The sequence below is a fragment of the Ylistrum balloti genome, unplaced genomic scaffold (assembly GCF_031769215.1).
Source record: "Ylistrum balloti isolate Yb309-2 unplaced genomic scaffold, AGI_CSIRO_Ybal_v1 Utg369684, whole genome shotgun sequence".
Classification (NCBI taxonomy): Eukaryota; Metazoa; Mollusca; class Bivalvia; order Pectinida; family Pectinidae; genus Ylistrum; species Ylistrum balloti.
Genome location: NW_026781923.1, coordinates 300,202 through 444,380, shown reverse-complemented (window position 1 = coordinate 444,380; position 144,179 = coordinate 300,202). Strand labels below are relative to the sequence as shown.

The window sequence follows — 144,179 nt, the reverse complement described above, 5'->3', positions numbered from 1 at the left end:
CTTGCATCGGCATCGCAGCAACCAAAGGCCAGACACTTCAATGATTATCTAATAAAGATAATATTCATCGATGTATGAATAATTTGGAAACATTTGTAACATTTGGAAATGTTATTGGTGCTTATAGACCAGGAAATGTTTATTGGTCAGTATGCTTAAATCACACTTGATCTAGCAGCGTTCGGCTTCCTCATTTTGTGTCACTATCAAAAGCTGTAACCTTTGTAAATGAAATAACTCCAACACATCTTTGACTACATATGTCCCTTTCACGATTCTTTTTTTTCAAATCCTTCTCAAACTGGAACCAAGGTAAAAGAAAATAGTTTCTGTGCTGGTCCTTTGTCTACCAAAGCGATTCTACACCATACCAGTCATTGAGGACCTGAGGGCTGGTGACATCTGGGTGTATCCTGCTGATAGGAACATCGAGTCTCGATAACTGGCGTGTGCCAATGATGAGTTGAGGCACCCCGATGATGCTTCCTGTGAAGAACTGGCATGAGAAGAGGCCGGGGTGTCATGGTAAAGAATAGGGACGCGGACAAGTCTATGTCCAGCTGCCACGTGCGACATATTAGCCACCTCTAATTCGGCCGCTAGCTGGCGTTTCCATTTATTACGTCTATTTTGAAACCAGATTTTTACCTGTGTTTCAGTAAGTTGAAGAGAAGCTGCGAGTCCGGCTCTTTCTGAGCTTGATAGATACCTTTTCATGTCAAATGTGGATTCTAGTTGAAATACCTGGCTTCTGGAAAACACTGTTCTTGTTTTCTTTTTCCTTCTGTTCTTCTTATCATCGTCTGTCAAGTCACATGACTGTTGGCTGTCTGAAACCTTCTGCTCGTCATCGGACCTAGAGTCGTTTGTTTCTGTATCCGGGCAAGGAGACTCTGGAGGTGAGAGAAGTACTTCTGAGGCCTCTTTGCTGATTGACGACTTGACAGAAGTACAGGAGCTGTTTCTGAATATTGGTGACAAATCCGTGGGCTGGGCAACCTTCGAGGCTATTCTGGAGGCTTCTGTTTGGAGAAAAGAATAATTATTGAGAACAAATAATTATATTTCGATTTGATTCTATTTATCTATTTATTCGAAGTTTAAACAAAGTAACACCACAGGTAGAAAAAAAACAGTTCAAGTTATCAGTATTTGATTTTGAAGACATCAACCACTCAGAAGTTTAAGAGTAGTAAGAAAACATACGAAATCGACTAAATAGCAATTTAATATAAAAAAAACAACTTAATTTATTTAGATACATGTCATTTCATTTAATCTTTTGGCAAGATAAAATGCTATTAAGGATATCGCACTATTTTATGATAAATCAAAAGGTTTTCCAAGGAAGACACTTTAATTCGTAAAAATAAAAAACTATCAATGAAGTTTTATCGTTTAATGTGCAAATTCATCATTCAATATAACTTAAGCATCCGAAATGAAAATGGGGTATACTTATTAAGTGTTTAAAATGGAGGGAAATACTAGCATGTACCTAATTGCCGATATCGGTAAAAATCAATAGAATTCCATTTGTGATTATAACATAATTACAAATAAGTCAATTTTGTTAAGAAATTTGTAGTCGTTGAAAAATATTTTTACAGTTTTGAGAACTTCCAGTAGCCCTACAAACTAACATTGCTACAGTTCATGATAAACATTAATGTCATTTTCACTGTATATATATTCTAAATATCTGTATATATTTATCTTTATATATTGTAATTACTGGATTTTAATTTTTTTTTTAAATATCATGTCATCGCGTTATAAATATGAGTTAATTGAGCACACGACTCCATATTTGTTCTGGACCAACACCAATAGGCAAAGATGCCTACGTCATTTACCACGGAGAAGTGCGTGTTAGCAGAGGACATTTCATTACCGATTCAGCGGAAAATAAGCTAGCGTAAAATGAGATGTTACGGGCTTGTCAATTTCATGCCACTTAAATCCCATGTGTACAAGATCCCATACACTTCAAACGACAACTATCGACCCATGATTAAGTTTGTGCATTCATCAAACACAATGACTCGAATACAATAGCCGTGATACTGTCAAGTAGAGTTGTGAGGAGCTGTGATATTCTGAAGTAGATTTACTGAACGATGGCAACCTCAAGTACAACCCGGAGAACTCTTCATTAACCTTAAGGATCCTTGACTAGGACCTAGTGATTTGTCAGCCATAAATTACTACGTGATGATAATAAAAATACCAGTTATTTGTCGGCGTTCAACTAATCGTTATCATAATGAAATGGCTGAGCGGGGTCATAATTACTATTTAATAGCGGTAGAAAACACACATATACACACATGTTATTTTAATAATAATAAAACAATAAATTTTTAATACTTATTTTAGAATTACTCCCAAACAATGCTAAAAAATTTGACTATTTAATGTTGAATTTCCAATAACTTTAACGCCATTTAGCGTATTTAGTTAAATTGCTTAAGATATTGTAGCCTTACAAGGTTTGGATCTGCTTGCTAATACTTATGTCACAAGCTTGAAGTGTGCGTTCTATTACATCGTAATTGTGTTAACCTAGGATACCATTTCATCCGCATTTCAATCAAATGACATTTTAAATTAATTGCTTTTGTTTTTATCATGCATTCTGTTTCATATATGTGTACAAATAATTGAAGTTATGACTATGACGTTCGAAGACATACATCACATTTGAATGTTTGCTGTATAATTCACCTGTCAAACGCAATAACCTATTTGTTTAGTTTATTGTCTATGATTTATCATATTAAATGAAATTGTTCTGATAAAACAATATTATCCAAGTTAGGTGTTACGTACGAGTTTACTGAATTACCCTATTTGAAAGAGTTAGTTGTCTAATTATAAATTGAATTACCGTATCACAAGCCATTAAAATGTGAGCGAATCAAATACTTTGAATTTGGACCTGATGAAGGAAGACAGTAATTTCTATCTTTAATGAGCCGTCAGACAAAAACCTCCAACAGAATCGATCGAAAAGCAAATTTATCATTTTGCTGAAGTGAAATATGTATTTGTTTTCCACAGTCCCGTGTAAAGTCGTGCGTCACTTTTGTCAGCTGCACCCGTTAATTGACAATCCTTGAGGAAAGCCAAACAATCACTCATGTTTTCCTGTCATCTTTATTAAACGTATATGGGAAATTCCAACACTTGTAATCATTACAATTACAACAGATCGGATAGAAAACTTATTTATAATTTAAATTTGGTGAAGATTTAGTGTAATCTGTCATTTTATATTCAAGTTGTAGAAACGCAAGCTCTCTTTTTACCTCCTTTAATAAGCATGGTGAATGAGACAACTCTGTTGGTAATTGATGACGTTATAGCTACAACCGGAGCTTAAGTCTCCAAGTAACATGAAAAGTTTCCGTCATCAACACTAGTCACTGAAAATACAAAGTCAACATCGGTGTGGTTTATGGACAAATCTATTACCCTATCCAGCTTGTTTATTGAATTTATGCATTTTTTAAAATAAAATCTTCCTAATTTCATTTAATTCGAACATGGATTAAGAATTGTTAAGATGTCGGTATTTTCTTTGTTCTTTATCATTGATTTAAAAAAAACTGTGTCAATGTTCTAGAATAAAGTAATGTTTAGGTCCTGATGCCTAATTGTTTTAGAAAATCTTATGTAAATAGATGAGGTAGACGCACTTCCTTATCGATAGATCACTGTCTGTGGTAATCTAGATTCCTCTGTGTTGTCTAATGAGTATCATTATTAATGTCACTTTGTTTCAATAAGAAGATCAAAAGTACCCCATTGAATGGTAAAACGATCAAAAGAATGTGAAAATGCTGTTATCTTTGCGTTGGTAAGTTGCAATATTTATCAACTTTCCTATATTTCTTCCAACATTACTGCAAAAAATTAATTCTAAAATCATCAGTAAGATGTGTAACAAAATTAGAAAACAAAGACATAAATTAAACATTGTTCGTTCATTATGACTTCACAATCAATTGCTACAGTTGAAAATACAATTTAAGTAATCATTTGATAGAAAATGTTTTTCTTGATAACAGATAATTTCAGATAACGATATACATACTTTCACACGTTTTCTAACAGTTTTTTTTCATTCCGCTCAATTCCTTTTACCTAGTATATACCAGAGGTTTTGGCACCATTACATTAGATTTTTAAAGAACGTTGAAAATTATAATCAAAATTCTTATCTTTACAAAATGCTTCTCTCTTGTAATTATTATTTATATCAATATTCCTGAATCAATACTAGAACTTCCTCTTCATATAATCTCTTGGTTATAGATCGTATAACCGGTAATGTATTGTATTATATACTTATTGTAATAGAAATTTTATAGAAGACTTGAGCAGATATTCAATCATTTTATTAGTAATGATGTAAAGTTAAGTTCGAGTATCCTACTTAGACACAACCATATGGTTGCTTATTCATGATAATGTATCGGTATCTATTTTTCAGAAACGTTTCTAATTCCATGATGAAAACAGACGAACGACGTAAAGGCGTGCCCAGACTAACAAATCATGTATAGGTTGGCTGTAAGGAAATAAAAACGGATATGGTGGGTCTCTCAACCCCAGGGAAATTAAATGTCCACCTAATAGGCGACGATGTCACAATATGTTTCATATATGGCAGCAAAATAGTCAATTTACACTGAGAAACAAAAGGTTTGTGTCAAAAGACATTACTGATTTACATGTTTATATCTGCTATATTTTACAAATAAATTCCCTTTTTATTATATGTCAATGATGTACAATATTTCTTGAAAACACGCAAATTTAAGCTAATCGCTTTTATATTTGAATAACACTAGATGAAAAGCTAACATTTACTAGCACTTGATGATAACTATTTAAAGTGACATTCTAATTAGTTCAATTACAGTAACAAAATAGTTTTCATTCATTTTTTATTCTGATGTAGGGAACAAACATTTTAATCTTCAGACCAACTTTAATCTATTTCTCCAATAACTGTGATAGAATCAAATCTATATGCACGGAAACTTTTTACAGATGGAAAAATTGTCATATAATCATGTTAATAAGCATGTGGATTACTGTTTCACGTGAGCTTTTGAAATAGATGGTCAAAATATGTTTTGAAAAGAAAGTGATTTAATTTACACAAATTAATCCTGATTTCTTTGGTAAGTATTTCAGCATTTCAGATTTAACATGACGTTAACTAAATAAGCATGTCATTAAAATACCTGTCAAAACACATTATTGACAGGAAATTGATTCAAACATATTTTACTGCCATAAAAATTAGATTGGGTACAAGTTATTAAAACATTAATTAAGCCCTTTCCCAAAAACAAATTACAATTACAGTATTTAACAAACAAAGAAGTCGTGCATCTATAATTTAACTATTCCTACAGGATAGTTGCATTGATGTTCGAAATAAGAAAACAAAATAAACAGGCTCTTAATTTTCAATCTTTTACTAGATTTATTGAAATTGCGCACATTTCCTAATGTCATTTCGTTGGTGTTTAAAGGCAGGTTTTTGTTTCCAGATAAAGGTAAGTCGAAATTTTAAAAAAAAAACAGCTCTATTTTCCGAAATTAGCATAAGGCAATGTATATTAAATAATCATATGTCAGAGAACTACATCGATGAGTTTATATAGTGTAGTTTGCTGGTTTGAATTGCAGAAAGTTAGATATTATCGAAAAATATCTATACATATACTTGAATGCACATCAAACATCATGTATTTTTAATTTTGATTTAAAAAAATATCTAATGAGTAATTATAGCATTGTTTTGTGAAATATTGGCCACGAGGCAAAATGTATTATAAATCAGACGGAAAACTGTCATACTTTGATCATAAATATGTTGGCAGGTACTAGATAAGTAAACAACATGTCACATGTTTTTGATAACTCCAATAGATGATTTATATATCTGATATAAAACTGTCACATTAGTAACTAATAAAGGGTTGATAAGGTAGAAAACCCTGATCGCTCCTCAAGAAAACACCATCAGTGTAAACAACTCATCAGCATAAAGATGCAAAATAACGTATATTCACCACCCAAACGCTTGGTAAACAGGGGAAAACAACAACACATTGCACTTGTCTGGATATCGTAATTGCAATCTTTATCACAATGGTCTCTCTAATTAATCATCGTAGGAAGCTGCAGTATTTGTCTCTCGTTGATACACCTAGCGTGTATGATAACTAATAACACAGCTATCAATAATAGCTTTAATAATGTACGGCAAACAGCGAAAGAAAACACATATAAGAAAACACCATCAGTGTAAACAACTCATCAGCATAAAGATGCAAAATAACGTATATTCACCACCCAAACGCTTGGTAAACAGGGGAAAACAACAACACATTGCACTTGTCTGGATATCGTAATTGCAATCTTTATCACAATGGTCTCTCTAATTAATCATCGTAGGAAGCTGCAGTATTTGTCTCTCGTTGATACACCTAGCGTGTATGATAACTAATAACACAGCTATCAATAATAGCTTTAATAATGTACGGCAAACAGCGAAAGAAAACACATACATATATCATATTGCATATTCCATAAACATGTTGATAGAAGGAGTGTTGTTTTGTGTTTGAGCTAAAATATAAAAACGAAATATGTGCAACAATGTCTTTTAATCGATCATTATTTAAATCAAGGTAAAAATTAAAACATATGTTACTATTGAGTTAAAAAGTAGATTGAATATATATTATGCATTTCATAATATAGTTATTAGTTTGTTTATCGATAAGCATTTGATGCTTCCGCATTTACCATAATTGTTATTCTATAAATATTTGTTTGTGAATCTGATGAATATAGGAGAACTGGTTTGATCGACATGAAATTATTGATCAATATTACTGAATACAACAACCCTACTTGTATCAATATGTAATTGAACGGAAACCCTTTATGTATTGTTAAATGAACAGTTTCGTTGATTTGTCGTATAGATGATATCCATTTACGGAGAGACGATTAATTTGAGATAAAAATATTGAAAAAAAATGACAAACCTCTAACTAGTTGTTAACACGTTATTTCACTCCGTGAATGATAAATAGACAATATTTCTTTTGCGTTTCTCAGTTAACGATTTAATATTTATATAGATAATGTTTTCTGATATTGGGTTCGAAATTCCATTTCTAATGTATTCTGTAATCAATATGAAAAAGAGATCCAAAGTATCGATGATTGGAAAGCATGATGTCACAGCAAATAGCTTGTGATGTATATTTGCATGTACGTTAATGAATATAGTAGTGGTTTATTGAACATAGCATATTTTATGGACAAAATACAAGAAGATTAATTTCACAGTGGCTAGATATTTGACATTCAGTGTATGAAATAATTATCAGGGGATTATAGCTAATGTTCATTTTTAAAAATAATCTCTAAACCTATTATATTAAAAACAAAATCTCTAAAGCTTTGGAGCTAAACTATAAAATGAACAAATGCATGCAATTTTAGCATTAAAGGGGCTCTATCACCTGGGAGACTTACACCGGCTTTACGAAAATACAAATAACTTAAATATTGAAATGGTAAAACAACAAAATAATACTGTCACGAGTGACAGTTGAACATATTTATCGGATATGAATCATATCTGGTCATCGATTCCTAGTTTTACGACAGAATTGATCCTCAGATTTATTAGATAGTATTAGGATTTGCCAGCTAATGCGATCGGAGTCATCTATTACCTTCTTTAGATACCTATACACGTGCTATTTGATGAATGACGTTCTGCACCAGTGATCTCACGCCCCCTTAACAAAACTACTAGATGCTAGCTTCTGTTTAACACAGATGTAAGTACAGTGTGCTATCTAGTATTTAAAAGATGCTTTTATGTTACACGCTTGAGTTCCAAACGAAAAATAAAATCTTTTATTTTTAGCGAAAATATTCGTAACGTTTTCTTTGTGACTCTTATTATTTCTCAATATGTGTCAAAACGTCAGTCTATCACTTTTTATTTCACCAATCAGTAACAAATTGCTTGCCTTACAATAATTTAGCCTTCAGGGTGGATCACCATATAATACATAAAATCTTTGACACCAAACTGGAAATGTACAACTTAGACACCTGATTAGAAAATGTCGAAAGTGTTTAACACCTTGATAGAACTTTTAATTCTGAATTATTATTATCTTTTATTATTAATTTTCTTGTGAAAATATATTCATGTTTTTTATGTTTCTTTTATACTTACCTGTACAAAGTTAGGGTCCAGAGATTTATTAAGAACATTTTCAAATACAACAATTTTTATAAACGGAAATTCAAAAGATAAACACCTGTTTTATAATCAAAGGATCCAAGGATTCAACCGATAAATGTATATTTTATCTGTTGTGTAAAAAGACAATGACGCAAAGATAAACAATTGTTTGAAGGTAGAAGTATAAAAATGTCAAAGTGGAACTCCTCTAGGTTAAGACATTAGGAATGCATGAAGAGATTTTTAACTGTTATTATTAGGGCAGTGCCGTAATGTATTTGTCATTTTCACAGCTTAATAATAACTAATTTTATACCATCAAAGTCATCAATATTCTTTTGTATGGAAGCATGACTGCTTGTTGAATTACGGTAAAATTATAAAGTACTTTGTTGTAAAGTATTTGCCTAAAGGCATGACATTATTTGTTTGGTTGTTTATCATATAGTGCATAGAATGATTTATTTAAGATAAAGTTGCTTAGGATAGTTCGTTTATTGTTTACGGTATATCTGCATGTTTATTCAGTACAAAGTTTTTGTGTGATTTTTACAGTTATTTCGTTTTAAAATGTTTGGTACGACTGGCATAAATGTATGTTTATTTATCTACAGAGTCTTTTCCGGATGATTTAGGCAAACTGTTTAATAGATTTAATTGATATGCTTGGTTACCTATGTTGTAGTAGGTTAACATGTTAAAAGATGATGATACGTGTGCGGTATTTTATCATAAAATGATAGCATTGTTGTGATTGTAAGTGTAGCAAGAAAGTGGTATTTTGTTCGAAAGTGTTACTTTGAAGAACAAAGTAGTTTGTATTTATTATCATAAAGTATGTGATATTTTGAACGACACAATATTATAAAGGGTATGATGACTTCTATGACAGAGTTAATCAACTGAAGCGTTATATAACATAAATAACATCATAATCATAACGATAATATGATATTAAAACATCTTTGTTAAAATAATAGAATGGTCATTATTCCCAACTCGTTAAGATTAAAACAATGATGGTCTTCTACCAGATAAGAATGAAAATATTGACATGTTCTATTAATATCAGGATAGAAAAATGGATTCTCGGGTTGTTTTCAATAAATATATTGATTTCTTAATTCCATTTAACTTGTTAAACAGCAACTGATAAATGTGTCGTTACTTTTTTATTTATAAATTATATAAGTCACTTCATGTATTTATGTAAGAGATTCCTTACATTTCATTCAAATGACCAAAACATCATAAAAAGTCATTTTGAAATACATGTCTTCAGATAATTAATGAACCTCAATAATGATTTCATATTTTTTTCAAATTAATTGAATTATTTTTGTTTTTGTTATTGACACCTAATTACGTCATAACATTTACGTATTATTTATTTATTTGTTTTTTTTTTAAACACTTATTTTTACCAATCTAGTCATTTAGGAAAGAACCGTTGATTCAGCGATGCATTTCTTTCTTTTCATAATCATGATTCAAATTATATTAATTCTTTCTAAGATATTAAAACAATGAAATAATAACATTATCTTAATATGAAACTACGTAAAACTATTGATTTAAGTGACGTTCAAATAGCTAATTTAGAAATTTGCTTAGCAGAAGTTGATGATTAATTTTGAATTTTGTTTCAGATTTCCGAGATTGTGTTAAGCCGTTAACTTACGAGAAATATTCTCCTGGTGAAGTTGGTGGAGAAACTGCTGGCCTGCCGTATACCAGTGGTACCATGACGGTAAGGGGTGAAGCCCGAACGTGCCCCCACTCCCAGCCTCTGACACTGGAGGGAACCCCCGGGGGGAAGGATGATCGGACACCACAGGTAAGTCTAGTTTTGATACTACAGCAGGAGAATCCTCGTCTACCACTTTCTCCTTAGATTGTTTTTCAATGTCTTTAGCGAGAATGCTGCTTATTGAGAAACTCTTGGATGTTACTTCCGTCTTTCGTTCCTCTGCCATTTTTAGTTTGTTTATATAACTTTTAAATTACTATTAAAAATAAAGGTTTTTGACACTATCGTTTTTTACAATAAACATTTCAATGACAGTTCCATCATAAGCTGCTGACAAACAGTATTTCGATGTATCAAGATCTCAGAAATAAAGGACCAGCTGACGGAGACACAACACAATTGTTCATTTCTAGTACGTTATTCGTCCTGTATGTTTGAATAACACCAAAAGCTACCGTTACTACTAACATTTGATGAGTTCATTATGATAACACCGTTTCTAGGATAAACAGTTCCACTTGAGCAAAGTTACGGCACTTTGGTAAGGATTTTCGCGGTACTTCTTTATGATGACAGATCGTGTTTGTAGCGATAAAAAATCAGCTGTCTTCGGAAACTCGACACAAACATGCGGCTTATTTTGAAACTGTCTTCCTCCAAGCAATCTACACTTTTAAAAAAGAAATCTTATAAATGTTGACTCTGATAATGAAGCATGGAGCATTTGTAAAATATCACCAATATTCCAACCACGCCCACTACAGTTCTCAGCCAACATTTCTAAGCAGTGGTTGCCTGTCATTGGCTGAAAGCGGATCCGATAATGACTGCCTTTGCAAAGTGACAATTTGATTTTCTATGCTCGTTATGCTACGAGCGGGTATTTTATTACCCGGATAAAACATCCGCACTAGACAGACCAAGATTGTGAAGCGTCAAATTAGGGGATATTGAGTGAAAACTTTGTTAAACATCCCGCTGCTTCCCGATTTACTTTACTTAAATACCCTTAAAACACACTGATAGTCTCCTCCCCTTTAATAGTATCTACCCAGCATGATGGCTGGCACTTTGTCGAGGGCTTTGACAGCATCGTTCAGGACGACCGTCGGCCATTCTTCACTTAGCGCTCACCTGCTTTCGACCATTTAGATTTCAAATCTTTGGGAAAAGATAAGCCTGTCGGAAGATGAAAGACGTGCACCATGGGAGACAATCATCTCTTCGACGACTAAACAATGATTTTCTTCTCCGTGTTTTCAAATTACACCATTTGTAAATGAGCTATCTTGCGGAAAATCTGTGCGAATACCGAGGAGCCCCCGGGAGTTAGAATCGCCTTTGTTTATCAGACTCGGGCGGGCCATTGTTTTCAGTGGGACTTATCCGATTGTCGTTTTTGTCGTCTAGCTATTACAGTCGGAAGGTCTCCGTAATGCTGTGGTTGGGTTGCTTTTCTGACAAATTTGAACCGAATATCTCAATTGATTTGTCAAATTGATCACAAATTAGCCTAAATGAGTCAATTTATAGTAGTTCTCATGAAAATGTGACCACATGCATTATAAGCCCCACAATGATAAGCCGCAAACTGGAAAATGAAAGTACAGATGAATAGCGATTATTTTCTCTGTTTATCACAGTTATTATCACTACACTTAAACACCGGTCACTTTTGGTGACAATTACGTACATGATTTAATAAATACCATGTTAATAAAATCCCGTAAAAACCTTGTTATAGCGGTCACGACAACAAAAAGTTCAATCAATGTCAATTTGGTGCTTTACTGAACAATCAAACAGTGAAACGGAAGCGTTTTATGTTTTGTCCTGTAATTTATGGAAATTTCATCACTTTATAAGTGAATTTATATGCTTCATTATGAAATTTTCATTTAAAGAACTTTACCTACATACCAGAATTGAGAAGAGATATAAAAGTAAAACTCTTTGGTGATCAATGATCACTTTTACTGGAGGTCCTCGACACTGGCAGTAATGTTTTCCATCGTAACGAGGAAAAAAAATACAAACATCTATTTAGGAATTTCACAATCCCGTGCACAAAGTGAAACCAAGCGAACTACGTACGTAAACAAACATTGTATATATATATAATAAATTTTCTACAATTTAAATAGAATGGAGATACACTGTAAATTAGCCATAGCGTCCAGTTCTATATAAGTATACATGTAAAATTACTGCCGGTGATTGGTGCACTGCTAGGATTAGTGAAAAAATCAGTAATGTCCTTTTCGAATTTCTTTTTATATGATTTTATAAGGAATGTCTATGTTTATGATTTTATAAGGATTGAAACAAGATGTTGATATCATACTTCAGTACCAGAAAAATAAATTACCCAGATGACAATAAGAAAATTTCAAGATTTTTTAAAAATATTTGTCGGAGAGTAAAATTTTTAACGGATGAAATTAACATCGATTTTGATCCATGTATCTTTCATTATCAGATAGTCCGTACTTAACATAGCATTGTAGTGTCTAGCTTTTGTTTCACCACTATTACAAACTAAACATTTTATCGAGTCGGCGTTACAAAGCCAAACATATGCTTATTTTTCAATCACATAGTCGATTATTTTCTGCAGATAGCTGAAAAGGACGCCTTCCAGTTAAAGTCAGCAATATTAAAAAAAACTTAGTGTATCTTAAGAAACGTTTATCAGTTTAATGTGGAATTCATTTTGTGTATTTGATATTTTGTATAAAGCGTTAGCAAAGTTTGATTTGTTTTTGTTGTCAAAAAAGAAAGGCGAGAAACCGCCGTGAGAAAGAAATTAACTTGTCTTTTCCATCGCTGCTTTTCTGTATTCATCACCTGGTTCTATAGCTCGGTCGACAGTTTACTGAGGTATTATTGCTAATTAAGACAGTTTAGAAACACCTGTGTTCGGCTGGAAAAATATCACATTTCGTAAATCGCTTATAACTTAGGAATAAGAAACTAATAAAGAGTGATCGAATTGCCCGAGCACTGATTATATTAGACGATATCATCCCGTCATTAACTCAACACAAAAATATAAAACAACCAAAGCTTACACGTCTTCAAGCAAATCTGCTAGACGTGGTTCTTTAACGGGGCTCTTCCAAACACAATAAACGCTTATTATGACAGCTCTTGGCAAATGTGTTAAAATTGCTTATTGGTTTAGAAAGACCGATACCGTGTTCATTACAAAGCCATGACTGTATCATAAACAAGGGGAAATATTTTGTAAAGCGTTTTATGGTTTCATATCTGATAACAGAAAACCAAGGAATATTATCAGGTCAGCCGAACAGTAAAGTGTTAGCATCTTTAGCTGAACATAAATTACCAGGAAAAAATTGCTATTTTCCCGGAGCCATTGTACAGTCATCGTCTGTTATTGTATAGTTATAAAAAGACGCATTACAGAAGGAATTATTTATCGTGATGACTATTCGTGTAATTATATGCTGTCATTTCAGAATTGGACTAATCATAGTTGACATTCCTCGTAAATATGAACGACAACCAGAAATGAGAAATTCTGTAAAGGTGTTTTATCTTAAGTCTACTTTCCGATATTACGTTCATATATATCATGTTACCATGGGATTCGGCCTAGAGTCATTATTGGGTAAGACAATCAGAGAAGACCAGGGTATATATTCTAAAACCTATGAAAACAAGAGTAAAATGTTAAGAAAACGAAGATGCTAGAAAAACGACATCAATGAGAATAAGACTATGTGTCACTGTTAATTTGAGCTTTCTGTCATTTCCCGTGGGCTATTTGTTTTGTATGTTTTCAGACTTTTCGACTTGACAGTTTTGATAGCTGATGATGTGATCACAGGGTTTGTTCTCGTGCATGTTTAATATGAAAGTTCAAAAACCTTTTTTTTCAATTTTGAATAAAATTTCCTTTCCACACCACCCGAGAAAACAGTTATCATACAGCTCATAGAAACAGTAAACATTTAAGCACATGATTTCCATAGATACACGAAATTTGTTTCTTTTATTTTTACAATGTTTCTATTTTGCGTTTCTACTGAAGTGACAATGTTAAGTAGAGAAAAGTGATAGTACGATATATTAGCCTTGTAAATACTCCAGCTTTATAGAGGAAGTATACACAAACCACAGGTACTTGATACACTCAAGAAAAAATATATCCATATAGAGCTGTTCCGTTGTTAAAACCATGACAAGTGTCTTTGCTCTCCAGTGATACGTAATTTCTTGCGGTGAAAGGTAAATTTGCCAGCGTCACAACAATTTTTAACAACACATACTCTATTATTCAGGCAAATATTATAGAAAGCGGACTTTTCCATGCCAAAATTGGAATAATTTTGGCTCAATGTCTACGGGTGCTACTGTTATTTTCCAATGCATTAAGTTCATGTGTGACGTCATTTGAGTTGGCGAGATTATTACATTGGAATATTCACTGAATAACAAGGCAATTAAGAGACAAATACAAGATCTTAAATGAATTTTTATGTCATGAGATTTAATGAGACATGAAGGGTATTTTTACATACATGTATGTATATATTTGCAAGCATTCCTAAGGTAAATCAAACCTTTGAGACGAGTTTCGTAAAATTTCATATGAAATTAAAACAACTTTAAGATACGTTTTATGACATAACTCAGAATAATTAACTGTCCAGGTTTTAAAGTCAAAATGTGGAGGACAAAATCAAACGGAGGCAGCCATTGTGTTGCGCCACTTTCATTCATGGTGTAACGTCATTGTCCATATTAGGACATCACAACTAATTTTGGATTGGTGCAGTCAAAGAAAACATTCTAACTTACATGAGTTTTCATTTCATATGAAGCAATTCCTGGACGTTTTTATTTTTTCGGGTTTTTGGGAGCAAAAATTAAAACAAGTGTCATAAAATCTCGTATGAAACGAAAACGAATTAAAAAATAATTCTTTTTTGATCAGACAACGCAAGTCTTATATTTTGACAGGTCAGCATCACTGACAAGTCTGGAAGGACGAAAAAACTGTGATGTAGCATCACTGACAAGTCATGGAATGACGAAAAACTGTGTGATGTAGCATTACTGGCAAGTCCTGGAATGACGAAAAGCTGTATGATGTAGCATTACTGGCAAGTCCTGGAAGGACGAAAAAGCTGTGTGATGTAGCATTACTGGCAAGTCCTGGAAGGACGAAAAAGCTGTGTGATGTAGCATTAGTGGCAAGTCCTGGAAGGACGAAAAGTTGTGTGATGCGGCTTTGGTGATCACCCGAGATAAGTAATATTGAATATAAGGTTAAAGGTTTAGTAGCTTTCAAGCGTCATGAAAAGAAATTGTAACATTGATTATAGTAAGTCAGTGTCAGTGCTATTGTCGAAAAAGCTATATTTCTATAAAAAAAAAATACAATAAAGTAAAGTGAGATCCATTTTGGCAATTAAAGTAACTTAAGACGCTTCTATCCATGACTAGTTTTTGATTCTACCATACATGGGTTTTAAGAAGACATTTTTTGAAATTTGAGTCAATTTGATCACTTTTGGTCCTGCCCAACAGCACCTGGGAGTCAGTCAGGAACAATATATGCATAGCATCTAACCGCCATCCTTTGCTCATAATTTAAGTTAAGTTTGAAATATTTCTGATGGAAATTTAACAAATATGCTCAAAGATCTATTTTGCTTTTATAACTAAAGTAAAATTTACCCCCTTGCCACGGGGAAATGTGAGGCATTGGGCCATGAAATTCACATTTTTGATGAAGCACGTTCAGATGCTTCCATCCATGAAAGTATTTAATTCTACTGTATCTGGGTGTTGCGATGAAAATTTGACGCTTTTGGCCCCACCCCCAATACTTATATTAAGCCCTTTCTCCAAATTGTGTGATGTAGCATCACTTATAAGTTCTGCAAGAAGGACAAACAAGTTCAGTTGTAACCATCAGGTGTCAACTTTTCTTTGAGAAGCGTTATTTTTTTAATCTTAAATGCACTGTTTGATAATTTCATCCACTAACGAAATTTTCAGTGTAAACTTTACTAAAACTTCCAACTTCCACATTTGTGTTGAACATATGCACCTACATACCTGTTACAAATAAAACATCGTCTTATCGAGAATTAGCAATAGAAAATGACATCCCTTGAGTTCCGAGAACCAGGTCCTGTTTTCTTGTACTTTTTCAAGGGTCCCCATGTAAATCTTCGTTTTGTTCATATTCTACCCTAGTTTCATTGAATTGGAATTAAGATTCTACTGGCATTTTTATATTTTCCTTACTGTTGCAATATACCTAACATGTATGAAAACATTTTAATGTGCCAATATTTTTTAAGAATGTCGGAATACTTTGAATTCCACAAAATATGAAATTCCGTCATTATGTTTCAAATGTTTTTATTTACGTGCAAAGCTGGTGTAAATGTTATACAACTATTATTTCTGGTCTTTATAACCACACGTAAGAATGACATCATTATTCCATAACTAATTAAGAAAGTGGACGAATCAGAATTTTATATACTATATAGAATATACGAGGACTTTGCAAATATTACAAACAAAATGTGCACAACGAAATTTGATGTTACAATAACTTACAGTGATAAGGAAAGTCGATTGTTTACTCTGATGAGTATACATGGTGTACCTGCGTAGAAAGGAGATGAATGAGCTATTAGCTAATAATACAGAAAATGTTTTCATGGTAAATTAACACGGATATCTGTAACTGGAATGATTTTCTCTTTTGTTGCAACTCGCCATTTTACGCTTCATAATTTTTAGAACTTTTTTTTTCATTGGTGTAAATAAATCCTTTGTAGACATGACACCAGCACCGAGGAGAGAGCACCTGCTGGTATAAATACTTATGTAATCGTAATGTAAGAGTAAATTATGTTAGTTGGCGAACAAATAAATTGCATCTTTATCTGCCTTGAAATCAATACAATAGCTCGATAGGTGTTAACTAAACAGCGAAACCGAAACGCTGCGCTGTCATCTATATAGCTCCAGTCTAGTGTTAGCTAACCGTCGATTTATCCGGAAATTATCAAAACTCACCTGGACATATTACACACGAGGAAGTGTGGTAATTCTCTTCTCTTTGTGGCAATTACAGACAAGTATAGAAAGTAACACGGGCAAATCAACATGTATAAAGCTTTAATACTGGCAACGTGATCACAATTTATCACCATTCAGTCTAATTAGGCAGAGTGTGTGACGGCCTCACGACAGACCGTCCGGATAATGAAGACCAGCTCTGGAAGGTGTTTATAATCGCCTTAATGATGCTCTAGTCCCTGCAATGACGATAGATTGTGCGGTAGTGATCGGTAATTAGTGTACCGATAGTATTACGATCAAGTAAATTACAAATATAATTTGATACCTTCCCAATGATATTAAGAGAGTAGCATTAGTCCTGAGCGTGCGGCCTCTGTTGGAACCAAACAAAGCACGATCGTTTTCTATCTTATTGGCCATGATAATTTATTTACCTTACAGATTACAGTATAATAGCGATGTAATGGTGACGGGCAGGAATCCTCGCCTCCCAGTCTGCGGTCAGTGACGACAATTATATAGCTGGTTTTACACCTTTCCGCCAGGTGTATCTACAGTAGTGTACCTGCCTGTGTCCCTGTGTTGTCACAATGCACGCTACATAGTACACGGTGCCGTCACAATGGACAACATATCGCCCAATGTTTCCGTTCAAATCAGCCGTTAATAAAGATGATAAATCTGCCTACAGGTTAAAAGTTTGTTTACACCCACGAACATCGACCATGAAAAACACACAACAATAGCAATTCAGCCTTATTTGTAAATACGTGATGAAATGGGTACTCGATTTCGGACATTGATATCTTTGAATGAGCAAAGAACATGCGTCTATGATCTTAAGTTTCAAAACAAAGTTTTAATAGTTTAAGCTGTGAATACGTTCAATAGACACATGTTAAGCATGTTTCCATTTTGAACAATTACTTTGCCAGGCGTATGAGCATAATAACATGCAATGATTTTTATTTTCAGTTTTGTATAGACAGTTTACGTCTGCTGAACTTTTTAACCAAGTTTTAATCTGAACATGCATGTTCTGGTAACACGTCACACGTTGTCCGTGTCTGAAAATGCGCGTGTATTACAAGTGAAGCTGTTAAACCTCGATTAACTTTTTGCCAGTGTAGGATAGTATTTACCATCGTTTGCGTGATGGCTTATTTACATCAAACACTGGTCCAGGTGCTTGTTAATAAAGGGTTTCATGGCGTTTGTCGAAAAAAACCTAAGAGGAAATGAACCTTTGTGTTAAACATCACTAATAACGAACCAAATAGTGTGGACTTCATCAGAGACTTCCTGACTGGTGGAAGTTGTGGTACCCTGACCTTTCTAGTAGTACCTCCTGATCTTCTTATCATCAATGTTAAACACACAAGAAATCGAATGTGATTTTAACAATACATTCATATTTTAAAGAAAATGGATTGCATTAAATCTGTAGTCGTACTGTCTGTAGTTTGTATATCTGTAACGCTGTAGTATTAGTACGAGTTGGGTAAGCTCGGTAATCTTTGCGGTTTGGGTACCTGTGAAAGGAAGTTGTGTAACGGCTGACTCATATGTTTGATTTTATGTATTATATATCAGTAGTAGTTTATGGGACAGAATAAAATTAACCTGAAAATGTAATAAAAACTAACTACATCTTGTGATTAATTCGTCCAGCTTTCCCATCCCCAACCCCAACCCCCAACCCCCCTCTCTCTCTCTCTCTCTCTCTCTCTCTCTCTCTCTCTCTCTCTCTCTCTCTCTCTCTCTATCTATCTATCTCTCTCTCTCTCTCTCTCTCTCTCTCTGTCTCTCTCTGTGTCTCTGTCTGTCTGTCTGTCTATCTCTCTTATCATTATAATAATCACTGTTAGTTTTGCAAGTTTTCTTCCCAAACCCCTATCCTATATCTGTCAGGTAATAACACTTGCGTGTTAACAATTGACGGGGCGACTACAGATGGAAAGTAAAGCACGTGCTAAATATGCACGTGAAAACACCATCGCGTGACATTCGGTGGGCTGGGTCAGATAAGTGAAAAGAGATAGGATTATATATCTATATATGTATGGTTCATTTCTTATATAAACTATTCTCAGACGTAAAGAAAACTATATTAACAGCATTTTTACCAGTGTTTAAGTAATCTGTACTTAAAACTGATGGAAAATCGCTTTATTAAACAAATCGGCATTAAAGATCACGTGACCAAATCAGGTCGCTCCCAAAGTGATAATAGCTTATTGACGTCAATTCGCCGGCGTTTGCTTGATATACATTCAGCCGAGAGAAAAATCAAATACATTGTAAATTCATAATTTTCAAAATAACACAAAAGATTCTGTGAACACATATATAGAAAAATTCTTTGTTTCTTGATCTATAACAGTTCTATTTCGTCACATGGAATGGAAATTTCGGTCTTTTTACAAATTCATATTCTTCAAAATAATATGAAAAAAATCCGTGTACAAATATATAGAGAATATTCTTTACTTCTAAATCAATAACAGTTATATTTCGTCACGTGGAATGGAAACTTTGGTCTTTTTACAAATTCATATTTTTCAAAATAACATCATAAATTCCTTGTACAAATATATAGAGAAAATTCTTTGTTTCTTAATCTGTAACAGTTTCATTTCGTCGAGTGGAATGGGAATTTTGGTCTTTTCACAATTTGGCAGTACGAGTGCAAACAAAAATCTCTCCCTACACATGTTCATTATAACTGTTATTTAACAAGAAGCAAATCTTACTCTACACATATTTTCTCTCTCCTTTTATTGACGTTGGTTCGGTTATAATTTGTCACACAGTCTGTATGAATACTCTGCTATCATTGCACTGTCAGATAATATAGGTCCACATCTATGACAGAGAAGTCAGATAATATAGGTCCACATCTATGACACAGAAGTCAGATAATATAGGTCCACATCTATGACGCTAAAGTCATAATATAGGTCTATGACAGAGAAGTCATCCACATATGACACAGAAGTCAGATAATATAGTCAGATAATATAATATAGGTCCACATCTATGACGTAAAAGTCAGATAATATAGGTCCACATCTATGACACAGAAGTCAGATAATATAGGTCCACATCTATGACACAGAAGAAGTCAGATAATATAGGTCCACATCTATGACAGAGAAGTCAGATAATATAGGTCCACATCTATGACACAGAAGTCAGATAATATAGGTCCACATCTATGACGCTAAAGTCAGATAATATAGGTCCACATCTATGACGTAAAAGTCAGATAATATAGGTCCACATCTATGACACAGAAGTCAGATAATATAGGTCCACATCTATGACACAGAAGTCAGATAATATAGGTCCACATCTATGACACAGAAGTCAGATAATATAGGTCCACATCTATGACACAGAAGTCAGATAATATAGGTCCACATCTATGACAGAGAAGTCAGATAATATAGGTCCACATCTATGACACAGAAGTCAGATAATATAGGTCCACATCTATGACACAGAAGTCAGATAATATAGGTCCACATATATGACACAGAAGTCAGATAATATAGGTCCACATCTATGACACAGAAGTCAGATAATATAGGTCCACATCTATGACGTAGAAGTCAGATAATGTAGGTCCACATCTATGACGCTAAAGTCAGGTAATATAGGTCCATATCTATGACACAGAAGTTAGATAATATAGGTCCACATATATGACACAGAAGTCAGATAATGTAGGTCCACATCTATGACGCTAAAGTCAGGTAATATAGGTCCATATCTATGACACAGAAGTCAGATAATATAGGTCCACATCTATGACACAGAAGTCAGATACTATAGGTCCACATCTATGACACAGAAGTCAGATACTATAGGTCCACATCTATGACGCATGTTACCTGATGATTTATAACAAAGGAAGTAAATATCGTATTCACCAGGACCTATACAATCTATACATTTTCCTCCTATTTCATACATTTCACAGTCTCGATTAGAGTTTTCATTCCTCAAGTATAACACTGAAAACTGGAAACTAACCGGGATATGAAAGTCAACATTTTGTAGTTTTTAGTGTACCTAGTGGTTCTGTTTTGGATTGACCAACATTTACATGGCGGGTGTTGTTGATAAAGCAGTAGACGCCAAACCTTCCAGAACACCTGGTCTTATTCGCCTTGTATATTTCAGTGGATTCTATTATTCTCTGCTATTTTGCCTTGTTTCCCCGGATTGGAATTTGTTGTAAGATTCTGTCTATTTATCTTCGTCGTTTTTCTACTATTAAGGTTTTGGTATTAATATTACTTCACACCATCTCACCACAATGTAACCAACATTGATTACATTTTAACACATTAACGCCAGGATCAATATATTTGAATCGAACGGACACTGACACATGAAAGTAAAATATTTTTAATTTGTATTGCGATAACATGTCACCTCGGTACAAATTCTGTCATCGTGACAATAGGTTCAAGGAAGATATTTAAACCACAAATACAACCAATCAATGTAGAAATCGTAAATTATCATTCACCCTTTTTTAAAATCTATTTCCTGTAAGAAGTTTCACAACTATTGACGACAGGACTGGAATGAAGCCCTTCAGTCTTTAGTTTTATAAGAAACATGTTTTTATATAAAGTTTTGTCGATACAGGCATTTTTGTCTTTGATGTATGCTGTAACATATTGGGATATATTATATGGCGGGGCTTCAACTCATTCTCAGTTTCTAAATTCTGTCTAATGAACTTATTACTGTTTTAGTATTCTCCATAAAAAATACCCCTTTCTTTCTTTACTTATAAATATGCGTGAATGGATTGCTCGTCATACTGACTTAAAGAAGCTAGGTATAATGGAGTTTTCAAAACGTCACCGCCTTCTCCCATCTTGTCATCCACTTCATCGTCTTCCGGCATAAATACCTTATACTTATCTTTAGTGAAGTTTTATCGCTTCTTTAAACAAAACCTAACAGCCACTCAGGCATCGGGTTTTAGAGTAAAGGGATTCCGATTATACATCTTCATACATTCACAAAGAAATTGGATCCAATTACAATGTTTTGGCATAAGCACACATGCCCTAGAAACGACAATTTTAAGCAATATCCCGGCAGTTTCACACGCTCCAGGAAAAACATCAGCTTATTTAGGTTGATATGTTGATAAGGTTTAATAAATGACAGTAAGGACAATAAGTTATAATTTTAAAATTTTGACGTTAAGATGTATCTAATATATTTAGGAAATCAGTCAGATAAATCGTAGAAATGTAATGCAATTAACAAATGGAAAATGGAAAATTGAACATGTGTGAAACAAATAAATGTTTGTTTTGACAATCATTTTCATGATTAGAGATCATAGGTCATTGTTAGATTATGATTTTGTTGTAATGTTTTGTTCATTTTTTTTCAAACAGGATTTTTGTTTTATGTGTTTTGAAACCATTCAATAATGAAATTGGGAAATATTGATTATTTGGACAATGCTTCTTCCAACTGGTTTCTGGCAGTTATAAAAAGAAAGAAAGAATAAAGCCCAGCCGAATGATGCAGGTTAATTCATGATTTAACTGTGTAAATTCTATACTTATATAGACAGGTACAATTCATTCAATTCTATTCAACATTTCGTGTTGGTTGATACTGGAATAAAAAGTTTCCTAATTAAAGTTGATAAGTAAAGATGGACTGCTGCAAGGTTCACACACACACACACACACACACTTACATACACACTTACACACACATACACACACATACACACATACACACCACCACACACGCACGCACACACACACACACACTCACCCTCACACACACAGACACACCTTCACACACACACACGTACACACTCTCACATACATACATACACACACACACACACACACACACATACATACATACATACATACATACATGTGTACACCTACTTGTACCTATGAAATGATATAAACAAGAAAGTAATTAACGGTCCTTAGACTTCGTATGTTAATACAAAAGCGATAACATGTCTTCGATAATTTAATTATTTGATCATTGATACATACATATCCGTACTGTGTCTGTAATCTATAAAAATATCCTGGGGTCTACCTATCTGTTTTTGTAATCATGTGTCTGTTTATTATTATAAATGTTTTATGTTGTTACTTTCCTGAAATGAATCAATTAACTTAAGGTAATAACGAACTTGAATACATACTTAATTGTTATTATAAAAAACGTAATCACCTCAACAACCACTGTAAAGCATCTAATACCGAAACTCGTTAAACAAGTGAAGCTCTAAGCTGCTACAAAGAAATGGAAAGTGAATGTTCATGCAGCTTCATATTTGTCATTCGTTTTGATAGGGAGGCAACAACATCAACAAGATGGAAAGAAAATACATATTAAATATCTTTTATTTCATGTTCTAGAAAATAAGTACAATAGTTTAAATCAGAATCCATTTAATTGGAGGTTGGTTTAGGTAACATATCTATGAATACAACTTGACACAAATTCTGGTCGGTCACTTAATGATATCCTGGTGGAAAATTCCCTTCAAATCGTATTAATTATAAGATTATACGTACCGGACTTACTTCATTATGGCATTTGATAAATAGTTACATTGACACAGAGCAGGTGTACCGAGGAATGATTCAGATATATGATGAGTAATGCTCATAATATATACATATAGGATCAATGAAGTAATAGCAACAATACGGACAAGTGAATTGTCAGATTTTCGAGGCAACCTGTCCCATAGCCAAGATACAAATATTACATAAATTACATCACATACGTAGAACATAAAACAAATACAAAGTTATAAATCTAAATCAAGAGAGGTGGTGTAAATTTAGGTGTCTCGAAAATCCCTTCGGCCGATGGACGCCGAAGGCCCTTTATAACGGACAAAAAACCATCCCAAGTTGTTGTATGTAAGATGGTGATAAAAATACACAAAAAATGTTTTATATCAATCTTGGTATTTTTTGCGCTCTAGACACTGAGTGTATATGTGATCGTAACGAAAACAATTGCATGTCACACTCCGAAGACACCTCGGCCACATTCTAAATGATTTTAAATGTTTTTTTTTTTTAAATAAGAAAATTCATTGTGAAAAATGTTAAATGTATGTGTAGTTACAATAAAAAGTAATTTGAAAATTGATGAAAAAAACACAAGTAAAATGCACAATATATATATACTTAATTTTATAAATACAATTTTGAATTAGGTCAAATAGTCTCCAGAGTCGTCAACTCGCCCAAAGAAAAGTCGCCCCATAAAATTGTTTCTACTTCCGGACTAGAGTTGATAAACGGTGCCAATCTTAAATAGGAAGGAAAGGTGAAATTGTAACTAAATAAATGATGTACATCCAACGCACATTTGTTTGTAAGGACCCAGTACCATGAGATATGCTACAAACGCTTTACATATTAATTATATCTTTACTGATGTTTGATGCATTTATTAGATAAATATTGTGATATCATTTGTGACATGTTTTAATGATTACAAAGAAATAAGAACTAAACTTATACAATTTAAATCCCAGAAAAGAATCGTCGCTCATTCCCGCTACAACAACAATTGCAATAAGTGGTACTTGTGTATAAATGAGTTCAACTTTCGACATTTTTGCTAAGGAGCTTAGTTTTCATCAGGCTTCTGTATATTACATCATCCCTCGTCAGTTCTCCTAATGGATTCTATTAGCTGTCTACAGCAGTCTCTATACTAATAACAACATCCGCCCACAACACAAGACTTCGTCAACCCATCTGATCCTTAAACTCTAATTTCCTAATTATTACAATATAGAGTTCTTTGACTCTACCTATATCGGTTTCTGATCTATTAGTCTGATCTAATATAGTTGTTATCCGTTTACGGTGATTAAATTGTTTATATATTTATCTACGTAGATAAATCAACACAAAGGCCTTATTCTCTCGTGACAATGATATTAATCTTGTTTACTGTTCGGAACAACACATCCAGCTAATTGATGTTTTGTTACAACAATAACATCATTTGGATTTTTATTTTGTTTGATTTGTTTCAATAATGATATAGAGAGATATTTTCCCCCCATTTTTCTTCATCAAACGGAAAATTTTAAGCGATTTATTTCATTTCTCGAAACCTTATGCTTACCGTCATCAAATATCCCTGAAAGTAAAAATCTATGATGATAAGTTTCATTCAGGCTATCTGTTGACCACTAATATGGCCATTCGCTCGTCGTGATCGGGTCGGATCCGTGTCCAATAACTTGTGCTATCTCGCGTGATTCCCTCCGGAGAAACGAGCGTGCTAAGTGTGCCGTTTTCTATCACCCCGGAATCCATTAAGGCGCTAGCGTTATATTGCTATCCGAGTCTAGTATGAAATACAATCCAGAGCTCGATTGATCAAGAGAGGAGAAATGATCAGACCACAAGTAAATCAGACCAGAAATGCCATTTACCAGTATTAATGTGATTTTGAAGGACTTCCTCCGGTAATCCGACTTTACTTCAACAAATTCCCTAACGCCTGCAACGAAACACAAATGTTTCGAACATAACCGTAATGGCGACAAAATTGAGTCCTTGATTCAAACTGTGTTAAACCTATCGGAATGCTAAAATTAACATGATCTTTTTACTATTTAATAGGATTACAACTTTCTATATAACCGAAAATCTACTTCATTTCTGTGTTTATGATTAAAGATGATTCAAGATATCCTAACAAATACAAACAACAACTAGAAAACAACATGATGACAAAATCCGGATTCCAAGTAAAGGCGATTATTTCTAGGATCAATAAAACTACATTATTTTTTCGTGTATTTATTACAAATCTAAATGTTAACAAAAATGCTTTTCAAATATGTTCATTTTGCAGATGTTTTGAAAGCAAAAGATAAAAAGGCACGGTTATACTGGTAAGAAAACTGCGTACCAATTGAATCAATCTACTAACTCAGGTGTATTTTTTTTGTCTCCTTGTTTAAGTAAAATTTAAATAACACCTGATCAAATTATACATGTACTTTTCCTTATAAATATTTCTTTTGTCGATATTTTTCTCTTGTTTCCTCGATTTTGCCATTTTAGCATAAAATTATTTTTATTGTAGTGAAAATTACCACTATTTCAAACCATACATTTTTGTGACTAATTGAATCATAACCAATTTGTAATATACATACATATATGTTAAACAAGAGTCCATCTGTGTATAAAACGAATACATTGGTGTGTCAAAAAATAACCACTGAAATACCTACACTCAAACAACTGCGTCATGACTTGGTCCTAATGCGGCATATCTTTATACCAAATGTCTCTAATAGCTTTGATACTACATTTCTTTCAAACTCGTCTTTTTTCTATTGACTTTGAGAGTACTACTTAAGATAAGGCTATTTCAATGTTTTTGTTTTATTGTCTAGGGACTACTCTACCGTTCCGATTTTCCTAATCTGATCACGTGTGCTCTTTTTTTCTTATAAAACGTAGAAAATGACATTACCACTCGATGTTCATCGGGCTTTGTAATGTTGTTCTCTGATATTTTAAGCATCTTTTCATCTTTTGCAACGCTTCAATTTAAAAGTAATGAGCCCATCCGTCTAGATATTAAGTGCGTAAATTTGTTCCAAGCGAGAGTGATTTCGGCTTATACCCATCGTAAACGTGTAAGCCCCTACCTACTTAATTCCATTTTCAATTCCCTCGGCACCATTACGCATGCGTGCCTTATAAGAAATATAGAACGCTCCGTACTAATGAATGGCATGCATGAATATTTAAACGGATCAAGAGGGACTTGAAACGTATATGTCATATGTACAGAAGACGCTAAATCGATAAAGTGCAAAAACAGAATTTATTATGTGGTAACCTCAGTCATTAAAGAGGATAAAAGCAGCCTGGAACTTTTTTTCAGGGATGATATCAAAATCCTTGAAATATAATAAATGTGGATGAAGTAAAGTAAGATTAAGCTTTTAGCTTTTCCTTTAAATCCTGAATTTACTTAGAAAAACAGATAATTCTGAGGAAATTCGCATTAAAATCGTTAGCGATAATCTGGAAAGAGAAACAAATTCTTGAAAACAATACATAAAATACTTACTATGGTACGAATGCCCCGGTCTGGTTACAAGTTTGATATGTGGACTCCGGAGTGGCATTTATATATGTAAAATAACAAAAAGTGTCTAACATCATATACTCACATTTAAGTACCTTACATTTGTTTGGAATCACACATCGTTAAAAGGTTCACTCTTTGTCGTTAACACATGTTGATATACCACAATGCAACAATTTATATCTTCCTGTACTTTTTCATAAATAAGCTGATTCAAATAGTTACATTTTAATGAATAATTAATAAATTAACATCTTGATACTTTAATTGATAGAATACACTTCAACGATGTTAACATTTCAGTTCTTTTGATTTTAATTGTCGAAGCAACGTGTGCGTAACAAGACAGTGTCCACATTTTCAAATTGTTCTTTTGTCCATATCTTGAACTTGTTTCATCGAATTTGTTTTTGAATGGATTCTATGAATATGTGGGCATTTTCTTGTTTTTTCGTACATATTGCTTTGACAATTCCAGTTCTAAAACGCAAAGACTACTAGAAAATTAAGCTGCAGTCTTGATTCTACATCTCCTGAGATATAACCACTAATACGGACGTGTAATTTACTAGGCAAAGTCTTTTATTTAATTTTTGTAATACAATTATGTATGAATACTAGTGTAAAATCCTAATAGAAACAATAATATGACTCTGGTTAAGGCAACACGATTTTAAGCAAATGGTTCTTTTCCTCAGTGTTAATTTGAATAATTTACCTTATATAGTTAAGAGTACAGGAAATAAAGATTTTTTCTACTGGAGTTTATATTTTTATTTTATATATTTCGTATTATTTTATATATTTTGTATTATTTTATATTATATCTTAACATGATAAAAACACAAAATGCAACCCCTCGTTTCCTATTGCTTTGTATTTTCTAATCCAATATAAATAATTATGGAGACACTGTTTTCCTTATCCACCGCCATTGCTTTGGTTCATACTTATTCTTCTTTTGACACGAGTTATACAATGTACTTAAACGAAATGTTACATATCGATGTATATTAAATCTATAATAGCATACACATATATAAACTATATCAAGCAATAATATAAACATGATTTGTAATTTAGATCCATGCTGAATTTGAACCTGAGCAAGAGTTGCTGCATTAAACAATTTATAGAATATGCAATAAGCACAATCATATCTTCGTTGGATATTTTAGCACGAAAACCGTTTTAATAAGATTACCATTGAAAATATTCATCTACGGTATTGGTATCTGACAACGCTGTAGACGCCCTCTGTAAGTGTCCGATAAGTCTAAATCATCTTCATATGATAAGATTTCAATAATAAACATTATTAATGGACAAATAATAAGGGCTGTATAAAACACGTACATGAAAACACTCTAGGTAAGTATAGCAGACAATTGCAGTTAACTGTTAAATATATTGTACTGTTCCTTTAGAACTCGTCACTTATATTAAAGGTCAAAATAATGTTGAAAACTTGAAGGCGATTGAAGATTAAAGCACATAGCATTAGATAAGGGGAGCTAACGCTGACAAATACGTAAACATTAGATAAGGGGAGATAACACTGACAAATATGTTAACATTAGATAAGGGGAGATAACACTGACAAATATGTTAACATTACAAAAGAGGGCATTACACTGAAAAACAGTAAACATTAGATAAGGGGAGATAACACTGACAAATATGTTAACATTACAAAAGAGGGCATTACACTGAAAAACAGTAAACATTAGATAAGGGGAGATAACACTGACAAATATGTTAACATTACAAAAGAGGGCATTACACTGAAAAACAGAAAACATTAGATAAGGGGAGATAACACTGACAAATATGTTAACATTACATTACATCAGAGGGAATCACACTGACAAAGACGTAAACATTAGATAAGGGTATATATCACTAACAAATACGTAAACATTAAATAAGGGGAGATAACACATATAAATACGTATTCATTAGATAAGGAGGAATAACACTGACAAATATGTAAACCTGAGATAAGCGGAGATAACACTTCTAATCATATAAACATTGAAGAAGGGGAGATAACACAGACAACTAAGTAAATAGTAGTTACGGGAGCGACAACACAGACAAATACGTAAACAATAAATAAAGAATGACAATTCTAATAAACACGTTAACGTTATATAAATCATTTAAACAATAGATCAGGGAGAGATAACACAGATAAATACGTAAACATTAAATAAGTAGAGATAACATTGACAAACACATAAACTTAAGATAAGGGGAGATAACACTTACAAATATGTAAACATTAGATAAGGGGAGATAACACTTACAAATATGTTAACATTATATAAGGGGAGATAACACTTACAAATACGTTAACATTAGATATAGTGAGAAAAAAAAATCTCAAACTGGTAGATATATTATGGAAAATAATGGTCTCTTCACTACAACAATAATGAAGGGATCATTTTTCTTCTTCCCCAGACTCAACACATCAACCATATTCTATTATAAACATACTTCTTGAAATTTTTAAAGCAATTTTTTTCTCTGTAGTATATCATTTCCTTTCCAGATACCTTAGTTTCACTTTCCGGTATATTGATATTGTTTACTTTGTAAATGATCGGTAAATTTATCTGTGGTATTCATCATCTTATATCAACCTGAAAATGAAAGGACACAGCAGACTTTTCTACATAAGCGATTATCTCAGTCGATACCTACAATGCTACCAACAGAGAAATGGCATTTTGATTTTCCAATTTGGGTTTTTGTATCTCTTTTTCTGTATTGTATTATTCCTGATTTCCCAACCTACGGTGTTGATATGTCGCGGTTGATTGGATATCCAAGAGCTTCTCAATATCACGATTTTCCGAGATTTTGATGTCGACGACTGACGTGGATTACTAAACAAGAAGATACAAGTTAATGATTTTTTTTATGTTTTATGATCGCCATCATTTTCATTTGTGTAAATGTTTCTTTTTGCGATGCTCCTTTGTATGTGTGCTGGTTTTCTTCAAGTGGCATTACTAGGATTGACCTGGATTTACATGGCTGTCCACAATGATGAAGCAGAAGACGCGTGCCCTTCCAGAAATCCTGGTACTATTCTCATTGTTCCTTTTTGAGTGTATCCGTGTGAACTTTCGATTCGCCTATATTTTGCCTTGTTTCGTATATCTAACTTTGAATTATCTATAGTCAGGCGATAAGAGGAATATAGATAAAACATGTTAAGAAATGAAAGTTCTTTGACAACAGAAACATAAATGTTTTTTTTTCAAAATATGGCAATATTCGGCCCCTTTCAACAAACTCAAAAAGCAATATCATGTTGAAAACATAATTTCGACAAAACAGCTTCCAATTCTAAACACACAAGACATATCAATTACCAATGGAAATTTATTGGAATTCTCGTTGACTTAATTAAAGAATGACATTTTAAAAATCGACGAACAAATTGGAAAAGCTGTGTCAGTGACAAGTGTGAGTGGATATCGTGCAGGAAGTTCCTGAAAGCTTGTGTAACATCAACAACTTTTGTGAGTGTCGGCGGGATCTTTGACGGCTCACGCCTCAAACTGCCACGCATCCAAAACACGAGTCGACACCGTCGTAACGTGTTTACACCGCCAGGATAATGGGTAACCAAATTCCTATCTCTCTGAGAAGATTGCCTAAATGCATTGTCTGAAAGAATCAATTCTGGATTGCTCCTTGGCAGTCAAATCGTTTCGCTAATCGTCAATTCTGAAGCCGATCTCGTCAAAAACGCCACTTTTGATTATTCATAATTTGTAAGTTTGAAATCGGGAATGGCATATTTCACGGCGCCTGAGCGTGTAGAAGGGTTTCCGCCCTAGAGAGCATGCGTCCATCAAAAACTCAATTCGATTGACTCTGGAGAATTATCCAATATCTGAGGAATTAAAGAAAACGAATAGACTAAAACAGACTATTAAATCTTTGATTTGGTCTTTATGGGTCTTCACGCACTTTGTATTTCGTGCATTAGAGTGGTGATTCGCCGTCACCCCAGTAACTCGGCGCCAAGCGTGACGTAAATAATATCGACACCAAAATTGAAAGACTTCTGCTACTGCGGGGAAATGACAGCAGCGACACTGCTGAAATGTAACTATAACCCTCTGGGAACCGCCCAGTTCTACAATGGAGAGGGAAGATAAAGGGTTTTTTTCCCTATAATGTCATGTTGTACTAAAAGAAAATGTCATCACAGGCGCGAACTAAAACGCGACTTTTTTCTACTTAATTGAATTAGACAGAAAAACAAGATTGCAATCCGTCAACACATCAGGAAAATATCGAATAGCGCATCCAGTTATAACGGAGGTCCGGCATACATCAGAACAACTACTTAATAGTTTAGACATGTTAATAAACAGCTTCATCCTTATGTTTAATATGACAGCACAACCGAATCAATATTTTAACAAAAATCCAAACACAGTAGTTATAGTACTATCTTTTAATATTATTTTGTTATCCTAGTAAATAAATACATTGATTAACAAGTTAGAAAGTATTTTGTACAATGTCACATTTAGAATTTAGAAAATTCTCGTTGATTTTAAATTTCTTACGTCGCCACCTGAAGGAAGCGTTGTTTAGATGTGATTTTTATAACGATTTCACAACCTGTTTTTCTGTATACTGTTTTAAGTGTGACAATTTTGTTTAAGCATCAGGTGTGATAATGCGGTAAGTTATTGTGATAAGTCAACTTGTTCGTGATTTACCTCTTAATTTCTGTTCTCATTCCTAGGTAAGTATGGTTTGTTACCATCACAAAATGGAAATACAGACATATTATCAACAAAGCCGTGATCTGAACTAAAAAAACGGGGGCAACATATAAGCAAACGTTAGATTTCCATTAGAACCAGTGACAATTACAAGGAAAATAAGACCAGGTGTTCCGAAAGGGAAGGTGTATCCAACTTCCGCCTCATCGACGACACCCGACATGTTTTTTATTTCGTCAAATAAAATAAGTATTGTCACGTTCCCATATGAGATTAAGGTTAATTACAACGTAACATCCAGGCATCCAAATGAGCATGAACACATCAAATTTTATATCGCATGAGAAATGTAATATTTCCCTGTAAGAACATAAGCATAAAACTTCATCATAGTGTTCCTTGATTTGCATGTGTCGAAACTCTGTATACCGTAGGTACAGCACTGGGCCATAGTTTGTTTGAACCATATATAAACTAAGAAAGAAGGCTAAATACGGGTGGACGCAGTGTTGCAAGACCTGATGAAAAATACAAGAACAATATCTCAGAGAGCTAGCTGTTAGCTACATATGAGACAGATGATTGCTAGGTTTTTTCGTCCAGTGGACAGACAGGGTCATTTTGAGGCGGGTCACATTGTAAGAGCTGGAGGCCACCTTAATGAACACCATACGATCAACAATACCAATGACACAAACACAACAACACAGACTGGTCGGTTTCTCACCTTCCCCGGAGACACACAAAACAGACAGACAAGACAAGTAAATATTTCAAAGATATATTGCAGAAAAACATGTATCTGCGTGAATGTTGACGTGTCAAATTGCATTAAAAATGATAACGTTTTTTCATATTGCGTTTATGAAAACTTTTATTAAGATTTAATTTCCAAATTTATAAAATTGTACTGACACATATTTTCCTATTTTCAGATGCAAGATACACTAGTAGTTATGAATGATCAAGGAACCCACAATACCTATATATACTAAACCCCATCATTTGATCAGAATTATGTAGCTATTCGATTGCAGTCACGATGAACCGGACCAGTAGAGATTTCGTAGGATTTGAGCTACTGGACAGGATCGACAGCTGTTGAAGTAATATTATAAAGGGTGTGAATGTTACATATATCACAACCTGGACAAATAAATAAAGCTTATCAAAAGTATCACAAAGACGTAAAGGATACGCTAAAGAAAAAAAATGTTCGTGTGAATTTATCTTTTCCCAGCAGACTGCAAGAAATAGATTTTGATCATTGTTGTTTCAAATTAGAATGAAACTCAGGTTGCGTAAAGAATTTGATTTCTTTGTCGAGTTTGGCAGTAAAATCTGTCAGATGACTGTTGACATACCGGAACTAATATTTACCCTCTCTTGACTGATTTTTTTCTGTACGTGGTTGAATTTTCGAAGAACTGATTAACAGTTTGAAGAAACCTTGTCAATTTAATTTTCAGATATCTCGGTGTCTTGATAGAATAAAACCATTTATGTAAACAACACAACACCGTGCCCTTCTACATAAGCCATTTGTATTTCATTCACTATGTATACAACAGGGACGAATTTCAACTAAACTATGATAAGTGTAATGAATTTCATTTCCCAGTTTTGACGTTTCCATTTCTAGATGATAATATTCCTGCTTCAAAAATACACGTTACTGTATATCGTATTTTCTCTAATTAACTCCCCAAATCCTCACTTAAGCCATAGCTATCGACATTTGATAGATAAACGTAAAGCGAGTTGTGCCCATATCCATGTTGATTTGAAGTTTGTGTGTATGGCGATTTCGTTGTTATTCACATTGCTCTCATATTTAGAACTTGTCGTAACTAGTATTGGCCTCGATTTTCGATTTGAACGTTTTCGATGAAGAAAAAGATTCTCTCGAAACTCTCGGTCTGATGTTTGTACACTTTTTCGGTTTCTCGATGGAAATACCTACTTAAATATTTTGCAATTACTTTAATTCATCTTATTTATCTTTTTTTAAAATTATTATTAGATATTCTCATCAGAATTCCTAGTTTATGGGTATGTCGGTATTTTTTCCCTTTCTACTCATTTATTAATGACTACTCTGCTACCTTTATCGGGAACGCAGGCACTCATTCTATCGCGCCATTTCCAATTCCTGGCTAATGTCATTTTCCCGAGGATGATACGAAGACACTAAAATCGAGTCCTGACTGACACAACCAATGAAATTGCTTCCAGTGTATATTACACTAGTGAAATACATGTATATGCAAAAAAATATTTCACGGAAGAAAAAGCTGGATGACAGGCAGATTATGTGATAAATGGTATATTTCAGAGTCCATGGATTAACCGGCCAAGAATTACTACAAACATCTTCCGTTGAGACTCGTGCATGGATGCATTCATAGAATAGCTGTATAAACAGTCATTAACCGGTAGGCCCAATCAAACCAGCCCTGAGCTGAATACATGTAGACAGAAGTTTAATCTCAAGCCATTAGGCGTAACTATAGCAAAGAAATCTCAAGTTTGGAAAAGTTTGATCTTCACGACTTGGAACCCGATTTTTTTAAAGTAGGTCTGTCGAAAAGTTGTATGAGCTGAAATAATTGGTTAATTTTTTAAATGAAAGGTGTTTGTACATAATATTTGAACTAAAAAATATGAAAGTAAATAACTGGTCCCGTAAATCGTCGAATTTATACAGCTAAACGAGGAATATGGGTGGGGAAAAAACATAAGTGATCCAAATGTTTATTGGATAAATTGGACCAATCAGAACAGTTGTTATATGTATCATTTAGGAAATCGTCCAAGATGGCGTCAATTGCTAGAAGGCTTCAAACGGAATATTTAATTTTCAATAGCTCTTTCAGCATGGAGTGTTTGGCGTACCAACAACTTCTATGAAGATAAACTTTTATTTCATTGCTACAAAGGTTAATACAGATCGTAATCTACGGTTTTAGTTATATTAGGATTGGCGTGTATGTGTGTATTGCTTTGTTCAGATGTTCGGTGTCAGCAAAACATGGCATGATGAATGAGAGTTATTTTCGGAATGTTGGTTTTGTAAAGCGGTTACAATCGTTATTATTTGGTATGTGTGTAAATCCTAATTTAGTTTATATCTTCAGGAGACTTTATACATATATTGTGACACAGTTGTGATTGGTTCAGTGATTGTAGTACGTGGATAGTCCGTTGTTCAGGCGTCGCAGTTGACTCGTCCAAACGTATCAAATTTTGTTTTTCTTTTCTCATATATGCAGGTTTATTAAGGTTGTTACTGTAACCAATGAGTTTTTTTTTTAAATTTGTACCTTTAAATTACACAATCCTTAAAGTTAATTTTCTTTTTGAAGATATGGAAGAAATATCCAGGAAATTGATAACTGTCATGATTCTGTCAGTGACCATGATGAGAAAACCGAGAATACAGTCTGTTATTTGTCAACTAGTGTTAGCTTTCGGAGTAAAGAGCAGAGCATATTTAACACTTTCACACCCAAAATAGAATATGTCTGTTCCCTGCAGGTCCATCTATACATGACAAATTACTTAAATCTATTTCCAGTACCCAAAACTTACCAATTGTACATTAATTTTACCCAAATCTATGACATATTGTCAAGATTTGTCATTTACTACACTTGATTACCAATGCAGCTATCTTTCATCAGTTTTTACCCAGGATAACTCAATAATCATTGGCATTATCTTTTCCAGTTTGTCTCCCATCCAACGCTGTGTTATCAAGTTACCTAGTTATCATTGAGTTTAACTTATAACTTAAAACATCAGCTTTTGGAAGGAAACAACAATATGACAAAGATTTAGGTAATACACCATGCCACCATACACCGCTTAGATTTAATCTGTAAACTAGATATACCAGAGGCACACAACATTATATATTTAGTTAACATAATACATGCCTTCCTCATCCAAATAGATGGGTGAGTGTGACCACTCATTCTTCTTTCAACAGGTTAATATTAATGATAAAGACATTTAAAATACTTTTTCTTCCCATGCAAAATTACTCGATGGAACATTCTTCTTGCCACTTGGGTTATGTTACCATCTAGATTTACTGACATTTTTAGCACGGCTGATCATGACCTATGCTGTGCTCCGGGCTGTCCAGTAATTCTCATTCAATATATATTGACCCTGTCTATCCGTAAAGAATCCTTGTTTTTGCTGTTTCTCTATTTTCTCTTAAGTACTGGATGGACCTTTCGCAGATTACATATATATTGATTTTTGAACTGATCAGAAAAAACAAGATGGCAACCATCTTTGATTTGGTAGTCAAATATTATTTATTATTGCTTTTTCTAAAGAGAAAAGAATAGAAAAGAAGGGGAAATATTCAACATTTAAAGAGCAAAGAAAGACCATACAAAGGTGTTATGTGTAGTGTGTGTTTGTACATGTTAAATGATAAAAGGGTGACAGTTTGGGCAGATAAAATAAAGATGAGGAAAAGTTGTTTTCATTGTAAATTTATATACTTAACTAGGAGACAAGATGATAAATGCATTTTTAATGATGCAAAAACTATTCAAACATGATAAACTAGTAACAGCTTCTGCTGGAGAGCAGATATGGAATATCCAGCATTTTGATTATACAGTTTGAAGTTGTACTATTTCCATATTTTTGTGTTTTTTTTTTTTTTTTAATATGAGAATTCTGTTACTTTTGCATGAAATTGTGAATAGTTCCATCCTGTAGTGACCATATGTCCCCTTGTCAAATTCTTAAATGTGAAATTCGTAATTTTTTCAAGGGTTTCTCATAAGCATCACTTAATGTTACAGGGAAAAAACATATATATTTCAAAATTGATAATTATATACCATACCTATGATAATGTGGTCTCAATGACTTAAGTTTTATAGTAGACTTATATTTTTCAGAAAATTCTAATTCATCATGATGGAAAAGAAGGTTAAGCTGAGGACTGTGAACTCCTGTATCACATGTACACTGTGTCGAGGATATCTTATAGAGGCCACAACCATTACAGAATGTTTACACACATGTAAGTCGCACACACTGTATTCACTGTGACAAAATCTTAAAATCAGCCCTATATGCAATAGAGTAACAGCATGTTTCCTGAAAACTTTCTATCTTCCATAACATTTCAGTGTCAAAGGGTGGGGATTTGTATAGATGTGATTTCAGCAATGGAGGAAGAAAACATGACAAACCATCCATGGTATACAAAGGTCTCACTATAACAACCCTGGTGATAAAATCTAAGGAGTGAGTCCAATACAATAGGTTCTTTGTTTGAAGAAGCTATCATTTTAGACTCACTTTAAAAGTTTAAAGTTGGATAAGTAAGTAAAATCAAGGATGTATTATTGAATTTGTAGATAAATACTTTGTTAAGGCCAGCTTCAGCACTGTTGAATTGCTCTTACTAAATTATTCCATCCATTCTCCCATTACAAAATCTAATTCCCATTGGATTTTTTTAGTCTGCAAGAGCTGCCTTGTACGGTACTTAGAGGACCACAATTCCTGTCCAAAATGCCAAACACTCATTCATCAAAGCCATCCAATGAACTATATCAGGTATGTAATATTACCAAATGGATACTCTTCTTGTCCTTTTTGTGAACTTTTTATCCGTATTTGTTTTACACTTTGGTTCAGTGTGATCACTCTTTCAGGGACATATACAATGTTTAGTTTATTTAACATGTAGCAGATCATGGTATGTTACATGATTCTGTGATATAAAAACAAATAACTCCCTTGTGTCTGTTATTAAACCATTTTTAAACAAACTTTTCATTTGTCCTGAGGAATGTAATAAATTTGTTCTTTATGTAACTCAGATATGGCAGTTGTAATAGATAGACCTTTTTCTTTACGTCACAGTCATGACAGAACTATGCAGGATATAGTGTATAAATTGGTGCCAAATCTCCAACAAAGTAAGTAAAATCAGAGGTAATGGAATCAGGATAATAAACATTAAATTTTTTAAATGTTTCTTTGTGTCATTTAACTATTTAATGAAATACTCCATAGAATTCAACCCTTGCATTTTTTAAAATCATAAGGCTAGCAGTTTTCCATAATTTTTGTTTTCAGTAGTTGTAATGAAATATTATAGGCATGATGTGTGAACTGACTATAAATATCAACAGAGATGGTATGAACAATGTAAACTGTGCTGGAATTTATCAGAATTAGTTATGAAATATTAACACATGCTTTTGTTGTTTTCAGAGGAATTAAGACGTCAACAGGAGTTTTACAGAAAGCATGCTTCCCAGGGTATTAAACCAGGTAATTTATAATGTCATGTTACCAGGTAACAAACATTGTAATTCATGTGTATTAAATCAGGTGGATCAGGTCAAAGTGTCACTAAAATTTCTGTTTGTGCAAAGATAACCTGTAGAGGATTCTAGTGATGTTAGCTATCCGATAGTGAGGAGACATTTAAAATTATTTTGACATGAAAGATAACAAAGACAGAACATGAAATTATTTGAAAATTAATGGTTTTTTTTTACTGCATTCAGAATGTGAAGATTTGAATGACAACCATACAGAGAATGCTGTGGCTGCAAAAGAGGAAAACAAAGACTTCCATCGTAATGATGAGCAGTTAAATGTTTGTTTAGAGTGTCAAGGAACTATGAAAAACTTAAAACGAAAATACTTACGAATCTCGTCACAAGCTACAGTCAGTCACCTAAAAAAGTTTGTGGCTTTAAAGCTTTACAGTGATCAAACAAAGTACACCAATGTAAGTATAACAATGCTTAGTTAGGTACTCTCTTGTACCCAAGTACAAATCTCTACCATGATACCATGTTGTACCTTTACCACCTGCTACCAAAATACCACTCAGTACTGATACTACTCTTTTCCTAAATAACACCCTGTACCCAACTTCCACCCTCTACCAATATAACACCCGGTACCCAGCTAGCACTCTTTACCAAAATACCACTCTATAGCCAGGTGTAAAAGTGTACCATCCTTTACCAAACCTGTACCCAGGTGCTGCTCTCTACCACCATACCACCCTCAACCTGAATATATTATTCAACCCTGTATTCATGAACCTTCCTTAAATAATACCATAAATACCATCCTTTACTTGCAATTGATTACTAATCTCTCCACAAATAGCAGCCCACACTCCAATTTCTGCTCCTACTCAAATACCACCTCTACTTGATACAGAATTTTATGGTTGGAAATACCAGATATGTAACCTTACTAAATGAAAGGAAGTACGGTACTTTAAAAGATAATATCATAAACTATCAAAAAGAAATGGCCCAGAGCCCATAAGTCCTTGGAACAATTTTATAAAAACTTGGTTGAGTTGTGAAACTTATCAAATCCCATAATTTGACACATCATATGTTTCTAGCATTGTTATTATGGAAATTGAGATACTATCTGATTAAAGTCAAAATTGGTACATGGGATGGCAAATACATTGGTACAATGTTCTCAAAACATTGGTCCTCCTGTGGTGGCCATGGTAACTGAAATAAGACATGATTGGACAAAATCTTATCTAACTGCTACTCCTAACCTTGTAAGTTGTAAATGTTATTCAATAAAAGGACTTAGGAATGGGAATAACAGGTCTTAAACAAGCCACGTAATGGATTGATAATACATATGTATATGGAAAGGCTATGGGGCATGGAGTCAAATGGTGCCTGTGTATTAGATAAGAACAACAGATTTAGTTTATACCTTTTGTAATTTCTGCTTTTGTTTCCCTTTCAGATTGAAATTTTGTGTAATGATGAATTACTAGGCAAACATCACACTTTAAAGTTTGTGGCTGTTACAAGATGGAGGGTAAAGGTTAGTAGTCATTGTACACCTAGGATTCTACTCAGAAACACACCTGATGTGTATCCCTCCTGTTGTAAATCCTATGTTTACCAGATACACTATAGTGGCTCTTTATGATCTCTGAAAACCTCAGGGGTTTGATGTAATTTTCTGTAGGTACTGCTTTGTCCATCTGTTTGTTTGTCCAAGGTGTTTGTCCAGGTCATGAAATTTAACTCAGTGAATGTTAATTAAATTTCTAAGGACTAACTTTCCATATTGTTTAGGTTATCAGGGGATAACTGCTATTGAACTCAGGTAATTTATATAAATTATGAAGCCTGATATGTAAAATTGACCAGAGTAAGTTAATCCTTATACCGTGTAGCTGGTTATTTTTGCAGGTATGACATTTTCACTTTCTTGTGGTGTATTAACATGACTGCGAAAATTTAAACCATGAATTAATGAGACATAAGTGTATCAGATGTCCTTTTTACATTCAGATCGCAAAATTTAATTTTTTTCAAATGTCATTCGGTCATTCTGAAAGCAAATAATAAAATCTTGACATGTTAAGATTACAAACTTTACCTTTTTATCAAATGTTTACAGTCACCAAAACGATAACAGTTCAATATTATATACAGTTCACTTGTATGACAGAATATAGATACAGTCAAACTTTGATGTTTCCAAGTCCAAAACAACTTTGATACATTAAGACATCAAATCATGCATGGCGAGTTATATCAACGTTTTCATGTTCATGGCTATATGTAGTTGATGACATAATATTTCTACCTGAACAAACACAACAAACACTTTCACACAAAATTAAAAAGTTTGAATGATAAGGTGCATTTTTATCTTAAAACAAAATATTTTCATGAATGAAAAAAAAAACCACAGGACTTTTAATAGAAGTAAACAAGAAATTGATAATGCGTGCTTACATTTACATTACAAGTTCTGTTTGCCCAATTATATCAAAATCTGATGTTAAAACTCAAATTTGTTATCTGGTCTATTCTCAATCTGGTTTAAAGAAGATTGATCAATGAAATTTTAACAGTATATAAGGAACTAGGATTGTGTGTTGGTGATTACTTTTCTCTCAAAATCAGAAGGCAGATGGTATAACTGAGGCCCGACTTCTGTACTGCTGACGGTAAATAAATTAAATTTAATGCATGTAGATATCAGACTTCAATATGATCTTTTCCTAGCTTGAGGGTTAGATAGAGAAGCCTCTCCAAAGAGGAGATTCAGCCTTGTCTTACCTGTAAGGAATCTCTTCTGAAGCTCGACATTTCTCTGTCCTACCCTCAAACTAGAGAATGATCCTTTTTCTACCTCTGATGCTAATGCACTTGAAATTAATTTGTATAAACAAAAATGATCAGATACAGTCTTACAATAATATTAAATTGTAAACATCAATCAGTCAGTCTCTCGTATCTCAAACTATAGATTTAGTATGTGTTTATGTGTGTGCAGGCGGTGTTACCCACAGAAGGTAGAGATATCTTATCCTCACTGGAAGTTTGGATATTTCTGTCTAGTGAAGTTTAAAAATGGTTTGGATGCAGTCATCACATTCTGGTTGCAATGATGTATTGAGAAATCTATTTGATGTTATTTGTTTTGCAGGATGGTCCATTACTACTTCACTACCGACAGAAAACATTGGACTTTTGATTTTGGACACTTTCTCTCTTGAACACAAGAAAAAAAATCCTGATGTTGATGATCTCTGCAGAATTTTCATAAACTGAAGAGGACTTTTCTCTCTCCAGAAAGTGTACATTAGATGTGTGAAGTGCTCCTTTGTTTCTACGGAAAGTAAACATCAGTTGTCTGAAGTGCTCTGTTGTCTCTGTTGAAAGTGAACTTAGATGTCCTAAGTGCTCTGTCGTCTCTGTTGAAAGTGAAGATCAGATGACTGAAATGTCAACTCTCTCGACAACAAATATATCGGATATCTGAAGTGCACTATTCTTCTCTCTACATAAAGTAAACATAGGATATCTGAAGAGCTGTATTCTCTTAACAACAAATAAATAGATGTTAACTGAAGTGACTACTACACTGAGGAATCACGGATCTGTAGTTACCACGATATTATGCCACCTACTGACCTATTTATTGTAACTAGGGGATACATACATACAGTTGACATTAATGTCAACACTCCAGTAGGTTTTCTTATAAATTTAGTGGGACCAGTTCTTTATTGACAGACCAATATGCTGCTATGGAAGAACATGTATTTTTTAAGGAAGAATCATATATATATATATATACTAAGTAGGCTAGAACTACATGTATCAGTAGTCATTTCTGATGCAGAGGATTTCAAACTAGTAGATCAAGCATAATTCTCTTTCAGAAGATGATCAAGGATGATCAACTGTGATATTGGGAACCTGAAAGAGCTGTACATGTATTAGAGTGATAATGCTGATGAATGGATTTTGTTACTTTGTTGATGATAAATATCTCATTAATGCTATTACCAAGTTATGATCTGAATTGAAATATCAACTGATGTTGAGGAAAGGCTTTGAGACATCAAAGTTTTTACTGATATGATGTTAGTAATCTTTGTTATCGTAACAAAGATTTTGCGTAAGAGGAAAGAGGATGTTTTATTTATTCATTTTGATTATTTGCCTCAGTTTATTGCCACATAATTCACATGATTGACTAAAACTAAATGTCTCACAGATGTTGATTCATCACATATGAAGTGGCGTTTATGACTGGATTTAATTTAGTCATTAAATTTCAGCCATTAGTTTTATGATAGGTTTAATTAACTTCAGAAATAATTGTATTTTGATGACTGTGAATGTAAGAAAAAAAAACGAAAAAAAAACCCTAATAAATATGACTGACTGGCTTTCTTTAGATTTAAATGGTTGGTTAGAGTTTGTTATTAAAAAACTTCACAATGTGGCTTTTCATGGACACTGCTTTATGTTGTAGGAAGTAGATACATGTCAGACCTAGCAGGAACATTTGCAATAGAGAAGTTCTAAGTACATAGTAGTGGTTTCTTCTTACAGATACAATAAACTTTGTCCAGTTGTACAATATAGGTAAATGTATTTTGAAATACTACATATCAAGTGACAGCAGTTTTTGTCTCTGTCCTACATGTATACAGGTATATTGTTAAAGAGATGAAAATGGGTCGTCATATCTGGATAAAAAAGGATAATTGTTGTATTGACTTGGATAACATGAGAACTCTATGATATTTCATTTTTATTGATAAAGTTAACACCTTAAGGTCATTTATTACTTTTTAGGTCACCTGAGACAAGGTCTCGGGGTGATTTGTTGTGATCCCCTTTTGTCTAGCGTCGTGCACTGTAAACTTTTAACATTTTCAACTACTTCTGGAGAACTCCAGAACTGATTTCAATGAAATTTTACTAAAACATTCCATGGCTAAAGGCGCACCAAAATTGTAAATCATATGGTACCCGACCCCCAGGGGCCTGGCCAAAAAGGATCAAATTGATTGAAACTTCAGAAATCTTCTCCTCAAATCCCAGGTATGGTAGAATCAAGTAATCTTCATGGATGGAAAGGCCTTCAGATGCTTTACCATATTGTAAATTTCATGACCCCAGGGCCTCACATTTCCCCCTGGGGAGGGGCTAAGGTTTACTATAATTTATATTGAACATCATTTATTTTTTATTGGAAAAAATGTTCAAACCTGGATAGAGTCAAGTGGGGCCAAAACTGGTCAAATTGACTGAAATTTCAAAGATGTTTGACTGTTCCTGGATGGTAGATTTTATATAGGAAAATTCAAATCTTGAGTGTAATTTCTTTTAAATCAAACTTGGTTAGAAGCCTTGGCATGGGACAGAAGTAAATGTATAAACAATTTACATTTGCATTTTGTGTACAATATAGTTTAAGTTATATGACTTTTTTTTAACAAAATCATTTCTATGACATGTTACAAGAAGCGATCAGGTGACCGTTAAGGCCCTTGGGACTCTTGTTAGACTTATTTATCACATGAGATATCCACTCTAGTTTTGATTTGCTATAAATGTCATTGATGAAACCAGATATATCAAATACCAGTAAATTGAATAAAGCTGACGACTGTGTACTGGTAGATAAAGAACAGTGATATAAATGTATGATAATACATATATTATTTTCACTGTAATTGAGGACTGAACACAATATTTTAGGAGTTAATTTAAACAGTTGTCTCACGTTAATTGTTGTGCTAAATCATGCTTAATTGAAGTTTCCTAGTATTGTAGTCAGTTGCATGTTTGAGTGTCACTTTGTCAATCCAGTTTAAATAATTCTTCAACTAAGAATGTTTAAAGTCATTTTGGTAGATTCCCAAATTAAAATTTGTCTATGATCTGCTAATTTCATATCCAATGATGTCAATTGTAAGTGTTTTACTGTGGAATGAAAGCAATATTCTGGATATGTAGCATTTAATGATGTAAACAGTTTCCTATGCAAATGTTCCTCATGATTTGTAATGTTGCTTATACAAAAGTTAATTGTACAAGGTTTCTCTTATGAAAAGATTTCTTGTTTCTCTAACCTCTATAAATGTATAACTGTATCCCTGGCATACATATTGTCAATATGACACTGACAGCATTTGGCATTAATTTTCTCATGATACCGTTTATGGGAGAACATTTTTATTTTCAGCTTGCCATGAAAATATTTGTCTTTGCATAGTGTTAAATCCAACCTAAAAAAATGATATATATTTCAGCGTTTACTGAAATCTTGACCCTGTGTTTTATTTCACCTTATTGAGGCAAAGGTGAATATTAAACTACTGCAAACATTTCCCAATAAACCGTAATTAAAACCCATTAATGATTTCTGGTAGAGCTTATGGCTCCTTAGATTTACTGTGATTTTGCTTCTATTTTCAAACATTTGCCTTGTAGTTTTTATTTTATTTTTTTATAGAAGTGGGAGTAAAAAAGTTTACTATTTTGTAATAATGAACAGATAGAGAAATTCTCACATGATCTAATTGGGGAAGAGAAGTCTTAGTTCTAAGTCTAGTTGTATACCCTCTGCTGGACACATGTATATTCTATCTGTCTATCAGGTACAGATTCACTACCACAGCTCATTAATACAAATTCTTTATATCTTTCAAATGATGCTGATTTAGAGATCTGTATCTGATGCACTTCTGTATTTCATTCATTGTCAGTTACAGAACACTGTTACATTAATGGTATGTCGCTTCAGTCTAAATTGGAATGTTGGTTTAACATGCTCTATTACATCGCTGAAATTTTGGACGTTATCAATTTGTTTAACACTGCATGAGCAGATGTTCAGTAGTATTGCTAAGTCCCTGTTCACGTGTACCTGATCCACAGCAGTATTCTTACATTATGGATCATACAATCTTTGAAGACAGCAAGGTATTCATTTGTTGTACGTTTTTTCCCTTATGAAAAACATGTATGTGTAGAACAAATAAATATGTTATATTTACTTTAGTGTTGATCATTTGTGGCCTGGAATTTTGTAAATTCTCCTTCTATATGTATATATCTGTTGGTGTGGGTGTATGTGAGTGTGTGTGTGAGGGTGTGTGTGAGGTGTGTTTGGGTGTGTGTGTGTGTGTGGGTGTGGGTGTGTGTGAGGTGTTTGGGTATATGTGTGAACAGGATAGGTTTCAGTTCCAATGACTTCTTGGCTCAAAAAGACAAGACTTACTATAACCGTCAGGCAACAAAGCCATGTCTGGTAATCTGGTAAGAAGACTACTATTTCTTGAGAAGTGCTGGATGTGTCTCTCTTAAACTTCATTTGTATGTTCCCTGTGGTCCTTAAATGTGCCCGTTTGATTTTGGAACTGATCAGAAAAACAAAATGGCAGACAAGTGACTATCTTGGATATGGTTGTTAAAGATTATTATCACCATTTTTGCAATTGTTCAGATTCTGAATTGAAATGAGCAAAAACAAAGGAGGGAAGAGAAAAGAAAGGAAAAGACCAAACATTTAAAGAACAGATAAATATCAAGCAATGGTGGACTCCATGCAAGAACCCCCTGGGATCTCTTCTTATGTGCTGTGTGCCAATTTACCAAACAATTTTTATGCCCCCTCCCTCCTCCATTTTATGGTGTTGGTGGTGGTGGGGGGCATATATAACATATGTATGTCAATCCCATGCCAAATCAATATCTCAATGGCTCTTGTTTATCTATAGTATCATATTACAAATTCTACACCAAATCAGTTTATGTGTAGAGTATGAATGGGAGCATTCTAGTCTTAAAGACATTTTGAAATTTATCTTTCAGTTTACAAAATTATTGAGCTAGTACCTCAGTAATGACTTTCAATCACACACACATATATACCTGCCATTAAAGTCATTTCATTGTGAGAAAATTTTCAAAAAAAAAGTGACTGACCTTACCACCTGAAATACAACTTTTTATATACCATGAAATCATTAATTTTTGTGGGTGACATATTTTTTCTTAATCACAAGGTTATATGTTTATAAAATAATATAATTAGTTTAAGGACTAAAGTAAAGTAAAGTTGATTTTTTCACGAAATCAAATGTCCACAAATAACGTTTAAAAAAAAAACCACGTAAATTGAACCCCATAAAAATAAATGATTTTATAGTATGTATGTTTAAGTCCCTCAAATCAATATTGTCCAAAATGCACATTACTGTCTCAAGCTTCACTGCATTGACCAAAACAAACAAGAAAGTCTTTATAATTTTTTTATAATAAAGGATGGCTACTCCATAACAATGATACATTCTTGTTTACAAAATGTAACAATACATAACAATAAATAAGATCCTGATTAAACAATATCAAACTTTAAAATTCCTTTGTCATCTCACAGTCAGTCTGAATAGAATTTCATAAATATTGGTGAACTTGTTTGAATAAAACAAAATTATGGTTGTGAAAATATAAGTCAACATCGCCCAAAATTATGACATGATTGAACAATTCAAATCTTAAGTTAAAGAATATAAAGGCTTTGAACTACCACTAGAGAGAAAATAATTGTTTTTGTTTAAAAAGATCAAGTGTCTTAACTACACATCTATTTGATTTGACCATTTTTTGATGATGTGCAAGATCTTCTTTCAGGTCATAAACTTGTATCTTTATAACACATTTTATAGCACGGTTACTAGATATACCGGTACAATAATCCTACACAGGTATAAAAGTGTACAAGCTGTCTTAAGGCTGAGACCAAAGCCTGGTAAATTACATTCAATCTATATGTGTATATTTATAGCAGAACAAATGTTGATGAGTTGTTAGGTAGGATTTGGTTTGAATCTTATAATATTCATTTATCTTTTCAAAAGTATTTTATGGAGAAGTCCTCTACACCTGTCAGTCACCATAAAAAATAAGTACAGGTGTATTGGGTTACATGTTACATACTATCTCAATCCATCAGAGAATTATAAATTAACAAACTGCTGGACAGTATTTAGAAATCAATATCTTCTCTCTAAAATATCCTGGCATGAAAAAAAAAAAGGTTTCCAAAACTTGTAGATCATTAATATCACTAGTCCTACAACATATATTTAAAAAAAAAAAAACAAAAATTAGACAAACATTTGGAGTTTTAGCCAACTTAGTTCCATGCAAAATCAGAAGATCTGAAGGAAAGAGAAGTTTGGAAAAAAGTGGGATCACAATTAACAATCAGACATATAACATCAAGACTTTACTGTCATATTCTGGTACTTACAATATAAGTAATAATAAAGAACAGAGAAATCCTAATAAACCATCAATTTTTTCCACAGTGTCTCTTGCTTTAAAACTTCATGTTGTATATAGAACTGACAAGTTATACTTGATGAAGAACAACATCATATCGTTTTAGTTTCTGATCTTAAATAGTAAAATATCACACGGCTAAAATGAGATATTCTGGACTTGACATCATTATATAGTATTTAATGAAAGTGAAACCGTGCCAGTACATAAGTAGATACTGGGAGCTTGATACCTTCTAGAAACTATCAGGACCTTCACTTGTGCCCCAACATGCATCTGCTCCATCCCTATAGTAAAGAATGATGGACAGGGAGGCCAAAACCACAACCATTTGCACAGCTGAGGGCCAGACCACCATCTGTCTTATCACCATCAGGCTCCTGCAGACAGCTAGCTGAGAACCAGTTGGAGGTGAGGTCTCAACTCATGAGGATCTATATTGACCTCCAACATTGTTGAAAGTGAGAAAATCAAGAAGTGAAATTGAGTCCCTTCTAAGCTGATAAGGAAACAGGTCCACAACTAAATATATCTTGTCTATAATGATTGCTGAAAAGCTCACCACCCCACTTTCTCTTATCATTAGGATAGATAATCATGTACAGACCACATAACACCAAATGGACATCTAGCATAGACACAGGAAACTTGAAACGTTCTCAGCTGACAATAAAACCTTTTCATGATGTTTTCATGCATTTGAATTCTATAGCAAATGCTTTCAAATATTAGGTCACCATCCATGATACACTCCTGTGTATACCATGAAGGAAGGGAGACTACTCACACGAAGGAAAGTGTTGTGATTTGTTGAGAGAGGGGTAATGGTATTAGATACAAAAGAAATGTCTGCTTTCTCCACATCACAAATCTCTTATTGAAATAACTATCAATTTCTAATATTTCGTTAATGGTCACTAATTGCACATATGATAACAAATTAGACAAGGTATAAAAATATATGTTAATTTTTGTTCTTCAAAATATGTATGTCTATAATTCATCATACAAACTGTACATAGTAAAAACACTTGAACATGGATTCAAAGATAACAGTATTATTACACTGCTACATAAAGCTGTAAGCTAAATGTCTTTGTTTCACTATAAATCATATAAATGAACTATATTTAACAGCCCTAAACAGTCATTAATACATAATTCAACAGCAAGCAACTTTAGCTCTCAATTCATATCCATAAGCAGTAATCTTAAGGTTATTAATAAATTCAGTATGTTCATATACAAAGAGATCATACCTAGACGAAATTTCCTTACTTGATTTATATAAGGTTTAAAAGACTAAAATATGGGATTGCACAAACAAATGTATGAAACTATAAACAAGTTACAATGTTTCAGCTCATGCTTAGTAATCTTGAAAAATAAGAAGGAAACAGACCACTGACTTTGTACATTTTACTACTAAAAATAATTATTATTGAAGTTTTCAACTCTCAAAAATTTAAAAACAAACTAAAAAGCTAATACCATTTATCGTTTGGTCAATATTTCCTTAATCATTTAGGGTTATTAATTGTTAATTTTAACACTTTAAGTATAGAAACACAGCAAATATCAATCTACTACATCAATAATGGCAGGTTCAACAGCTGGGTTTGTAAACAGATCAACATTAAACCATTTTCTTAAAGTTTTAGTAAAATCATCATATAAATTAAACAAAAGTGAAGTTTTAATGATTTGGCACAAGTCCTAGATACAGGGTGATGTTGACAACTGTAATGCACATGATGTTTTTCAGCTGAAATATCTTTTGAAGACACTTTCATCAAATGTATCTGAAATTTTCCTGTAAAACAGTTTGAAACCTATCTAAAAACAATCTATGTTAAACAATGTTCAATATTCTGTATATGTGTGAGGGGAGATAAATCCTTTGGTTCTCCCAAAGCTGCGTTCATTTCTCATCCTGGTTCTCTCCTAAAGCTGCGTACATTTCTCATCCTGGTTCTCTCCTAAAGCTGCGTACATTTCTCATCCTGGTTCTCTCCTAAAGCTGCGTACATTTCTCATCTTGGTTCTCTCCTAAAGCTGCGTACATTTCTCATCCTGGTTCTCTCAGACGATAATAAAGGATCATTGGTGAGCCCTACAAGGAAAGCACATGACCATAAAATACATTACATCTTTGTAAGATATCTTCCATATATAAAGTTTAATGATTTTTCTATGATAAAAATCACACATTTGCCAAGGGTTGTATCTTATCCTCAGAGGAAGGAGAGTTGTCTGTTTGCTTGCTCTATTTATCACCCAAAATTAACCCCCAAGGTCACTTCAAAGTGGCATCTCCTTACAGAAAATGGTGGGTACCTGCCTGAATATCATGCAAGATGTCCATCACATGTTACCCATTGCAACGAGGGTACAATGCATTGCTCATAGACATGCAGCAGCCATGACAACACAGAATGATCTGTGATCTCAGCTCCAGGGATCTCCTTTTAGTAACTATTACTACCTCACTGAACAACATATGGGAGGCCTGTCACATGTCATTTAAAGCAATTGGGGTTTAAGTTACTTGCCCTAGGAAACCACATCAGCACAGACTTGTACATTTCTAAGCTTCTCGAGAAACACAAACTGCTTTGTATAGGGAAACACCAAAAGCTATGGGTAGGGAAAATCCAACTGAGCTATTGTGGCCAATAATCTTTCCTGGAGACATAAACCATCTCAAATAGTAATTTAACTACATATCTAAGATCTTCATCTGAAGTTGCAAAGTGCAAAGCTCTACCAGCAGAGCTATTCCAGCTTGAACAATTGATCATATAAAGCTACATTGTACATTGAATTAATATTGTCTCAAACAAAAAGAGCATCAAAACTTTCATTGAACTCTCATAAGAATACATACCCGAGGACTCCAGTACACCAGGTTCACTTGTTTCATAGACATCTCATCTAACAGCTCATCATTGTCACACATCATCTCCACCTGTAAAGTTTACACAAGCAGAGTTCACACAAAGATCTCAATCTGTAAAGTTTACACCAGCAGTGTTAACATGACTGTACACAAAGATCTCAATCTGTAAAGTTTACACCACCAGTGTTAACATGACTGTACACAAAGATATCTACCTGTAAAGTTTACACTGCCAGTGTTAACATGACTGTACACAAAGATCTCTAACTGTAAAGTTTACACTGCCAGTGTTAACATGACTGTACACAAAGATCTCTAACTGTAAAGTTTACACTGCCAGTGTTAACATGACTGTACACAAAGATCTCTAACTGTAAAGTTTACACTGCCAGTGTTAACATGACTGTAAACAAAGATATCTACCTGTAAAGTTTACACCACCAGTGTTAACATGACTGTACACAAAGATTTCTACCTGTAAAGTTTACACCACCAGTGTTAACATGACTGTACACAAAGATCTCTAACTGTAAAGTTTACACCACCAGTGTTAACATGAATGTACACAAAGATATCTACCTGTAAAGTTTACACCAGCAGTGTTAACATGAATGTACACAAAGATCTCAATCTGTAAAGTTTACACCACCAGTGTTAACATGACTGTACACAAAGATCTCTACCTGTAAAGTTTACACCACCAGTGTTAACATGAATGTACACAAAGATATCTACCTGTAAAGTTTACACTGCCAGTGTTAACATGAATGTACACAAAGATATCTACCTGTAAAGTTTACACCACCAGTGTTAACATGACTGTACACAAAGATCTCAATCTGTAAAGTTTACACCAGCAGTGTTAACATGACTGTACACAAAGACCTCTACCTGTAAAGTTTACACTGCCAGTGTTAACATGACTGTACACAAAGATCTCAATCTGTAAAGTTTACACCAGCAGTGTTAACATGACTGTACACAAAGATTTCTACCTGTAAAGTTTACACCTGCAGTGTTAACATGACTGTACACAAAGATCTCTACCTGTAAAGTTTACACCACCAGTGTTAACATGACTGTACACAAAGATCTCAATCTGTAAAGTTTACACCACCAGTGTTAACATGACTGTACACAAAGATCTCAATCTGTAAAGTTTACACCACCAGTGTTAACATGACTGTACACAAAGATCTCAATCTGTAAAGTTTACACCAGCAGTGTTAACATGACTGTACACAAAGATCTCAATCTGTAAAGTTTACACCACCAGTGTTAACATGACTGTACACAAAGATCTCAATCTGTAAAGTTTACACCAGCAGTGTTAACATGACTGTACACAAAGATCTCAATCTGTAAAGTTTACACCACCAGTGTTAACATGACTGTACACAAAGATCTCAATCTGTAAAGTTTACACCAGCAGTGTTAACATGACTGTACACAAAGATCTCTACCTGTAAAGTTTACACCACCAGTGTTAACATGACTGTACACAAAGATCTCAATCTGTAAAGTTTACACCACCAGTGTTAACATGACTGTACACAAAGATCTCAATCTGTAAAGTTTACACCACCAGTGTTAACATGACTGTACACAAAGATATCTACCTGTAAAGTTTACACCACCAGTGTTAACATGACTGTACACAAAGATATCTACCTGTAAAGTTTACACCACCAGTGTTAACATGACTGTACACAAAGATATCTACCTGTAAAGTTTACACTGCCAGTGTTAACATGACTGTACACAAAGATCTCAATCTGTAAAGTTTACACCAGCAGTGTTAACATGACTGTACAAAAAGATTTCTACCTGTAAAGTTTACACCAGCAGTGTTAACATGACTGTACACAAAGATCTCAATCTGTAAAGTTTACACCAGCAGTGTTAACATGACTGTACACAAAGATCTCTACCTGTAAAGTTTACACCACCAGTGTTAACATGACTGTACACAAAGATCTCAATCTGTAAAGTTTACACCACCAGTGTTAACATGACTGTACACAAAGATCTCCACCTGTAAAGTTTACACCACCAGTGTTAACATGACTGTACACAAAGATCTCTAACTGTAAAGTTTACACCACCAGTGTTAACATGACTGTACACAAAGATCTCAATCTGTAAAGTTTACACCAGCAGTGTTAACATGACTGTACACAAAGATCTCCACCTGTAAAGTTTACACCACCAGTGTTAACATGACTGTACACAAAGATATCTACCTGTAAAGTTTACACCAGCAGTGTTAACATGACTGTACACAAAGATCTCAATCTGTAAAGTTTACACCACCAGTGTTAACATGACTGTACACAAAGATCTCTAACTGTAAAGTTTACACCACCAGTGTTAACATGACTGTACACAAAGATATCTACCTGTAAAGTTTACACCAGCAGTGTTAACATGAATGTACACAAAGATCTCAATCTGTAAAGTTTACACCACCAGTGTTAACATGACTGTACACAAAGATCTCTACCTGTAAAGTTTACACCGCCAGTGTTAACATGACTGTACACAAAGATCTCTAACTGTAAAGTTTACACCACCAGTGTTAACATGACTGTACACAAAGATCTCAATCTGTAAAGTTTACACCACCAGTGTTAACATGACTGTACACAAAGATCTCTAACTGTAAAGTTTACACCACCAGTGTTAACATGACTGTACACAAAGATATCTACCTGTAAAGTTTACACCAGCAGTGTTAACATGAATGTACACAAAGATCTCAATCTGTAAAGTTTACACCACCAGTGTTAACATGACTGTACACAAAGATCTCTAACTGTAAAGTTTACACCACCAGTGTTAACATGACTGTACACAAAGATTTCTACCTGTAAAGTTTACACCACCAGTGTTAACATGACTGTACACAAAGATCTCAATCTGTAAAGTTTACACCACCAGTGTTAACATGACTGTACACAAAGATCTCAATCTGTAAAGTTTACACCACCAGTGTTAACATGACTGTACACAAAGACCTCTACCTGTAAAGTTTACACCACCAGTGTTAACATGACTGTACACAAAGATCTCAATCTGTAAAGTTTACACCAGCAGTGTTAACATGACTGTACACAAAGATATCTACCTGTAAAGTTTACACCACCAGTGTTAACATGACTGTACACAAAGATCTCAATCTGTAAAGTTTACACCACCAGTGTTAACATGACTGTACACAAAGATATCTAACTGTAAAGTTTACACCACCAGTGTTAACATGACTGTACACAAAGATCTCTACCTGTAAAGTTTACACCAGCAGTGTTAACATGACTGTACACAAAGATCTCTAACTGTAAAATTTATCATACATCGTTCTAGCTTCTTACCAAATGTCACACCAACCAACTGAACTACTTTATGAATAAATAAAGATGTGGGTTACTACTCACTGAATGGAGATTAAAATATGAACTATCCTTGATAACAAACAACAGATCTACTTTATCCTGTGTAACACTTCTGATTGTCTGAGTTGTATCTTACCTCAACTCCTGCAGGAATGTTGAGTTTTTTGGTGATAATTCTCTTCAAGTGAGCAATTAGAACACGTACAGAACATCTGATGAACTTTCTCTCCAGGACTTTCAGGTCAAACGCCTCCCCACTCACCTTAATGGACTGAATACTACAAAGATATTTAGAAGAGTTACTTGAGATTGAAAGCAGACAAATCCTCGGAGAGGTGTCAGTCATTAAAAGCAAAGAGAAACCTTTTTCAAGTTATAACTTCAGCTTCAGAATTTCTAAAATTATTCATTTTGGATGATAGTATGGAAACACTGCCGCAGGTTGAAGTAATGAATACACTTACCAAGTATGTTGTCAATTAAAGAGGCATATCTCCCTTGAAATTCTAAGATTTAAATGAGAAATTGCAAACAAGTTCACAACTACTTTTGTACTATTTAAAAAAAAAAAATTTAACAAAAAAAAAAAAGGTGTTGAGGGCATCAGGAGAATCTTTGGTCTACAGGCACTAAGGGAGAGATGGATGGACATCCTGTTTCTAGGGGGCTACAGGCACTAAGGGAGAGATGGATGGACATCCTGTTTCTAGGGGGCTACAGGCACTAAGGGAGAGATGGATGGACACCCTGTTTCCAGTATACTCACTACCTTGATTACTGGTCTGATATAAGATGATGAGTGTTATGTAAGTCAGATACTTAAGACAGTATGTTAACTTACAGTTCCTCATCAAATACAAATTTATAGTCAAAACATTTTTTTTCTTTGATGTCGGTCAAAGGTCGGACTGACTTTTGATGCATGAAACACCACCTCACAAAGGTTAATCATTATGACCCCAAGTATGAAGATCCAGTAAAAAGTAGTGGAGGCCAAAGAACCCAGAAAAAGGTCAAAATGTAGGTCAGAGTGGCCTTCTTTTGATACATGACAAATTGCCTCTCCATATTCAAGGTATGAAGGCTGGACAGACACATCCAGTTCTTGGTGGTGGACCAACAACCTGGGAACAAGATCTGGTAAAGTGATTTACCAGTATAATTCCAGGTTGGTGTAGAATGATCCAGATAGATCAATAAGGTTTTTGTTTTCTGGGTTTTTTTTCCCTTTTTAGTTTTATGATTCAAAATAGGTGTGAACAGGCTCAACATTGATTTACCTGTAACGCTCCAGACAAAGTCCAATCTGTTCATCATATTTAAATTGGTGAGCATCTGGGTTGTTCAAGATACATGACAATTTTGGAGTGGCCTTCTTCTCCACAACTATGCCTGGCAACAGAAATTGAAAACAGGACTTAAATATACACTGTCAATTTCTTTGGACTAAAACGAACAATGAAATCATGAACATCTTTCAAATTGAAAAAAAAAAGAAAAAAAAAAAATCTGCATTAAGCACTTCTGAATTGTGTGCCAGAGAGAGACCCCCATTTCTTCATATTGTTTCAGTGTAACACTAGTATGGTATGATTGCATTTTTTTCCCTCTTTACAAAAATATTTCTACTTCCTACCTTTCTTTTGTTTTGCAAATCCTCTTGATTTGTAGAAATCTTCTCTTCTTTTTTCTTCATCTTCACAATACAAAATTAAATCATGAATTTGTTTTTTTAAAAGCATACTATTACTTTGTAGTATATTTTAAGTGATTACCAAATATATCCCTTATAAATAAGTAAATACGAAGAGATTGCTTTTTTCTTAAAAATGAAATCATAATTGATTATATCTTTACAGTAATTATAATATAAACGGTGTCTGCAGATCATTGAAACATTCATTTTAATACTGAGTTACTTATATATATCATATCCTGAGGTTAAGTACTGTTGATCAGCACTAACTAGTGTACTTACTTTCAAACAAGTTAGGCACAAGTTTGTACACAATGTCCTGCATGGTTCTGTCAGCCCGAAGGTGGATCAGTGGCTGTGATTCATGGACCTTGTTCCCACATTGTGGACAACTCTTACTTGTTTGGAGGTATTTAACTATACAGCTTTTGCAAACTGTCAAGAAATAGACAAAACTTTCAATGGACGTGGTTTTCATTGTATGTGTAATTTTATACATTTAAATAAATAAAACTGAGTATTTATTTAAAGAAGTCAAAATGCCAAAATTGAATTCATTCCAATTGTGGCATAGTTCAGAATATACACATATACTTTGCATTCTTCTGAAATTGTTTGACATATGAAAATTACTAAATTTATTGGATTATGGGACAAGTGTACCTCCAATCCAGACTTTTGACGGTTTTTTTCATTAGTTGCCTCCAAGTTTCAACAACTCAAGCCCTTAGGATGAAACAGCTGACTGATGCAGCTTAATTCATTATATAGCACCACTGAATCTTATTCCAATGTGTGTTAAAAGGTGCTATTCACTTTTGTGTGTGATTTGTATAACTTTCAAACTATATATATACATTCAATAAGCCCATGTCAGATAATGAGCCCTTTCCAGAACAACAACAGTTTTTGTAGAAATGCTAACAAGTGCAAACAGATGGTTGTGTCTATTACCAGGAATGGGCTTATTGCCCAATATTACAGTACATCATTTCTTTAAAATAAGCACATCCCTTCACCTTGAGCTGCGTTTGGGTTGGCTTTTGTTTAAAATCTCATTAACAGCTATGGTTGTTTCAGAAAGGCCTTCTTGTATGAATGTGTGTGTGCATACTTGTGATAATTTGTAACTGGTACTTTCTGTTAACAGTAATGTGTGGGCCTATTAGACATAGAATACAATAAGTCTTACATAACTCAATCAAATATGTTAAGAAAACAAATCAATGACCCATTTTAGTGATGTTATCAAATACTGGTGACAGTATTTCAGCATGTGAGCAAAAATATCTAAGATTCACTTTCCCAATTATTTGACCCTAATAAGTTTTGTTAGATTTTTTCATGCAAGTCTAGATTAATAATTTTGATTAATTCTAATATTAAGACATACAGTGAGTTCTCAAAATTTGTGTGAGTCTTACAAGAAAAGCATAAGTCAAATACCTGATTCCCAAAAATCACTGAACCAACAGTGAAACTCTGGAACATAACTGCAGGAAAATAACTACTGTACTCTAAAAGTTGTAAAAGTCATCTCTGACATGTATTTTTCAACAACAAGGTGCTAATTATTTCCTCTACAGAATTGATGTCCTATAGAATGATGACATAGAGTATATTGATCTTAAATTTCCATTCTCGTCTTCTTGAATGACTTTTGTAAAATTCTGTCCAGGCTAAGGAGTAATTACTATGCTATTTGTAGACATGAAAACCTAAATTTTTATGCAGTGTTAATTGTAGAAATACATTCAATAGGTATTGCTGGGTTTAAAGTTGTAATATTTCTCTATCAATAAAACAATTAAACAACAGACTATTCTTTCACATATATATAAGGTTAATAATAAGTACAGACGGCAATAATCCATACAATGTATATATATATGGGATGTGTTTATGAAACAAATCTGAAAGTTTCTCATTTATGTAAGTCTTTAACAAGCTAAAATGAAAAATTTGAGACAAGTTTCGAAGATCACATATCCAATAGAAACAAATATATATAATATAATATTTAAATCCCATGTAGCCTCTACTCAGGATGTATTTAGTCCTTGCGGGTATATGTAAGATGATACAGCAGATTAAGGTTAACAGTGGTTATACCTTGGGATACATTTCAGCATTTCGTTATGATAAATTTCTCCATAGTCTATGTCGATTATTTGCCACCATCTTTGGACTAGTGTTAGAATTCGTGAGTATATCGTGGATAAAACCATGAAAATTATCCAATAAAAAGATGTGTTACATAACTAATATTGTAGAATGAGAAGCAAGTATTGGCATGATCATGACCTAACAATTTACAGGTATTTAAGGCGTGCGATACTTACAGGTATGAAGACACTCAGTGGTGGTAGTGGCATCAATAAAGTAGCCACCACACAGAGAACAAACGATATGTTCATTGACATCATACACACGGATCTTCAATAGCTGTGTGGCGATTATATGTAAATAAAAACAGTAAAATAAACGATTGGTAGAGTAAATAATAAATATATTATCATCGATATATGTAAGCGAATTTATATCACTTATTACAGCCATTTAAAATATCCAAATCATTTACTATAATGATCAGGGGCCCAATTCAGCTGTTATAATATGGAATTATCAGATGATATACGTAAACAGCCATAACATCCCCGTAATAGACCCTGATAAAAAAAGCCGAACACGAACTAATTAATGTGTTTGCATAATGAATTACATTTAAACTATACGTATGAATAGTTATGGGTATATATACATTACTAAATCATCAATGTTTACCTCGTCCATGGAAGCGTCCATCTTGGAAATTGTTTGACAGGTGCGCGGTTTTTTTCAGTCAAAGAAAGGCTGTGACTTTTTAAAATCTGGAATTTACTTTTATTTAACATGGAATAAAATTCGACGTGTTTTTTTTATGTTGTACAGTATTTTATTACTTTCATAAATCCTACTTTCGGTTTTATTTACGAAAATAAACTTAATTAATCAGTCACTTGTGCGTTTGAACCAATAGTCCGTGTGGGGTGGGAGTAAAGCGCCTTTCGGAATTAAAAATTAGACGGAGCAATGACAGGTGACCAACATGAAGGGATTTCTTATAATAAACAGAATAAATGACATTTTGTTCACCGATTGCGATGATGATTTTATACGCAATATCAACAATCAGGCCATAGAGGCAGGATTACTTCAGGTAATCAATTACAGATTTCATGACAGGTAGAAATTATATAATAGAAGGATACACTGAACACATCCTCCAAGCTTTAGTACAATATACTATATACTGAATGTCTGCTTCTTAATGTGATCAAATGGACAGTCACATTAAAGGCATTCACTGCTTATATTAGATTCGTTATATTTATTGAATCGATTTATTGCTCATGTGTCTGTAGAACCATAGATTATAATGCCAGTGATCTGGCTGTCGGATCGTATGACAGAGGTGTGTCACTCCACTCTTCTTTCTAATTAATAACCAACGAAATCCCACAAGTTGTAGTATTTACAGAGTATCCAGCTGATATCTATGAAATCTCTGGAAAAACAAGCTCCGTGTGATATCTATGAATATCAGGAAAAAAAACAAGAGAGTGATGAAAAAAGAGTGTTGGGGTGGCTTGAACACATTGTTAAACATCATGTAGCAGAGTGAGTTAGCTTCTTTGGTTTTATAGAGCTGTGGATTGTTATGCTGAAGACACTGATTTGATTCCTGCTGGGAACTCAGCAGGAATTTGGGTTTCCCTGTCATTTCACATTTATTAGGTTGATACTTCATCCTTTAAACAAAAGTGCCTGATTTCTGGAACTTAATATATTTATATGAATTAGAAAAAAACATTCTCATGTAGGACAGAGATAATTTAAATAAAATATATTTCAAATTTTGATTAGGTGGAAGACAATGATGGGACCTTGAATCATAATATCATTATGCAGCTATTCTCCCCACTGTTTATGTCACAATGGTTTCTTATCGATCACAAGAAGAACCCCTGCCTGTCAATCACCTGTGAGAATGACTACCTCTTTGTCTTCAAACAGGTCAGTATCCTTAAAGAGTCTTTATCATTTCAAAAGTTTTTATACGTGTACTTGCCAAAATTTCTGGAATTTTTTACTCTATTATACTAAATCTGTAGAATTATATGCATTATACATTAACAGTTTGTTTTGTTGGAAGATGATTTTTAACTTGATAGTTATGTGATGCTATGTTTAATAGTTTGAAGATTTGCTGTTGATTGTGATCAATGGAGATCAGACAGAGACTGAAGAGTTCCTACATCGCAAGGTCTGTGTGTTTGTACGACTCATGGAGTTCCTGTTCGGGCCTGCCACTGAAGAGTATGACATTATTTTGGAAAATAGTTGCATTAAAATATCAGATTATTAAAGATTTGGTTATTAATAAACTAAGCTGTTGACCATTTGTAGAGTTGATAAATTAAATCTATGCTGACTCAACACTGTTGTAAGCTGAAGATTGTGGCACGTTTATATCTTATAGCGTGCATTTGGTTCAACAGTGCTTTGTAATGGTCAAGCTTGAATTTTTCTGATATCTATTAATTATAGCCTTGAAAGAATTCTGATTTTGAGGATACAAAGAGCATGGTACAGTTTTAAATTTAAGTCTTAGCATTTTATATAATGTTTTGGTTATTTTTCTCATATAAATTGTACCTGGACAATGAAACTTCTAAATTTGTGTTGATAATAAGTCGTGCTTTGGACTATCTTGGCCTATTGATTATTACTGACTTTCTATACCCTTTTTATCTAAACTCTTTTTCACACTGTGTATAATATAGTTCTTTCCTTTGATGTCATAACCACAACCTCACCTTTAGTGTGTATGGATTAATTCAGGTTGGGGCACAGTAAGTTTGCAGACAGAAGTGACCGATGGGATTTCGTAAGAGGTGTTTTGTCTACTTACAAGCAACTTGTTATGGAGGAGCAGTCATTTCTTGTTGAGGTAAAATTTTGATTTATTTATCTTAGATATATTACCTTATTAAATTTACACATTTTTGAAATAGTTGCTATTTATAAAGTTTTCATTACCATACCCTTGCCCAAAACTATAATTATGGATTGGAACCTGTTATTTGCGACTCACTATTTTATAGTGAAAAAGAAACCTATACCTTGCAAAAATTTTTTTGTCCCTAAATGAAACAACATTATTCAAATAGTATAAACAAAAATAGTTATCTTTCAATCACAAAATGGTTTGTTACTGGAGAAGACACCACTATTAGTACAAAGGGATCAGGACATTTGTCTCTTTGAGATTGTCATTTCAACCATAGGACTATTCTGTTAATCAAGTTCTCATACTTTTGTTCACATTAGGATAGAATCAGTAAAGAGACAATTTGCCAGTATTTCATAAATCAAAGTTACTCACCATTCAGTTATTTTTGTTGAAATGGAAAGTAACACCTGAGTGATGTATTGTTTTTGATATAAAAATAGAAGTGTTTTTCTGAGTACAGATATCTTGAGATATTTATAAGCATGTTGTTGTACGGTTGCAGGCTATAGAGAGACTACAGGTGAACCAGGCAGTCAATGTTAAGTGTATGGAACTGCTCGAGTCTGCCATTAATAAGATACAGAAGTCTGGAGAAAAGGCAACACATCACGCTCTTCTTATTGTCAACAGTAAACTACTGTCTCTGTACTCAGAGTAAGAAATACATTACAGTTGTCACTCCTTTAAACTCTTTTTGATACATATTGTCTTTTCAAGGTTATAAGTTGCACTGGCATATAGACTGCAGAGCCAATTTTTATTGACTTTCTAAATTTGGTCTACAGTCACACCGGAATATAAGTTGACATAAGTTTATTGATACAGAATAATGATGTATAACACAAAATGAAAGGCAACTAATCAAGATCATCAGTGAAACATTTAATGAAGTTTACTAATTAATTATGCACAAATAATCTTTTATTTTACTGATGTTTTTAACAAAATTATTTTAGTCATTTAAAATATATTAAAAATTGAGGCCTTCAAAGATTATCTTCACACAGATGTATGGCCTGAAATTACACGCGACAGTATGTCTTACTTTACAATCTCTCCACCGGTGTCTGTACTATTTATTATTAACAAAGACCCTTCTATACTGACAAAGCTCCTATGATCCCATGATATTTCTTCCTGAAAGTTGAATAAAAGCTGCTCTTATCGTAAACAAACATGTCGGCTGTTAATTAACCACGAAAGTCAAGAAGATATTATTGGGATTCAAATTAAACGGTATGATTAATTAATTACATGAGAATGTCTTTTTTATTGCAATTTTCATATCATCCTGTGTACAATTACAAGTGACAGTTTTACACAATCTGTTTCAGTCACAAACACATGCTGGGCGGGTAGAGTGATTTAAATGTAATGTTTACTGTGCATATGATGCATAAAAAGACATTTTTTTCCTCCTGATTTTTTTCATCTTCATAAAGCCACTTCGGTATTCAAAAAGTTGCAACTTCTTATCTAGAAAATATAGTAGTTGTTACTTGATCATTGTATTGGTGCAATAGAGCATGACTTATGTTTGTAAGGATGGATTTATCGTTTGATAAGCCCAGGTAGCATTTATACGTATCATTTGACTCAAAGTCAGGATCTTGGCTTATTACATGATATATTTCTATATGACATTTCTACTGAACTGTGTTAGGCTTTTTTGAATGAACTGCTTGATGATATTTGCATGAAATTGATTTTCCGATCCTAATATCAGAGGTCAAGGTCACTTACTATAAATAGAAATTAGGTTCCTGCCAAATATCTTCACTTTTGTTTGGATGATTACACTCAAACTTTCTCCATCGTTTCTTGGCAGGAAATGATCTCAGTTACTTTACATGTTCAGAATTCTAATGTCAAGTTCACCATTACTGTAAATAGAAATTAGAATGTACCGTGAAAAATATTTGACATCTGAATACCGTACTACTGTAAGATAATTACCTATGACCAAATGAAATTGAAATAAAATGAGAGGTCAACTGAGCTCAGGTCAAGATCATCGGATCAAAGGTCAAGGTAACATTTTTAAAAAAAATTACTAGTAAATATTTTTTCAGCATCATTGACTGAGATCAGATGAGAAGTTGATCAACCATGAGTCAAAGTTCGTCAGGTCAAACGTCAAGGTTATATTTGAAAAATTTCACAGACATATTTTTGAGTCTGTCAAGGTCAGATTTGAACTAATAAATATTGTTATTATAATTTTTATTTAAATCAAATGAGAAGTCAAGCAACTACATTTCATGGTCACCAGGTCCAAGATAAGGGTCAAATTATATATATGTTTTTTTTTATCAAACAAACAACTGTGCTTGGCGATAAGTGAAAATAGAATAACTTTAAGCTAAAATTCTCCATGAATATAGAAAAGGATTTTCTTTTCTCTCATTTAGTAAATTAATTTTGTTTCAACTTTCAGTCGTAATTCAGCTGAGCTTCAGGCAGCTGATACTTTGTCTATCATACTGTTGGTTCAGCAGATGTTTCCTAATGATGAGAAGCTAGAGGACTTCTTTGCTTACTCCTGTCGTAAACCTGATCCAGTAAAACCAATGGAAGAGATCAAAAGTCCAGCTTCAGTCTGTACCTACCCTTCCCACACAGATCGGTACGAGAGTGCTCTGGAGGGGGAAGATGAGGATTTTATTGATGATGCTGATGACCAGGTAAGCCAGATAAAACCAAGGGATTTCAGCATGTATTAGTGATGCCTGCTGTATACCCTATACATTCCAATAGTTTCATGAGATAAAAAATGGCCCAAAATGTTTAATTTTCCAGATGAATTAACTTTTAGTTTGTAATTTAATTATGTTCCATTCCTGAATGTAGGCAACCCATGCAGGTTTACAGAAGTATGAATTAAAAGTCTACTGGTTTTGTTATTGTATTGTAGAAATTGTTCCGCATTTGTCATTACTTCATTACATTGGCTTCCTAGAGTGCAATGTACACAAGCAGATGTCACTAATTCCTAAAAAATGTATTTTCATAAATTTTCTATTGTTATGATAGAAAGTAACAAAAATTCAAATAACTCCTATAACACAGTAATATACAGTATGTTATATGGAGATTTATTCACTATTTGTCTCTGTGTAAATCACTCCTCTCTTCACATTTTCCCTTGGTTTCATCTCATTTCACTTCCTGTTGACATGTTAGTATTTTCTTTGTTGTTGTTTTTTATTCATATAATGCAGGATATAAGTTATTTTAAGTGTTAAGTTGATGGTTTACATTTAACTGATAAAGTTTTCTAACACAGAAATAAACTTTAACTTTTAATTATTTCTTGGTTTCAGTATCAGAGTGCCAGAGATACTCCTCCAGTAGGTAAAAAGAGGGAATCCTTCTCTACAGCCACAGGTAAGTACACATTATTCTGTTTCAATGCAGACAGTTCAAGGACAGACAACTCTTGGTTAATTTCTGCAGCAACAGGTAGTACACACTGTTTAATGCAGACATACCAAGGACTTACAACTCCAGCATCATTCATTACTAAGCCATGTTAGATATTGTAAGCTAAGCTGAATTTGATTTTAAAATATTTTCTACAATTGTGTTTAAATTTGATTTAGCATTTTGATTATAGATAAGTGTGAGTCTGACCATCAAAAAAGAAATAAATACTTGATAAAGAGGTCATCAATTGATAATATGTCCACTACCTGTTATTGTTTACAATCAGTTCATGGTATGAAAATGATACTTAGGTGTTATAGGCAGACTTTTAGATGATAGAAATAATTCTTAATTAGTCCTCCACTGGGAACTTGGGGAGGCGAGAGACTATAACTTTGCATGGTGTCCATCCATCGGTCCATTCATCTGTAATCTCTGATCCACTATCTTGTGTGGGCTTTATCTCCTAAACTACTTGTCACTGGAAATTCAAACTTGGGTTACTGGTTCACCTTGCGATGTGTCATATCAAAACTGAGTCACTCTGATCTAGACAAAGGAAAAGTTTGTCTGCACTCTACCTCCTACACTACTAGTTACTGGAAATTTAGGTATTATTGTTTACCTGGATGAGACAGTGTGTTGTGTATCAACAGTAGGTCACTAAGACCTACATTTTGACCTTTGACCTACATCAAAGTAATTTTTTTCTGCGTTTTCTTTCCAAAACTCCTAGTCAGTGGAACTTATACTTAGATTATGGGTTCACCTTGGTGAAGTAAGATGTCTGACCTACTTTTGACCTTTGACTTGCATCAAAGAAGTAGTTTTTCTGAGCTCTAACTCCTACCCTACCTTTCACTGGATTTACCTGGTGAGGTGGTGTGTCAGTGGGGACCATAATTCACCAAATTATCTTGTTATCTGCATATTTAAAAATTTAAAACTTCTATATACATACCACAGGAAGTCCCTACCCACAAGTCTCTGAGATGGGAGAGGAGTTCCCTACAACATCTACTGACACTGATTTTAAGGTAAAAACCTGGATGACCTGAATTCACATTACTTTCTGCTACAAAAGCTACCAGCATCATGTATATGTGGTCCTTACTAAGGGACCTTCTCTTGCATACAAATGTTCAGCCTCATGTGTATAAGTCAGATGTGTGGTCCTGACTGAAGGACCTACTACATAGATGCCCCATGTCATAAGTCAGGTGTTTGGTCCTGACTGAAGGACCTACTACACAGATGTTCTATGTCATGGGCTAGATGTTTGGTCCTGACTGAAGGACCTACTGCACAGATGTCGCATGTCATGGGCCAGATGTGTGGTCCTGACTGAAGGACCTACTACATAGATGCCCCATGTCATAAGTCAGATGTTTGGTCCTGACTGATGGACCTACTACACATATGTCCTATGTCATGGGCCAGATGTGTGGTCCTGACTGAAGGACCTACTGCACAGATATCGCATGTCATGGGCCAGATGTGTGGTCCTGACTGAAGGGCCTACTACATAGATGCCCCATGTCATAAGTCAGATGTTTGGTCCTGACTGAAGGACCTACTGCACAGATGTCCTATGTCATGAGTCAGATGTGTAGTCAAGACTGAAGGACCTACTGCACAGATGTCCTATGTCATGAGTCAGATGTGTGGTCCTGACTGAAGGACCTACTGCACAGATGTCCCATGTCATGAGTCAGATGTTTGGTCCTGACTGAAGGACCTACTACACAGACGTCCTATGTCATGAGTCAGATGTGTAGTCCAGACTGAAGGACCTACTGCACAGATGTCCTATGTTGTGAGTCAGATGTTTGGTCCTGACCGAAGGATCTGGTACACAGATGTCCCATGTCATGAGTTAGATGTGTTGTCCTGACTGAAGGACCTACTGCACAGATGTCCCATGTCATGAGTCAGATGTGTGGTCCTGACTGAAGGATCTGGTACACAGATGTCCCATGTCATAAGTCAGATGTGTAGTCCTGACTGAAGGACCTACTGCACAGATGTCCTATGTCATGAGTCAGATGTGTGGTCCTGACTGAAGGACCTACTGCACAGATGTCGCATGTCATGGGCCAGATGTGTGGTCCTGACTGAAGGACCTACTACATAGATGCCCCATGTCATAAGTCAGATGTTTGGTCCTGACTGATGGACCTACTACACATATGTCCTATGTCATGGGCCAGATGTGTGGTCCTGACTGAAGGACCTACTGCACAGATGTCACATGTCATGGGCCAGATGTGTGGTCCTGACTGAAGGACCTACTACATAGATGCCCCATGTCATAAGTCAGATGTTTGGTCCTGACTGATGGACCTACTACACATATGTCCTATGTCATGGGCCAGATGTTTGGTCCTGACTGAAGGACCTACTACACAGATGTCCTATGTAATGGGCCAGATGTGTGGTCCTGACTGAAGGACCTACTACACAGATGTCCTATGTCATGAGTCAGATGTGTAGTCCAGACTGAGGGACCTACTGCACAGATGTCCTATGTCATGAGTCAGATGTGTGGTCCTGACCGAAGGATCTGGTACACAGATGTCCAATGTCATGAGTCAGATGTGTGGTCCTGACTGAAGGACCTACTGCACAGATGTCCCATGTCATGAGTCAGATGTGTGGTCCTGACTGAAGGACCTACTACACAGATGTCCTATGTCATGAGTCAGATGTGTAGTCAAGACTGAAGGACCTACTGCACAGATGTCCTATGACATGAGTCAGATGTGTGGTCCTGACTGAAGGACCTACTACACAGATATCGCATGTCATGGGCCAGATGTTTGGTCCTGACTGAAGGACCTACTACACAGATGTTCTATGTCATGGGCCAGATGTGTGGTCCTGACTGAAGGACCTACTGCACAGATGTCCTATGTCATGAGTCAGATGTGTGGTCCTGACCGAAGGATCTGGTACACAGATGTCCCATGTCATGAGTCAGATGTGTGGTCCTGACTGAAGGACCTACTGCACAGATGTCCCATGTCATGAGTCAGATATGTGGTCCTGACTGAAGGACCTACTACACAGATGTCCCATGTCATGAGTCAGATGTGTGGGCCTGACTGAAGGACCTACTACACAGATGTCCCATGTCATGAGTCAGATGTATGGTCCTGACTGAAGGATCTGGTACACAGATGTCCCATGTCTTGAGCTGAATATATGGACTTTCGATAAGGATATCCCATGTCAATTTACTTGTTTATGAATAAATAGTGTGTAATCATAAATAAACTGATTTGTGACTGAAGACAATAGATTTGATATTCTATATCAGACAAAACCTCTTAGTATGAAAACATATATATACATTAACATAAACTAGTGTAACAAAATTATCTTATAAATTCGAAGTTTTTGTGAAACCTCTGAAATATTCTTTTTAGTTGAGCAGAAAATAATTGAAAGGAACAGTAAAAAAAATACCATCTAGAAACCTGATCAGACCTGGAAATGTATCTTAAAGAATATTGTTATATCGTATTACTTAAGATTAACAAACTTACATTATTCTTTTTGTTCAATATTGCAGTAGTTATAAGGATTCTCCTACGATATTGTTTTTAAACCATCAGTGTACCAGTATATAATGTAATATTTCTGGGACATATTGTTAAATTTTTTCCCTTAGTGTTGGCCAAAGGGAGAACACAGACTTAATGTTCCCCCATTGCGGGGTCGAAGTCGCACTAGTGAAGATGTGCACACTGGCATGTCATCGTGGAGAAGTTTCTTTGGTGCAGGGCGGGCAAGGAGTGCAAATATGATGGAACACTCTTCTTCAATGTCAAAATCAGGTATGTCAACCTAATGACATCTCAATCTTGTATGTATACTGATGTAAAAACAGCTGATGATGAAAGAATTTTGATGATCATTTTCTGGAGTTAAATTTTCTTACCTATAAAATATGACTTGCTGTCTGTTGAAACAGGGGACGGATCTAAGTCAGAGAGCATGAAATCCCTGGAGGATGACACACCACCCTCTATATTAACAGCCCCACAAAGAACAGAAAATGAAAGTTATGTTAGACAGATTGTGTTCCTGTGTACAGAGACCTGTTCCTTCTCACCACATCAACTTCACTGTCTACAAATCTACCCAGGCATGGTGTTAGTCCTCGTCAGTCAGGTAGGTCTCCCTCACAAATCTACCAAGGCATGGTGTTAGTCCTTGTCAGTCAGGTAGGTCTCCTCTCACAGATCTACCCAGACATGGTGTAAGTCCTCGTCAGTCAGGTAGGTCTCCCCTCACAAATCTACATGGTGTTCGTCCTTGTCAGTCAGGTAGGTCTCCTCTCACAGATCTACCTAGACATGGTGTAAGTCCTCGTCAGTCCGGTAATTATATGTATTCCTTCAATAATATATCAATAGTGAAGAATTAATTGAGCTCCAGAGTGCTTCACTGTCGTATCCACCAAAGCTTTCTTTTGTTCCCAAGCTCTTTGTGGTATTTGAATACCATTTTTTTTTACTCCTGCTCTGGTACAGAGGTACTGGGCTAGCTATAAAAATAATGTACTATGTCAGGATAAGTTGGTTGCATGATGATGTCTAGTTTATAGGAGAAATATGGAGTAGTTGACCATGTATCACTACTGATTTTGTTATTGATATATAGGTACCTTGGGGTGGACATGCCGACAAACTCAGCCAATTACTGTTGCTTCTGAAAGATTTGTTGTCAGGACGAAGAACGAGGGTGCACAGAACGCAAGGACAGGAATTGTTTGACATGATCACTTCCCTCCTCAACAAACTCCTACCCACAATGAAAAAGATTAAGGTATGGCTATAAATTTTACTTGTTAAGGGCAACACTGATCAATGCTGTATAGCTAGCTGACCATTGTGACGTCTTTTAGATCTGTATCTACCTGTTAGGGCAACATGTTCAGAATTTATCAAAGGTTCTCTGTACATAATTACACTTACCTGTGAGGTTTTGCCATGATTGTGTGTCAGTTGTTACCATACAACTTCTATATAGGAACAATGAATTTTTTCATACATTCGAGGTCGTAGGTCATATCCACTGAAAACTTCAAAACTTTGCAAAATTGAAACTTCTGCAAATTATAGAATTAAAATGTGTTGAGTTGATTGCTGTAAAAACTGGCTTTTACTTACAGTAGTAAGCAACAGATCAGATGTTATAAATCTTGAAATAACTTTGAACTTTGAACTTATTTGTTGTGGACCTTTGTACACTGTATATATTTTTTCAATTTCAGGGTAATATTGCTGTGATTTTCAACAAAATACGAGCAGGTTGGGACAAACCAGAGTTTAAGAATTTGCTGTTGGAATACCTGGAAAACACCACCTATACAGAGATCCCACCAAGGTGAGCACAATTTTTCAATTCGTTTACCACATTAGATCTTTATAACTTTTTAAAACCTTTTTAGAGGAAGGATGGGGGTTGTTTCTATATCTGATGGTAAAGGAGGGATGGGGGCTGTTTCTGTATGTGATGGTTCAGGAGAGATGGGAATATTTCTGTATGTGATAGTACAGGAGAGATGGGAATGTTTCTGTATATGATGTTACAGGAGGGATGGGGGCTGTTTCTGTATATGATGTTACAGGAGGGATGGGAATGTTTCTGTATGTGATGGTACAGGAGAGATGGGAATGTTTCTGTATATGATGGTAAAGGAGGGATGGGGCTGTTCCTGTATATGATGTTACAGGAGGGATGGGGCTGTCTCTGTATATGATGTTACAGGAGGAATGGGGGCTGTTTCTGTATATGATGTTACAGGAGGAATGGGGGCTGTTTCTGTATATGATGTTACAGGAGGAATGGGGGCTGTTTCTGTATATGATGTTACAGGAGGGATGGGGCTGTTTCTGTATATGATGTTACAGGAGGAATGGGGGCTGTTTCTGTATATGATGTTACAGGAGGGATGGGACTGTTTCTGTATATGATGTTACAGGAGGGATGGGACTGTTTCTGTATATGATGTTACAGGAGGAATGGGACTGTTTCTGTATATGATGTTACAGGAGGGATGGGACTGTTTCTGTATATGATGTTACAGGAGGAATGGGGGCTGTTTCTGTATATGATGTTACAGGAGGGATGGGGGCTGTCTCTGTATATGATGTTACAGGAGGGATGGGGCTGTCTCTGTATATGATGTTACAGGAGGGATGGGGGCTGTCTCTGTATATGATGTTACAGGAGGGATGGGGGCTGTTTCAGTATATGTTACAGGAGGAATGGGGGCTGTTTCTGTATTTGATGTTACAGGAGGTGGGGCTGGGGCTGTTTCTGTTTATGATGTTACAGGAGGGATGGGGGCTGTTTCTGTATATGATGTTACAGGAGGGATGGGGCTGTCTCTGTATATGATGTTACAGGAGGGATGGGGGCTGTTTCTGTATATGATGTTACAGGAGGGATGGGGCTGTTTCTGTATATGATGTTACAGGAGGGATGGGGGCTGTTTCTGTATATGATGTTACAGGAGGGATGGGGGCTGTTTCTGTATATGATGTTACAGGAGGGATGGGACTGTTTCTGTATATGATGTTACAGGAGGGATGGGGCTGTTTCTGTATATGATGTTACAGGAGGGATGGGGGCTGTTTCTGTATATGATGTTACAGGAGGGATGGGGGCTGTTTCTGTATATGATGTTACAGGAGGAATGGGGGCTGTCTCTGTATATGATGTTACAGGAGGGATGGGGGCTGTTTCTGTATATGATGTTACAGGAGGGATGGGGCTGTCTCTGTATATGATGTTACAGGAGGGATGGGGCTGTCTCTGTATATGATGTTACAGGAGGAATGGGGGCTGTTTCTGTATATGATGTTACAGGAGGAATGTGTCTCTGTATATGATGTTACAGGAGGGATGGGGGCTGTCTCTGTATATGATGTTACAGGAGGGATGGGGGCTGTTTCTGTATATGATGTTACAGGAGGGATGGGGCTGTCTCTGTATATGATGTTACAGGAGGGATGGGGGCTGTTTCTGTATATGATGTTACAGGAGGGATGGGGGCTGTTCCTGTATATATGATATGATGTTACAGGAGGGATGGGGGCTGTTTCTGTATATGATGTTACAGGAGGGATGGGGCTGTCTCTGTATATGATGTTACAGGAGGAATGGGGGCTGTTTCTGTATATGATGTTACAGGAGGGATGGGGCTGTCTCTGTATATGATGTTACAGGAGGGATGGGGGCTGTTTCTGTATATGATGTTACAGGAGGGATGGGGCTGTTTCTGTATATGATGTTACAGGAGGAATGGGGGCTGTTTCTGTATATGATGTTACAGGAGGGATGGGGCTGTTTCTGTATATGATGTTACAGGAGGGATGGGGGCTGTTTCTGTATATGATGTTACAGGAGGGATGGGGCTGTTTCTGTATATGATGTTACAGGAGGGATGGGGCTGTTTCTGTATATGATGTTACAGGAGGGATGGGGCTGTCTCTGTATATGATGTTACAGGAGGGATGGGGCTGTTTCTGTATATGATGTTACAGGAGGGATGGGGGCTGTTTCTGTATATGATGTTACAGGAGGGATGGGGGCTGTTTCTGTATATGATGTTACAGGAGGAATAGGGAAGGGGGCTGTTTCTGTATATGATGTTACAGGAGGGATGGGGGCTGTTTCTGTATATGATGTTACAGGAGGAATGGGGGCTGTTTCTGTATATGATGTTACAGGAGGGATGGGGCTGTTTCTGTATATGATGTTACAGGAGGGATGGGGCTGTTTCTGTATATGATGTTACAGGAGGAATGGGGGCTGTTTCTGTATATGATGTTACAGGAGGGATGGGGCTGTTTCTGTATATGATGTTACAGGAGGAATGGGACTGTTTCTGTATATGATGTTACAGGAGGAATGGGGGCTGTTTCTGTATATGATGTTACAGGAGGGATGGGGGCTGTTTCTGTATATGATGTTACAGGAGGGATGGGGGCTGTCTCTGTATATGATGTTACAGGAGGGATGTGTTCTGTATATGATGTTACAGGAGGGATGGGGGCTGTTTCTGTATATGATGTTACAGGAGGAATGGGACTGTTTCTGTATATGATGTTACAGGAGGAATGGGACTGTTTCTGTATATGATGTTACAGGAGGGATGGGGGCTGTTTCTGTATATGATGTTACAGGAGGGATGGGGGCTGTTTCTGTATATGATGTTACAGGAGGGATGGGGTTGTTTCTATATCTCTTCCCTGTAATTCTATGTTCACCTATCTTTTATTTGTTTGTGATCACCATGTACTTTTAATCAATATTTCAGTGTAGAGCGTTCCTTGAACTTGCTGCTGAAGTGGGTAAAGGAGCTCTTCCTCTACATGTATCTCCTCCCTCGAGACGTTTCATCGTCAATCTTAGAAGCAGTTAAAGTCATACACGAGAAAGCTAAGGTCAAACTTCGTGACTACAAAGAATATCTTGCTGTCAAGGCCCAGCGCAACATTACTATGACAACATATCCTTAACTGCTTTTGCTGTCATGTTTTACATCCATATCTTAAATAATACTAATCACGACATCATGAAGAATTTTTGACATCACAATTGTGTCCGGTGCAAATGGTAATTTATCTGTCTGGAAGAGAATCAAATTGACAGTTTTTGTTTATTTTTGTATAGACCTGAGCTCAATGTAATCTTGCATGTGTTGGTCTTACAAATTGATTGTTAAACTTGTAGCCTTATTTGAAAGTTTGAATAGACTTATTGATATGATATGGATACCACTTTTTGATGACTGCTATTACAGTATATATTGTAATGGTAGTGGTAAGTATGGTTTGGGCTTAACTATCACAGTAATTATGTAAATGAAACTCACCAGTAACGTACCTTAATGTTGTTACGAAGATGACCTTAACAGGCTTACATACCTGGACATGTTCCCAGGACTTGTACACTTTATTTACATAGACAGGAAGACAAACCAAGTAATGGCACCCTCCCTCAATATCACCACTGGTGAGGACGGCACAGTCTCGGATGCCACTCAACTCCTCAAGGACAAGGTACCTTATATGTTACTATTCATCCCTCTTTTATGTACCTATTCATAGTCAGCATTCTTCAAAATATGAAATAAAAGAGATATCCTGAGAGTGCTCTTTCAACTCATGCAAAAGAATTCAGTTTAAATAACTGAAAGATTTTGTTTCAGATTTGGAAAATGATTGAATGGGTCCAGCTCAAGCTGAAGAATGGCATTACCATGGTGACAACAAGAGATGGCGACTACCATTTTTCCTATTTCCTGTGGTTTGAAGATTGCAATGTAAGGCATTTCACTGTTCATGCTTTAGAACACTCACAAACTCGTTATATATCAAAATATATAATCCATGACATTTGGTTTTAAAACTCATACATGATCATTTCATAATACAATGTACATGTAGATGGGTGTGATAATTAAAAAATTGTCATTACTGGTTTCAGGGCACCCAAATGCCAGTTCAGTGCCAGTACCAAGCCACTTTGGCCCAGTCTCCCCCAGGGATCCTGTCGGGAAATTTCTATCGCAACTTGACGCGAGAGTCCTTCCCAAATGTGGTACCAGGTTCTGTCAACTGTTATGAACTGATGATGATGCACGTCGGCCTCGTACATACCCAGTACATAGTAAACCATTGTCAGAAACTTACACGTATGATGTGGGAAATATCTGGAGACCCATACTCTCCCATGAGTCTTGTGTGGTGAATGAATGATAAATTTGGCGGACAACTGTCAAGATCAAGTATCATGTGCCAGAGAGATATTTCAGAGACCCATTTCCTCTCAAAGCCTGATGTGATGTATGGATGACCAGTTAAGTGAATACTGTGATTTTTTGCACATCAGTTTAATGCAGTATCTAATCAGTGGATCTATGATACTCTTAAGACTAAAGTAAAAATGTTTAGATATAACAGTGTTGAATTCAAACATTGAAAATTTTTACATATTTGATTAGTGCAATAGCAACATGTTTCTGTGGTTAAATTTCATCACTATGTTGATTTTATTCCAAAAAGTCTTCGCCATATATTTGTGTTTCAATCTTGTTCTCAGTAATGAAGAAATGTTTCACATAAGATGTTATTTCCAGTCAGCTTTAAAATGTAAGGATTCCATTAAAGTTCTACTTTCCAGACATATCAGCAATTGTTTATCACAGACTTACATGAATTTGCTTTTCTATCCTTTTAAGATGTTAATTGTGGCTAAATAGACATTTCATGGATTAACAGGGTGTATTTGTAGAAAATTTTACAACAATTTGGCAGAGTAAAACACGATATAAATTTATGTAAATTAGGGTATTCCAGTTGACCCTTGTATGTTTTAGACTCTGATAATAAGTTTTGACTCCTGTGTTTTAAGGAATATGCCTACTTCACAATGTTTTGACTCTTCAGAGTTGTAATTGAACTTTAAATATTACAAAATGTAAACTGTAAACTGTAAACTGAATTGTAAACAGTGAAATATGAGATTTCCTCAAAGTTGTTATACAGTGTATAAGATACACAAAAAAAGATACTCCACAGTTAAGTTTTCCACTGGTTACATCATACAAGGTAGATATACAAGTCTACGCTGTCTTGATATCAGAATGTTTCTTCAAGGCATAGTGTTAATTGACCTTTTTACAATGTTATATAATAAAATATATTTTTAAAGTATTTTGTGTTCTTTCTAATGTTGACAATGTGTGTGATCTGGCGACTGTCAGAAATAAAGTAAGACAATATGTAAAAGTAATTTTTCATTTATTCCTCACTGTTATGTTCAGGTCAGCATACACAGGTTATAGGCTAACAAAACAAGTCCATTCAAAGTCGCATGTCACAAATGGCGTCTCATCACAATGCAATGGGGCAATTGGCTTCCCTCAGTAATATCATAACACAAAACAAAATGGAGGACAATAAAATAAAGGAAGGTACAGCAGCTTAATTAGGGCTGGCCAAGACAGCAAGTCTGGCCACCCTCATACACGGAGAACTCGTCCCCAGGGGTAGGTAAGACAAGTTATCAAAAGACAGTCATATTCTCCAATAGCGGAGACAATACCATACATCACTATGGCCCAAGTCATACATTGTGCAAGGCATTCCGTAAAAGTTAAAGATACAATTTATGTTTGATCATAATTGAAATGTAACATGTATGTAAATATCAAATGTGAAATGTCTTAAGGGGGGGAAAAATCATGCAATCATTTTAAATATTTTAAAGACATTGTTTAAAATGTTGCAGTTGTACAATTAATTGAACATTACACTACCTTATTGGTCTGTATTGCTACCTAATCACTGCTACAAATCTTATCCTGCATTACACTTGAGCTAATGTGAAAAATGTTACTTTAAAACTTAAGTGTAAACATTCAACTTATAGCAACTAATATAGTGTATGCAATATCACACAAATATTCCTTCTATTGCTGTACAGCACATTGACCAGATCAACAGATAACATATATATGTACAGCAAAGATATTAATGTTTGTTTTGCATAGAAATGCTGGACTTATAACCACATTATAAAAAGCACTCAACAAAGACCTCATAATAAATACTACTTATCAGCAACAAAAACTGAAAGATACCATGCATTGAAAGCAAATTTTGTACATCACAGCAGCTCTACCATTTTATGGCAGTGGTTCTACTCCATATACATTTTAAAATTACTTGTGTGCACATAGTGAAATGTACTGTGGGTGTCTAAAATGTGCACATAGTTGACCAAGCTTTCAATCTCGTTTAAAATGGGATTTGTCTATTTCGTAAAATATTTGGTAATTAAAATTTACCTTCATTTTGAGAGTTCTAAATAAAATTAAGACCTCAGATTAAATCTTACTTTGGAAAACAGTTGACAACAGAAAAAAAAATGAAATGCAAACATTTTCTTACCAAAGCAAAAAAATTATTCAGGATAAAATTGATGTTTTGAGCTTAGTTTCCTTCTTACTGATACATCTATTTGTATGAAGTCCAAAAGAATATTGACAGTCTAGTAATACTCTGAAAGTAGTGGTGAACAACAGTCTAGCGATATCTCATCAACATTTACTACATTAAAACTTCATGTAAAGATCAAGGAAGGAAATAATCGGCAAAAGGGTTTGTAGACCACATTTGCTGACCACACTTGCACATCCCTGTTCTAGGAAGCTCAAATAGAGTCTGATATTGGCAATTGGCTTGGTATATTAACCATAAGAACCCAGTACTATAATTCTCTTTTTCTTTTAAAGCAGTAGTGTTTCATATAGAAGTAAAATTCACGTAAATGGTGGACTGGAAATGTCTATTTAATTGTAAAAGAATTCTTATATTTTATTCAGGTGTGAAATGTCTTATAACTTATAATTGTGGCCTTCTTTATCTCAAGATGTCTGTCTATTTGGTAACAACTGCTGTTGGTCACATGGCAAGCCTTCATTCAACACACTCCAAGCTGACTAGCTGTTGGGAAATTACTGGTCAAAAGTCATATCAGCATCTGTAGTTAAGCAATTGACAGCCACTTCTCATTAGGTACATCCCAGACCAGATTTCTTCTTCACAAAGATGTCTTTTAGATTCATGTTAACTTGTAGTTTTTCTCTTTTGACAGGGGTCGAGCCAAGACAGAATCTGAAAGTTTCAATTTTTAAAAAAAAAAACTGTGACATCAATTTTTATAGCCAGGCATAAATAACAATTTTTTTTGTACTTTTCATTAGTGAAGACTGATTCACCTATCTCCATATTATATTTTCAGTGTTTATGTCCTGTCAACATTTAACATACAGCAAACAAATAAGATTTTGCATTGCCCTCCACAAAAGAAATTCATTAAGGTACAACTCCAGTCAAAGCAGCACAGGTCATCAAAACATTTAAGCCAGTTTGTATAATTTGAAATTAATGTCAATTACAAAAATTAAGAAATTTTTGGGGTTACCAACCTCCCCAACCAAAGAAAAGGGTAATTCAAACCTATATTCTTGTCAGAGTTTGGATTTTAATTATGTAAGATCTACCTTTTAAATTCCTCAACTTCTTTTTCATTCTCGTCCATATCGCCACCTTCCAGATCTGATTCTGACTTGGGCATAAATATTTCATCTGCAATAAGTAAAATTTTAATTAAATAAAAATATATAATAGGTCACAATCTATAAAGTTTGCTAAATCTGCATGAAATGGAAAATGTAGGTCACTGAAATCTAGTTTCAGTGAAGTATCTTGAGGTTGAAAAAAAGTATTGGAAAGCTTCAAACGATATGAATAATGAACAAACTGAAAAAGTCTGCATGACAGTTGTATATAACATGAAGTAGATAAAGGGAGGACATCAAAATAATTCCATTTAATAGTAACAATGACCTTCACCAGGTCAGGATGCGAACATGTGGAATGAAGTTTCATGATTATGAGATAATAAATAAATTTGGTAAACATATACAGGCAGATCCCAATATGCCCCCTGCTACACATTTGCCACTGATTTGTTCATGCATACAAAACAAACATGGTTTTACATATATTGTTAATTAAATTTTTCTATAAATATGTCTATATTATTTTGATTATGTAATTGCCCTTACCAATCATACTGAGATCTTCACTTCCGCGGTTCTTTTTCTTGTTCCTCTTATTCTTTCCACTACTGTTCTTGTTCTGCAAGAAGAAAAACATTTGAATCATAAGTGAAAAGTTTTAAATTTTATTTAAAATTTTATTTCAAATGAATATAAATGATTCTATTACCAGGTAATCAAAACAATATATTCAAGAAGTGCAAATACAGTGCATGGAATGCAAACAAATTATTTTGAAAGGTCTCCAAATGTTTTTCACATTTACTTCCATAATCATTCATGGAAATAAACATGTTTTGCTTCATGACCATTTTTTTCCCCTTTGTTTTATCATCAGATCTGTCAAATCAGAGGCTAAAAGGAACTGTTTATCTCCAAGTGTCATAAGAATTTTTACCTGTTCACTGTTTGGGGACGTATCTTCGGTCTCTTCTAATCTGTCCACTGGGGATGCAGGCTTGCCGTGCTTTCTGTCGTTGCTTGTAGATTGTTTACCCATCATACTGTTTGGGTAGGACTGATGGTTCAGAGAATTGTCTCTCTTGTTTGGTGGATTGATAATAACCCCATTGTGTAGGTGACCTTTTGGAGGGGTCATGGCTTGTTGCTGAGCTGTAGCCTTCCGCTGCTGATCCTGGGGAAGACCATGTTTCATACCAGACTGTTTGGTGGTCGTCTGTTGGGAGTTTGCATGATTCTGACCCTTGACTGGTTGTACCGACTGTTTGGTGGTTGGTTGTTGAGAATGAGACTGATTTTGACTTGCGACTGGTTGTGCTGACTGTTTCGTGGTCAACTGTTGTGAGTGAGATCTATTTTGCATGTTGACTGGTTGTCCTGACTGTTTAGTTATCACTTGATTGGAATTTGAATGGTGTTGACTGTTGGAGTGTTGCCCAGATGGACCTGAAGAGTGAAGTGATCCTGTTTGCTTCTTGCCCTTTCTGTTGGTACCATTCTGCTGTAGATCTTCAAATTTGATCTGTACACATGTACCATTATGGAGCTGACTGTCGTGAATGTTCTTGCTATTTTCCTTGCCCTGTGTTGTGCGACCACTAGCTAAGGGATTTGTAGTAGTGATGGTTCCATTAGGTTGTTGTTTGGAAGTTTGAGGGATTTGAGGTACTGAAGTTTTACTTGAAACAGATTTAGAAACACTAGAAGATGCCTTGGAAGTCTGAGAATTATGACTGGAAATTTTCACAGACTTTTTGTCTGCCTTAGGTTCCTGCTGGGCATGTACAGTTTGAACCATTGCTGGCTGTTGTTTGTCACTAATTCTTGGAGATTTTGTTCTTCCTTTGATAGGTTTTGTTCCTGCTGAACTCTCCTCTGAGATTTTCCCATTTGACTGACTACTGGGGCTCTGTTCCCCTGACTCGCGACCTTTGGACTTAGAATCACTTTGCCTAGCACTTGATTGCCTTTCATCTTCCCGACCAGCTGGAGGTATTCGTATAAGGTTCAAATTTATATTACCATCTTCACTGCAAGCTGAGTTTTTATCCTCTGGAACCACTTTCTGTTTTTTCTTTTTCTTCTTTTGAGATTTCTCCAGTTCGAGCCTAGCAGCATTAAGTTTATTTTTCTTGAGTCTTTCTTGTTCCTCCTGAAAAAGTCTCTGTTGTTCTTGGTGTTTCTTTTCTGCTTCTATTCGAGCTTTCTCCTCAATCTGAAACAATTTTAAAGAAAATATATACTTTCATATATCAATATATATTAGTGTATTGTAATCATATTAAGGTCATATCTTTTGGTACCATTAACTTTAAGTTGCTGATCTCAGGTGTGAAATAATACACATGTGCCACAATATCCTCGATTTTTCAGGGGTTTATGATCATTTTCGCTCTCTGTACCCCTACACCATTTCATGGCAAAGTTGAAGGGATACAACAGGATGTGCCACTCTTCCTCCAATAAACGGACATTGGCATCTTTTTCCACTTTTCACTAGATCTGTCAAAGTGACGTGAATGTTACAGCCAGCAACCAATAAGAAGTTTTCAGTGTTGTTGACTTTGTTAAGAGGTGTACTCATGACTCATGAAATAAAATACTGGGTCCTGCAGAATTTATTTTCCAATTCACAAGGCTCTCCAATAATTGTTGTACCACTTCAGTGAAAATTCTAATAAAATATTTCAAAGTTACCATAACAAGTCTGCCATAACAAATATTAACAAGACTATCACTAAATCAGAACTTGACTTGCATTTTATCATACTAATATAAAACTAAATGACAGTTCTGTGTCTATCCATTTAAGAATACATGGCCAGATATGAACTAATGACAAAGTAACAACAAAAACCCCATCCTCAAAACATGAAATGGCAGCTCCATAAAAATAATAATGCTTTTGTTCATATATGTATTACACCATAGCAAACTTTTACTGTAGAAACTTGAGTAACTATATCATTAAGTTTAAACAACTGAACACAAATTTCCATTTAATCAGTCAATCTCATAATTTTACAATAATTCAGTTAAATGTCATGTTAAGTTGCAACATCTCAGGTTTGTATTTTTGTTTTAATATTATTTTTCATGTGTCTGTAACAGTAGTTATAAATCAACCCCTATTTTCACCACCTACTAAAAACAAGAATTGGACTGTCATGCAGCCAGTGCAAATTTATCTAAAAAGACAGGAGTGCAAGAACATGGCAGGAAAAAGGTGTTTATTGATGTTTTACCTTTCGCTGTTTCTGTCGAGCTCTCTTGGCAGCTTTAGCAGTCACTGACTTGTCAGCACCAAGTTTCTGGTCTTCTGTGCCATTGATGAACCGTATCAACTCATCAAGGCCCTTCAACTCCATTGGATCTTTGGAGTCATCTTCATGATTAGTTACAAAACTGGTGCAAGCATCTGGTTCTAACTTTGGAATTTCTCGTTTGTTAGCACAGGTATCTTTGTGACATTCTTGCTTAGCTTCATTCTGTGAATGCAAGAAATTAAGGTCAGTTCAGGAGCAGTATGTCTGTTGGTTAATAACTCTATCAGCAGCCATTTTACGTCAAAATTTTCTTTGTAAACAAACATCATTATGAGATCAGTGTCACGTGCTACAATAAAATCAATTGGTCAACAATAGCCTTACATGTTAAGTATTATCAGTCTATTTTCAATTTAACATAACTGCTTATGCCTACATGGTAATAATTCCTGGGTTTATTTCAATTATAGTTGGGATGGGTCATTTGGATTTGGTTAAGGAATTATGTTACAATCATTCAATTTTGTATCACCATAATTTAAATCACTGCAGTTTTACTAAGATTAATACAGATTGTTATACAACTTTGACTGATGTGGTCCTGTAAGATATATAAATGATATGTATTCTGATTGAAGTTTGTACCTTTTTCTTCAGGCGTAACCGTAACCGATCCCTCATTTCTGCATAATTCTTGCTGGTTGGAGCAACAGGAGGCTGTACACAGAAAAAAAGATATTTTCAATAACATAGAATCACTGCTGCATTTGTCAGTGGCTTTTATTCATTCCTCTTAACAAAATAACAAAGTTTTAAAATAAAATAAAGAATTCTAAAAAAGTGGATGTGTCTTTCTTCTACCTGTTATGACAGTGACCTTTGGCCTTCTGATCTTAACAGTAATAAGATGGCAATATTAGTAAGGACACACTGGATGGGGTTTGAGTTTTATAACTTCATAGCAATTTAGGTTACTGCAAAACAAATACTTTATATCTATAGTAACAATGGATTTGACCTTTGACCTTAAATCATTCCCAAGTAAGGCCTAACCATATAAGGAAACAACACATGACGGACAAAGGAATGATGAATTGAAAGAACATAACTTTCTCCTTCAAACAAAAAAAACAAGAAAAAAATTATTTTGAAAAGGAGTGACAATGATTATTTTCTAAGGTCATTTATCACTTACATTGCCATGCCCGAAGAACTCACAATAGCAGCAGTCACAGTATTTGCCTTCCTTTTGGTTCGAACTTGAGGTGGTAGAACTCTGCTCAGAACAGCTATCACTAACACTATCACAGGCATCATCAAAATGGACATCACAGTCAGGCTCTATACACACAGTGGATGTGCCAACACTCACATTGTTCACAGCGGTGGGCATCGAAATTGAGTTCTGACACGCCGTCACATGGTTATGGTCCATGGTACAATTGGCTGCATGTGTATGCCCACCAATGTTATTACGAGAGGATGTGTGATTACATGTGTGAGTAATCGGAGTATTCACATTTGCATTCAAACTACTGGCAAATTGGCGAATCATCTGCATGCCTTCTTTGGCACCTTCTCGAATGTTTCTTGCCGCCGTCTGTATAAAATCCTGAGAAACCTTGTTAGTCGAGGAAGTGGTAGTAGCGCTTGTGTGGTTGTGAGACTGGGAGCTGGTAAGAGCCTTGCCAAGGAGATTGTGCCTCTTACAGTGCTGGGGGTGAGGTTTATCTTGTACAGGCCCTGGTGGGCGGGGCTGTATTTGAGGCTGTGACATGGGTATCGATGAAGGAGGAGGTTGTAAGACAGACTGGTTATTGTTACCTCCTAAAGTTGCTGGTCGAGTACAAGGAGGAGACATGGTTTTGCTTGTCATTGTTGGTACAACTGGAGAACTATTGAAGTCCTTGGATGTAGACATTTGTATCTTACTATCCAAAAACACCTGTGCCGGAGCTGGGGCATGACTATTGCTCATGGACGTTTTGAAAGCACTTGTACTGGGTGTGGATGTGGATACTGTATCAACGCCCATTAGGGTGGCCATGGTGTAAGGCTCAGAGAGGAAACTGGTAGTAAAATTACTGGTTAGGGGTGGAGGAGGCAATAACTCACTACCAAGCTCATATTTGGGAAGCAAACCCCTCGTATCGTATGTATTGTCCCATTCACCATACGCATGATAAATATGTTCATGAATTCCATCGGGTGAATCAAAGTCCAGTTTGAGTGGAACTTTGGGTTGAATGATGGGTTTAGGCTGCCTCATGGGTAGATGGAGGTCATATAACTGAGGCTGCAACACTGGTCGTATGTGGGATCTGTTTGATAGCCCATGAGGCAGCCCTGTTGAACCATGTATGTGAGGATATAAGTGGAATTCTCCTGGTCTTGTTGGCACACTAGGCATTTGCGTTGGCAAAGAAGTTGATACAGTTTTACCTCTTTGCCGCAAACAAACATAGCACTGACAGAGGCTCTCTTCTGATTTTACCTATGGACAAACAGGAAAATATTAAGTTCACTGAGTTAAAGCATAACAAAGCGGACTGATAAAAACATTGTAATTGGATACTTTAGGTTTAACATGGTTGGACTACCCTATCAAGGTCTGCTTTATTACTGCACAGAGTGAAACTTTCACTACAGTTTAACTTTTACACTGTTCATCCCTGTATCAACACAGCAAATATAAAAGACGAGTTACAGTTTGGTTTTATAGTAAGATGAAATATGTTTCTTTCATAACTTAAAAAGATGTTTATCTTTACACAAACAATGATAGAAAACTATCTTTTGTCAGCTTTTGAAGACTTCAGTTTCTTTCATCAAGAAAAGACTGCAAATGACTAGGTATTGAAAACAGATTAATATTCTTCATGGATGAAAGAGTAAAGCAATCTGTCAAATTGTCATCACAACAATACAGTTTTCAATTGGTGTTTCCGTTAGAGATAAAATATCTTAAATCATATCTATAATATCTATACCAAACTGATGAATCGCAATCGGAATGTTTCTTTTGGATTTCGTGAGGAAATTAGACACACAAGTGGAACAACCAATTTTTGGGGAACCCAGAGCAAAATAATTCCTCATAGTATTCTACAATAAACAACTTACGATTTGTTCTGCTTGAGCCTGAGACACACAGTGGTAACAGTCACAAGTTTCAGAGCTGATCAGATCAGCTGCACCATCGTCTGAATCTGTTAACCAGGTTGGCGGTGACAGATTCACAGACTCTTGGTCCATCTTAATGTTATCGATGTCAAGGTCTTCCTCCATTTTTTCTTCTTCTTCATCTTCTTCACAATCTTCATCTTCCTCATCATCTTCACAATCATCATCATCATCGTCATCTTCATCATACTCCTCTTCTTCCCCATCATCGTCATCATCATCGTCATCAACATTTTCCTCATCAAGATCACCTGACTGACTTATGCCTTCAATCTCCTCAGGAATATCTTCTCCATTTCTGTAACGTGACAAATCACAACTGTTGACCATATATTACAACATGAGCACATGTTTATGTTAATCAGTTTCAATTACTGAATATAAGAGATGCAAATCAAGAATAACATCTGAACTATTTAAACATTGCCAGGTAATTTAAACAATTTTTTTATATGCATCTTGAACATAATGAATTAAAACTAGAACTATACATTCCAATAGATTATTTGTTTGTTGGTTAGTTTACATCATCATTAATAAAACATTCCATTAATTATCTCTGGCTAATTCAACTCTTCCTCCAAGTGGTCCAAAACATGTTATATTTCAGAGTAGTAGTACTTAGTTTAAAACATCACAACATTTGAATTGTTGTCTACTTACATGAAGTTTTCCTCCAGGTCTGGGAAGGGAACAGGTTCGACCATGACGGGACTTGAGGAGCCACTACTGGATGTAGTACTTGACATGGATGGTGGACTTACATCAATACGATATCGATTAGGGTCGTGGAGGAAATTGACATGATTTGAGTTATCAGTTGCTTCTAATGCCTCAGGATTTATAATTCCACATGTAATCATATGTGTTATTGTGCATTCATCACAAGGACACCTGCCAAAGAAATGATCACATTAGATGTTATTCTAGTTTTACCTCCTTAATCATATAAAGTGAATATATACACTCCCTCCCAAAATTTTGCATGAAAAAATTATCGCATTGATTGGTAACACTGCATAATATAATTTTCATATAAGTACACAACTTAATTCTTTCTTTCCCTCTGTCAAAAATAAATTCTATATTTCTTGGTGCAGTATTCAGAAAATCCATACAAAACAATCCTATTCATGTTACTTAAAATTCAAATTTACAAAACTTTAAATAATGTACATCTCACCGTTTCCGGTTACACCTAGAACAATGACACTCTTCTGGAGCCGGTTTAGTTCCCTGCAGCATCAGTCTCATAGTTTCTGTGAACTGGTCTTCGAAGCTTTTGGTATTACTGTAATAAAATAACAATATCTGATTATCACAGTTAACAATCATAGCAAGGAACATTTTAAATGAAACAAGAGTTCCTTGAAACTGGATGTGTCTCCTGCAAAAAGTGTCACAGTCACCCAGAAATCGCACTGGATGTGCAACGTTCAACCATAAAGTTGTAATACAAAATTTCATTTCTATAACTCGAAGCATAAAGGGAAAACTGTGCAAAGCAAAGAAAGCAGTGAATCGAACCTTATCTGTAATGTTCGAACATGAAGCCATTTCTCATATTTCATTTCAAAAACTCTAAGCATAATCAAGAAAAGTACAAAAAAAAACATAAAACTCTGCAAAGAAGGGTCACAGACAGCCAAAAATCAAAACTAATCTGTACTGCTCTGCAGGTGACACAATAACTGATATTGCGATATAAAGTATAAGGAAACTAGGATTTGCTCTTGAAGGGAAGTATAAAGACTTAAAACAAAGACTCATCTTACTGAATTCCTAGCTTACCTGTGAGATAAAGGTGTTTTTGTATTTTTTGCAACCTGTTGCTCCAGAATTTTTCTTTGTGCTTTGAAAAACTCCCAGTCTTCTTTTAGCATTTTCTGTTTTAGTTTCAGGGCAGACTGTAAGGAATTCAATGATTATATTAATTTGGATAAAGGTCTGTACCTTCCAATCCTATTGGACTCACAAACCTGTTCACATTTTATACAGCCAAATTGCTGCTTTCATAGAATATTTCTATCATAATAAGACATTTATTGGAAAGCATACTTTTTAAGTTATCTAAATCTAATTAAGTTTTATCATTACTAGAACAAAGATAAATATAACTTAAAACACTTCACTTCTTACTCTGTATGATAAATGACTAAAAGTTGGAATAGAACTTCAAAAGGAGATGAGCAAAAACTAACCTGACACAAAAATTTAACATTACCAGACCGTTTATAACAGTAAGTTCATTACAGCTTTAACTCATGTTCTTAAATTGAATTGGAAAAGCCAATATATTTATTAATAGGTATATCAAAAGTTTTAGACTTTGTTTATGCATAGACAATTTTACAGACAAATCCTGCTAAAATTTAGTGAAATACTTTGATCATGCAAGCATTTCTCAGTGAGAATTTTTTTTAGTTTTCAAACACTGTTTAAACTGACAGAGAAAAACACCTTGCCAGCATTAAGACATTGCTATAATTGTAGGCCTACCTGTTCCTCATTGTATTGTTCTATAAGCTGGTGACTGTCTCTCCACACCACAGATATCACAGACATTTCATCATCAAACTTGAGATAGCGGTGTAACAAGTTTGGGTAAGTGTCTTCATTATAAGACTCTTTGGAGGCTGCTCCAAGTCTGACAAAACAAAAATCATCACAATCATTTATTGTTGACAATTACCCAGATGTGAACAGTAAACTATACTATTTACATATCCCAGAAGCATCAAATGTTAAATCACCTGCTTTATAGATATGGCTAATGATAATCAGAAACAAAGAAAATACATTTAGTCAGATATTTATGACTAATACACAAGGAAGACACTGTCAGGAAATTCAATCAAATTTGCCAATTTGTAACAATGTATTGTTGTTTACAAACATCTCAAACAGTAAATAAAGACCAAAACACTGCATAGCTCTCCTATTGATGACACAAGCAAACATCACTTGTGAAAAAACACGCATATCTATGTTACTCTTTTCTCTCAAAATTTACAGAGAAATTTACCTCTTTTGGTAAAAAAAAGTTCTACATATTATTATAATTCAAACTGCTACCAGAGATCTGTCAGCCTGTTCTGCTTGTAAAAAACTTGAATTGCTCCAAAACTTCACAAATAGAATTTTTTCCATTTTGACCCTCATGAATATGAAAAATATGCTTTGGCATATTGATAATAATTAATTTTGATGCTTGAATAATTTATAACAAACACCTTCTGATAGCGATGATTCAGTACTGCTAAAGAAAGCTTGCTTAACAACTTCAACATTTTAAGATGGAACACTAACAACAATACCAATGGTGATGTTAAGTGGGACACTATGTCAATACTAATGTTGATGTTAGGTGGGACACTAATGTCAATACCAATGTTGATGTTAGGTGGGACACTAATGTCAATACCAATGTTGATGTTAGGTGGGACATTAATGTCAATACCAATGTTGATGTTGGGTTGGACACTAATGTCAATACCAATGTTGATGTTACGTGGGACACTAATGTCAATACCAATGTTGATGTTAGGTGGGACACTATGTCAATACCAATGTTGGTGTTAGGTGGGACACTAATGTCAATACCAATGTTGATGTTAGGTGGGACACTATGTCAATACCAATGTTGGTGTTAGGTGGGACACTAATGTCAATACCAATGTTGATGTTAGGTGGGACACTAATGTCAATACCAATGTTGATGTTAGGTGGGACACTATGTCAATACCAATGTTGGTGTTAGGTGGGACACTAATGTCAATACCAATGTTGATGTTAGGTGTGACACTAATGTCAATACCAATGTTGATGTTAGGTGGGAAACTAATGTCAATACAACAATGTTAGGGTTTGCTTCCCTTATTCTTTGAATAGGTGAGCTGAAAATGATGCTACAAAATATGAACATCTGTGTTCATACTTCTAAATATTGATATTTTGACCTATCATTATTTATTCATCTATATTCTTTTTGACATAAGACAATACCATGCACTCGATGAACTGTACTGATATTTGGATACTTATGCCAATGACTATAGTTCCATGTCAGTAGTTGTACTCACCGAAGTTGTGTGATGATGGAATGGAGACTGCTCTGTATAGAAGGTTCTGTATAGGCTATGGATTGGAACAGGTGTTTGTTGTGTAGCTCCCATGTCACATTAAATTTGGCTAAGTGGTCCGTTTTCTATAATATTAAAATTATATTCTTTTTATACACATATACATGGTATGTATTCTGTTAAATATTTTAAATAAATTAGGCATTTAGGGACAGTGTTCATTCCTAAAGAGATCATGAACTTTATACACAACTGTTTACACATACAGAATTATATATTTACGTGGTATTAACACATACCAGTTCTGTGAGGACCTCAGCCATTTTGCGCGAGACATGACAGAGATGTCCATACTCGTCCAGTAACATAGAGATGAAGGTCTTGGCTTCTGGTGGCGTTTTGTAACCACTATGTAACTGTTTCAACAAGCGCACTTTCATTTCTATCACAAACTCACGGACTTGTGACTCCAGTCGTAAGAACAACTGATGAGGATCTCGGCTACATAACCTGATACAAAATAGGAATGAAGTTAAAATTAGCTTTTATGGATTACATTTCTGTCAATATAACCATCTACAACATAATTAACTATGTTATATTAAGCTGAAAACAAGACTTCCTTTGAAAGGGTAGCATTTTTACAAGTATTGCAATGAAATTCTTGCACAAAAACACATATTCTTATTCCGCGATACACAGCATCAACCATTAAAGAAATCCACTAGAAAGGTATAGAATACCTGTGAACAAGTTCTTTTGCCTGTTCCTCATCAGGAAGTTGAGTATCATCACAGTCATTGCTATCATGGCTACTTTCGGAAGAAATATCTGTTGAGCTACTAACGCTGCAGTCCTCCCTCTCACTGTAAAGTTTACGGATCAGATTTCGCAGTACTGTCCAGCATGTCTGAAGTTCTTGAGTCTCTCTGTCATGCTCTGCTTCAATCTCCCTACATATATCCATATATATACATATATATATTTATATATATAAAATTCTGCATATATTGTTTTAAACTTTGAAGAACAGAAACAATTTTTAATAAAGTAAGTTAAGATCATCAAATCAATGATTATTTAGAGTTTAAATAACAACATGATTGAGATTTAAAATGACAAGATGAAGCGTCAAAATCCAGAGTAAAAATAACCAGTACCATCAAAGTTGTTTATCACACTATCATCTTCCTCTAAACGAATTAAACATAAATTAATCAAATCATGCTTTGTACTCATTTCCTCTACCTTCACATAATCAATCAGATGTTGGAAGATTTCAACTTAATCTACATCTACAAAATTGGTTTAAGCTATTCATTTGGACCCTTGGCTCTACAGATATTTAAATCATAACATATCAACTTAAAGTAATTACGCTAAAAATCTAGCTTATTCAAAATATTTCACACATGATACTTCTGACCTCCATGTATGCCAAAATCAATCCTTTCAATTGAGTTGATATGTGTTCTATTAAGAATGACATTGCTCACATATTATGTTATTTTTTTCAGATATTTTGAAAAGGCTTAAATTCAACATACTGACAGTGTTCATCCCTGCATGCTAGGAGAAGATATTTTTAACCATAATTGATGCCAGTGGCATACAGAACAATGACCTAGTATACTTTATATAGCCAGACCTACCTCCTCTCAGTACAAGCTTCACAGTTACACATAGAGCCATTAGGTGTGGTAGGTTCCCCTATACCGAAGTTGGTGTCTGATAGAAATGGCAGGGTTGCTGGCTCTGGTGGAAGATCTTGTTCCTGTATATAAAGTCATATGCATAGATATGCAATTGTACACTTAAAGGTAAAAATGTTATATCTAAACAAAATGTGTTTATAATTTGAAGATACAAGTTTATATATATCCTTACTTACACGTATATCACTACTTTCCCTACTAGGCTATATGCATCCTGTATCAATCCCTCTATATAAATGCAGTGTCCTCTACGTATGCAATATCTTATTTTCCTCACCGAACACATTCTACATAAAAGGTATGGGTAAGTGTTTGTGTGTGTTATACAATCTTGTGATCCTTAAGTGAATTAAGTAAAGTACAAATTCATACTAGAATCCCTCTGGTAGTAATGGGAAGCATTTTAAATATTGACTTCACTCAATTTATTTGGCCAAGCTCTCTGCCCATAACTAAACACTCTGCATATACAACAATGAAATACTTCTGAATTATCCTCAGAACATTATTAAGTCTAAATCCTTTCAACCATTCTAAATTACATATTGTTACCTTGTACAGGAAAAGACAACTGACAGATAACATTGTATTAAAATCATGTCTTCAACATTATAATTGTCTGTTATTTTTCTTTTTTAGTTACAATGTAAAAGAACTAGTGACTACTTTTAAGAAACTTCCTGACATGGTTACATGTAAGATCTTAGTGTAATAAGTGTTATTTGTAGCAAATTAAAAGTTATGCCCCCCCAAGAAATCAATAGTTTATCATTTTCAAAGTATGATATGTATATGTATTAGAAAAGTTTTAGGTCCTTTGTAATGTCTTACTTCGGTGTGAAGGGACACTGTTGACAAAAATACTCTATACACACCATGAGGGATGCTAGGTTAACTTTCTTTTCCATCTCTTGATCTGTTGACTTTCTGCAGTCTGGACACACCCACAATGGAAGCTGTAATACCATAATCAAACTTTGTCATTATTCTCTCTTTTAAAACTGTTCAACGAAATAACTACATATTTTACATATATTGTTTAAATATAATATTGCACAATTGCAAATCTGATGACAATATTGGGAAAGTTTACTGAATACTTGATAGTTTTGAGCAGAACAGAAAAAGATCACAACAGAAAGAAAAAAGTCAAATAATGTTACAGCTGTACTATTTAACAATACAAAATACAATGTTATAATATTAATTTTTACTTACCTGAGCCAAGGAATTCAGCTCTGTCTTTTTCTCACTGGATTCTGTGTAAATACAAATCATTTGGAAATAAAACATTGGTAGCCTAGGACTTTTCGCCTTTTATATTGCAATCAGTACAAAATTCTCATTTCTCAACTTACTCATTAACTTCAAATTTTTTTTCCCATATTAAACCTAAAACATTAAGTCATCAATCTCAATTTCAAAAATGCCTGATGAGAGTAACTTCAGTTAATGAAAGAAGTGTTACTGTTGATGCTTCATCTTTATTTTCATATCCAATGAGTAGGTTGATCAAATACAAATATATGACAATACATACGGGACTTGAGAACAGCAGCTTCAGGAGGATCAAGGCGCTCACAACCACACAAAAGGCATCGCTCCTTGTCTAAGTAGGGGTTTGGCCCCCGTGAGAGAGACAGGATCTGTGGCAACTCTGGGTCATCCTTGGCATCCATCAGCTTCTCTAGCTTCTTAAATGTCTAAAACAAATAAAATACATTCTTTATATTAATCCATGAGTGTATGTTTTCTATGTGGATAACTACATTTACCCAGCACCGTATTTATCCGCAAATATGCCCCTGCCAAAAATGAACCCCCTTCTTTGATTTTACAGTCTTCAATTTTAAAATTCCAAGCTAAAAATAGGTCAACCCTAACATTCATTCTAAACTTTTACATGGGGATGGAGGGGGCTGGGGTTTGTGTTAATATATAAGTAACAGATGATATATAAGCAGCCACAATCCACATTATTTGAATTTTTTGCAACATCTATCAGTGTTCTTTTTTTTCACTTTTTACATTTAGAGAAATATCTTAAATAAAATGAAGATTTAAAGGGAGTGAAATGTGTATTAAAGTGAAGGAAAGGAATAATTGATGCAATGATAGGTAATAAAATTTATATAGTAATGATTTAAAAAAAAAAAAATTTGCATCAATTATATTGCTTATATGTCACATATATGTAGATATTGTAATTATTGCAGAAGAAATAACCATTGCATTTTTAATTTAACCACTACCTAAAAAAACAATAGAAGTAAATTTAAAGTTATTACCGGTACCATCCATATGAAGAAAGAAATTTTCTAGATCTGTGATCAAGTGAAGCAAAGCCCATCTGTTAAATTTTTTCACAATTTTAATACAAGGTAAGTTTGTAAAATGAATTTCTATAATGAATTAGCTGAATACTGCATCACTGTGCAAGAATAAGTAAAAATCTTATTATTTGATATAGATGTTCATGAATTACAAAATGTATGATCATAATTTCAGGTACAACTTACACTACCTATGCATGTATATGAAGATGTTTGTAAGGCAATATTTATTCTACCCCTTTCAGTATGTTGTGATCTGGTAAAACTGAAGACACATGCATCTTATTAAGCCTATGTTTACAGTAGTGTATCAGCACATTACCTGACACTGAACTACATCCAGTACTAGTCCAAAAATAAAAACCACAACAGTATCTGCGTGTAGCCTTGTCCTATATATGCAATGCATATATATACACTACATACACAGCATTCACCAGAGCATCTTTCTATAACAATCGGATGTTAATACAAAGACAATTGTTAAATAGATTGTCCTGCCTCATTTTGTTTGTTGATCTAGATCTTACTGAATTATCTACATACAAGAGGTACTTAACTTAAATTCAATTTGTTCAGGGGATGAAGATGTCCAACAGTACAACTTAAGACAAATACTGTACATTAGGTTTTAAAAGTCTATGTCTAGCATTATTTTGAAAATGATTAACGTGTGTGTATGGATGAGAAAGTTTTGGGGACAAATAATATTGAAGCACCTTTGAGCAAAAAATTATTTTTTCACTCATTCAAATCAAACTCTATCCTTTCTATATTTCACTACATAGCTACAAGTGTTTTTTAATCATATTCCACTACATCAGAATGTTAGTAGAATGTACATACCAGTACATCATATTTTCATTATGATGACTTGGCTCAAATCTTAAACCATCATTATCTATTGCTTGATGGTGCCACTATGCACATTGTACTTTCCATGCTGGACCCTTACTTTCCCTCACAATCAATAAAGTTGTAAAGAAAAGCAACTAACAGAGCTTAATTGTTAATTGCTTATAATATTTGTAATAAAGAGCTCAAGCTTCTGGAGGCTTTTTGGAGGAAAGCTTGCAGCTGCATATGAATGGCACACATTTAGCCATGTAAATACTTAAATTTCAGTGTGTTTTTAATTATTAACTAATCATGTAATTGAAATGAGTTCAAATATCTTCAGATCTATTTAAAAGAAACCTAAAAACAGATGTAGTCAATGTTTTCCCAAAATTCTAAAAAGGGATTATCAACTCAATAAATCTCCACTTGAAAGAAACTGCTGCAAGATTTTTGTCAACAGCAATGTCCTAATGAAAACACTATACACATCCAAATTATTTATCATACTGTACTTCGTGTTACTAATACTCAACCCAACTTCATGTTAAAAGATTTCAACAAATTTCAAAGATGGAATTAATCTTCTGATAAGCTGGTTGATGAGAGAAAAAATGACATCCATGCATGTGTTTCTAGTAAAACGTTTAAGCCTTTTCATTTTTTTTTTGTTCATGGCTATCAAAAAGTACCCCTGACTCACACAGAATGTTCTGTCGGTCATAATGTATATTTATTGAGTCATATGTTCATTGATTAAAATTTTCTTATCACAATATGTGCTTAAAAATATTCAATTACTCAAAACTAGTATAGTACATGTATGTTGCATATATATTCACTAACACCAGACTGACTTCCTAAATCAATATCTTAGCTAACAAAATAGCTACAGGTTTAGGTATGTATTTAACAAATATATATAGACAGATGTCTATGACACAAGATGACTATCAAACTTTAACTTACATAAGATAGATATGTTTCCTTGAGTGAAAACATTAAGGATTGTACTGACCACCACATAAATGTAGCTATGACCAACTGCAATAATGTGTACACATACTGACCCCTACAGTAGATAGCTATGGCCAACTGCAATAATGTGTGCACATACTGACCCCTACAGTACATAGCTATGGCCAACTGCACTAATGCATGCACATATACCGATTCTTTTATAGCTATGTTAACTGAAAAAGAGTGTACACATATAATGACCCCTATATATAGCTACAGCTAACTGGACTTGTGCATGCACATATACTGACCCTTATATATAGCTACAACTAACAGGATTTTTGCATGCACATATAATGACCCCTATATTGAGCTATGGCTAACTGGACTTGTGCATGCACATTTAATGACCCCCTATATATAGCTACAGCTAACTGGACTTGTGCATGCACATATGATGACCCTTATATATTGCTACAACTAACTGTATTTTTGCATGCACATATAATGACCCCTATATATAGCTATGACTAACTGGGCTTGTGCATGCACATATAATGACCCCCTATATATAGCTACAGCTAACTGTACTTATGCATGCACATATAATGACCCCTACATCTAGCTACAGCTAACTGGACTTGTGCATGCACATATAATGACCCCTATATAGCTATGGCTAACTGGACCTGTACATGCACATATAATGACCCCTCTATACAGATATGGCTAACTGGACTTGTGCATGCACATGTAATGTCCCCTATATATAGTTATGGCTAACTGGACTTGTGCATGCCCATTTAATAACCCCGATATATAGCTATGACTAACTGGGCTTGTGCATGCACATATGATGACCCCTATATATAGCTACAGCTAACTGGACTTGTGCATGCACATATAATGACCCCTATATAGCTATGGCTAACTGGACCTGTACATGCACATATAATGACCCCTCTATACAGATATGGCTAACTGGACTTGTGCATGCACATATAATGTCCCCTATATATAGTTATGGCTAACTGGACTTGTGCATGCCCATTTAATAACCCCGATATATAGCTATGACTAACTGGGCTTGTGCATGCACATATGATGACCCCTATATATAGCTACAGCTAACTGGACTTGTGCATGCACATATAATGACCCCTATATATAGCTACAGCGAACTGGACTTGTGCATGCACATATAATGACCCCTATATATAGCTGCAGCTAACTGGACTTGTGCATGCACATATAATGACCCCTATATATAGCTACAGCTAACTGGATTTGTGCATACACATATAATGACCCCTATATAGCTATGACTAACTGCACAGGTGCAAGCATATATATACTGACCCCTATACAGCTACAGCGAACTGGACTTGTGCATACATATACATAGTTAAATACATGCATGTAAGTGGTACTCTAGATGTATTGGCATGCACAAAATCAATATTTTTTGTTGGATTTTTTCAGACGAGTCCAGAACACCATTTTCAAAATTTTGATGTTACCCATATTACTAAGAGATAAAGTGGATCCTCAAAATTTGAGAGTAAATCATGAGTTAAGGAATGAAATATCAGAGTTACCTATATATCAATGAATATGTAGCTTTAGTTCTGTGTACACTTGCAAATTTAACTCATCTACTTGAAGTTACTTGTATCATTTTCCCAAACCAACACTATACATCTTTGATTTCCTGAAAGGAAACATTTGAAGCAACTCGGTGATTCAATTTACTAGAAGTTTGTAAAACATTCTGGAGGCCAATTGCAGTAAGGAAGTTACCTTATTCACAATATTATAGTAAGATTTGTTCTCTGTTCCTGATCAATGTTACAATAATGTTGATGTGTTATACTTATATTTTCTGGCCCTAATGACTTGTTGAATGAAAGTGGACATAGGAGACCACCCTGTTTCACTCCAAACTTTCATGTACACATGTGCCTTTCCTTATATTAAACAACCCTAGCACTCATACAAGTAATGCTGACATGTCCTTGAATGACTATGTATGTCAATTATAATTAGGATGTTATATACAATATATCATATGACAGATAGTTAGTATACAAATCTTTCAACCATATATTATATATCCTATATATCCCAATATCAGCAATTGTTCTTTTGAAATCACTGTCTACATTTTCAATTAGTGTGAAGGTATGGGTTATAAAGGTGTCTTTAAAAAAGACATTAAAACTTAGAAATCTGATAGAAATATAGGACTTTCCTAACACATTTGGTTGTTTGATGTTTTAAAAGCAGATGGCAATAACTTTACTGATGATCAAGAGATTCGAATGTTTTTTAAGAGTTATCAGAAAAGAAAGCCACAACCTGAAGGTCAAAACATTAGTGTTGATGATAAATGGCGAAAAATTCCATTATTATCCATTGAGGATATTTTATGAACCATTGTACTTTGTTCCTTGAACATGAAGATCTTACTAGAGAAAATATTCCAGAGCACAACACTGTGTTCTCAGAAGCATTTCTTGGCATGCAGGTGACTGTCATACTTGACAGCTCATATATCTTTATTCCTAAGAGTTCTGATCACAAACTCCGGAGAATCTCCTATTGTGGCCAGAAAAAGCTGAACTATTTGTAGTTCATAAGTATAGTCCTGTCTAATGGTTACATTCTGGACCTTTACATTTTAGAACACAAGAGCGAGACCCAAAGGAGAGGGCACTGGCAGCCAAAATGAAAGTGCACATTAGTGTTCACAACAACTTAGCTCAACATGTGAAAAATGAGCCAGATCTTACCAGAAGGAACAAGTCACTACTTGTCAAACTAGGTACTACTGCAGATTATTGCGAACTTCCAAAGTTCAGACATGGAATACCTTTGGGCAATATCCTGTGATAAATATCATTGGCAGCTGGTTACATAACAGAGCACCTCAGTGATGATGGAAACTATGAGATCTGGGTTTATTGGTACTCTCAAGATCAGATCCACTCAAGGCATAAGTACAATGTTTGGATCCAGCATGACAGCTCAAACCTTATTATCCTTTTTTGGATCATTATTGCCAATGTGATATTAGACCGAGAACAATGGGGGTATGTGCCCATATAGCCAGTATCCTGTAATGTTTAAGATACTACATGCATTCGGAAACCAGCAAGCCTTTGTATCCAAAAGTCAAAAGGTCTAAGACAATCCTTAATTAATGTTGATGCTATATTCAAGGCATTAGGTATGGTAGATTTGGACAATTAGAACTGCATTACTGTACGATGTAGAGCTACACTGACATGGCAAATCTGATTCTAGGATGAAGAAGCCTTATTGGATTCCAGATTAAGTGGTTTAATGTGTAAACAAACTTAAATCTATCATTTAGCATTCTTGTTAGAATATTGATTCTGCAGTTGTAAGAACATTTAATTTTTGTGGTCATCAGGGAATATGACAACCGTTTTGAAAATTGAAATTTCACTTTTGTGGGTTATAAGTGTAGGTGGCAATCCTTTTGTACTAATAAAACCAAGTGTAAACATTTTATTTCAGTTTATCTTACCTTCTTTGGAAGATGTATTTTTAACCTTCACAAAATTTTGCTGATATAAAAAGAGCATGTTCTTTCTAAAAACTCATTACATTTTCATCTCCTATTCCAAATTATTAAAAACTGTGACTTCTTGCTTTGCATATGAAATCCAACATGTTATTATCAGCATATTCAGGTTTCATTTATTTTAAAAAATGAAAGAAATGATATTGTAACATTCTCCTCAAAAACCTTTTATTTTTTCCATTTTTTGGCACAAAAAGGGTGCTTTATTTTTATGTATATACATGTTTGGACTTAAATGCCTATGTGTAAATGTACGGATACACATGCTATCATTAACATATACGAGCTGTTGTATTTACTTCTTAATTAGGCCATTTTGAAATCCCACCTTTGTGTAAACCATACAATAACAGGATTAAGATGTTTTCAAAACTTTTTTTAAGAAAACCTAAGAAAATTTAGTATATTTATGACAAAAATAAATAACAATCACGGTGTCTATTGATTTTCATTGCAGAATCAATATGTTTACATTGAATATTTTTAACATGCCAACATTTTGTATATATCAATATTCCCTCAAAGCAAGAGGTACTAATATATTGGACATCATGTAGTTGCCTAGTTGGCAGAGTGCCATCTTACCAACATCAATTTATCCGTTTATTAGCCAGTACCTTTCTTAAATCTAAGATTTCATATCTTTTTATTTATGAACAGTTGTAATCTAATCTGGTCTCTGTATTATTAGTAAATGAAATGCTAGGTCATCACAATGAGCTGCAAAACATTATTACAAGCTATTCAAAGTATGTATCTGTATAATTTATGTTTTACTTGAACTGCTGCAAAAATAAATCACACTAATTATATATATATATACTGACATGGAGTTAAGAAAACAGAAACAGTTAACGAATGATATGGCTAGTCTAGATTCCAATGTATATCAGGCCAAAGAATTAAGTTACAGGGAAGGTTCACTGTAAGCCTGTTTTGGACCGTTTTTCAAGCACCCTTTGGGGTCATGCTATTTATCGAACTGTTAGTAACATGTATGAGGTGTCATATATTTATTCAGAGACATCGAACCATGCACCAGCAACACTTCATGCCCTACCATGTTGTAGGCAATATAAATACACAAATCCATAAACGGACATGACAGCACCCTCGCCGGGGCCACATCCGACTGCAGCTAGCACCTGCCAATATTTATTCCATGGTAAATCTACAAAGAAATGCGTTATATCTCCATTTTCCAACAAGATGAGTTTACCTCTGAATCGATGGATGACGATAATAGGTCTCTGGTGGAAGGAACAGTCAAGTCAACAGGACTTGGAATATTTTGACATGTTGCTTGACTCAAGTTTTGTGACTTTGACTTGGCAACTGAGCTTCTCTTGTTTTTCTTCCTCTTAAGTTTCTTGTCGTCTGACGCGCTCATGATTAAGATAATAAAACACTTTGACGAATCAAGATATTAATTCCTCGATCCCTTTACCAAAACATTGGATGCATGAAGAGCTACCACTAAAATATTTTGATAGGGCTCTCATCGCAGAAAACCAACATGGCGATACGTTGAGCAACATACCCAGAATTCCACAGGGCTGTCTATTCAGGGGAGGTAACCACTCCGGAAAAGATGGGGGAAAACATATGGAAAAAGTGTTAGAAAGATAGGAGTTAATGCCAAATTGAAAAGAATACATAGACTATAAATGTTACTGCGTGCAGATAGTAGTACACTGGAATAATTAAAGGTTAAATATAACATTTTTATTAGGAGATGTTCTATTATATATTCCCACTGCAATTATATTTTAGATCAACAAAATGCATTTTGAGATTTCGAATACGAGAGTCTGGGGGAACATTGCTCTTAGAGAAAAACGAGGAACGGCTCTCTGTTAATACTCACTGAAAAAAAATCTTGATTTTGGAGAGGGATAAATCGTGGCCGGTCATTCCTTGGGAGTCTCCGCTGGTTCACACCAATTAACATAAACGAGAGTAGTGCACATGTTCAAAATAAAAACTGTCGCATTTACATTGTAGTATGCACAGCATTCGTGATATTAGTAAGAGCTGTAGAGGTAATTAATGTTTGTAACTGAGCAATCACTGAAATCTCCTCTGAAAAAGATGTTACTTAATTTTAAGGAAGATATCTTAATAATGCAAATATTGCACGTTCACACAACATATTTCTGTAGACCTACATTTCAAATCTATGCTTGTTTTCTCATCCTTGTGTGTGAAGTATTGTTTAACGGTTCACCTCAGACATCGACCATTTCCCAGGTTATGTTTAAAATACAATTCAAATGGACTTTGAATCATGAATGTATGTTTGTGGCTATTCCCCAAACTTATTTATTTATTTATTTATTTATCCCTTGTCTATAACTGACCGCGGATCCGTGTCTCTGATATCCCCGCTATTCCTCACTACTGCGTTTTTGCGCTTTCCTGTCTGTCCTGTGTCTGAGTAGTTCCATCTGAATCAATGTTTGAAGTGAACAAGTTGTCAGTCCTGTGTCTGAGTAATTCCGTCTCTGTTACGTTTTATATTTTGCCTTCCTGTCTGTCCTCTGTCTGAGTAATTCCGTCTCTATAGCTGTTTGTATTGAACATTCCTGTCTGTCGTGTGTCTGAGTAATTCCGTCTATATAGCCGTTTGTATTGAATGATTCTTGTCTGTCCTGTGTGTGAGTAATTCCGTCTCTATTACTTTTTATATTGTACCTTCCTGTCTGTCCTGTGTCTGAGTAATTCCGTCTCTATAGTTGTTTGTATTGAACATTCCTGTCTATCCTGTGTCTGAGTAATTCCGTCTCTATAGTTGTTTGTATTGAACATTCCTGTCTATCCTGTGTCTGAGTAATTCCGTCTCTGTTACTTTTTATATTGTACCTTCCTGTCTGTCCTGTGTCTGAGTAATTCCGTCTCTATAGCTGTTTGTATTGAACATTCCTGTCTATCCTGTGTCTGAGTAATTCCGTCTCTGTTACTTTTTATATTGTACCTTCCTGTCTGTCGTGTATCGGAATAATTCCGTCTCTATCACTCTTGTCTGTCCTGTGTCTGAGTTCTTCCGCTTCCTTCACTATCTGTGTTTTACCTTAGTGTCAGTCCTGTGTCTGAGTTCTTACGCCTCCTTCACTATCTGTGTTATATCTTAGTGTCAGTCCTGTGTCTAAGTTCTTCCGCTTCCTTCGCCATCCGTGTTGTACCTAATTAGTGTCAGTCCTGTGTCTGAATCATTTGTCCTTTACCAGTATATGTATTGCGCCTTCCTGTCTGTCATGTGTCTGAGCAATTGCGCCTCTATTACAATTTGTGCTATGCATATCTCTCTCTGTCCTGTTGTTCCACCTGATACCGTAGTTGTTACGCTGGTTAAAATAACCCCATGGTTAGACTTCCAGGCCATAATAGATAAAAATTGTAAGCTACATCATCTAAAAAACTTGCGAAGAAAACGATGAAATCAAACCGTCTAGTCCCTTTCACACATTGACATTGTTGGAATATATATAAATATATATATATAGCAAAATAGACGAGTGTTACTTAAAACTTACTGTCGTTAGGCTTGAATTAGAATAGGGATTTGTAGAATGAAAAAAAACCTGTTCCATGAATAAGCTACTTTTCCACTTGTGTTGAAGTAGCCAGATATTGTTTTGTTCAACTGTGAATATTTGACCCCTCCTGTCGTATACAAGTCCATACAAAGGTTCATACCAAGGTTCATCTTCACATATTCACTTCCAAAATATCGCCGCGGTACAGGTCGTTGGGGAGTAATGGGATGGCTTACAATAGAAAACTGATTTTTTTTCTGCATGAGTGACCACCCATCCTTTATCTGCAGCCATCTGGTGTTCACGAGACAATGGGCAAGAATTAATTCTTTTCACACATGGCTATTTTTAATATCTTTAATTTACTGGAGTAACACCTTTTACTTGAAAAAAAGATTGAACGTCTGCTTTCTAATTTTACTTACACACACATATATATAATATAGTTGTAACTGATACATAGTTTTATGTACCAGTATATGTACGTTTTCTATCCTGTTAAATACACACTGCATTGCGACGACCTGGGGATTTGTCAGAGTCTAAATGAGTATATAGTATTATCAGAAATCTCAGGGCTAGATAAAAATGTCACTCCTTCATGGCGTAATGGATTGACGGACAGTTCTACAACCCCCCCCCCCCCCCCCCCCCCCAAAAAAAAAAAAAAAAAGAAAAAAAAACTTATAAAATATCCACGTACAACCAAAAACACACGTTTACTAAAGTGTGAATGGCACCAATTTCCCAGCAAAACGTCTGAAAAAATGCCAAGTTAGTATGACGTTCGCCTGGCGAGCTGCAGTGTTGCTTGCTTCTTGATCAATCTAAGTAATGTCATGTTGTCAAAATGACAACCAGATAGAACTGTCAACCACTAGGCATAATAGCGGACATTAAACACACATTTCCCCAGTAATGACATGATGGGGAACAGAAAACGTCTTCATAGTGTTAAGTTACCCTCATTTCCTTTAGCTTTCGACATAAAACAAGAAAATCGAATCCACCGTGACTTTTATAAAGGACTCCGTAGATTTTGAAAGCAGAATAGCAACTATCTAGAAACGGAAAATTTCTAAGCAACCCGAAATCATATTGTAAACTTTTTGGGAAGTATAGAAAGGTTTTTTTTATCTTGGTCTATCTGTGTCCGAGATAAAAATAAAATCGCGGAGAAATAATTAGAATCCGCCGTTCTATAAGTGGGAATACACTATTGCTGGTTGTGTAAATTTTGAAGACCGGCATATATATCCGACATGGAAACGACCTATAATTACTTCAGTTGAAGTTTTGCAATCAGATCAGTCGCTAAGCTTAACCAATGACTCTAGACTGTGCATTTTAGTAATTATGGTTCTGTCGGTAAGCTAACTACTGGTTTTAGATGTAGTAGACTTTAACAAGGTTCTGTCGGTAAGCTAACTACTGGTTTTAGATGTAGTAGACTTTAACAAGGTTCTGTCGGTAAGCTAACTACTGGTTCTAGACTGTAGTAGATTTTAACAAGGTTCTGTCGGTAATCTAACTACTGGTTCTAGATGAAGTAGATTTTAAAAAGGTTCTTACGGTAAGCTAACTGCTGGTTTTAGATGTAGTATATTTGAAAAGGGTTCTGTCGTTAATCTAACTACTGATTCTAGATGTAGTAGATTTTAACACGGTTCTGCACGTAAGCTAACTACTGGTTATAGACTGTAGTAGATTTTAACAAGGTTCTGTCGGTAAGGTAACTGCTGGTTCTAGATGAAGTAGATTTTAACAAGGTTCTGTCGGTAATCTAACTACTGGTTCTAGATGTAGTAGATTTTAAAAAGGTTCTGTCGGTAAGCTGACTACTGGTTCTAGACTGTAGTAGATTTTAACAAGGTTCTGTCGGTAAGTTAATCACTGGTTCGATATACATGTAGTAGATTTTAACAAAGTTCTGTCAGTAAGCTAACTGCTGGTTCTAGATGTAGTAGATTTTAACGGGGTTCTGTCGGTAAGGTAACTGCTGGGTCTAGACTGGAATGGATTTTGACAAGTTTCTGTCGGAAAACTGACCATCGGTTAGTTCACCTGTCCCGTGGGGCCAAGTGAACTTATGACATATGTTCGGACATCAAAGTTTCCTACAAATTGGTCTGAATTTTTGTTGGGGAAAGAGGACTCATGGGACGGGACCAAATAGAGGAAATAGAAAACAACCTCTTTATAATGTGTTTTCTTCAGCAGGAATGTCAGGATTCTGATCCAGTTTGGTCTGAAGCTTCCTTGCGGAAACGGGAATCAATTGGTCTCGGCATCCTATAGGGGAAATGGGGCTATTAAAAAACCCTTCCTCTTCAGTAGGAATGTCAGGATTCTGTCAGAATTTGGTCTGAAACATAATTGGATCAAGGGAAATTAGTTTTGTGTAAATCGTGGGTCTCGGCCGAAAGAGCAAGGTCACTTAAAGGGAACTGAGCAAATTCTTGAAGAGCATCCTTCTTCTGAAGGATATCAGGATTCTGTCCCTCTTTGCTCTGAAACATCCTTGGGTTAAGGGGAATTAATGTGAATTTTTGTAAAATGTTTTGTCAAAAGTGGAACTGAGCAAATTGTTAAGATACTTGTTCTTTTGATGGGCTAGGTCTGGACCCTTTGGGGCGGAAGGGCCAGGGTCCAAAATCTCTGATATAAACACTATAAATGCTGTTCATTTAGTTTAGATGAAGCAATTTCAGCAAACTAAATCAAAACAGCAAGTATTGTAGAGTTTATTATGTTTATCTTGGTAACCTTTCTACCTTTAGGGTACTGGCATAACTCAGTTTGTAGAAGATCATGTTTAAGAAGGAATTTCGATGTTTACAAACTTCTTGTATTTTTTGTGCAGGGGTTTAAGGCTGCATTAACTAAGGGCCATAACTCTAAGAGTCATGCGATCCAATATCAGCACCAAGGACCAATTAACGTAAAATCAGTAAGTATTAACGACTGTATGAGACCTGAATTTAGTTGTGAACATTTTCTAATGCCAAAGAATCAAATCAGGGTGAAAGATGATGAGATGCACAGACAGCAAAGCCTGAACACCAATCTCCTAATGTTATATGAATGACAAGTCTAATATCAGATCTTTAAATTACATAAATCAGTACATAAAATGCATGTAAGTTAGCCACGACAGGGCATTATATAGGTCAGCCAAACTAGACATGGAATTCAGCTGTTTATTGCTAAAAACAATATGAATACAGAGAAAGATAACATCTTTAATTAAAAACATAACAAAACAAGATTAAGATATAGTGTATATCATTAGCTTATATTATACACATGACTACCTAATACAGTATGCAGGAAGTATGTCATGGTTTTCAATTAAATATTAATAAATGACTCTTTCTTACAAGAAGAAGGATGTATATGTCTACCATTATCTATATGTGGCTATTGTTACATTCCAGTATAATTATGTCCTGAGGTAACACTGGCATTCTATAGAAGCACTGTAACACAATCAATTATCAAAATGAAAAATATGAAACAGATGTATATTTCACCATGTGACTCTGCCACATTCTGGCATATCTTGTCCCAATCTAACATAAATATGAGTTAAGTACAGGAAAAATATAATGGGAATCTTATCCTACATTTTGAATACATGGAAACTCAAATTTCTTTGGAGATTTAAACAAACTATATATACACATATTTACAGATAATATGTAAAAGTCTTTCACTCTCTCCAGAAAGAGTGGATGATCCAGAAAAAAGATACAGCCATGTATGTTATAGAAGGATGATTATTGATTTTAAATTAACTAAAGTAGACTGATCCAGAACATTGACATGTAATTATGAACTCCCCCTCCTCTCCATCTTATGCCTCATTTAGTTATGATGGAGGTGTATTTGCATGGCAAATAAATGAGGGAAGGGACATAACTCCGGCCATTGTCAATGGAATTTGCATCACAGAAATTAAAAAAAAAATTGATACAGGTGGCTAGTAAATTTGTATTAAGAAGATGTGTATTCTAAACCATACTGAAGATTTTATGCTTAATGGATAGGTAGGAAAGCTAATATATTTCATAAATATTATTAATGTTATTGGTGATCACAGATTTTTAGGACTGCCTTGATATCACAATTGATTTACTAAATGACACCTCATACTGAGGAACAGATTGTAAAAAAGAAAGTGAGGTAACAAACATGAACAATTAGATTATATTTTTTTCTTTAATTTAAGAGAATGAAATCTTGATATTCAAAATATAATTAAATATTTTGAGTAAAGTAAGGATTTTATTTTTGGATTTGGAGAGAGTTCAGAAAATCAATTGTTTTACATTTTACATTTGTTTTATATTCAAAAATAAAAAGATGTATTCACCCACAGGAAATTGCATCTTGAACCAGCGACCGATATACTGTATAAGTTTCATTACAAATTTATACTTTAAATCAGTACAACATGTGCAATGCAGTCTAGTCGTTTCAGAAGCAACTTTCTACCTGATGTTCAAATATCATGTGATCAAATCTTTGAATGTGAATGACCCACACTTTTTCTCAACACTCACAACATTTAACATTGTGTAAAAATATTGAAACATCAGTAAAAAAAACATATTATTTCCATACACAAATATATTTACATACAAATATATTTACATACACAAATATATTTCCATACACAAACATATTTACATACACAAATATATTTCCATACCCAAACATATTTACATACACAAACATATTTACATACACAAATATATTTCCATACACAAACATATTTACCTACACAACATGATGTTTTATATCTCAATTCATGATGTATACAAATATACCATAAATACTTCAGTACTTAGATTGTCTGAAGTGTGCTCTGCAGGCAGTAAATATGCTAAGTTTCTTCCCCAAACTTAAATACATCGACTATAAAAAATAATGGCACAAGGTGATAATATCAAGTTTTCCTAAGAAATGGTAAATGATTCATGGTATTTCATACAATAACACAATACATGTATACCAAAAATGATTCAAGAATTATTTCAGTTTTTGTTTCAATCACATAGTAAATTTTCCAACAATAAGTTTCTCACAAAACACATCTTAAAGTAAAATAAAAAAACCATAGATCTTTTTGACTGAAGCAACTTTAGGAATTGATTCACTTAATAGCTAGTTGAGCTTTTTAATGGAAAATTGCCATCTTCCATTTATGTGTATTTCTAGTCATAGGTCAGAGGTCAGACAGCTCAGAGAAAAGGAGACAGACAAGGCAACACTCTCATCAAATATTTCTATTGCAAAGAATTTTCCTGTATTTGAAGCAGTTTTGGTATGTGACATTCTTTTTTCTTTATTTACCAGCCAAATGATGTTCTATATGATGAATCTTTCACTAATCTAGAGAAGTATTGGTGCAACCTAAATTTCAAGATAAAGGACTGTAGTGAGTGTTAAACTCTCTACATATTTTTTATTTCAATACTAATACCCTTCAAAGGTGTGTAGTGAAAATAACATATGGCTACAGCCACAACATTGTCTAATATAATACATATATACAAATCATGTAAATAAATTTCCACTCACAGGTTTTTTGCATCCACATAGAAAATACATTTTCCCTACAGAATTTCAATGACTCCAAGTGTGAAATTTCAAATACTGGGTTAATTTGTCATCACCATAGCACTAAAGATGAATCATGATCATAAAAAGATGGGATGAATCTGCCGCAGTGTTAATTTTTTGCGACAAGTTGGACAACGTTTCTGGGTCTGGATGGCGCCTTGGATACACACATTACAGAAAATATGGCCACATGTAGTTGAGTTGAGTTGTCGACCATCCCTGGTTATCTACAAGAATCAACAAGAGTTGTAAAAGTGATGATATTGACTAGGGTACTTTTTTATTCTATAATCTTTTTTACCATCTGGTCACACTATTTTTGACCTTAGTGTACTTTGGATTACAGTGTAAAAAGTTGGTTGATTCCTTACAATGTTGTACACTATGTATCTATGTTAGTGCTGTTCACACTGGTCTTTTGTCTGATGAAGGTGACCATGCAGTCACTTAAGTGTCACACTCAAATCTTTTACTCGTGTTATACTCTATTCATTGAATATCCAACCATCTGATTTAATGGGATAAAAACAAGGTTACCTATCTCAGAAACAAAAGATTTATAGCACTTTTCTTTAATAAAGTGTAGTAATATCATACTATTTCTATGCTTTTGGTACATATTGTGTTAGCTAGAATGTAGGAAAGAGAGTTAAAATGCTGGTAATGAGCTCACTCGTTTATCACTATCCAGGCACACAGGACAAGTTATCTTCCTGCCCCCAGGCAAGGACGCCACAGAGTCATCTAGATCTGGGCTGAAAAGTAAAATACCAAAACTGTGAATAGCTTTAAGAACTGTGAACATTATGACGTCAAATATATCATCTGCAGAAATACTGGATTTTCCCTCTATCACTTCATTTACATAAAGAAACCTATATATATGCAGATTAATATTTGATAAATATCATCAGTATTTTGCCTAACTTAGTAAAAAATAATATCTTTCAAAAATTGCATTTCATCTTAATGAAGACTGTTTGATTCATCCATATCTCAGCCAGAAAAAGATTTATTTTTTTGTTTTAAAAATGTAGTCGATTTGACACAATCTGCCTCTATTCCTCAGGGTCAAACCATAAACTCGATAATTTATACATTCTATTTCATTTTAGTGTACCTGTATATCCTGTTTTATTATACACAACATGCAATATTTCATTATTCATATCTGAAATTTCCATGTTTTTCATTTTTATGATACACTGCCTAAAAGGGTAATATATTAGGAAGTACTCTAGTCTTACAATATCTCAGAGGATTACAAACTTGCATGGTTTGAAATATTTTACACACAAATTTGGATTCAGGTTTATTTATATCGGCCCAAGCAGTTACTCACTAAAAAATACTTTATCTTTCCACAAATAATCAATAATCATCATCAAAAAAAATAAAAAAAAAATTGTAAAATGAAAAAAAAAAAAAAAAATCTGATGAAGTCAAAACGTAGCATGTTAACATATAACTTGTCCTATCATATATGTTGTGTTACTTACAGAGCCCCCAAAACATCATCAATTTCATTTGTTTCTTCCATTAGGAGATCACCAGACAAGTTGAGAGCTCCTTCTTCACGCACCTGAAATCATTCAGTTCAGAAATTACATGCTGTGATAGGTCTAAAACGATCTTATTCAATCAAACTTCCATGGTCTTTCACAATTTTCTTTATATTTACCAAATTAATATTGGAGAAATAAATACCACTTACAAAAAGGACCGATTCATCTGCAGTGCTGTTGAAGGCTGGAGCTGCCACAGCAGTGGGACTGGTAAGGTCAATAAAGTCATTGCTTGTGTCATCTGTAAGGTCTATACAACTCCTGTTGGGACGAGTTGCCACTATCTGTACATCTGAAATAAGAAAATTAAAGGGATCTCTTTTAAATTAAATTCTATGATTTATAAAAAGTTTGTGAATTTACATAAACTAAACAAATATTTACCAGTTACTTTGAATCGTGTGAAGATGTCTGTTTTGAAGAAAATGAACTGAGCTTACAGTGCCACTATAAAGTCTGCAACAGACCCATTGTGTCAAAATCATTTTCAAGTTATTCCAAACTGGTCAAGAAACACATTACAATGGCACCATAAACCAACAGAAAACAAGAACATTGTAACACAATCTTATCACTTCAATGAATATTCACAGTAAGAGTACAGCAAATGAATTCTTTAACTGAAGTTTTGTTTGTACATGATTTGACAATATTTTAACACAATAGAAAAAATCAAACAGTCTGATGCAGAATTCAAACTAATCATTGAACCAAAGAGAAGCTACTTTTTTTATTGATGTATGAGATGAGAGATACAAAAAAGCAAAGTGTGAGGTCCAAAGGTCACGAGGTTTAAACATAAAACAAGATGTTAAAAGTTTTAAATTAAATCATAATCAAACAGGAGAGATGACCATAAGGATAACAAGTTGTCAACTAATCCTGTGTGGAGTATATCAGTAACTTTGATAATTCAATCAAACGTTTGTATGTTTTGGTTTACATGATGGAGTTAGAGTTGTTAATATCAGTATAGTGAATATCAGCTGGTCTTTTCTTACAAAAACCTAAACAAATTCTACAATCATTGAATGAATTCAACATCAGTTGACAAATTATTCAACAACCATAATTATGGATGTCCAGCAACAAATGTTTTTTGGTCTTCTCTCACAGTAACAACTCAATTCGCACAATACCTGTATGTTTACTTTGTCAGGCAAAAATAATGAACAGTCAATCGTAGACTTAGTAATGGTCATCTTTTAAAATACAAGATACTTCTTGGATCTGCATTGTTCAATGTTCTGCAGCTTATGAAGAGAAGACTTTAATGAAATTTTATTTAAGTGAACTTGAAAATCCTTTACCCCTGCATGCTAATGGACAAATTATAAGACATTTAGAAAAGTCATTCAGAGAACTGATCTTTTCTTTTGAACTTGAAAGAGTCATTAGGTTATCCATTCAAACAAAATTTCATCTTTTATCAAAGCACGCTACAATGGCCAAATATTTTCACAACTTAACTCCTAAAGAGGTTCTTTAAATGAAAAAGTTGATGCTGGTCATATTGTGCACAGGTGAATTATATAAATGAAATAAGGAAAATGCATCAATCTGTGCTAAGCTAATCAACCAGGCAGCTTGCTATTGGTTCAAGTGCTACTAAGTGCATTATGCAAAATCATTTCACAATATACCATTGGAGTCCTGCTCTTCATTTGTTGTAAGTATCACCCGTGAATGTATTGGTCTTCTGCTAGATACCACCTCTCTCCTTCTCAGGCGGCGACGAGCACGGGACTGTAACATATAAAAGAACGAAAATATGAATATCATACATGTAAATACATCATTCTGGCTCCTGAACTGTGAAGCAAAAGTAATTTCCCTGTGCTATAAAATGAACATGTTGATACAGAAATTTCATTTTATACTCAGAGAATAACATATAAGATTTAATACAACTCTTAGAAATGAAGGAAGTTAATTCAAATTGCTATTTATTCCCCAACTTTTTCTTTTCCACAAATTATAGTATTTTTGTAAGTTATCATAAAATTTCTAACCCATACCTCTCCCATCATTATCACTTTCTACAGCTCACTTTTTTAAAGTGACTTCCATGTTTGCAGAAAATGTTGGAGATGCTAGAAGTATTCCTGTGGCATTACAGCACTTTTCCAATTTTCTTCTTGATGTGATGGATGTCATCTTGAGTGTGGAGGCCCCAGGCAGTACTGGCATACTTTACTTAAATGTGATATATGCCAGAGACTATATCTTGGTCGAGGAAATCTGTGAGTTCCCTTGAAATAGCCCAGTCTCTTGTTTGCATTGCTAGTAATTTTATGGGTGAGAATCCCATTTCATGTTGCTTGAGATTGTGATGCCAATGAAGACTGCTGATTGGATTTCTTTGAAGTAGTGGTCATGTATGTGGTTATTGCACCCATCTTCATACACCATTGATCCTCCTGTTTTCCAGCTTTTCTAGATCACTTTGTATTATGGCCTTTAATTACTATGCTGCTTTCTGTGGTAATGGTGAGGTGGGCAATAGCGTCATTGACAAAAACCAGACAACAGATGCCATGCAGGTCATTAATACAGAAGAGTATGACACATGGTCAGAGAACTGATCTGTATGGCTCTCCCATGTCAAAACTCACAAGTGTCTATGTTTCCTGTTATATGACAACTACCTGTGAATATCCCAGGAGCCAGTTCTGGATAAAAGTGTTGATCTTACCCTGGATGCTGCCCTAACCATGGACCTTATAGACATGAGAAGGCTGTGATTTATCATGTCAAAGACCTTAGCGAAATCCATGAAAAGGACATTTGTCTGATAGCTGGCATGGAGGTTGTTTGTAAGATCATCCATAAAATTAATGTGTTTGGTTTCAAATAAACTTCCAGAAACCGCTGTAAGTCACAGGGGATATGTTGTTTTCTCCACGCTGTAGGGATGATGATGTGCTCCATTACTCTGTAGCAAAGTGATGTATTGGGAAATTGGCCTGTAACTGGTTGCAGTGTATCTCTGCCTTTCTTGAAAACAACTGAGGGATACTTCCGCAATGTGCTGGTCATTCGAAAAAATATCCATTCTAAGAGACTTAACAACAAGAAGTTTAAGCAATGGAGCTGTTTGTATATTTTCTATCAATATTTGCATCTCTTCAGCAACATCTTTTGTTGGACATGATTTCTTTAAATAGAGTGTTTTTGTTATTCTTAAACCCATTTAAAAAAGAAAAATGGAAGCCAAGAAATCATCAACATTTTAAGAGTGATTGTTGCCCCTGTAAGTTTGAGGATCATCAACAGAAGCGAAAACCAATAAAATATACAGGACCCCAGAAACGTAAAACTTAGTGATACTATATGAATGGGTGCACCCTTTATATAACAACACATTTTTGGAGTTCTATAGCTTTTGCTTATCTTTAAACCTCTTTTGATTATCATGTACAATTTTGTTCACAGTTAAATAAACAGTGTTTTTTTTTTTTTTGACGAATTTCGATGACTTCTAAACTTCCGAGATCGTCATTTGTTTGAAGGTTCAAAAACCACGAAAAACGTTTTGAAACCAAAATTGAAAATAATGGTTGCAATCTGCAATCAAGCAAGAACAAGCCTAATGAACAGCCTATCAGCGGACAGGTTATCGACGTCTCGACTTTCCTAGGGTAACACCGCCTTACATTTACTGGGTTAACTACACATTTTGAAAAGATGGCCAGTCAGTTTTAAATGGAAATTTGGTCTAGCAGTTTCTTATTTGAAACGATACATAAAGTATTTTTTATCTTTAATTTAATTTCTGGTTAATTTAATGATTTTAAAACCACAAATGTGGTGTAAATTACACTTCTGTGACATAACAAGATTATTATTACTTACCCTGTCATCTCTTACTCTTGAAGCCATCTTGCATTGACGAAATTGAGAAACAAGGGGAGATAAATCAATGTTATTAGAACTCTTCAGTTAAGAAGTTAATAAATGTGTACACTTCCGAAAATTGACAGAAAAAGCAGCTGACGACAAGAGTGGATGCATTTTCCATCGTTAGAACACAGATGATGTCTTCTTGTCTTGGATGCTCACATAGAATCAGTTGACTGTTAACGATTGATTTGCTTAGGGCTTTTTCTGCTTAATTCATTGTGAAGGAGAGTCATGGAAGTGTATCATACAGAGGACCATTACATACTGCACGATGGGGAATTCAGTCTCTGGTGTGACCGTGCTCGTGGTACACTCGAACCTAAGAAGGGTATCCTTGCCGTTTCCTTTTCTTGCAACCAATCATTTATTGAAATATTAAGTGATATGGATAGCTATTCTGTTCTGCTGTTTCTCACTCTAATTGAACGCAGACACATTAATAATTTATGCACACATATATTAAAAACTGACAAAATAGCAGAAGGATTTTAATATTGTTTATATTGCCAGTTAATTATTTTAAGTAAGAAGTAGTATATGTATAAATAAAGATATACTTTATACAGTGATTTAATAGAGAATTAATGTAATTGTGTTGTTTTTGTTTAAATTCCTTTTAGAAATTACAGAATTTTACCTCCAGTAATTTCACTGTAGAAATATGTTTCAACAATGGTCATGTACTATGTGTATTTATGACATCTATGATAATGAAATACTACTTATAATTTATCTTTTCTATGCATCTTTTAGAATATATCTGACAACTTCTGTTTGCAATTGATATATCTGAGTACTTTTTTTTTGGAAAAAAAATGATTTAAGATTTTCAATAAAAATTGAACAATTTAAGTGATATATGATCAGGGTTTTCCATAAGAGCCGGTCGCCGGCCAATTTGACTGGCTACCTTGATCATTTGGCCATCAACAACACCAATCCAGTTCAGTAATAATGTTCCGTACGAGACTACATGTACACGGTAGGCCAGCCTCCTACTTTCACTATACAGCCTACTACTAACAAAATTATGGAAAACCCTGTATGATTATTATACAGAGGTACATTCACAACATTTAAGGACATTGTGAAGGAGGTGATGAAATGGGAGACAAAACTGAATTCAAAGTATTTTATATAATTATGATAGAAAATATATAGACAATTGTTGATTGAAAGGAGGCCTTTAGCCTTGAAATAGAGTGTGGAAAATTTTCTTGAATTTTCAGGTCATTTCTTACAAGCAAGGGTATAATCTATTTATTCTGTCACCATTTTAAAAAGGAAATAAATAGTTTCTCAATGTACTTTGATTGTTTAGGTTTGGACTTGTGTTCTGCCTGGAATCCTGTGTGTATAGGCTGTGTCTATGGTGTTATTGGAAAGTTAATCATTCATCCAGGTAACACATTTAATTTAATATGATATATTACAAAGCTACTCTCTAATTATGATGTATAAGCTGTTGCCTTCTATTTGAGCTAAATCAGAAAAGTAAGATGTGATTAGACTGAAATATTATTGATTATTGTAATTATCTTAATTATTTTTCATGCTTAATCATTGATGTATTTTTATAATTTCATAGATTCAGATCCCAGACTGATTCTTATTCGGAAAAGAAGTTTGGTTGGTAAACTAAATGGTGTTCATGAGGTTTATAAGATTGACAAAGTCACTGTCCTTCCTTTGTCTACAGCAGAACCAGTGGAGCTTGACCTTGGGGTTAGTTGTCTTTGACAGAGTTTAAAACTACTGCATGGTGCTATGAATTTCCTGGATCAAAGTGTCATGGATTTATTACAAAAAAAAGTTTCAGGAGTTCAATTTAATGCAAAACTACAAAAAGCAAGTACTGATGTAGTCACATTAAATAAGATTTTGTCAGAAAACTAGCACAGTTCAGGGTGCATTTTCAGCACACCATCATCAGATTGTAAACTGATCAAATTACTCAGCATCCATGGTTGATTGTCTGTCCTCTATCCTTTGTCAGTCCTTAAACAATTTTGACTATCTTTATTTTCTGAATACTAGATGGATTTGTCTCAAATTTCATGAGAAAAATCCCCTTATTATCACTATTTCTTGAGAAGTTCTGTTATTAATGCTTTTATATATACATTATGTCTTTTGGTCTCTAGTTATGGCCTTGTAATTTTGGGATTGATACAAAAATTCTCAATAGCTGAGAGATGGCCACATATTTTTTGAGAAGCACAGAATGGATCTTCTGAAATTTCACATTTAGGTTCTCCTTGGTCTCTAGTTGTGCTCTTTTGACTTTGGGACTGATAAAAAAACAATGGCTGATAGATGGCCATCTTGAATGTTGACAATGAACTTTGGTATTATTACTTAATTAAAAGTGCAAAAATGGATCTTTGTCTAATTTTATATGTGAATTCCTCTTGGTCCTTTATCAAATGGACGTTTCTCAAATTTTGTATGTAGATTTCTCACGATCCCTAGTTGTGCTATTTTGATTTTGGAATTGTTCAGAAAACAAAACAAGTGATAGCCAAACCAGAAAAGAATAATTGATAGCAAAACAGAAGAAAGAAGAGAAAAGATGGCAAAGAGTCTAACTTTTAAAGAACAAATAATGATCAGGCTAATGGTGTTGTTGCTAAGGTCCTTTAGGATCTTTTGTTTAAGACATTAAATATGGTATGTGAAATAATGAGGTTATTAACAGTAAATAAATGGGTGTTCTGGAACCAAAAGTAGGATGTAAGATGTGTAGATGCTTAAGATTAAACATTAACAATTACTCAAACAAAATTTTACACATACTGCAAATTACACATGTTACATTCAATGTGATTTCAAAATGTTCACAACTGAAAAAGGCATATTTGTATAAAATTTGATTATGTAAAATATATTGCATTATTTTCATGTGTAGTTGTGTAAGCTGCACCATTTTGGGATGAAAAGGACTCAGAGGATTACCCAACAGGCAGAAGGAAAGCAACAGGCTTTACAGAAAACATGGAAAACTATTAAAAGTGCTGCTGAAAATGTCAAACCAAAAAAGGTGAGGTACTTCCAATGGCTATTAATCAAACATGGCAATAGTTTTTGTGATGAAAAAGTAAATGACAACAATGATGGCAATGTTGATGTGCACTGTGTGAGAAATGACCATTACTTCTTCATGGCATATGTTACCCTCATCAAAAATTGGCTTATAAGTATAATGAACCAAGTCCTTCAACATGATTTGTACAGGACTTTTGGTCATTATTCCAAGAAAAATGATTTCAGTGTAGGATGAAAATAAGAGTAATTTTGAAGTTTTACCTATTCATGGTGTGTATTTGCCATTAAATAGTTTTGTAAAACTATATAATTTGTTGAGGGAAAAAAAACCAGTTCATTTTTGAAAAGAAGCTGTGAAAGTGGATGATGCTAAACATCCCTAACAAAGAAGTAAAACTAACACATAATTGCTTGTTTTTCTTGTTCAACAGTTCAAATGAACTAAAGATTAATTGTTGTTTTGAATGATCTTTTATTTTTGTTAATGATGTTTAATAATTTTGTTTCCAGAAAGAGTTAAAAGACAGAGACAAGTTTGTCAAGAGAATTGTTGATGTAAGTATTAGATTAATTAAAAAATTGATGTAGCAGTCATCATGGACTGAAAACAGGAAATACTACTATGTTAGTAGGGTAGTGAAAAGTGTTCCTGATGGTCAAACACTGCATTCTTGCAAACTCTCCCTATCAAAGAGGGAGACTGTTTTTGGACTCTTTATTTTGCTGTTTTCAACAAATGAATTTTCTGAACTATTTTTATGTTCTAAGATCTCACGACTTCAATTGAACGAACAATTCAAAAGATGTCATTTACAAGTGTTATTTATTTACTGGAGGGTATAAACACTTATGTTATTAATGCTTTTATTTCTGAGCAAATTAAATTTGCCTCAGGAAAATTTTAAAAAGCTGTCGAGTTTGAAGTTCAATTTGGTATTTCTTCTAGTTATTTGTTTTGTATTGGTTAAACAGTGTACCTTAAGTGATAAGAAAAAGGAGATGGATATTAGATTTTCATTTTGTTGAAAGTCCAAAAGAAATCTCTTACAATGGAATCTACCTTGATACCTTATTTTAACTTAGGTACTGAAGATATTATGATACAAAATGTAACTGAAACAGACGTTAGTTAATATCTAACAACTGTAATTTGTCTTTCAAAGTATTTTTGATTTTAAGGCAAAATATACATTCTTCCTTCATGATTAATTTACTTATTTGAACCTTTATAAGACCATTGATGATAGATTTAAATTTTGCTTTTTCAATTTCTCTTTGTTTTTCACCTCCATTTTACTATCTTAATAGTGATACATCTTCTCCAGTTATATCTATGATTTCTTCTTGAAAACTTAACATAGAAGAGTGAATCAAGTTTAGTCTTTTTTGTCCCACTGCAATACACCTACTGTCAACAATTCTTGAGATTGCTAATTATTGAGAAGTATCCAATGGTTCGTTTTCAAATTTCAAATGTCACTGCCCATTGGTCCCTTTTGTTACCATTTTGATTTTTGGACTGATCAGAAAAGCAAAATGGCTGATAGGAGGTAATTTTGGATTTTAAATATTTATCACTGTTTCTTGAAATGGTCTGGATGAATATTTCTGTAGATTTCCCTTGGTCCCAGGTTATACTCAGTATTCCGAATCCATCTTGGATTGTATTTTTGATTAATATCCTCAAATTAAAGAGACACTTCGGTCTTTCATCTCAATTTCTTATCATTGTAAATCTTCTCCAGCCATCTTATATCTTAACTATGGATGAACACTTTTCTAATTTCCAAGTTTCAGATCCACAAATGAAAAAAACTACTTATTACAAGTGCTTATTGATAGATATCTAAGTCTTGACTGTGACATTACATGCTGTGTCAAGATGTTTCCAAACACATTTTTCTACATTATGAATAATTGATCTATTTCTTGTCTTTAGTCACTACTATTTCACCCCCAGTGGAGAAGTTGACCTCTGCCAGAGTAATGAATTACCTTGACCCTTGGTCATGCTATGTATTGTCTTTGAATAAGGTCTTCATTTTTTGATGCCCACACCTTGTTCAACAGAACAAGAGATGAAACTGTATTCATGGGAGTGTAAATACATTCTAGATCACAAGGCAATGATATGACATCAATTTGGTGCCATGTTGTCTGCATTACTTCAACACTTTGCATGTTGCTAAAGATAATTCTGTAGTTTTTACATTTTTTATCAGGATTATGATTTTCAGGAAGTTCTTCCAGTAAATCAGTGTTTAGGGATACTGACCTTTATAAATTGATGAAACAGACACAACTGTAAATATAACTATTGAAATCAGAATGTGTTATTGTCAATATGAATGCAAGTAATTAATCATTGTGTCAATTAATGTATGCCATACTGTTTATCTGTAACCCAGATTGCATTCATACTGACAATAAATACAATCTAACAACCATACAAAGGTTAACTGATATACACGTTTCTGTTTTTGCCTTATAACTTTCAATATACACTTTTCAATAATATGTTTCTGTTTTTGTAAAAAAGATAGACTAGATGACAGTTTTACAATCCTTAAAGGATAACTATCTGTTGTATTCCTTGATAACTACTATTGTCTACACAGGAGGTACTGAAGATGTACAACGACAGTGAATCCTTTTACTACTGTGAAACATACGATTTGTCAAACAGTGTGGAACGTCAACATCAGGAAAAGTATAATCAATCCCAGCCGATGTGGAAGAGAACAGATCCACGATTCTTCTGGAACAGTCACCTTGTCACAGAACTTGTCAACATGCAAGCTAGTGAAGAGGTAATATATCATTTGTTAGTGATTTTATTTAGTTAGGAAAACATTATCGACCACATTCATGTGGACATATTTGATAAATTGAACACAATTTGCTTAACAGAATATAAAACAGGTACATTTAAAAGATATACAAGTTAAGGCCATGTGTTGTTTCTTTTCAAAATAAATTTGTTAGCCATAATAATTCCCTAACAAACTAACTTACTTTGATCAATAAACCTTGTGCTGTGTTTTCTTTTGTGTAACTTGACAGACCTTATACTGAGCTCACTTGTGTAGTTTGACAAACCTTGTACTGAGCACTCACTCATGTAACTTGACAAACCTTGTACTGAGCACTCACTCATGTAACTTGACAAACGTTGCACTGAGCTCTCTTGTGTAAGTGACAACCTTGTACTGAGCACTCACTCATGTAACTTGACAAACCTTGTACTGAGCACTCACTCATGTAACTTGACAAACCTTGTACTGAGCACTCACTCATGTAACTTGACAAACCTTGTAATGAGCACTCACTCATGTAACTTGACAAACCTTGCACTGAGCTCTCTTGTGTAAGTGACAAACCTTGTATTGAGCTCTGTCTGTTTAGCTTGACATACCTTATGCTTAGTCCTCTTGTATGCAAGTTGCCTATTCTTGTACTGAGCTCTCCTATTCTAAGTTGGCAGACCTTGAACTAAGTTCTCACATGTGTTGTGTGTAACTTAAGTTTTAATTTGTGAAACTTGACAGACAATGTACTAAGCCCTCTTGTGTGTACCTTGAAAGACCTTTTACTGAGCACTCGCTTGTCTAGCTTGACAGACCTTGTACTGAGCTCTCTTATGTGTAACTTGACAGACCTTGTACTGAGCATCACCTGAGTATCTTGACAGACTTGTTACTGTGTTTTCTCTTGTGTATCTTGGTAGACATTTTACTAATCTTTCTTATTTGTATCTTGACAGACCTGTAAGGGTAACCTCACAGACCTTACACTCTCGTGTAACTTGACAGATCTTGTACTGAGCTCTGTCTTGTTAGCTTGACATACCTTGGACTTAGTCCTCTTGTATAAAAGCCTTTTCTTGTACTGAGTTTTCTTATTCTAAGTTGGCATACCTTAAACTGAGTTTTCACTTGTGTTTTGTGTAACCTCACAGTCCATTGACTGAGCTCTCACTTGTGTTGTGTGTAACCTCACAGTCCTTTGACTGAGCTCTCACTTGTGTTTTGTGTAACCTCACAGTCCATTGACTGAGCTCTCACTTGTGTTTTGTGTAACCTCACAGTCCTTTGACTGAGCTCTCACTTGTGTTTTGTGTAACCTCACAGTCCATTGACTGAGCTCTCACTTGTGTTGTGTGTAACCTCACAGTCCTTTGACTGAGCTCTCACTTGTGTTTTGTGTAACCTCACAGTCCTTTGACTGAGCTCTCACTTGTGTTGTGTGTAACCTCACAGTCCTTTGACTGAGCTCTCACTTGTGTTGTGTGTAACCTCACAGTCCTTTGACTGAGCTCTCACTTGTGTTGTGTGTAACCTCACAGTCCTTTGACTGAGCTCTCACCTGTGTTGTGTGTAACCTCACAGTCCTTTGACTGAGCTCTCACTTGTGTTTTGTGTAACCTCACAGTCCATTGACTGAGCTCTCACTTGTGTTGTGTGTAACCTCACAGTCCTTTGACTGAGCTCTCACTTGTGTTGTGTGTAACCTCACAGTCCTTTGGCTGAGCTCTCACTTGTGTTGTGTGTAACCTCACAGTCCTTTGACTGAGCTCTCACTTGTGTTTTGTGTAACCTCACAGTCCTTTGACTGAGCTCTCACTTGTGTTGTGTGTAACCTCACAGTCCTTTGACTGAGCTCTCACTTGTGTTGTGTGTAACTTAAATTGACATAGCATAGACTTTGTTATCTTGTGTAATCTGACAGACTTTGTGCTGATTTACTTCACATATCTTTTAAATTTGTGCTCTTTGTTCTGACTTCAAGGAGCTATGTATCATTTTCTCACTTATCACCTTGTGTATTGTGTACCAAACTTTCCATTGTGTATTACAGGAAGTAGAGCTGGCCAGCCACTGGATAACTCCCATCATCCAAGGATTCTTTCAAATTGAGAAATGTACCATGGAGTTCACTGATTTAGGGTCAAGCCCTGCGGATCAAATAGCACTGCCAGACTTTGGAAACACCAAGAACAAGGGCCCACTTTACTTCAACTTAGGCATTATCTCACGAAGGAGTATTCATAGGGCAGGTAGGTGTCTACAGAGTTGGTAGGTAGTGAAAACATGTTATATGTAACAGGAGTATCTATAGAGTGGGTAGTGTTATGTTATCTGTTACAGGAGTATCTACAGAGTGGGTAGTGTTATCATGTTATCTGTAACAGGAGTATCTACAGAGTGGGTAGTGTTATAATGTTATCTGTTACAGTAGTATCTACAGAGTGGGTAGTGTTATCATGTTATCTGTAACAGAAATATCTACAGAGTGGGTAGTGTTATAATGTTATCTGTAACAGGAGTATCTACAGAGTGGATAGTGTTATAATGTTATCTGTAACAGAAATATCTACAGAGTGGGTAGTGTTATCATGTTATCTGTAACAGGAGTATCTACAGAGTGGGTAGTGTTATCATGTTATCTGTAACAGGAGTATCTACAGAGTGGGTAGTGTTATCATGTTATCTGTAACAGGAGTATCTACAGAGTGGGTAGTGTTATAATGTTATCTGTAACAGGAGTATCTACAGAGTGGGTAGTGTTATAATGTTATCTGTTACAGAAGTATCTACAGAGTGGGTAGTGTTATCATGTTATCTGTAACAGGAGTATCTACAGAGTGGGTAGTGTTATCATGTTATCTGTAACAGGAGTATCTACAGAGTGGGTAGTGTTATCATGTTATCTGTAACAGGAGTATCTACAGAGTGGGTAGTGTTATCATGTTATCTGTAACAGGAGTATCTACAGAGTGGGTAGTGTTATCATGTTATCTGTAACAGGAGTATCTACAGAGTGGGTAGTGTTATCATGTTATCTGTAACAGGAGTATCTACAGAGTGGGTAGTGTTATAATGTTATCTGTAACAGGAGTATCTACAGAGTGGGTAGTGTTATCATGTTATCTGTTACAGGAGTATCTACAGAGTGGGTAGTGTTATCATGTTATCTGTAACAGAAATATCTACAGAGTGGGTAGTGTTATAATGTTATCTGTTACAGGAGTATCTACAGAGTGGGTAGTGTTATAATGTTATCTGTTACAGGGTATCAATGGAGCTGGTAGTTTAATCATGTTGTCTGTGACAGGGGTATTTATGGAGATAGTAGTTTAATCCTTATCTGTGACAGGGGTATCTATGGACCTGGTTGTTTAATCATGTTGTTTGTGACAGGGGTATCAATGGAGCTGGTATTTCAATAATTATCTGTATCAATCTTTTGCAGAGTGAGTGTTATTTTCCCAGCTTATTTTTTTACAATACTTGATTCATGTCATATTCAGAATAAAAAGTCTTTGAATTTCAATGCTCTGATGATATTTAACTATATCATTATCACAGGAACAAGATCAAAAAAGCGTGGGCTTGAGGAAAGTGGAGCGTGTGCCAACTACGTGGAGACTGAACAGGTTAGTTACTTGTACTGCTATTTTATTGTGAATCATCTGGTTGGATCACAATGGTGTTCGTTGGTAAAATCTGACAAAGTATTTGTGACCAGACTTCTGATCGATAACAATTCATTATTCATCGGAGTGAAGGGTAAGTGAGTGTGTGCCAGGGTGTAGGATCTACTGTCTATGGCCTCTGTCATGTAGCATGTTGAATTTGCTCAAATGTTTGAATAACAAAGTGACTCAGAGTCTTGATAGTTTGACAGCATATGTTCAAATTATCTGCCTTGTTTCATTTTCAATATCATAGGGTTCAGATCTTCTGAATATTTGGCATGTAGTATGTTTGGACGATTTATCTCAGTTAGTACAAGAGAATGACCTTGACCCGTTTTCAATGTCCCGTTGGTATATTACCGTATTTATGTTACAATAAACTCTTGCCTGTTAATAAATCCAACCATTGACTTTGACTTAGAAGTTTTATGTTGGGGAGTTAAGATAGACACCATTATGACAGAGATAATGATGAGCTGCTACATGTAGTGATGTAGTTTAGGGAGAGCATCATTTACAGTTGCCTATTAGAGTTAACAGTTAACAGTGGGAGCTGGTTTGAATTGGTGACCTATGACCCTAATACACTGTGATGATAACTTCAGCGAGACCTTCTGTTGATTGACTGGCTAAGATAAGCTGAACTTGGTCAACAGGTCAAAAATGCTTTGATCATATTAATTATGGAATCAAAGCAAAATTAGATAACCTGTATTTAGTTTGTAATTCTAAAAACACAGAATTTAACTCTGTAAACAAGTGGTGATTTATTATAAAATCGTCATTAAATCAGAAATGAAAATTGTTGCCTGGAATTTTCAATCTCAATTTTTAGTACAACATGAAAAAACTGATGGTCAAAGAGCCAAATTCATTTCCAACCAAACATTGTACCAGGTTTTCTGTTAGATAATCCACTGTGTTGTTAATGGTATATATAATGTAGAAATAATACTTATAGACATTCCTTCATTTTCTCAGTCAGTTTGTCATTATTTTCCTGTTATGATACATGTAATAATACAGACGTATGTAGCTTTATTGTAACACATATGCACATTAAAAATAAGAGTTATCTCTCTTCTGCCTGGGCCTCACCCTCATCTGGTCCTAATGTAATGTTTTCTCCTCTTGATTGCTCTGATAGAATGAATATGTTAGAATTATCTAAGCACAAAATTTAGCAAAGTACTTGTTTTTAGTCTTTTATTTAACAAGATTAACAATTAGTTTCTTGGGGGATCAATTTTCGTTAAAATGTTCCTACTGGTTTGTCTTGGCTCTCTCTCATACACAACTTGTCATTGTAACTTCATACTCTGGTTATGGGTTCACCTTAGTAAGGTGGTATGTCATGTATTAAAAGTAGATCATTCTCATCAACCTTTTCACCTTTGACCTACATCAAATGAAAATTTCGTCTGGGTTTTCTCTCACACACAATTTGTCACTGTAACTTCATACTCCGGTTATGGGTTCATCCTAGTAAGGTGATATGCCATGTATCAAAAGTAGGTTACTCTGATTTACATTTTGACCTAAATTAAAGAAAACATTTGTGTCGGCCCTATCTCCTTCACTACTCACCACTGGAACTTCATACTTTGGGTATTGGTTGATTTAGGTGAGACAGTGTGCCATATATTACAAGTAGGTCACTCTGACCAGCACTTTGACCTTTGACCTTTGACCTCTAGCTCCTACGTTTATCTCACTGGAACTTTGTATCCAATACCTACCCTGATCAGGAGGACCATATTTAACATTATGTTTTAATTATCACCTGACAAGAGAAAACCATACAAAGTAATCGTTTCACCAAAGCGAGTAAGGCTTAAAAGTTACAAAATATGCTATTATGAGTCATACGAAATGTAAATATTTATGTAGTTTTATTTTAAGAGATAATTTATCAGGTCTTACAACTTCCAGACTGACCAATAATAAGCACAAGTGTCCAGGTGTGTAGTCAGTGGCAGGCAATATATGTGTACATCTTTCTTCTGAAGTAAAATCACATCATTTTTCTCTACTTTCCACTTCATCAAAAAACTTACTCTATAAAATTTTGTTCTGTATTCATTAACTAGGCCATATGTAGAACATACAAAAATATTAAGGATGAATGTAAGACTAGTATAAATTCATACTGGGATCTACCAGAAAGGGAAAAATCATGAAAATTTAAACAAAAATATGGACCAAATCAGTGTCCAGGGTGGTTATGGATGGTTACGTTTTCTTTGATTTAGCTGACTGAGCATAAGCCTATGGTGTGTCAACATGTGAAGTATACCACAGGATCAGATGTTCAATATGAAACATCAAAATGTTCTATATGTGAAATATAGCCATTATACTTTAAGAGAGCTGGAATTTTATATATGAATTTTATATCTATTAATCCTGCTATTTTTAATATATTATGATAGCTATATTTTACATATAGAACGTCTGATTCCCGTATACATAGTTATGTTACGCTAGCCCAATGTTGTCAGGGTTGATTCTCCCGAGTGTCTCAAGTCAACTGCAACCATACATCCCATTAAATGTGACATGTGTTCTAGGTTGTGCTTGAAAGCTGCTTTGTGATTAGCTTTACAGTTATGAGGCTCTCCGTAGGGAAATCAGACTCAACGTTTTCTTTAAATTTCATTAGATTACTAATTGCTGCAAATAAATAAAAGTCATGTGCATAAAAAGTAACATAAATATTTTTAATTATTTTAAGCATCATCTTTAATTGGTGCTTTTGTAAAGCATTGTAATCCTGGTATGGTACAGAACAGATTTAGATTTGGTCATGTAAACTTTGTTCACATCTGCAAACAAACCCTTCCTAAACAGACCAAATGTTCATGTCCCATGTATGGCCAGATTTGAGAAGTTCCCACAGAATGAAAGAAAGAAAAATAATAAAAAAGAAGAAAATAAAGGGACAATGAAGACAAAATGGAAAATGGATAAAAAAACATCATTGCAATTCAACAATTTTTTATTGACAAAATCTTATAGTCAGTGTGGATAAAAATAGTAGGCAACATCTATACGAATTCTCTCAGTGACCAGAGTAGACTGTACTGTTACTTAATAAATTCAAGATAATTTTTTAGTATATTGCAAATGAAAAATTGACACACATATATATATCAGGTCACAAAAACTGAGTAAAGATAGATCATACAGTGTAATAGGAGTAGGCTGATGTGGCTTGCATATCATGTTAAATACAGTCTCTTTCACTCAGCTGACAGAGCATGCTTCTTTGGCTCAGTTGGAACAGTTGGTCAGTTATTACACTAGAGACCTGGGTTCGATTCCTATTCGGGGCACTCGACAGGAATGTGTATTTCCCCCGTTCTTTTATACATAGCAAATGAAAGGAGGTAACTTTCATTTCATACCTCATAGACTCCAAACTTATAAAGCAAACATGCAGATAAAATTATTATTAAAAATACATAATACAATAGGGAACAGATTTGGACCTAAAGTCCTTGTGCATGTTACTGCATGGTCACAACTGTAAACACTGATGTCAATGGAACCAAAATTTCATTTCAATGATTATTATATGTAGGTGAATGAAGTGAACAGCCATATTTTTCCAGTATGCTCCATGTTTTTCATTAATGGTGGGATTTTCCATTAAAAAAAGTTGAACAGCTTCCATAAGGATTTTTTTTGTACCGATGAGTCCATCACAAGCAAGAAAGCCTTGGAAAAGATTCATATCAATGTGATAATGATCATCATAGTTATAAAGAGCAGTAAAAAGGGAAAATCTTTGGTAATCATCCAAAAGATTTTCTAAAAAGTAATGAGTAATTGCTATGTGATTGAAAGTTTCCTGGAAATCAGTGGCATCAGATTATGTTAGTTTGACTTTAATTAGTAAAACAGTGTTACATGAGTTGTCTCCCTTCTTTCCTAATACAAAGTGGCAGGAGCTGCTTTTGATATTGGTTTTATTTCACACAAGCAACATTGCTGTGATTAGTAACCTGACCTCTGTTTGCTTCCCAAGAATGATGAACTGTTCCATCATTATTACATGTTTTTCCTTAGGCAGCTGGTTATTGTGTCCGAGATTGAAAGGAGGCAGGAAATTTTGTTATGAGTTCGTAATCATTTATTCTTTGATTTTTTATATCCTCGTTTTTCATTAATTTTTGTCTGGAAAATGATTTTTTTTCCTTGAAGAGCTTGTTATTGAGGAAGTCTTAGTCATTGAAATGTTTTATTTGTGTATTCCAAACACTCCTTTTTTTCTGTTATAGAGGCTTTAACCTTGAAACACTAATTATGGAAACCCTCATCAACATTACTGTCAAAATAAAGTTGATGGAATGCCTTGAATTTTGGGCATACTCATGTTTCTCGACTCCTTTTTTGATTTAGCAAAATGATTCCAGTATTTCTTTTTATATGTAAGTTGGTTATCTGATATAAAGATAACTAACTACCTTACTAGCTTTGAGGAAACGTGACAATGAGATAGGCAATGTTTATTAATTCCTTGTTTGTTTGTTTATTTTTTTAAGAAAGAGAATAAGCTAACCAAAGCAGTGAAACTACTATGCTCATTTTACAAGCAAACAGAACTGGAATTGATGACACGTACATTTTTATGATAGACTACGCAATTGAATGAAATGTTGAAAATAGGTGATGCAATATCAATTTTACTTGAATGTCTGTTTCAAGGATTCCCTTATATGGAATGACAATTTATGGTAGTCACACCATATAGACGGTAATGTAAGACACCATATTTGAAGTAATTTCATGCTTGACAATTCGGTGAAATTTTATCAGAGGCCATTAAGAGGTAAAACCATTGGAGTGTCAGAACTTTCATTATCGCTCTACAGGAAAATTAATTTCTGAATGGATTTTGACAAAAAATGTTCAGAGTTAAGAAAACTCATAAATCTTTGCCCAGCAGACTCATGTTTGAGTTTTTGAGCTTATATGCTTAACTTAAGGTTATGATAAACTTGTGTTATGTTCCTCAGGAATATCTCAACCCTCATGTTAGCCATGTCCTGACTAGTCAAACTCTTACACTCAGGTTGAGGTATCCCTAACCACAGAACAAACCCTTGTAAAAATCTATAGATATTTACCTGAGCTGTTTGATATTTTGATGGACAGATATCTGATCCAGCATAAAGTCTGATTGGAATATTTTTGTGTTGGTTTGTGTGTTTTATCAGATTTTTGGCGGTTCTGGTTTGTCTGATAATAGAGCCATAATCCAAAGCTCATTATATGAACATCTCTCATTCACTTCCACCTGTGCCAAAAACAGTGATTAATATATTGTTGTAAAATGTCTTTCATGATATGTCCAAAGTATCTAATGTTTAAGTTTATTGAAAATCTGAAATCATAATATGTAAATCTTTATCTGTAGACTGGAGAAGCTAGCTTGATACTGTTGATAAAATGTATATGCTGTCAGTGCTGATTTGTAAACAATGACCTGATAACAGTCATTTTTTGTTGGGATGGGATTTATAGGTTTGGCAAGCCATTAGCGATGCTGCAGTCTAGATCATATCTTTACAATATTTCAGCTTACATGCATTGAAGTAAAAAAACACTAAATCCAAGTCTTCCGATAGTCATAGCAAGACATTGCACACAGTGTCTATACATCAATGTCAATTACATAGAAGAGATATGGAACCTTTAATAATGAATATCTAATTATGACTATGATTGAAATAGATACACAGAAGAAAAACTTCATACTCCGCTAGCGCCAGGCTTCTTAAAGAAAATGATAAAAGTGCATCTGTATTGAGGACCTGGATAAGGAGACACGAAGCTGACTTCAGATTATCATGATGCATTGGGGAAATGAAGGAGAAAAAGAAATTGAGAAATGTCTCTTAAAAAATTATTTAATGGTCGGTGATGATGTTGCACTTTCACGTGGGGAAGTCTGCTGTTTCACTTCCTGATATCCATAACCAATGAGCTTAACAGGGAGTTCCTTGATGCAGAAAACAATAGGTAACAAAGACAGATAAACAAAACCATAAAATTCAGCATCGAGGTTCAATGGTCATTGATATACTGAAATAGTACAAAGTATGATTTCACCCCCTTTGTCCCTCCCAGAAACCTAAACTAAAATAGTACATTGTATGATTTCACCCCCTTTGTCCCTCCCAGAAACCTAAACTAAAATAGTACATTGTATGATTTCACCCCCTTTGTCCCTCCCAGAAACCTAAACTAAAATTGTACATTGTATGATTTCACCCCCTTTGTCCCTCCCAGAAATCTAAACTAAAATTGTACATTGTATGATTTCACCCCCTTTGTCCCTCCCAGAAACCTAAACTAAAATAGTACATTGTATGATTTCACCCCCTTTGTCCCTCCCAGAAACCTAAACTAAAATAGTACATTGTATGATTTCACCCCCTTTGTCCCTCCCAGAAACCTAAACTAAAATAGTACATTGTATGATTTCACCCCCTTTGTCCCTCCCAGAAACCTAAATTAAAATTGTATATAGTATGATTTCACCCCCTTTGTCCCTCCCAGAAACCTAAACTAAAATAGTACATTGTATGATTTCACCCCCTTTGTCCCTCCCAGAAACCTAAACTAAAATAGTACATTGTATGATTTCACCCCCTTTGTCCCTCCCAGAAACCTAAACTAAAATAGTACATAAAATTAGTACATTGTATGATTTCACCCCCTTTGTCCCTCCCAGAAACCTAAACTAAAATAGTACATTGTATGATTTCACCCCCTTTGTCCCTCCCAGAAACCTAAATTAAAATTGTATATAGTATGATTTCACCCCCTTTCTCTCTACCATAGGCCTACAAAATGGGGGTTTGATAACATGAGAAAAAATCTTCTGACTGAAATAGTCTTTAGAATCTGGAACTCTTCATGAATAGAAAGATGCCAAGGTGCTTTATCAAAATTATAAATTTCATCAAACTAGGTCTTCTGTTTCCATCGAGAGAGAAAAGGAGGGGGTAAATATTACTATATTTTGTATAGGAAAATAAGATATTTTGGTTAAATATTGGATATTTTAAGTGTGAAATAATTCTAATTCTATTATATCAATGTCATCCACTTGGCAATTTGATTTTTATTGTGAAGAATAAAACACTTATACCCCAGGCTGGGGCCTGAGAGGTGGAGTTTAAATTTATTTTAAAATAACCGATCTGTCATAAATTTCATTATGTATCAAATTGGTTTTACATATTCATGCTATAATCCCAAGGTGCGGTCACAACAACAAAAACAACTGTTTTTAGGATACAGGTGACTGTAAAATCTAAACGCTTCTTCACTATAGCTTTTAAATTGTTTTAGAGTTTCTTTAAAAAATTCAGATGGACATTTTCATAAGATTTAACTTTTGAATTTTTCTCCAAACATTTGTTGTGTTATAGCTGATATCATTTGATAAAATTTTGGTAGAGATTAGACTCTTTGAATATATTCTGTATTTTCTGGCCAATAAACTGCACCCTAGGATAAGTCGCAGGACTGGTTTTTAACAATTTTATCGATTTGATCCATATACAAGATGTACAGGAATATAAGCAGCACCCTTCTCATGATGTGGTAACAGTTATGTTGACCAAAGTTCATTGATATAACAGACAACAGAAGCCATTTTATCAAGATCGTCAGTGAAACATTTAATATAAGTTTCATTGACATGTTTCTAAAAGGTAAAATAGCAATTTTTGAATAGTTTGGCTTGGAAGCCTTCAAAGGTTGTCTAACATTACGTACAGTTTACTTAACAATATCTCCATCAGTGTCTGTACTGTTAGATATTAGCGAAGCCCTTGCATGCTGACAAAATTCTAATAGTCCCATATTATTTCTTGTAAGTTACACAAAGCCATTTTTATCATAAACAAGCCTGGTGGTAATTTTAATTCTGGCCTGATGACGTATCGATCCAGGATGCAACAGGCTATAAACCATAAGAATGTAATTTTTATTTCAATCTTAAAATAATCCTGTATATGGTTGCGAATGGTGGTTCTAGACGATCTTTTTCAGTCTCAAGCATGTGATGGACAGGTACCCTTAAAACCCTTGGTACTAATGTCTCCTACTGGTGTAACAGTATCCTTGGTTTAAATGGCTAAATTTATTCTTCCTGGAATCATGACATGTTACAGCAACAAAAATTATCAGGGTGCAAGGTCACGCAGGTCAATAGTGCATGTGATATGCCTCTACAAAATGACAGTTCCGAAATACATACAGTCCGGAACTAATGTCTAGATTTGTTTTTTTTTCATTCTGATTGATTTATTTTTGTCCACACATAAGCCACACGCCTGCAGAGGAAAAAAATAGCAACTTTAACCCGAAAATTACGACATATATATCTATTTCATAATGACATTAGACAGCCAGAGTTGTTGATCATATCTTATAAAGGTATCTAGGTCCTCTCTTTACCTCATAACCACTTATGAGACCCATAAATTTATCTTTTGTTGTTAATTTTTAGCTAACCATCATCAGATGGTGAGATTTTCAAATTGCATTTCAAACCATCGTCTGTCGTTGGTCATCTACCATCAATTGTCCATCCGTCCTTATACAAATATTGTTATTTAGGTTGTTTGTATTCCATTTTAAGACTGATCAGAAAAACTACATGGCTTACCGATGGCCATCTTTGATTTGAAAGTACTGGATGGCTCATTTGGCTCAGAAAAATTAAATTGTTGACGGCAACCATTATTGACAGTTAAAGTTTACAATTACTACTTTGTAAGAGGAATTATCAAATGTCATGCTATTAATAGCAAGCAAGAGGAAAGAAGAAGAAATCAAATTTCTAAGGACAATTGAAGATCAAACAATGATGGATGCGGAGATTCTTTTGGAATCTGTTGATGGTTAATTTATCAAACCTGACTGATTGACCTACTGATTACATTACTCTGTCTGGTGTGGCTATCTGGCATCCCTATTATAAACACTGACCGACAGGATGACCTCAGACTCCTTTTATAGAAGGTTAATGTGTATCACATTTCTGCTGAGGGAACACATCCATCTTTATATATTTCTGTTTTCTGAGGGAACACAACCATCATTATGTGTTTCTGATTACTGACAGGGAACACAACCATCAGCATATTTTTCTGAATGCCGAGGGAACACATACATCATTATATATTTCTGATTACTGACAAGGGAACACAACCATCTATATGTATTTCTGATTGCTGAGGGAACACATTCATTATTATTTATTTCTGATTACTGACAGAGAACACATCCAGCATTATTTATTTCTGATTACTGCCAGAGAACACATCCATCATTATTTATTTCTGATTACTGCCAGGGAACACATCCATCATTATTTATTTCTGATTACTGCCAGGGAACACATCCATCATTATTTATTTCTGATTACTGCCAGGGAACACATCCATCATTATTTATTTCTGATTACTGCCAGGGAACACATCCATCATTATTTATTTCTGATTGCTGAGGGAACACATCCATCATTATTTATTTCTGATTACTGCCAGGGAACACATCCATCATTATTTATTTCTGATTACTGCCAGGGATTACTGCCAGGGAACACATCCATCATTATTTATTTCTGATTACTGCCAGAGAACACATCCATCATTATTTATTTCTGATTACTGCCAGGGAACACATCCATCATTATTTATTTCTGATTACTGCCAGGGAACACATCCATCATTATTTATTTCTGATTACTGCCAGGGAACACATCCATCATTATTTATTTCTGATTACTGCACATCCATCATTATTTATTTCTGATTACTGCCAGGAACACATCCATCATTATTTATTTCTGATTACTGCCAGATTACTGCCAGGGAACACATCCATCATTATTTATTTCTGATTACTGCCAGGGAACACATCCATCATTATTTATTTCTGATTACTGCCAGGGAACACATCCATCATTATTTATTTCTGATTACTGCCAGGGAACACATCCATCATTATTTATTTCTGATTACTGCCAGGGAACACATCCATCATTATTTATTTCTGATTACTGCCAGGGAACACATCCATCATTATTTATTTCTGATTACTGCCAGAGAACACATCCATCATTATTTATTTCTGATTACTGCCAGAGAACACATCCAGCATTATTTATTTCTGATTACTGCCAGGGAACACATCCATCATTATTTATTTCTGATTGCTGAGGGAACACATCCATCATTATATATTTCTGATTACTGACAAGGGAACACAACCATCATTATATGTTTCTGATTGCTGAGGGAACACATTCATCATTATATATTTCTGATTACTGCCAGGTAATACATCCATCATAAATGTTTCTTTTCATTTCAGTAATAATTACCATAACTTTAGTATAGTATGCAAATATGGTACCTACACCCATCTTTGTATCCCAAAAACAAAAGATTAAAAAATCCCGCCCTCCCTACGACCATGAGCTGTCACGTCATGAACATAGAGTTATCTCACTTCCTCTTACCTTTATGGCTACCAGAGTGGGCGGAGGTGCTATAATCCAGCTGAGTGCCTTCCTTTCCTTATAGCTTAAGTTTCGTTTATAGCCGAGTAATTAGCTATCGGCTTTTTGCTTTAAACCCATCTGTAACATTAACAGTCTTTTGCAGACTTTTAGTTCTTAATTATCCTGCTTTTTAAGCCTTTATTCGGCGGGCTTTTGTTCGACCTTTGTTTGGCCATTGTTATACTCCAGGTACCGAGCGCTTGACCACGTGTTTTGAGCCATTCGGTTTTTCGCTATTTTTCGGTTGTATTATTTATTCGACCGCCTTTTTTGTTTAGCTATTTTACGTTTCGTTAGCTTAGGTGGCGTCGTTGGTTGGGGCCGTCTTGACTCCAGACCGGTACCTTCGGGTATAAGGTCAGGGGCCACTGACTTTTTGTCAGGGTTGTCAGTGGCTACGGGGATTAGTGACACTAATGAGTTCATTAATCCTAGTGTCAGTGTGGGGCCTGGGTTCCTACCCTCACAGGTCTCTGGATCTGGGGCTTTTCGCTCATGTTCAGATTTTCCGGTGCAGGGCTTCCCAGGGTGCTTCCCCCAGGGATTTGGGGCCCCAGGTCAAGCTTCCGGTTTCCCGTCGCCTTTTCCCCTTGGCTCGGGGTGTAGGGGTGCCTGCGGGCACTCAATCTCGGGCCGCCAAGGCCAGCCTGTGAATGGTTCTGGGTACCAGCAGTTACCTCTCCAGAGAGGGCTCCTCTGGTGGCCCCTGTTCCTTCCAGGGCGACTTTGGTCACTAGCGAGGAGGAGATGGATGCTGAGGGCATGGGCTTGGCAGAGGATGACGATGTGATCCATCTGTCTCCTGGGTGCTCGGCGATTGATCCGTCCGAGTCATCTGAAGATGACCCTTCCGACCAGGAGGGCTCCCAGGGGGTAGGGGGCTCCGAGATTGCTGAAACCGAGGCTCAGCATGTTCTTTCGGGGATGCGGGCCCTACAGGCCGACATCTCCCGAATTCTCGGGGCGGAGGTATGCCCACCGCCTTCTGCATCGTCGGTGCCTGAATGCACCACCCTTCTATGTTCTTTGGTGGCTCCTCGGGCTTCCGTTCGTACTGATCGGACTCTGCCAGAAGGCACTATTGTGTCTTCGGCTCTGGCCACCACCCGGGCTCGGGTCTTAGAGAAGAATTCTTCCTCTACCCGCATCCCCGGGTTTGCCGGTATTGGTGATTTGTCAGAGGCTTCTACTGCTGGTTACGCCACACATGACGGGCAACTGGCCCCTCAACCAGCACAGCTGGAGTCGAGAGAGCTGGCTGCCTGGCCCGGCAAATCGGTGGACCAGGTGGTGCTTGAGGCCAGAGAGCACCACAGGATGGAGAGGATGTTGCGCCTTTCCATCCAAGTTCTGTCGTATATAGACTTCCTGACAGTGAGTCTATACAAGGCATCTGACTTGCCTGAGGGTTGGGTACCAGAGACAGAACAGGCCGACATTCAGGATAGTCTCACAGCTGCCCTGAACGCAGCGTTGAGGGCATCAGCAGCCTTACAGGTATCCCTGCTCGCCAATGTCGTGTTGGCTAGGCGATTTTCAGTCTTGAAGAATCGCCCAGTCGAGGAACCTTATCTTTCCCGCCTGTTGACTGCCCACTTCTGTGGCTCTACCCTGTTCGTGGGAGCTCTCCCTTCTGTTCAGAAGGATATGAAGGAGGACTCGGTCGCCTCAGCACTTTTGGTGAAGAGATTTTGTTCTGAGAAGGCCAGCGCCTCGCAGGGGTCAGCGCCTCCCAAGAAGAAGGCTAAGTTTTCGGCTTGGCAGGCTTCTGCTCAGCCCAAATCACAGCCACACTTCAAGGGCAATAAGGGGAAAGGTAAGAAGGGTAAGAAACCTCCTGGGGGCAAGAAGAAGGGCTCCTGACTCTTTCTTCTCCTTGGCAGAGACAGAACAGGAGTCTGGCGGGATGGACAGCAGTCCTCCCGTTCAGGTCTGTTGTCCTTCTCCCGCAGGCTCAGGCACCGGATGGGCGGACGATTCGCTGGTTTGGCAGGGACTCGATCTGCCCCATCGGAACTTCCTGTTGGCGGGCGTCTCTCCGCTTTCCTGCCCCAGTGACAGGAAATTACGGAGGACGCGTGGGCGTTGTCGGTGGACAAGGAGGGTCTAGGTATCCCCCTTCTTCGGGATCCGCCTCTTATCGCCCAGCCAATCTTCTTTCCTCCTCCGGGGGATTTGGAAAAGGCTCGGGCGATCCAGGAGGAAGTAAGGACCATGCTTGCAAAGGGCGCGATAGAGGAGATTCCTATGTCGGAAATCACTCCTGGTTTCTCTTCCTGAATGTTTCTCGTTCGGAAGAAGTCTGGGGTGTGGCGTCCGATCATAGATCTCAGTGCCTTCAACAGGCACGTAGATTCTCCTCACTTCAAGATGGAGACCCCACGGGGCATCAATGTCGCTCGGGGGAGTGGCCTGGGGATCAGCTCTCGGAGCACATCAGTGTGCTTGAGATGAGGGCAGTTCTTTTGGCACTGCAATCCTTTTAGGGGTTTCTGCAGTCCAAGGCGATTCGTGTGGCTACCGACAACTCTACAGTTGTCGCGTATCTGGAGAGACAAGGGGGCACCAGGTCTCATGTCTTGTGTGCCTTCTCCATCCGCATCCTTCTCCTCTGTCAGGAGATGCAATTGTCCATTGCGGTCAAGCATCTTCCAGGCAGGCTGAATGTGTTGGCGGATACCCTCTCCAGGGGCCGCCAACCGGTGTTGACGGAATGGCAGCTGTGTCCCTTGGTGTTCCGGGGAATTTGTCAGGTGTGGGACAGGCCTTTGATAGATCTTGTTTGCCACTTCTCTGAACAATCAGTTGCCAACCTTTGTCTCTCCGGTCCCAGATCCGAAGGCTTGGGCTGTGGACGCCCTTTCTCTGGACTGGGATGGGATGCATGCCTATGCATTCCCTCCCTTCAGGCAGCATCATTGCTCCTTACTTCTGTGGCCTGTGGCTGAGGCAGCCTTGATTTCCGGAGCTCTTGTCGTTTCTGGTGGAAGAGCCCCTGGCTCTCCCCACCAGACTGAATCTCCTTTGCCAGCCTCGGTCCAAGACGACACACTCTCGACCAGAGATCCTCCACCTTCACGCGTGGAGGCTATCTCTGGAAGCCTTGCCAAGACAGGCTTTTCTCGAGAGGTGTCAGATCGCATCACGCGATCTATCAGGGCTTCCTCTTCTGCCATCTACCAGTCAAGATGGAAGATCTTCTGTGATTGGTGTGTCGGCAGGGAGGTTGATCCATTCGAAGCCTCTGTTCAGCTGATTGCGGATTTCCTACTCTCTCTGTTTTGGGACTGCAATCTGGCACCTGGCACTATTGCTGGCTATAGGACAGCAATTGCCAGTGTCTTGGCTTTTCATGGCAGGGAGGAGATAGGTTCCTCTTCATCTCTTTCTGCCCTAATCAGAGGCTTCGCTCTGGATAGACCCAGAGTTCAGCAGCTGGCCCCGCAGTGGAATTTAGCCTTGGTGCTAGATTCCCTGACGAGGTCATCTGATGAGCCTATGGAGTCTGCCTCTTTGAAGTTTCTGACTTTCAAGAAAGTCTTCCTTTTGGCTCTGGCCTCTGGACATAGGAAGAGCAAAGTGCACGCCTTGTTGTCACTTCCTTCTTGCCTTCGTTGGTCCAGAGGCTACGCTGCCGTTACTCTCCTTACTGATCCTTTGTTCCTTGCGAAGAATCAGGTCCCGGGGTTCTCACCCAATCCCATCAAGATTCCGGCTATGACTAGCTCGGAGAAGAGGGATAGATTGCTTTGTCCCTGTAGGTCTCTTAGGTTTTATCTTGATAAAACCAGGGGGCGGGGCTCCAGATCCCGTCTGTTTTTGCCCATCAAACAGGGACAGTGAGACATCTCCTCCCAGTCGGTGTCTAGGTGGGTATTCCAGGTCATTAAGTATGCTTATGAGCACTCGGATGACCAGGCTTGGGCGAAGGTGAGAGTGTGGGCTCATGAGGTAAGGGCCCTCCCTGCGTCCTGGGCCCTCCTTAATGGGTCCTCCTTTCAGGAGGTCATGTCTGCTGCCTTCTGGCGGGGCAGGGATACGTTCATAGATTTTTATCTGCGATCCCTAGCTTCCCACTCAGAAGGTTTGTATTCTTTGGGGCCTCTGGTGGTTGCACAGTCTGTGGCTGTGCCCCCTCCGTTAGCCCCGGGGCTTGTCTTTTCGGTTCAGTGGCACGTGGGTTACCTGCTCGTTCACAGGGAGGTTCCCCTCCTTCTTCTATGCACTCTGTCCCCCCTCCCTACCATGTTCAGTTGTGCTAGATGGGCTGCCTGGCTGCTAGTCACCACTACGGTAAGACAAATTCGCATAGTAGAGTTATGGTAATTATTACTTAAATGAAATTGAGGTTTTTTTTAATGTAAAACCAATTTTCATGAGGTAATACTTACCATAACTTTACGGAGTCCCACCCTATCCTCCCCTCTTCCTATCTGCCTGGCTGCCCCTCTGCGGGTGCCCCATAAAGGCTAAGAGGAAGGGAGATAACTCTATGTTCATGACGTGAAGGCTCATGGTCGTAGGGAGGGCGGGATTTTTGAATCTTTTGTTTTTTGGATACAAAGATGGGTGTAGGTACCATATTTGCATACTATACTAAAGTTATGGTAAGTATTACCTCATGAAAATTGGTTTTACATTTAAAAAAACCTCAAGATTACTGCTAGGGAACACATCTGTCCTTATTCTGACTTTTTTGAAGGATTTTGAAGGAAACAAAGTGATCTTTAAACAGCTGATTTCTCAGAGGACACTTCTAAATCTGTTCACACCTTGATTTCCCCAGATGTAAGGTTTTTTTGAGCAATTGTTTCTGCTGTTGAAGAAACATCTGGTATTTAGGGTATATATACTGATAATGAGGTTCTTATTGTTGACATGACAAGTTTATGTGTTACAATGGTTTAAATACAGTTTGGAGTAAAGTACACAAACTCATGACTGGAACTTTCTAGTAAGTCAGGATATAGGGGGCTGGCATGGGACTTTCTAGTAAGTCAGGATACAGGGAATTTCCATCAAGGCTGGTATGGGACTTTCTAGTAAGTCAGGATATAGGGGATTCCCATCAAGGCTGGCATGGGACTTTCTAGTAAGTCAGGATACAGGGGATTTCCATCAAACCGGGCATGGGACTTTCTAGTAAGTCAGGATACAGGGGATTTCCATCAAGGCTGGCATGGGACTTTCTAGTAAGTCAGGATACAGGGGATTTCCATCAAGGCTGGCATGGGATTTTCTAGTAAGTCAGGATATAGGGGGCTGGCATGGGACTTTCTAGTAAGTCAGGATACAGGGGATTTCCATCAAGGCTGGTATGGGACTTTCTAGTAAGTCGGGATATAGGGGATTCCCATCAAGGCTGGCATGGGACTTTCTAGTCAGTCAAGATATAGGGGATTCCCATCAAGGCTGGCATGGGATTTTCTAGTAAGTCAGGATAGAGGGGATTCCCATCAAGGCTGGCATGGGACTTTCTAGTAAGTCAGGATACAGGGGATTTCCATCAAGGCGGGCATGGGACTTTCTAGTAAGTCAGGATACAGGGGATTTCCATCAAGGCTGGCATGGGACTTTCTAGTAAGTCAGGATACAGGGGATTCCCATCAAGGATGGCATGGGACTTTCTAGTAAGTCAGGATAGAGGGGATTCCCATCAAGGCTGGCATGGGATTTTCTGGTAAGTCAGGATATAGGGGATTCCCATCAAGGCTGGCATGGGACTTTCTAGTAAGTCAGGATACAGGGATTTCCATCAAGGCTGGCATGGGACTTTCTAGTAAGTCAGGATACAGGGGATTTCCATCAAGGCTGGCATGGGATTTTCTGGTAAGTCAGGATATAGGGGATTCCCATCAAGGCTGGCATGGGACTTTCTAGTAAGTCAGGATAGAGGGGATTCCCATCAAGGCTGGCATGGGACTTTCTAGTAAGTCGGGATATAGGGGATTCCCATCAAGGCTGGCATGGGACTTTCTAGTAAGTCAGGATATAGGGGATTTCCATCAAGGCTGGCATGGAACTTTGTAGTAGTTCACGATATATGGGATTCCCATCAAGGCTGGCATGGGACTTTCTAGTAGGTCAGGATATAAGGAATTTCCATCAAGGCTGGCATGGGACTTTCTAGTAAGTCAGGATACAGGGGATTTCCATCAAGGCTGGCATGGGATTTTCTGGTAAGTCAGGATATAGGGGATTCCCATCAAGGCTGGCATGGGACTTTCTAGTAAGTCAGGATAGAGGGGATTCCCATCAAGGCTGGCATGGGACTTTCTAGTAAGTCGGGATATAGGGGATTCCCATCAAGGCTGGCATGGGACTTTCTAGTAAGTCAGGATATAGGGGATTTCCATCAAGGCTGGCATGGAACTTTGTAGTAGTTCACGATATATGGGATTCCCATCAAGGCTGGCATGGGACTTTCTAGTAGGTCAGGATATAAGGAATTTCCATCAAGGCTGGCATGGGACTTTTTAGTATTTCTGACATACCTGCCTTGTATAGGTTTGTGAGGTAGAGAGGGATATTTCTGACAGACCTGCCTTGTTTAGGATTGTGAGGTAGAGAGGGTCGTCGAGCATAATTAAAGGATATTTCTGACAGACCTGCCTTATATAGGATCGTGTGGTAGAGAGGGTCGTCGAGCATGATTAAAGGATATTTCTGACAGACCTGCCTTATATAGGATCGTGTGGTAGAGAGGGTTGTCACCTCAAAAAATATAGACATTGTTAATCTATCAAAGTGCTGGGCTGAAATGGAAAAAAAAGTCTTTGCTTTTGGTAACACATCACTGCTTGTTAAAACCTTAACAAGAAGAAGATCAAACAAATTAACTGGTATCATCTAACAATAACAATGATAATTTTGTTAATGGTTTTTATCATGGTATAGAGATTTAGTATATTAGATATGAAAGGAAACTGAATTTTAAGACTGAAATTGTCTTTTATCCATTAAGTAATTGAATCCAATGAGACTGAGCCAGAAAGCTTTTGCTATATCTGTACACAATATTAAGTAGATATTTGTTCAGTGCATATTGAAGTTAGATGTGAATATAATTAAATAATGTTGGTATTTTACAGATAAATAATTGTATAATACCTAGTTTCAATGGGGGAAGGAATAGTTAAAGTTATAAAAATGTGTCTATTGTTTATTCCTAATTGGATGCATACTTAATGTGTGGGATGGTTTGTAGCCACTGATAGGAAGTGCATTCCTGCCAGGATGATGTGCTGTAACATGGGGGTGCTATTATCAGAGCACTATTGTCGCAGAGTAAAAGTGCACACGTACTGCACTGATCATTATTTAGTCACTTGATTGGAGTACTTCAACAAAGTTTATGACAGTGATACTATAGAAACATTGGAAAACCATCTGTGATTGTGATACACAATCCCGATAATACAGCCTCATCCTATAGTTTTGTAACAATTGTCATTTGTTATCAACTGTGGTAGCCTCATATTCTTTTCCCTTTCTTTGGTTACTAACAATTAGGTGCTATAGATATCCCCTTCAGTACACAAAACTATTAATGTAAATGAGTAGATAATACAGGAGCTGAGTTTTATTTTGGCAATACTTCATGACCTTTGTGATTAACACAATGATAGGGTAATATAAGGCTATATAGATTAATAACAGCTCAGGAACGGAATCAGATAGGCAGGGCAAAAGTACAAATTAGATGTTGAGTAATGGTATAGAATTAAGGAATATTGTTACATGTGAAATATTTTGGTGACAAAAAAGTTCAACAAAATTGTGGTTTATTTTACAACGTTTAGATCAGCTTGCATCAATCATGTGTGTTGGCACGTAAGTGTAGAATGCAGAGATGAAACCCAGCTACTTCACGAGATTTGGGATAGGTTTACTGTCAACAAACTGTAAACGAAGCTTTAACACCAGTTTTGATGTGTGGTAGATATTTACAACTTCCCTTCTTCCAACCAGGGAAGGGGCTTCCAAAGAAGTAAAATATTGGAAATGTTTTAAAAATCTTCTGAACTACCAGAAATGTCATCCTCTACCTAAACAACACAGACAAACAACATGAAAGGAATTTTATGTTTTCCATAAAGTCCTATTGAAACCATCAACATTGAAGCAATATTAGGTTTACCTTGTTTGACAATAACTACTGCTGTTACAACACGTGTATCTAGTTAGTCAGATAACTGTCAAGGTTCATGGGCCTCTTCTTAGAATTACATTCAATGAACTGAACAGGGGTCAATGTGGAAAATTAGCAACATCTCCTCTGAAAGATTGTAAGGCTTATAGTCATAATACATTTGTACACGGATCTTGCTGAAAAGAAGGGTTATCGATTTGTTGTCTGTAGTGTACGTCACACCGTGTTGTCTGTAGTGTACGTCACACCGTGTTGTTTATAGTGTATGTCACACCGTGCTGTTGTAGTGTACATCACACCGTGTTGTCTGTGGTGTACTTCACACCGTGTTGTGTGTAGTGTACATCACACCGTGTTTATAGTGTATGTCACAACGTGCTGTTGTAGTGTACATCACACCGTGTTGTCTGTGGTGTACGTCACACCGTGTTGTCTGTAGTGTACGTCACACCTTGTTGTTGTAGTGTACGTCACACCGTGTTGTTTTAGTATATGTCACACAGTGTACGTCACACCGTGTTGTCTGTAGTGTACGTCACACCGTGTTGTCTGTAGTGTACGTCACACCGTGTTGTCTGTAGTGTACGTCACACCTTGTTGTTGTAGTGTACGTCACACCGTGTTGTTTTAGTATATGTCACACAGTGTTGTTTGTAGTGTACGTCACACTGTGTTGTTGTAGTATACGTCACACCGTGTTGTCTGTAGTGTACGTCACACCGTGTTGTCTGTAGTGTACGTCACACCGTGTAGTTGTAGTGTACGTCACACCGTGTTGTCTGTAGTGTACGTCACACCGTGTTGTCTGTTGTGTACGTCACACCATGCTGTTGTAGTATACATCACAACGTGTTGTGTGTAGTGTACGTCACACCGTGTTGTTGTAGTGTACGTCACACCGTGTTGTCTGTAGTGTACGTCACACCGTGTTGTTATAGTGTACGTCACACCGTGTTGTTTGATTTTGGAACTTTCTAGATAAACAAAATGGCTGAAAGGCAGTCTTTATTTTTGGCAATGAAAGTTTATTATCACTATTTCTTGAGAAGAACTGGATGGGTCTTTCTGAAATTCAATATGTAGGTCCCTCTTGGTCCTAGAAAAGTAAAATGACTGACATGTGACCATCTTGGATATGGCAGTTTAAAAAATTGTAGCTATTTCTTAAGAGAAACAATCAAAGTAATTATAATTGAAAACAGAAGAAAGAAGAGAAGAGAAGGGAAAGGATCCCACTTATAAATAACATATAGATACCAAATGACAGTGTGTGTCAAGATCATTTGTTGATTTTAACTCACCATTACAATATAATGACCTTAGCATATTAAAAGAATTATTACCATTCAGAGAAGCTATGATAGGAAGTAGAAAATGACAACATATCTTTTATGAACTAGGATAAACACATTCTTGTAGTTTTAATTTACCCAAATCATTCAATTCCATACATCTTGGCTGCTGTTGTCTTCCAGAATATTTAGCAAGGGCTGTTTCTTTGGTAGAATTTTCATATCATTCATACCTTTATTTATGTATTATCTCTATGTTCTGAGTAATATGAAAAATACTGGATTACTTTTTTTCACCTGAAGTAGTAGTGATATTTATTGATTTGTAAAGACGAAGTTTGTTTCTTTGTTTTTTAAGATTTTGGAGTTTTCCTGTCACACTGTGTCCTTTGTACAAGTTAGGGGATCCATTCCTGCATACTGGAGCCAGACAGGATTCAAGTACCGACCGCCTCCCAAGCTGGATCGGGGTAAGTGTTGTTATAACGTCCCTTACTTACAGTCCTACATGCCATACACAGCTGTAATCCTAGCCTTTTCTGTCTGCTGTCCTCAAGTTATGATTGCTTTCCTGTAATAGATTCCATAGGTAACTTGCACAGAGTTGAAATACAAATTGTTTTCTCTTTCGAATATGACTCCACTTCATTGATGAGTTTAGAAATGGTATGAAATGTCTGATTAGTAACTGGAATACCAGATGGTATTTCTGGATGTGTTCATGTTCCTTTACTTTGATTTATTTTTCTTCATTTGGAAAACACATTTTGCTGAGAACATTGACTACATGTCAGAGAAATATTGCCCAATCAAGGAAAGATAGTTTGAAAATGACTTTTGGACCACTGTATCATAAAGAAACTACTTAGATATAATATTTTGTTTTGTGAAAATTTACAATTGGTGTGGTAATTATTTTGAGAACAAATCAACATTGATTTCAGGAATATACAATCAAAACTACATCAAAGTATCAGATGATATAGGTTTTGATATTAAGAAGATTTCAAATGTTGAAAAGTCTTAATTTTTGTTGACCAGTAAATATGTAACCTTGAGAAATGATTGGATGAAAGAAAGATTGCATTGAAATGATGCTAGTTCCAAGAATATTGTTTGCTAAGTAGATAAAAGAAAATTGATTTTAACAGAAATCCTTACAGTACCTGATCGCTTCTTCATGAAGCGTAAAATTTTAAACCAGACGTAATATCATAAACAGACTCTGAGTTTGAAATAAGCTACTCAATAGAATAAACAGGATTATACATAACAGAGCTTGTTGGCCTTGTAGAAACTAGTGTTGATGACACTAAATATTGTTACTGGAGATCAGAAATATCTGTGTACAGTGATATTGTTCTGTTACTACCACTCAGACGTTTTATTGCGTGTTAAGGAATAGACTTGTGGTAATCACAATGGAGGTGATATTGATATACACAGATTTGTTATGTTACATCAAGACCCCATCCCCAACCCACAAAAGCAAACAATCACCACCACCCAAACAATCACCACCACCACCACCACCTCCTCCTCCTCCTCCTCCTCCTCCTCCTCCTCCTCTATACTACAAAAACATTGAACTGGGTGGATATGGACCCATTGTGGTAAACCTTTCACCATTTTGGAGCTAATGTTTAACTCTAGACACTTTCACTGTTAAACTGATGTCATGTCTTTGTGTCCTTAGATTAGGAAGTGAAATTATCATTGTCATGTTCAGAATGAAACCCCTAAAAAGGAACTTGTGACAGTTTTCGTTTTTCTGTAAGGTAGTCCAGGAGATTATGAAGAAAGATCAAATTGAGTCTCAGTGGACATATCATAGATGTCATAAAAGTTAATTCAGATCCATAGTGGAAACAGTGGGCTGGAATATTGAAAAAACTCAATGACAGGAAAAACCACATGTATCTCAGTGGCAAGAATGTCTCAGTTTGCAACTGAGGAGAAGATTGAAAATTTTTGTTGTAAATTCTTACTGGAATTAGGCAGACTCCTGTTAAATGGTCATAACTCAAGAAGAATTGAATTGACCATAACCAAGTCAGAACTTGATATGCATATAATCAATTCCTGAATTACAGTTTTAAGGTCACCATGAGACCTGTTGAAATCTCCTTCATACGGTGTTATGTGTCCGTAAACAATTTAACATTTTCAACCAATTAAACCAAATTCGATAAATGAAATTTTGCAGACACCTTCCCACGTCTAAGATGAAACAAAATAGTGAATTATATGGTCCCAACTCCATGGGAGCCTGAGGGATGGGGCCAAAAGCATCAAATTTCACTCAAATTTCAAAAAACTTCTTAATACCCAGATCTGGTAGAATTAAATGCTTTTCATGGATGGAAGCATCTTAAAGTGGTTTACCAAATTATGAATTTCATGGCCTCAGGGTCTCACATTTCCCTGCAGGGAGGAGGTAAAGTTTACTATAATTTATGAAGAAAAATAATTTTTTGAGTATGATTTGTTTAATTATCATTGAAAATATTTCAAACTTGCTTAGAATTATAAGCAAAATATAGTAGCTTGATGGTATGCCCATATTGATCCAAGTTGACCCCTAGGGGCTGATGGGTGGGGCCAAATGGGGTCAAATTGACTCAGATTTCAAAAATCTTCTTTTCAACACCCAGATATGGAAGTATCAAATATTTTTCAAGAATGGAAGCGTCTTAAGATGGTTTACA

The 144,179-nt window shown here is 35.4% G+C and overlaps 7 protein-coding genes across 7 annotated transcripts; 3 read left to right on the top strand and 4 right to left on the bottom strand.

Moving 5' to 3' along the window:
• Positions 1-360: 360 nt before the first annotated feature.
• On the bottom strand, positions 361-10,278 carry LOC132564987 (homeobox protein HMX3-B-like). Its single transcript, XM_060229592.1, has 2 exons — positions 9,984-10,278; positions 361-1,022 (listed from the first exon to the last, which is right to left on the bottom strand). Exons 1-2 carry the CDS (start codon positions 10,276-10,278, stop codon positions 361-363), a joined length of 957 nt encoding a protein of 318 aa, XP_060085575.1.
• A 24,602-nt stretch (positions 10,279-34,880) lies between these two features.
• LOC132564959 (polycomb group RING finger protein 3-like) lies at positions 34,881-45,421 on the top strand. Its single transcript, XM_060229568.1, has 8 exons — positions 34,881-34,995; positions 36,985-37,109; positions 37,555-37,651; positions 37,961-38,016; positions 38,315-38,374; positions 38,614-38,840; positions 39,845-39,925; positions 41,549-45,421. The coding sequence occupies exons 2-8, from the start codon at positions 37,001-37,003 to the stop codon at positions 41,594-41,596; spliced, it is 678 nt and encodes a 225-aa protein (XP_060085551.1). The 5' UTR covers positions 34,881-34,995; positions 36,985-37,000; the 3' UTR covers positions 41,597-45,421.
• A 3,756-nt stretch (positions 45,422-49,177) lies between these two features.
• LOC132564904 (polycomb group RING finger protein 1-like) lies at positions 49,178-58,261 on the bottom strand. The gene is made up of 7 exons (XM_060229520.1): positions 58,045-58,261; positions 55,985-56,137; positions 55,643-55,702; positions 55,287-55,398; positions 54,143-54,284; positions 50,603-50,683; positions 49,178-49,828 (listed from the first exon to the last, which is right to left on the bottom strand). Exons 1-7 carry the CDS (start codon positions 58,259-58,261, stop codon positions 49,784-49,786), a joined length of 810 nt encoding a protein of 269 aa, XP_060085503.1. The 3' UTR covers positions 49,178-49,783.
• A 525-nt stretch (positions 58,262-58,786) lies between these two features.
• LOC132564977 (BLOC-3 complex member HPS1-like) lies at positions 58,787-74,920 on the top strand. Its single transcript, XM_060229583.1, has 16 exons — positions 58,787-58,901; positions 59,609-59,758; positions 59,940-60,061; positions 60,587-60,695; positions 61,261-61,412; positions 63,196-63,442; positions 64,082-64,145; positions 65,151-65,221; positions 67,858-68,023; positions 68,161-68,360; positions 68,853-69,017; positions 69,466-69,578; positions 72,520-72,711; positions 73,126-73,264; positions 73,414-73,527; positions 73,692-74,920. Exons 1-16 carry the CDS (start codon positions 58,791-58,793, stop codon positions 73,953-73,955), a joined length of 2,379 nt encoding a protein of 792 aa, XP_060085566.1. The 5' UTR covers positions 58,787-58,790; the 3' UTR covers positions 73,956-74,920.
• A 70-nt stretch (positions 74,921-74,990) lies between these two features.
• Positions 74,991-98,807, bottom strand: LOC132564988 (protein FAM193A-like). The gene is made up of 20 exons (XM_060229595.1): positions 98,501-98,807; positions 91,082-91,244; positions 90,760-90,800; positions 90,417-90,497; positions 89,479-89,600; positions 88,570-88,779; positions 88,126-88,336; positions 87,827-87,951; positions 86,244-86,391; positions 85,536-85,651; positions 84,928-85,035; positions 84,408-84,638; positions 83,685-84,042; positions 81,757-83,055; positions 81,207-81,278; positions 80,541-80,783; positions 78,233-79,510; positions 77,842-77,914; positions 77,275-77,359; positions 74,991-76,885 (listed from the first exon to the last, which is right to left on the bottom strand). Exons 1-20 carry the CDS (start codon positions 98,669-98,671, stop codon positions 76,783-76,785), a joined length of 5,238 nt encoding a protein of 1,745 aa, XP_060085578.1. The 5' UTR covers positions 98,672-98,807; the 3' UTR covers positions 74,991-76,782.
• A 5,238-nt stretch (positions 98,808-104,045) lies between these two features.
• Positions 104,046-111,893, bottom strand: LOC132564979 (E3 ubiquitin-protein ligase RNF4-like). The gene is made up of 6 exons (XM_060229585.1): positions 111,866-111,893; positions 109,654-109,756; positions 108,160-108,302; positions 107,945-108,027; positions 107,119-107,200; positions 104,046-106,672 (listed from the first exon to the last, which is right to left on the bottom strand). Exons 1-6 carry the CDS (start codon positions 111,890-111,892, stop codon positions 106,523-106,525), a joined length of 588 nt encoding a protein of 195 aa, XP_060085568.1. The 5' UTR covers position 111,893; the 3' UTR covers positions 104,046-106,522.
• Positions 111,894-112,144: 251 nt separating this feature from the next.
• On the top strand, positions 112,145-142,048 carry LOC132564893 (phosphatidylinositide phosphatase SAC2-like). The gene is made up of 9 exons (XM_060229510.1): positions 112,145-112,241; positions 113,235-113,315; positions 113,502-113,638; positions 114,822-114,953; positions 115,469-115,513; positions 117,577-117,768; positions 119,816-120,014; positions 121,327-121,394; positions 141,830-142,048. The coding sequence occupies exons 1-9, from the start codon at positions 112,145-112,147 to the stop codon at positions 142,046-142,048; spliced, it is 1,170 nt and encodes a 389-aa protein (XP_060085493.1).
• The last annotated feature ends 2,131 nt before the right edge of the window (positions 142,049-144,179 follow it).

Excerpts from the sequence above, each read along its gene's own strand:
- LOC132564987 (XM_060229592.1), bottom strand. The coding sequence starts at position 10,278 with ATGGCAGAGGAACGAAAGACGGAAGTAACATCCAAGAGTTTCTCAATA. Across the intron at positions 1,023-9,983 it reads TCACCAGGAGAATATTTCTC|AAGCCTCCAGAATAGCCTCG; the intron begins GTAAGTTAACGG and ends TTCTCCAAACAG.
- LOC132564959 (XM_060229568.1), top strand. The coding sequence starts at position 37,001 with ATGATGGAAAAGAAGGTTAAGCTGAGGACTGTGAACTCCTGTATCACA. Across the intron at positions 37,110-37,554 it reads TACAGAATGTTTACACACAT|TCTGCAAGAGCTGCCTTGTA; the intron begins GTAAGTCGCACA and ends GGATTTTTTTAG. Across the intron at positions 38,375-38,613 it reads TTCCCAGGGTATTAAACCAG|AATGTGAAGATTTGAATGAC; the intron begins GTAATTTATAAT and ends TACTGCATTCAG.
- LOC132564904 (XM_060229520.1), bottom strand. The coding sequence starts at position 58,261 with ATGGCTGTAATAAGTGATATAAATTCGCTTACATATATCGATGATAAT. Across the intron at positions 55,399-55,642 it reads ATTTGCAAAACAAAAGAAAG|GCATAGTTGTGGAGAAGAAG; the intron begins GTAGGAAGTAGA and ends TTCTGTTGCCAG. Across the intron at positions 54,285-55,286 it reads CTTTGTCTGGAGCGTTACAG|TATTCAGTCCATTAAGGTGA; the intron begins GTAAATCAATGT and ends ATATCTTTGTAG.
- LOC132564977 (XM_060229583.1), top strand. The coding sequence starts at position 58,791 with ATGAAGGGATTTCTTATAATAAACAGAATAAATGACATTTTGTTCACC. Across the intron at positions 64,146-65,150 it reads ATCCTTCTCTACAGCCACAG|GAAGTCCCTACCCACAAGTC; the intron begins GTAAGTACACAT and ends TACATACCACAG. Across the intron at positions 73,528-73,691 it reads TGTGGTTTGAAGATTGCAAT|GGCACCCAAATGCCAGTTCA; the intron begins GTAAGGCATTTC and ends TACTGGTTTCAG.
- LOC132564988 (XM_060229595.1), bottom strand. The coding sequence starts at position 98,671 with ATGAGCGCGTCAGACGACAAGAAACTTAAGAGGAAGAAAAACAAGAGA. Across the intron at positions 88,780-89,478 it reads GAAGCTTGTACTGAGAGGAG|GGAGATTGAAGCAGAGCATG; the intron begins GTAGGTCTGGCT and ends GGATATATGTAG. Across the intron at positions 85,652-86,243 it reads AACAATACAATGAGGAACAG|TCTGCCCTGAAACTAAAACA; the intron begins GTAGGCCTACAA and ends AATTCCTTACAG.
- LOC132564979 (XM_060229585.1), bottom strand. The coding sequence starts at position 111,892 with ATGGCTTCAAGAGTAAGAGATGACAGG. Across the intron at positions 109,757-111,865 it reads CAAGAGTAAGAGATGACAGG|TCCCGTGCTCGTCGCCGCCT; the intron begins GTAAGTAATAAT and ends TATATGTTACAG. Across the intron at positions 108,028-108,159 it reads CAGATGAATCGGTCCTTTTT|GTGCGTGAAGAAGGAGCTCT; the intron begins GTAAGTGGTATT and ends GAATGATTTCAG.
- LOC132564893 (XM_060229510.1), top strand. The coding sequence starts at position 112,145 with ATGGAAGTGTATCATACAGAGGACCATTACATACTGCACGATGGGGAA. Across the intron at positions 113,639-114,821 it reads CAGTGGAGCTTGACCTTGGG|TTGTGTAAGCTGCACCATTT; the intron begins GTTAGTTGTCTT and ends TTTCATGTGTAG. Across the intron at positions 114,954-115,468 it reads AAAATGTCAAACCAAAAAAG|AAAGAGTTAAAAGACAGAGA; the intron begins GTGAGGTACTTC and ends TTTTGTTTCCAG.